Here is a 144,179-nt window from a genome sequence, read left to right on the forward strand (position 1 = left end):
ACCGATCCTTCTGGAACACCACTAGTCATAACCCTCCAATACAGGCATTGATCATCCAAAATCTCACCTTCAAAGATTGCACAGAATGCATTAAGTATCTTCTATACTGCAACTACATTGCCATTATGATTCTACAAACAGTGAAAAAAAAAATCAGCTAGTGCAAAATCCTTTGGAATCCCTGTCGAGTGTTGCCTTTATTGATTCTGTTACAGGTTCTTGGATTTACTGAATATGCGCAAAAAACAAATCTCAGGGTTATATATGGTGATATATACACACATTTTTTGATAATAAATGTACTTCAGACTTGACTTACATTAAATTTATATCCCTTTATATTCTCAAATCTTTAAATTGTTGGTGAGGACGTGGTTGTGATGAGGACCAACAGGTACTCAGGGGTGCACCTGGCTGACAAACTCGAGTGGAGCACCAGAGGCTGCGTACAAGGGTCAGGGTCATGTGTTTCCTCGGGAGACAGGTCCTTTGACTAATGCAGGCCTCTCCTTCACATGTTCTACCAATCTGATGTTGCCAGTACAATGTCCTATGCAGTGGTGTACTGGCGCAATGGCATCAACATGGATGACGTCAACAGGCTCAATAAACTGATTAGAAAGGCTGGCTCTGTTATAGGAGTCAAACTGGACACACTGGAGGCTGTGGTAGAACAAAGGACCCCACGGAAAATCCTGGCAATTCTGGACAATGTTTCTCACCCTCTGTATGCCACCTTGGCTGAACAGAGGAAAACTGCACAGCTCCAAAGAGCGCTACATGAGGTCACTTTTACCGTCTGCCATGAGGCTCTATAATAACTCAACCTACAGCAGGTGAAATGATGACCCCCCACCGGTTAAGACTGTTTGAGGTAACTTATTTTTTACTCTTTCTTCTCTTCTAATATTTCTGTGCGTTTGTAAGACTAATGAGACACTAATTTTCTTTGGGATCAATAAAGTATCTATCTAAAAAGTTGCTAATTGGAGTTTACATTGCCCAATAAGCTGGATGTAACCATGCCAAATTATTTTCTGCTTTTGACAGAAGAGCAATACAATTGATTTAATTGTAATTAAGTATTCTTTCCCCAGAAAACATTAAAATCAAATAAGCTGTGAAACTATTTGTTGTGATAGGTTTTCTCATAATAAATTTGAAAATCATGGTTACATTCAAACCATCTACTTGTTTACCAGACCCGAACAAAGCTAAGGACAGAATTATTTCCACAGAAGTTTGAAACAATTGTTTATTATCGCCATTTAACTGTTGTGGGTCTATTGTCATCATTTCCCATTCCTATTAATTCTGTAAATTGTTTGCTTTGTTTTCCTTGATGCAGATGTAATATTCTTACCTGTACAAAGTATTCTTGCTATTCAAATGGAATCTTTTGTTGGGTGTTTCTTCCTCCTTCACCTATATTGACATGGTTGTTGGTATGATACATGTACATTTCCAAGACACCTTCATCTTTGAAGAACGACTGCACAAATTGTGGCAATATTATTTTCCTAACTTTTACTTGCAAATCCTCAACTGAAAGTTTGTGACCATTTTTAACCTGAATAAAAGCTGGTAAACAAAATTGAACAAAGATGAGAAATTCCGAGGTCAGTTCGTAGAATTATCAATAAGGGGTTCTCAGCTGGAATGTCGGGTAACGTAGTATCAAGGACAAATATACCATTTCTCTTTCAGAAACAGTATTCAAGACTGAAGTGATCAATATAGCAAGCTAGCATTGCGAGTTAGAATAGTAATCTAAGCACATGGAGCAGCATGCAAAACAGAATAAACAATTAGGCCACAGCCAGAATTTGTGAGCAGTTCTGATCATCTCACAATAGAACAGACATGATTGCAGTGGAGAGTGCAGGAAAAATTCACCAGCGTGTTGTCTGGAACGGAGGTTCAAGTTACGAAAGACTGCATTGGCTATTTGGAGCAGAGGCTGAAGAGAGACCTGATAAGTAGTTGGAGTCACTGCAAATTATGCATTGGTCCTGGACAGTGATGCCAAGTCAGTCAAATCTCCCATGCCTATAAAATAAATTAATAACACCCCTTCAAAAACAACTTAACCACACAGCCCAGTATCCTCTAGGACAGATCTCTCTCATGTTGACTGTAATCCTCTCCTAAACAAGCAGAGCATTGAAACCTTAATGCAGAATAACATTCAAAGTAAAAAATGTTCTAACATAAAGTAGAATACGATTCAACGACTTGATCTTCATTGCACTGTTTTTAATTGTTCAGGTGACATGGTGTTGTTCTGGTCCCAAACCTCCCTATATTTACAAAGCAACACACACAAGATGCTGGAAGAACTCAGCAGGTCAGGCAGCATCTATGGAAAGTTGACATTTTGGGCCGAAACCCTTTACATATATCCTTGTGGGTGATCCAATCCCTTTTTCCAATGTATACCAAATTATGTACAAGTATCTAAGGCTAGAGGAAGATTTTTCCCCATCCAGAGAATGGTTGCAATCTGGAACATGCTCCCTGAGGTGATGGTAGAGACAGGTAATCTTTGAACAGTTAATCATCTAGGCAAGGACTTAAATCATCAAAGTGTCCTTGGTTAGGGACCAAGTACTGAGAAATGGAATTAGTACAGAGTAGGTGTTCCCTGTCGTGGGTCCATAGACCACTTACTTAATGGTATTGGTCCATAGCATAAAAAAGGTTGAGAACCCCAGTATAGATAGTAGAGACTTAGTCAGCTGTCAATGGGCCTGCTTCTGAGCTGGTAATTCTGACTAATTTACAACATTGATAGGTGGGACAAGTTGTTTCATCAAAATTTTATTTTATACAAATTACAAAAGCTCATGAGAAACATGTGGCAAAAGGTGTACTTAACATACCACTTCATTTTTGCTGAACTATTTACATTAAAATACAACTTTTTGGTTAATAAATGAGAATAGCTTTAAATTGTTACAGCCATTAACATTATACATATATTTAAAAAAACAACCAGTACAAAACAGTAACTGGAAACAATTCAAAATCCATTCACATTTCACATGCTTAAGACTGACATAATTTCCTCATTTCATTTTCCATTTCCTACAGAACGAGAGAAAGTAAAAATCAATGATATTCATTTACACTTACTCTGAAATACTACTTTTATTAAAACTTAATTTTTTATAATCAATATCTTAAAGGACAAAGATTCCCCCCCGCCCCCCATTGAAGGTGATTTCCTCATTAAAAGCATAATTATAATCGAATTCTGCAATGAAATCTCCAGCTGAATTTCCTTCTGGATATAGAGAAGTTGAAAGCAATTTCTCTTTCTACCACAGACCCCATAGACATCACAAAGCACTATAGTGTATTTCAAACTTAAATCTAAATCTCACAAGAATTCACATACTGGAATCAGAAGCAGGAAATAGAGAGCCCAAAGTTTGAGTAAAAATAGAAACTGCTGGAAACACTCAACAGGTGAAGTGTCTGTGGAAACAATATTCGGATGCCAGACCCCATTATAACCACCCTTGCACACTGAATAGGGGAGGTGTTCTGCAAAGCTGAAACTCAGTCTTATTCCACAGTGTTAAATACTAAACTGGCACTGCTTCAAGATTCTGCAAAATGCAGTGGTGTTTTGAATAGCAGGAAGAATATAGAAAGACAGATCTTGCAATGTAAAGTTGCATGAGAAAGGGAGTATTGGAGATGGAAGAATGATCCAGTGACCCCAGAAGGAATGGTCTTTTCAGAACATTGATAGAATGGTGGCACCTGAGTTTCCCCATCCTATCAAACATTCCTTTTCTACCCCACCTTGCTCTCCCTGTAACTTAAAGGGATAACAGGCAGTAAAGGAACAGAGTTTAAATGTAGATAGAAGTGGGAAGCAAAGGAGAGAAAAGATCTATCCAATCAACAGATAACCAAGACGTGATTTATGTACTGACCAGAAAATCACGTGACTATGACTGATAGGTCATGAGATACCATGAATACAACCAAGGAAATGAAATCTAATTATTCCAGAAAGATAATTGTCAGTTGTAGAAGAATCCTTGAAAATTTTTGACATAAAGCTTACCACGTCTAAGTCTCTCAAAGTATAAATATCATTGATTTTTAAATGTATCAACAGTAAACATTGCCATATCATTACTTTACTAGTTTCTTGCTTAAACTTATTTAACTTGAACTTCCTTTTGTGATAATACATTAATTTTGTTTGCTTTGTGGTTGCTGCTCGACTTGCTGAATGTTTCTAGTATTCCTAGTTTTACTCAGTGATAGTGTGGTACTTTCTTTCCATCCCAAGTCTACCAAAGAACATCTTAGACATCTAACGCCAATATTACTTTCCCACAAATGTGTAATTTGTAAATAAGAGATGAATTAATCTTATTTTCAGCATAAACAATGCATCATAGTAAAGCTGTTAAATACCAATGGTCTAGATCTAAAAGTAAATGCATTGTTTCAAAATACTTACATGTATTAACGTTGTCTTATCAAACTCCTTACGATGATAATAGATGCATTGACTGAGCACAGCATACAACTTTTCAAGATGAGTTACAGTGCATCGTTCACTTTTCAGAGTAATCTGTTTCCAGAGGTCCTGTGTGTGAACCAGATTAAAAGAACATTTAACAGTCAATATTGATTGGGCAGTTAAGATCTTATTTGACTCAATTCTATAATATTTATCTTGTTAGAAATTTAACTAGGCCGCAAATCTGTTAGTTAAAATTTATGGACTAAAGAGCAATATCCTTTACATTGGAGGTTTCACTCTATGAAGATGACTCATAACACCAAGGTTTCTTGACATCCAGAATTTAAATTTATTTACTGAACATATTGATAAAAGAATAAATCTCAACACTTTTATTGCATTAAAACAATTAGTAAATTAACATTCCTTTAAGTTTCACATTTTTATAGAGGCAGTATAGAGATAAGTAAAATTTAAGGTGAATGCAGTTGACAGAATAAATGAACCACAAAAATTACTGATGGCAAGGAAAATGCTGATAGCAATGTCAGTTTATACGCGAACCTACCATTAGCCTTTTGTGATCTACAATTAAAGGAGGAGCATGTTCAGATAGGACCTTGACTGCTTTCTCAACATTAATTTGTTGCTGCTGTTCCACAGGGACTCGTTTACACCAGGTCATTTGCAGAGTAGAATAATGATCTTGGTAGAGAAAATACAAATAGCAATTTTAGTGGTGTTCATAATTCTGCAGAATTCTTTTTCATCTTTAAGATCTTCATTAACTTAACTTCTAAAAGCCTTTGCTACATCATTCATAATAATATCCACTCAACCTCACCCCAAAGTAATGAACGCTACCAAAAATGTGGGAGTTAAAGACAAAACACAAAAACTAGCTCAAACTCTTCCAGTTAGGGACATGCAAAGGGGGAGAAATCAGCAATTAAATGAGGGCAAATTATTTAGAAAAACAACACAAACATTAGCACTCAGTCTAGTTCCATGTTTTTCCTCAAATGATTCCAGATTATGTCAGACGCTATGTCAAGCATTCTTTAAAGTATGAACTAATGGAAAAATCACCAAGGACTTGCATGGTATAAGAAAAATTAACTATCTTCTGAAATGGCAGAGCAAGGCATGAAGGATGCCTGTGTTCTGTGAATAAAAAATGCTGATAGTTATTCTCAGCAAGAGCCTAACAAGCACTGAATGCTCCATATCTATTTTTAGATGGAACTGGAAGGGAATATCCAGAACATGATGTTCTTCATGATCAACACAAGTGCAATGAAACAAAATAAAAACTCAGATTATAAATCCCTGAAAGAGTAACCAAGTAATTTATGAACACAGCACTGAGCGGCTGAAAAATTGTTTTAATCATCTTGCTACCATTAAGGCCAACAAACTTTAATTAGCTAACAATATATTGGTCAGGGTGGTGATACAGTGCACCAGGTTCAATGTGAACATTGCCATTGTTTTTTTATAAACTTACAGCATGTTCTCCACACCTTCTGGACTGAGTGAGAGATTTAACATTTAAAGTATTTTTGAAATGTACATTGCTGTTTCATATTTTAAATAATCATCCATGGAATTGCATTTGAGGTTAAATTGTCAATATAAAAGTTACTAACTGCACATTATCGATTTTCCATGCCTTTAATTTTACAAAATCATGTTTGCTTCTGACACTATCATGTCAGCTATAGGCAAAACACGTTTCATTTGTATTCTCTTGCCCCAACTGCTCAAACTATTGAAGAACATAATTATTCCACACAATGCTAAGAAAAAATGTACTGCAAAAATAACTGCACAACTAGTACTTTCAAATATATACAAACCTGCAAAATGATTTGGATTTCCTCCCTTCTTTTGCCTGTGCTCATTTATCTCCAGTTGATGGTTTTTATGACAATTATCATTGCCCAGTACATTTTCTTCCATTTCTGTCTCATTGGTGGAAAGCTTTCTCTTCTTGCATGTGGTTTCACTAGCAGACACAAGTGTGTCAGGATACTCTTCAATAAACTTCTCAGTTGAATTAATGTTGCCGCATTCATTATAAAGATGTTGCTTCGAAGTTTCTAGGGAGCTCTCTCTGTTGCAGTCCATCTTATCTACTCTCAAATCATGTGGTTTATCTTTTCCTTCAATTATATCTTCACTGTCTGCATCCTCAGACGTGTTTTGTTGCAGCCTCTTGCGTTTACATGCAAACAAACCATGGTGCCATCTTCTTTTACGGTGTTTCCTCTTTGAATGACCTGCACAAATAATCTGTTACTGCGCAGAAGAGTAATAAGCAGTGCAACCTGTTTAATAGACATTTTTTCATATACAGTTCATTGTCTTTGATGATCTGTCATTTTGATTTGACTCTTAACAGTTTAAAGCAAACTTCACTCACATTGCTTCTTTAACAACATTTAAAAACAATGCATAAAAGCTACTATGGGCCAGACAGGAAAATATTAGGGAAGGGAACTTAAAATTTAGTTAACCAGGAATATATTGAGGAAGTATATAGATGTTTAGGATGGGAATTTAAGGCCAGAACCAAATACCACGAGTGAGAAGATGAAACTCAGATGAGCCCGAGGACAGAAGTGGAGGAATGCAAATTATCCAAGGGGCTTGCAATGGGAAGAAATTACCCAAACAGATTGAGACCTTGAAGGAATGAGAAACCAAGGCTGCGAAATTAAAATTGAGGGGATAATAAGTTTACGTATTTGCTTGGTTAAATGTATTTAAATTCATACAATTTTGATGTGGAAATGAAAATATTTATATTGTAAAAGCATCTACAAAATGCAGATTGATTTGGGAAATTTCTAAAAACTCTAGCAGGACTCACCTGAAGTTGAAGGTGTGCTTGCAGATATTGGTGATGATAAGGCAATTCTTTGAGAGGAAAGCTCTGGACCTGACTTTTTATCTGTCGTTGAATTCCTTGGTAGCACATGATAAAATGTTGGTGCAAATTTGGAAGAGTAACAGCCTAGAATAATAATGTTAAGAACTGAAGAACATAATATTTAAAATTCACCTTTTCCCTCTTTAAATCAGGGTTTAACATCTCATGGCATTCAATTAATATTGGTAAATATCTGGGACTATTTTAAATATTACCGTTTCTGATACAGATTATTAGGGGGATATTCCGCAGGAGACGACTGTTAGATTTTCATTTTATACTAGGTAAAGTAAATAATTATACCTCTGTTTTTCCGAGATTCTTGAATTTCATCACAAAGTTTTTCAAATTCTTCATCGAGTTCAGATTTGATGATGGCATAGGCAGTGTCTTTCAAAGCACAGGCTCTGTGTCTGATCATACGATCTTAAGAAACAATATTATGTTATTCACTCTTCAGAAGCATTAATAAGCTACATTTGAAGTTAAACCTACAAAGGGAAAATCAATAGTCTAATAAAAGCTTCACTGTTAAATTGATCTTTAGACTAATTTGAACAATTTTATCTGCAATGCTTTTCAAAGCTCCACTCTACATATAACATTGAAGCCCTACAACTACTAGAAAATAGCCAGAAATCAAACTCGTATGTTAGTTGTAGCAATCATCCCTCTGATTAAAAACCCATATTCTAGATGGGGTTAGTTTTTCTCCCCATGGTACATTATAGAAGAAAAAAAATATAATTGAGTGCCAAAATTCATCCTTCACAACGGCCTTTTCACGAATCAAGATTATAATTTGGAACACTTTTAGTGGTCAATAGGGGTGCCCTCAGAGCGTGGCAATGCTGTTACAATGCCGTCTACAAGGAGTTTGTATGTTTTCCCCACCCCCATAACAGCGGGATTTCTTCTGGGTGCTCCAATGCCCTCCGACGCTCCAAAGCTGTACAATTTAGTAGGTTAATTGATCATTGTAAATTCACCTGTGATTAGGATATGGTTAAATCATGTGGGTCATTGGGCTGAAAGGACCTGTTCTACATCTCTTTTAAAAAAAAGTAATATAGATTTCCTCTTTTGTTCCTCACCAGCAGGATCTCTGTCCGGATTATACTCCAATGCATTACTGCAGATCAACTCTACGTCATGCAGATACTCTTTTGCAGTCATGTATTTGTGCAGATCAATGTTTGACATTACTGTCGAGAGATCCATTGGTTGTTTGATAACTGTGCAGTAATCTGGAACCTAATAGAAAAGCAGCTTATTTTGTTAGTTGTAAAATATTGAAAAAAAATACGTGCAGGCAAAATTTAAGTTCATCATATTAAAAAGCTGAACAGGAAAATACCACCCTTAGTGCACTATCATAATTCATCTTCATTCCTTTATCATCCAGGAACCCGTTCATCACAGTAATTTCAAAAATTGTAAAAATGTTAAAAATAAAAAATAATTTGTCAAACTAGTATGTATAAACTCCCACCAGCAATTATTAGCACTTGTTGCCATAGTGACATCAGGAAACTTAAGGTGAAAGTGGGCTGGAACAAACTGATTTTCAATTTGGTTACCTTTAAATAGGTAGTCTCTCAATATGCCACTAAAACACTTAACTCCAACAATACTTGAATTTCACATTATAAATTAGTTGCTTATCTGATCAGCCATCCCACGCAATCAGTTTGCTTATGCCATTAGATGGCAGTCACCACTTTCCAAGTTATTTACACTGGAATGTTTAGTCTTTACAAAGACCCTTTGTTATAGATATGTGAAAGGTACAAACGTAGAAGCATTTTCCAATGAATGCTTGCATTGACTTTACAACTACCTTGCCTTCTACCAACTTCAGAGAACATAGAATAGTACAGCACAGTACAGGCGCTTCGGCCCACAATGTTGTGCCGACCCTTAAACCCTGCCTCCCATATAACACCCCACCTTAAATTCCTCCATATACCTGTCTAGCAGTCTCTTAAATTTCACTAGTGTATCTGCCTCCACCACTGACTCAGGCAGTGCATTCCACACACCAACCACTCTCTGAGTAAAAAACCTTCCTCTAATATTCCCCTTGATCTTCCCACCACTTACCTTAAAGCCATGTCCTCTTGTATTGAGAAGTGGTGCCCTGGGGAAGAGGCACTGGCTATCCACTATCTATTCCTCTTAATACTCTCTCCAAAGAGTAAAGCCCGAGCTCCCTTAATCTCTGATCATAATGCATACTCTAAACCAGGCAGCATCCTGGTAAATCTCCTCTGTATCCTTTCCAATGCTTCCACATCCTTCCTATAGTGAGGTGACCAGAACTGGACACAGTACTCCAAGTGTGGCCTAACCAGAGTTTTATAGAGCTGCATCATTACCTCGCGACTCAAACTCTATTCCTCAACTTATGAAGGCTAACACCCCATAAGCTTTCTTAACTACTCTATCCACCTGTGAGGCAACTTTCAGGGATCTGTGGGCATGTACCCCCAGATCCCTCTGCTCCTCCACACTACCAAGTAAAGAGGTTTTCCTTTACCCTACTCGCCAAGGCCTTCTCATGCCCCCTTCTGGCTCTCCTCAGCCCCTTCTTAAGCTCCTTTCTTGCTACCCTATATTCCTCAATAGACCCATCTGATCCTTGCTTCCTAAACCTCACGTATGCTGCCTTCTTCCACCTGACTAGATTTTCCACCTCACTTGTCACCCATGGTTCCTTCACCCTACTATTCTTTATCTTCCTCACCGGGACAAATTTATCCCTTACATCCTGCAAGATCCCTAAACATCGACCACATGTCCATAGCACATTTCCCTGCAAAAACATCATCCCAATTCACACCCACAAGTTCTAGCCTTATAGCCTCATAATTTGCCCTTCCCCAATTAAAAATTTTCCTGTTCTCTCTGATTCTACCCTTTTCCATTATAATGTTATAGGCCAGGGAGCAGTGGTCACTGTCCCCCAGATGCTCACCTACTGAGAGATCCGTGACCTGACCCAGTTCGTTACCTAATACTAGATCTAGTATGGCATTCCTCCTAGTCGGCCTGTCAACATACTGTGACAGGAATCCGTCCTGGACACACTTAACAAACTCTGCCCGTCTAAACCCTTGGAACTAATCAGGTGCCAATCAATATTAGGGAAGTTAAAGACACCCATGATAACAACCCTGTTATTTTTGCACCTTTCCAAAATCTGCCTCCCAATCTATTCCTCGGTATCTCTGCTGTTCCCAGGGGGCCTATAGAATACTCCCAATAGAGTAACTGCTCCCTTCCTGTACCTGACTTCTACCCATACTGACTCAAAAGAGGATCCTGCTACATTACCCACCCTTCTTGTAGTTGTAATATTATCCCTGACCAGTAATGCCACCCCCCTCCTCCCCTTTTTCCCCCCTCTCTACCCCTTTTAAAGCAGCTGATTCTTGGCACCTGCACCCCACAAGGGATCTGTTATACTCATGTTAGGGGTGAAAAGTGTACTACTTTAATTTCTCACCTTAAAGTAAAGCATTCCATTTGTCTTTACTATGAAGCAATTTATTTAAGTTCTATGGTCTCGATTCACAAGCTGAAAGCTGTGAGATTCCAGCTTCAGCTCTCTCACTTCCACTTACCACTGTCCTGTTTCTGACATTATCCAATCCAGCCGAGCTGGATACACCTATCACCTACCAGTTCATGCTCCACCCCTTCTGTCCATCATTTATACCGGCTACCTTCCTCTTTTTCTTTGGGTTCTGATAAAATACTCAACCTGAAATTTCATTTCACTCCATAGATACTGCCTGGCCTGCTGAGTTCCTCTAGTACTTTGTGTTGCCCATGGAGTTTTTAATTCTCTCTCTACATTCACTAACATCCAAGCTCCTCCAGGAGCCTCTTCCCATGGTCTAAACTTCTTTCCTTCACCGTTTTAAAATCAGCTCATTTATCTTCTAATCATGTTCAGCTTCCAGGCCTACTTTGTCAACATTTTGCTGATTTCCACTTTTTGAATTCTTTGATACCAGTTGTGGCCCCCAGTTCAGTTTTACCTTTGGTTTCTATTGTCATACCTTATAACCATATAACAATTACTGCACGGAAACAGGCCATCTCGGCCCTTCTAGTCCATGCCGAACTCTTACTCTATCCTAGTGTAAGGGGGTTTCGTCTTTTATGTTACTGCGTAGGCTAATTAAAATGGCTTCTTTTTTATGTTATACTTGGGAATGCTTCTTTGTTATGTTAAACGCTGAGAAAGTTCTTGCGCTACCAGCTTGTTTTGGGTTAGAGTGTGATAAGAATATGTTACGAACCAGTTGGGATAGTTATGTTTTTGGTGTATTTGAAGATATTGTATGCGCGGTGTTTTGGGGGAGAAGGCGGGAGAGAGAGATAGAGGATGGACCAGGTGCTGTGACGTCGGCTAACGGGGTCGGACCCCAAGGAGGGTGTTTGGCGAGGAGAGGAGACGGACTCGTGTGGAGCGTCTGGTCGACCACCGTTGTTGGTCCCAGGCGGCCAGTTGAGGTGGTCCGAGGGGTCACAGGGTGAAGAAGAAGGGTCCTGATCTCCAACTGTTTTGTGCATGAAGAGATTGAACTTTGATAAGTGGGGCACCTTTTATATTTTATTCTCTGTTAATTATATAGTTCCAGTAATATCTATAAACTGTAAATCATTTAATCGTATCTGGTGTATTGTCTGTTATTTGGGCAGAGTGGGGTACATCACACAGCATCCACACAAACTAATTACCCAGTTTGGCAGGGCCGAGGGCTATTTCCCTAGACGACAGCGAGCCAAGCGACCCTGAGGCTGGCCAGGGGGGCTACACTAGTGCCACCGACCTGTACTCAGCCCATAACCTTCCATTCCTTTCCTGTTCATATATCTATCCAATTTAATTTTAAACGACAACATAGAACCTGCCTCAACCACTTCTGCTGGAAGCTCATTCCACACAGCTACCACTCTCTGAGTAGAGAAGTTCCCCCTCATGTTACCCCTAAACTTTTGTCCTCTAATTCTCAACCCATGTCCTCTTGTTTGAATCTTCCCCATTCTCAATGGAAAAAGTCTAACCACGTCAACTCTATCAATCCCCCTCAATTTTAAACACCTCTATCAAGTCCCCCTTCAACCTTCTACACTCCAAAGAATAAAGACCTAACTTGTTCAACCTTTCTCTGTAACTTAGATGAAACCCAGGCAACATTTTAGTAAACCTCCTCTATACTCTCTCAATTTTATCAACATCTTTCCTCTAATTCGGTGACCAGAACTGTACACAACACTCCAGATTTGGCCCAACCAATGCCTTATATAAATTCAACATTACATCCCAACTCCGAGACTCAATGCTCTGATTAATAAAGGCCAGCAAACCAAAAGCTTTCTTCACTACCCTATCCACATGAGATTCCATCTTCAGGGAACTATGCATCATTCTTCCTAGATCGCTCTGTTCTAAAGCATTCTTTAATGCCCTACCATTTACCATGTATGTCCTATTTTGATTAGTTCTACCAAAATGTAGCACCTCACATTTTTCAGCATTAAACTCCATCGGCCATCCTTCAGCCCACTCTTCCAACTGTCCTAAATCTCTCTGCAAGTTCTGAAAACCTACCTCATCATCCACACCACCTACCTTAGTATCATCTGCATACTTACTAATCCAATTTACCACCCCATCATCCAGATCATTAATATATATTACAAACAACATTGGACCCAGTACAGATCCCTGAGGCACACCGCTACACACCGTCCTCCAATCTGACACACAGTTATCCACCACTACTCTATGGCGTCTCCCATCTGGCCACTGCTGAATCCATTTTACTACTTCCATATTAATGTCTAACGATTTAACCTTCTGTGTGGAACCTTGTCAAAGGCCTTACTGAAGTCCGTATAGACAACATCCACCGTTTTACCCTCGTCATCTTTCTTAGTAACCTCTTCAAAAAAATTCAATAAGATTTGTCAAACATGATCTTCCATGCACAAAGCCATGTTGACTGTTCCTAATCAGACCCTGTCCATCCAGATAATTATATATACCATCTCTAAGAATACTTTCCATCAATTTACCCACCACTGACGTCAAACTCACAGGCCAATAATTGCCAGGTTTACTCTTAGAACCCTTTTTAAACAATGGAACCACATGAGCAATACACCAATCCTCCGGCGCCATCCCCATTTCTAATGACATTTGAAATATTTCTGTCAGAGCCCCTGCTATTTCTACACTAACCTCCCTCAAAGTCCTAGGGAATATCTTGTCCGGACCTGGAGACTTATCCACTTTTATATTCCTTAAAAGTGCCAGTACTTCCTCTTCTTTAATTGTCATACTTTCCATAACTACCCTACTTTTTTCCTTTACCTTACACAATTCAATATCCTTCTCCTTAGTGAATACCGAAGAAATTGTTCAAAATCTCCCCCACCTCTTTTGGCTCCGCACATAGCCGTCCATTCTGATTCTCCAAGGGACCAATTTTATCCCTCATTATCCTTTTGCCACTAACATAACTGTAGAAACCCTTTGGATTTATTTTCACCTTACTTGCCAAAGCAGCCTCGTATCTTCTTTTAGCTTTTCTAATTTCTTTAAGATTCTTTTTACATTCTTTGTATTCCTCGAGTACCTCATTAACTCCAAGCTGCCTATATTTATTGAAGATCCCTCTCTTTTTCTGAACCAAGTTTCTAATATCTCTTGAAAACCATGGCTTTCTCAAACCTTTACTTTCAACCTAACAGGAACATAACGATTCTGAACCCTCAAAATTTCACCTTTAAATGACCTCCATTTCTCTGTTACATCCTTCCCATAAAACAAATTGTCCCAATCCACTCCTTCTAAATCCTTTCGCATCTCCTCAAAGTTAGCCTTTCTCCAATCAAAAATCTCAATCCTAGGTCTAGGCCTATCCTTGTCCATAATTACACTGAAACTAATCGTATTGTGATCACTGGACCCGAAGTGCTCCCCAACAAATACCTCTGTCACCTGCCCTGTCTCATTCCCTAACAGGAGATCCAACACTGCCCCTTCTCTAGTTGGTACCTCTATGTATTGCTTCAAAAAAAACTATCCTGCACACATTTTACAAACTCCAAACCATCCAGCCCTTTTTACAGAATGGGCTTCCCAGTCTAAGTGTGGAAAATTAAAATCTCCCACAATCACAACCTTGTGCTTATTACAAATATCTGCCATCTCCTTACAAATTTGCTCCTCCAGTTCTCGGTCCCCATTAGGTGGTCTATAATTCACTCCTATAAGTGTCACAACACCTTTCCTATTCCTCAATTCCACCCAAGTAGCCTCCCTAGACGAGTCCACTAATCTATCCTGCCAGAGCACTGCTGTTTATATAATGTCTGACAAGCAATGCAAAACCTCCTCCTCTTGCCCCTCCTATTCTATCACACCTGAAGCAACGAAATCCTGGAATATTTAGTTGCCAATCACACCCCTCTGCAACCACGTTTCACTAACAGCTACATCATATTTCCAGGTATCAATCTATGCTCTGAGCTCATCCACCTTTCTTACAATGCTCCTAGCATTAAAATAGATGCATTTAAGAAACCCTCCAGCTCCCACTCTGTTTATCTGTAATTGAGCAAACAACTTTGTTACCTTCCTCTTTTTCCCCTACATCAACCTCCCCTCTCCTAGTCTCCTTAATTTGATTCCCTCCCCCCAACCATTCTAGTTTAAAGTCACCTCAGTAGCCCTCACAAATCTCCCCGCCAGGATATTGGTCCCCCTATGATTCAAGTGCAACCCGTCCCCTTTGTACAGGTCATGCCTGCGCCAATAGTGGTCTTAATGATCCACAAACCCGAATCCTGCCCCTTGCTCCAATCTCTCAGCCACGCATTTACCCTACATCTCATTGCATTCCTACTCTCACTGTCGCGTAGCACAGGCAGTAATCCCAAGATTACTACCTTTGCGGTCCTTTTTCTCAACTCCCTTCCTAACTCCCTATATTCTTCTTTCAGGACCTCTCCCCCTTTTCTAACCTATGTCATTGGTACCTATATGTACCACGTCCTCTGGCTCCTCTCCCTCCCACTTCAAGATCTCTTGGACGCGATCAGAAACATCATGGACCCTGGCACCAGGGAGGCAAACTACCATCCGGGTCTCCGGACTTCATCCACAGAATCATCTATCTGACCCCCTAACTATTGAGTCTACTATTACTATTGCCCTCCTCTTCCATTCCCTACCCTTCTTAGCTACAAGGCTGGACTCTGTGCTGGAGGCACGACCAGTGTTGCTTCCTCCAGGTATGCTGTCACCCCCCGCAACAGTACTCAAACAGGAGTGCTTATTGTCACGGGGCACAGCCACAGCCACAGGGGTACTCTCTATTACTTTATTCTTCCTATTCCCCCTCTTAACCTTGACCCACTTGTCTGCCTCCCGTGGCTCAGGTGTGATCACCTGCCTGTAACTTCTCCCTGTCAACTCTTCACTCTCCCTGATAAGACAAAGGTCATCGAGCTGCAGCTCCAGTTTCCTAACGCGCTGTCTTAGGAGCTGCATCTTGACGCACCTGGCGCAGATGTGGACGTCCGGGAGACTTGGAGACACTACTACCTCCCACATCCGGCACTGAGAACAACAAGCTGCCCTCACTCATACTTCCCCCTCTCTTCAAATAACAGTGAAAAAAAAAATGAATAACCAAACCCTCTTCGCCTCGCCCGGTTGCGCGTAAGCCCGTTTAGCCAAAGCCCTTAAGCCCTCACTCTGCAGCCCGCAAACTCCGTTGCCTGCCATACCTTCTTCGAGATACAAAAGGCTCTAGATGAATATTAAAGTTTTAACAGGAATTAGAGCAAAAAATAACTTCATCGATTTCTGTATTTCCTCAACATTTCATTAGGATATCATATGGCATTTTGCTCCAGTGTAAAATCTAAAACACTCAGGGGGCAACATATGTCACTGAGTTTAATATATACCTCCTCTACATCAACAGGCTTGGTGAATGCTCTAAAGCGTTTATCATTTGCCAGTCTGTGTGTCACATCTCGAAGGAAGAGCCTGAGCTCCCGTAAAGTGACTTCCTCCTCCTCTTCCAGCCGTATAACTTCCTCCTCTGAGAGACGCTGTGGTTCTGGTGGTGGTGCAACCGGAAGGATTTCCAAAGCCTGAAGAACTAGGGTGATTTTAAACTTGATTAACATTCACATCACTGCTGGAGGACAACAGAGCAATCATAAACAGTTTAACAATGAAGCTGGAAGATGGGATAGTAATTTAAGAGTGCAGGAATCAACTAGACTTTTTTTTAAAAAAAGTGGTAATGGAAAATAAATTATTTTTTTTTAGACAAATTGCTTTGTCTTTATATGGGGGTATCCAAGATCATATTAAAACGTACAAGATTCTGAAAAGGAATGATGGGCCCTATGCCATTATATTATCTAGTTGGGAGATGAGGCAGAATCGTGATCTGGGAGAGTTACAATCATAAGCCAAGCATTCAGGACTGAGATAAGGAACCTCTTTACACAGGAAGGTTGCAGTTACTAAGTTCTCGACCTCAGAGGGTACAGATATTCAGATCATGAGAATATTCAAAACTGATCAATAAACGAGTGAACATTAAGGGAATATGGCAATCAGTCAGGTGGGGAAGTGTAACAGACACAGGATCAACTATGACTTTGCTTCTTTGGTAGTACATGCTTGAGGCCATAGGCAGTACTCTTTCTGCTGTTAAAGTAAAATTCTAGAGCTTGCGAATATGAAACGAAAATGCTGGAATTACACAGCTATCTATAGAAAGTTAGAGTTAACATTTCTAAAACTAAGCGTTAATCTAAAATGTTGTTTTCTCACAGATGACGTTTTCAACATTTTCCGTTTCCAATTTATGCTGTGAATACAAGTAGTGGATAATTATTATGGTGAACTGTACCTTGGGGTATTTTGCATTCTAGGACAATATCCTTTGCCAAATGAGAACAAGGAGGAATTTGTGGTCCAACAACAGTTAGCTGAAATGCTGCATGCCATATAATCTACAAAACTACAACTCTTAACTTACGGGGCTGAGGACAGGTCACATTTGGGAATGAACAAGAGCAAATCAATTGAAGGACTGTAGGCATTGTAGGTATAAGGGAGTTTATTCTAGAACGTAAAAGGGGAAATTGGAAGGGCAATGTGGGTGCTATGATAAAGAATGTAATGAAAAATAACCGTGTCAGGCAGGGGTGATGTGAAAAGGGATATTGGAGAAGATAGCCTGGATGTCCACAGAAGTTTTATATTAGCAGGACTGTCAACCTACCAAAGTGAATCAAGTTTGAAATGATCATGGGTGGCAAGTAACTGATTCTGGAAACTGGAGGAAGTGACTGAAGATACATGGAAGATTATTATCCACTTAAAATTCAACTAAATCAATGGCTTAAAATCCCAATGTGGCAATTTCAAGATTACTTGTAACTTACTGGCTCTCCTCTTGGGTGATGGGGGCTTTGCAGCCTGCTTCAGTATCAGATCTTCAAAAAACTTCTTTCTTTCCTCATAGTTTGGAAGTGGAACATTAAAAACTTCCCCAGAATGGTGAGCAAACAATTCTTTTACCTGAAAAGATAAAAAGGAATTATAATTAAAAAGTAAAAATCTTTGATCATGTTTTAAATGGATAAAACAGGAAGCTGAGGAAATAACAGGGCATTTATTTTATTTTGAGATAGTGCAGAACAGGCCCTTCCAGCCTAACAAGCCATACTACCCAGCAAATGCAAGGAGAGTTAATTGGGGTAACTGTTTGTACATGCCAAAAGAAAATGGAAGCTGAAGACAAAATGTTGTCAGCTTGGAATGTGGTGACAGCCTGGAGATTCTGGAGGTGTGCACAACTGTACGTCCCTGAGATTTGATAATGAGAAGGTCTTCTTCCTGACAGACCTTTCCTAAATCATGTGCCTGTGCTGAAGGTTGTAAGAGACGGGATGGGGGGGGGGGGGCGGTGTGGTTGGAGGGGTAGGTGTTAGTTAGTACCACTAAGGGATGGAAAGTACTGGTTGATAATTATATTATAGTTTTGAAGTCTCTTATATGGTATAGGATCACTTTCTTTGTGCAAAGGAGAACCGTCTTAGGACCCAACCAGTGCTAGTGCTAGAATTTGGGAGAAGATAGGGACAAGCATGTCAAATCAAGTCAGATGTGCAAGAAAGGTTGTCTGAACTGTAGGTCTCCTTCAGCATTGTATAGATCTGCTTATTAAGTGTTATTTTCTGTACTACGTCAGTAATCATTTCTCTTTCTGTATTGCTTTGGTGCTGGTTCTAATAGTGTTTTCTTGTGGCCTTCGAACACACGTGCAGTGCCTCCCCCTTTGTTTGCAAATGCATATATAAATTCCCCAAGCTGAACCAGAAAAGAAAAGAACAAATTAAAAAATAATTCTCAATACAGCAACCTACCTATTTAACACTAGCCTAATAACAGGACGATTTAGAGACAGGTGTGTAAAAAGGGCCTGAAGGATTATTGGAGACCTGAGTTACCCCAATCACAAGCTGTTCCATCTGCTACCATACGGGAAACAGTACCATAACATAAAAGCCAGGACCAACAGGCTCCAGGACAGCTTCTTCCAGCAGGCCAGACTGATAAATTCACTGATACAATTGTATTTTTATGTTATATTGACTGTCCTGTTGAACATACTATTTACAAATTACTATAAATTGAACATTTAGGTAGAGATGCAACATAAAGATTTTTACTCCTCACGTATGTGAAGGGTGTAAGTAATAAAGTCAATTCAATTCACCAATACGTCTTTAGACTGTGGGAGGAAACCCACACAGTCACAGGGAGAATATGCAAGCTGATCTTAGAGTAATTATTTATTAACAGCCCCTACATATACATTTGTAACAATTTAATCACACCCTTTTCACCTTGCCTTTCTTGTCTTTACAAATTGTGCTGAGTAATCCTACTCCAAACTGCTGGGACACTCAAGGCAAAATAGAAAGCAATCATCATGAAAGTATTCTACAAGTGCATCTGTTCAAAGGTTAAGGATAGATGGAAACTCCTTGAGTTTCTTTTCTCAAGGAGAAACTGGATACTAGAGATGAAAGTTGAAGCCCCATTCCCAAAAAAAAAAAAAAATCCACAGTGGATTCCGGTTAATTGGGGCAGCCGCTTATTTGGGACAATGCTGAAAGAACAAAAACAAATCTAGAAAATAGCCAGGATTTTCTTCCTTTACTGGGGACACTATGGTCGCTTAATTAGGGCAGGAGATTGTTACCGAACAGTTTCTAACTAGTACCAGATGTGTACACTTGTATGGCAGTTAAATACTGCACCATGCTTAGAGTGAAAAGTTTTTAGATAGGGTCAGCTGCATGTGTTTGTGTTCAAAAAGCAATGATTTTTGTCACTGACAGCTGGTGAGAAATAAGCAGAAAGACGATTCAGAACTGTTTTGCTCAGAGGCTTCAACCATTCAGACTTGCAGATGCCAGAAACAAGCAGAAGTGAAAATAAAAACAACTGCTACTTCAGGTCAGGAACTATGAAGAATTAAGGTATGTTATAATGAAAATGAAGGATGCAACTGTCAACAGTATTGCACAAAGTCAGTCCTTTATGTACACTAGGTGTCTGTAATTATTTTGTGCATTTACAGTCAAAAGAACACGGCAGTATACATTGAATTCCTCCACTGATAACTATTAGGAACTTACACAGTTTTATAGTACTGTTGTAGTGTTGATAATGTTCTAATTTGTTCTGAATTTTATTTAATTACATAACTTGTTACTCACCTCAACAGTAATTTGTCTTTTTTTTATATATATACCTTTCTAAATTATTTCCATTAAAGTTCAGCTAATTAAGCCAAAATGTAGTGGTTCTGATGTGCCCCAATTGATGGGAATCCACTGTACATCAAACTAGTAATTAAACAATGAAAAGTGAATAGGATTTACATTAAATGAAAATTTACCTCTTCCGCCAGCTCATTATGTGGAACATCACATGTTGCCAGTAGCAGGATTGGGGTAAATGAGGGTATATCTTGAAGTAATGAAATGAATGTAGCTTTTAAGGTGTCTCCAACCGATTCCCACCATTGATCAATGTGAGGGATATATAATATACTTGGGGCTGTCTTTCGAGCTTCTCGGAACAACTACATGGATCAAGATAATTGTGTAAAATTAAAGTGCTATCCTCGATCCAAAATTATATTAGTAGCAAGTCAAACTGACATCTGCTCACAACCTATCAGAATCTGACATCCCAACTGTACCTCCAATCGAATGCAAGGATTTTATCAACAGTTCCATATTTGGATTATTAAGGTATAAACACATTACTGGAGTTTTACTTTATAAAGTGAATATCCAGGACAAGATTTATTGAATCTGATCTGATATTATTCCTACTGAGGTTTGCAGTTCACAACAGCTTTGCTGAATGGAGGGGAAACTAACTTGCTCTTTTTTATTCATATTTCTAGAACATTAAAAAGCAGGACGAGACCATCCTTAATCAACTATTTAAAAAGTTCTTGATAAGCATTCAAGCAAAATAAACCAGTCAGCAGCAATTTTCAGAATAAACCAGTCAGCAGCAAAATTTTTGTTTTTGAGAAACAGACATTGAAAGATTTAAATTTAAAGCTCTGGTAGATCCCTTAAGGGGGGGGGGGAGGAGTGTCAGCAGTGGAGAACATCACGATATTAAATATGATTAGCTGCTCTGGAATGCAAATATGAAACGTGTCTACAACCAGACATCAGCTAAGCCTGCAATTTGTCCTGGTGTTTTGAGGGCATATAATATGAGATTCCACAGCTAGAGTAGAAGAGGCCAGCCAAAACTACCATTTTCTGTTAGGAAAAAAGGCTAATTGAACATGTAGTTTCTCTGCACAAAAATTACAATGAATATTTGGAGATGAGGTACATTCAATGTGACATTTATGTGATGTGGAGATTTGTTCTTATGTGGGGATTGGAAAGCACTCATCTTTTATTTTTTTAATATTACACTGCAGGGAAGGTAAGTGAAGCAGATGCCTCAAATGCAATTCATGTCTGGACACAAGTTGGGTTTCAAAAGCACAATTTCATACAAATTCTTCAACTCCTTTCATTTCCTTCCCTCAGCCCTCCCAAATTGAAGTAAACCAAAACAAATTACAATTTAAATGTTTAGACAAGACAAACAAAAGGATGGAGACATGCACTTTAGAATATTTAACTTCACTTATTTCTATGATATTTAAATGATCTTAATATAATTGATTTGCTTTCAGGATCATTCAGCATCTAACTGGCAAAAATATTGTTTATTTTCATAGCAAGCTAGATCATTGCAACAAACTGTCTGGCAGAGTAAAGCTAGTGGATAGGAATGCTGGAAGTTGTGTAAAGATTTTCAAATATGAAAGATCAAAAATAGTTGTCCCTAAAAAAGCCACGATGGGAAAACATCCGATGGCAGATCAATTGACAAAAAAAAATCAAGTTGATTGCCTGCAAGAGTGACATTATAAACTTATTTCAAATAATACTAATTTTAATTTGTAAGTTTAATTTATTATCACTTCATTGGAAGCATACAATCAAACTAAGATGTGTAACTTGATCAATACAAGGCATTTCTACCAAAATACATTTCCAGATCATAAACTACACATAATCTTACCATTGCACAGGTTTCTTCAGGTGATGTGGTACTAATGCCATACAACACTGGAAGATCTAGTGTATGCACAGCATATTTTTCCAATCTGTGAATCAGGGCAGGAGCAAGATGAGAACTCTGACCTGAACCTTGTAGCCCAGCCAGCAGCAGTCGTGGTCTGTATGAGGTTGGTTGATGATAAGCACACCTAATGAAAGGCCAAGTATTCATAATTTTTCCCCCAAAAAGCAGCAGTAAACATATGCTTAAGGTACTCATAGCAATACTTCAGCAAGACAAACACTTTTCTTTTAAATTTAAAACAAAAGCCTGCTTTTTTTTTTTTAAAAAATGTTAGGAAGAAATTTAAGCATAATGCAAAACACAGAAGTAATAGCAATACTGATGCAGGATCTTATGTTAACATTTCCTCAGTGCACTGCTAACTAATGAGGAGCAAGTCCAAAAAGCCACAGTACTCCAGTCTTAAGTAATTTAACATTTAAATGAACTTATGTTTGTCACATTAGTTGTGTACTGTGCTGCTGCAAAAGCCTTATTTTCATGGCATCTATATACTATCTATATTGTTGTCGATGCCTACGACAACAATAATCGAGTGTCTTGGATCACAAAGACATAATTTGACATTTTACTGAGGCATTTTAGGTATGTAATGTTAACAGTATAATTATCTGGTAAAGTGGGATAACAAAAGGAGGATATTGTCAGATACTTTCTCCATTTTTTTTTTAAAAAGCTATCCATAAAAAAGTCTACAGTTACATCCTCCTGATGCAGCATCTTCATTGAATGGTACAATTGTAGTATGACAGAAGCACTTTGCTTGCTAAAAAAAAAAAATGAACTACATAATACATTCAAGTTATTGAGATATTATAAAGGGCTTCATAAAAAATGAGTTACTTTTAGTTGAAGGGTGATGGGATAGAAGTACACATAATTATGAAAGACAAAGATAAGGTGGATAGTCAAAGGCTTTTAACCAATGATAGGGGTATCAAAAATAAGGGGGCACAAGTTTAAAATGAGAGGAAAGAGATTTCAAGAGGATCTGAGGAGAAAATACATACACATACATACACAGTGGCAGAGTATCCAGAACACTGCCAGCAGTGATGTAATCAGATACAATTGCTACATTTAAGGCACACTTAGATAGATACTTAAATATGCAAGACATAAATGTTCCCAATGGAAGCAAATAGAATTAGTTTAGATCAGCACAAAAGTATGTTGAAAGGTTCGTTTTAGTCAACTTTAGAAAGGTAGGCATTTGCTTTATAGGAAACTTGTACACAAAATAGTACAACAAATGCTAAGTAGGTAATTACAGAATAAATCCATTCCTATTGATCTTGGGATAAATGCTGGACAGAACACCAAAAGAACTACACCTGCACCACCCCATCCCCACCCGAACCAGCACTCTTTCTCTGCTACCTGTCCCACACCCCTCCTGCAGTGCTCCACCCTTGCCATTCCCAACGTCCTTTTCTCCTAACAGATTTACAAACTCATTCTCCCTTACACGTCAACAAATACAGTATCTTGCAAAGGCCTTAGACACCAAAGCTACATGTGCCCAAGACCTTTGTGTAATACTGTACCCAAGCAAAAATGTTTAACACTGCTTCTGTAAGAGAATTTCTAAAATACTGTACTGAGCTCTGAAATGATAAAAATAGACATGAAAATTTATAAAGTTGACTTTCACTAATCTGACTACCTATAATCCGATTCCTTCAATAATCCAGCACTGAGTTTTCCGCGCAACTGTAATTTCAAATTTCCTGGGCCACTGTACCAATCTGCTGCGCATTGTTTTGGTTGCGCTGGATCTGTTCATGTGTTGGCACGCTCTTATAAGCACAGACAGGCGATTCCTGCTTGTTTTCCTGCATTTACTAATATCATTTGCGTGAGGCATGGCCACCCGGCACCTGCCCATCTCACCCGCCAGCGGCAGGGGAGCTGACGCGCGCTGGTCCGATCCGCCATCTCACACGCCTGCCGGCAGTCGCACACTGCTCTCTGGTGTCGCCCAGCCGGCGCTCCGTTCTCTTCTGCCTATGACCTCAGATCAGACGTGGCTGAATTTAAGCATATTACTAAGCAGAGGAAAAGAAACTAATGAGGATTCCCTCAGTAACTGCGAGTGAAGAGGGAAGAGCCCAGCGCTGAATCCCCGGCTGCCTGGCGGTCACGTGAAATGTGGCATATAGAAGACCTCGTTTCTCCGACTTCTGCTTCCGCTCACCCAGATGTGCTGCCAGCAACATCAACAGTTTTTGAAGAAACTGTTGTGCCAGTTTCAGCAGCTCCTGATGCTTCACTCATTCTTCAAGATGAAGATGTTGGTGATCCCAACAACCCCACACTTGCAGACATGCAACTTTGCCTGAAGGTATATTAAACATCTCACTTTAGAAGCGAAAGTGCTCAACTGTTCTGTATAAGTTAATTCCTGTACATTTACCCATACGCTTTATTTAATCTGTGCCTTTACAGTATATTACTTTATTAAAATTTCACTTGCTACTCATTTAATATTTCTGTTTCATTATTATCTAACTTGTACTGATTTTCATGATACTTTAAAGGTATGATGAGGCAGTTAGCTATTGCTTAACGTCATCCTTCTGTAATTTGGCATTTTCATTAATCTGGCACTCAAATCCCAATGGTGCCGGATTATAGAAGATTGACCTGAACTGGGGAAAAAAGCTCACAAAAAGCACACTTACATGCTTCATTTAAGACAAAATGCAAAAATCCAAAGTTTACCATTAAAACATCATTACAGCTTTAAATGGGGAAACTACTACTTGTACGTGTCTCACTTTCTAGTATTACTAAAACTAGCAGGAAAGGGTAGCCTCCTCCAATGATAACAATAAACACGTTTGAACCAACCCCGGGTGGATTTCCCAATTTGGAATTAGATATTGTATCCAGGAACGTCCGAAAACCCATTTCGAAACATCTATTATTTGCACATTGAACTCCTATAAGCATACAGTTATGGAATAAAGAAAATGTTCCTACCTGCTATAACTGAGGAAAGATCCACTATGTTCCTGCTCACATATTTGATGTGGTCCATTTTCAAAAACAGATGGACTTTCATCATCACTGTAGATACCATCATTAAGTATATGGCTTATTCCATCTGTTTCAGGAGAATCAAAACAATTAACAATAGATAATTACTTTAGATTATCCTCAGAACCAATAACATGAAATAGATTTATTGTAGAAACACATCCCTTAGCACTTCACCATTTTATTAGGTAAAATTTAATTTGGAACATTGGGTCAGAAAACCAAAAACTTAGCAAAAGAGAAAGGTGGACCTGAAAGAAAAGAACTCCAAATTTTGGGGCCAAGAAGTCAAATGTAATGGTGTTAACAGTGAAACAAAAGAAAGTAGAGATATACAAACCGCCAGCAAATTCCTCACTTCAGAAAAAAAGTAGTAAACCATGGAACAGTTTGTTTCTGGGAGAAAACAAATAAAGTGTCTGCAGAATCCTAGCTTCTCCCCAACACAGATGATTAGAGAGAGGAGTACCTTGACATTCTGAACCTCAGGCCTAACTGTGATTAAGGTCAACTAAAACTACCTACATGTAACTACAGTCAAGCCACATGAATTTGAATTACTACAGACCCAATGCTAAAATGATGCAGGAAGACAACCCTGAGGCTAAATCAAGGGCAAATCATAGGAGATGAGAGTGAGTGCATAATTCCAAAAATTCCTCTGCAGTACTTGCTGTCAGGTGCCAAAAATGCAGAACACAATGATTAAAAACAATACAGGGCAAGGCAATACTGGCACATGAGCACTGCATAGATACAACCTTAGTGGTGTCAGATCTGTTATCTTATTGGATTTATTTAATGAATGTTTAAATGCATGATTAACACATTTAAAACAAACCAGTTTATTTCAGTCAGAACTCCATACTTCAGTTCTCTCCACTAGGAGATTATATAGAACATACAATGCGATGAAACAATGAGGGGAGCGACATGTACTTGAAGGTGACCTAGAAAAGTTAAGGAAGGCTGAAAGGAATACAAGGATATGATTCTACAGAAAAATGGGAGTTTTTTGGTACCTAAGCATCAGTATGGATCAATTATTTATGCACTGTATATTGCACGTTTTAAATTCTTACCACTCTCTCCATTCTCTTTAAAGTCTTGTTCTGCATGTGGGAAAATCTTTTTCAACACATCTAGAATTCTACACAAAGTGTTATCCAGGAGTGGCCTGACAACAAATGATAGTGCCCTTGCAGGAGTACCCATCACCCGCTGAGAAGTGGGCGTCATATTTTGCATGGCCTTCACAAAATCTCGCGCTGTGATGTTAATGGAAGATACATCTAGGAGCAATTTCTCAGTGGTGACGTAAATCTGGGGGTACCGACGACGCAAGGCACACAATGCTGCTTCAGCACAGACAGATTTAATATCAGCACCACAATAACCTGCAACGGAGAACAGATCAGTTAATACTTGTGAGGCATCATAATTTAAATAGGCACACATACAAAAAAAGATGCTCACCTACACACTTCTCTGCTAGTTCCTGGAGAAATGCAGCTGATGGTTTTGGGTTCCAGTCCCTGGTATGGACTTTCAAAATCTCTTTTCGGGCCTTTGGGCAAATTGGAAGACAGTTTAAACAAAAATGAATACATTCAAGTATTGGTGGAAATTTCTCACTTTTTTTTTCCCAAGTAAGTGAAACTTGATGATATGCTTCAACAAATAGCAAGTTTTTATTTTCTGCAAGATTAATATGGTATTTTTGATTTTGTACTCTAGATTACAGTAGGTTAAGAAAAACAGGAATTTTATAACATGAACAAAGCTGCAAAAAGTTATATTTGTACACTGACATTTGAGGCTGAACAGAAATTATTCATATGCAATGTTTTCATCTCTTGCCCGTTAACTACCACCTCCAACGATCAGTTTCTTGTTAGAGAACATGCAAAACAAAACTTGATTTTACCCCAAGCAAACAGAATCAGGATCCCAATGAAATGCTGCTCCAAGGTGAAGTATGGAATACACAGATTAACTACTGTCATCAGCTGTAACACCAAACGAGCCAAAGAACACCATTAATCAAGGTCTACAGATTGGGCCAGCACCAGGATTCTACATCAGATGCCAAATGGCACAAATTACAGAACACCTTGCAGAATAATCAGATCAAACATAATCTTTTCCTTTGAGGAACAAAAGGAACTTCTTCAAATTATGCATTATTCAAGACAACTTACATCTTTGTCTGGGAGGCCAAAGAGAAATTCCCTATCAAATCGTCCAGGTCTTCTTAAGGCAGGATCAATGGAATCCAGTCTGTTCGTTGCCCCAATCACCACAATCTCACCTCTGCTATCCAGCCCATCCATCAATGCCAGCAAGGTAGAAACTATGGAACTAGAGAAAAGCTTATTAAAATATCGCCACACCAGTCCAACTATTTATAAACATGTGACAACTGATGCCCAGACTTGCACTTGGAAGCTCATTTGAAGTTTAAAAGTTAAAATCATAAAAATTGCGGGTGCCCCCCCCACTGAAGACCCAAGTGCGCCCAACTAGAAAATACCTTAAATTATTTTCAAAATGAACAGTGTGCATCTCACAACACTGCACATTTTTTCATAAGTATGAGGCTCACTCTCTCAACCACAAGAAAAACGATGCATCAAAAACAGGAACTCTCCTGAAAAATTAAACTATTAACAAGTGAACAAACAGTACTGGAACAGGCCATTTGCTTCCTTGATCCAGCTCTGTCGTTCAATCATAGCTATTCTTCTAACACTACTCCACCTTCCTACTCTATCCTCATGTTAAGTATTGCCCCTAAATCTTCCACAACCCTGCATATATAGTATACTAAGCAACCAGAAATCAACGTTTTTGGACTATTCTCCTGCTGCATTACCGACATTCATTCCATCTGTTTGGTAAACATGAGAAGACTCATCTCTAAAACACGTAACATAGGTAAGATTTATCGGATCCCCAGACTAACTATTACACCTTTTTTTTTATAAAAATTCTTCATACACTTACCTATGTATCTGATCCTGTCTGCTAGAACGAACAGGAGCCAAGCCATCTATTTCATCGAAGAAAATAATTGAAGGGCGCATAAGATAGGCCTGCAAAATAAAAAATTTGGTTTGAATGTTCTCAACACTTGCAAATAAAAATGAGATTCTAGCTCAGCTGTTTTTACTTGAGTGTTTTTTTATATATATATATATATATATAAAAGAAACCAAAAGAATGCCAACAATTACAAAAGTGTTGGAAATGGGATTTTTCATTTCCAGACCTAACATTCTAGATATGAATTGTTTTTAATTAGCCAATAGAAGTATATATTTGCTTGGTACGGAAAATAAGGACAGTGATATTTCAGATAAAATCTTACAATATATAGGAAATGTGAAGGAATAAATTTGGGAGCTAAAGCAGAGAATGATAATGCTCAAGTACGAAACTACTGTGTTGAAAAGATATTATGATAAATTATACAATTCCCTGAAAGTGAGTGCAGACAAACAAGATCATAAAAGGTTAATCAGTATTTTGTGTTTGAACACAAGACTCCACAATGCAATAATTATGCACTTATTCACCTACGAGATTTGCCTCACTGGCAAGGACCGATAACCCATTCCTAATTGATCTCTTAAACTATAGAGAGGCACTATTGTAGGTTATTTGTCACAAAATTGCCTGCTTTGATGAATATGAATGAATTATATGGGCTTTCTTGGATATCTGGGAGTTTCATGGCTATCAATATTTAACTTATTGGATTTACATGTCCAGTAGTATTACAAAATAAATAAAAGCACATTCACCACTGTGTCTGTGTGCATTCAACAAGTTAATACAGTCGCCCCCCCCAACCCCGCGGATACCAAAAAACGCGGATGTTCAAGTCCCTTATTTAACCTGTCTCAGTGCGGGTGGACTTTAGGACCCAAGGTAGCCCCAGACTTTATTTAACCTGTCTCGGTGCCGGTGGACTTTAGGGCCCAGGCCAGCACAGAACCCACCGCCCGCAGTGTTCTTGTTCTGTTGACTTATAATACCTAATACAATGTAAATGCCATGTAAATAGTTGTTATACTGTATTGTTTAGGGAATAATGACAAGAACAAAGTCTGTACATGTTCAGTACAGGCACAACCATCATAGCTCTTCTGGGAACGCCAATGCCGCCTCGGCATCAGCCGATCCCGATTCTCCCGTGATCTTTAAGTTCTTGAGGCTGTAGCGCTTTACATAGCCAGCCAGTCATTCCTAGCACTAACACTTCCACAAATTTCAGCTTCTTTCTGCTTTATTGTGTAAGTGCTCGATTCGTTCTTACCAACCTTACGGCCCACTTCGGAATGCGACATGTCACTTTTCAAAAGATTTAATATTTCTAATTTCTCAGCAAGAAAGAGCACTTTACGCTCCCTCTTAGCCTTTGATGAATTGCTTTTTAGGAGCCATTTTTTCACACAAAGTAGCGAATGAACAAACGAGACACGAGGCGAACAATGCTCGAACAAGTGCTGGAGAGAGAACTTCCAGGTTTTCCTGATTCGCAGTTGGTTGAATTCACGGATGCGGAACTAGCGGATAAGGAGGGCCGACTGTAGTTGATATTTTACTCGACATCACATTCCTGCTTAATTCCCTTACTTTCCAAAAGCCTAGTGGTCTTCGACTTGTCACCGATCCACCACAGCTCTCTTCTGTACACCATTCTAAAGATTGATTCCTCCTCTCAGTGGAGTAATTTCTCATATCTTGAATGACCAACCCCCTTATTTTAAAGTAGTGAGATCCATCCCTCAAAACCCTCATTTTTAGCCATTAAAGATCTTAGGCAAGGGTTACGATTGAGTGAACTGGAAATAGGCAAGCCACCATACTCAGCTTTCAGGATGACAGATAACAACACCTATTTAAAACATAAGGTCCAGTACTACAAACATGAGAAAATCTGCAAGTGCTGGAAATCCAAAGCAATACGCACAAAATGCTGGAGGAACTCAGCAAGCTAGACAGCATCTATGGAAAATACTAATACTAGCTCACAACACATCCTTAATGCAAAACTTGCACTTCTGCACTATGGGACTATTTGCATTTGCATTGGACAAGTGTTATCATCATACACATTACTTTAAAGGTAGTATAAACAGTCTCCTTGTTCATTGTTTGAAGAGGTAGTTAGCAGCTCAAAGAAATTAGGCCTTTTGTACACCTTATTTGAAAGTTGTAATTACCTGATCAAAAAGTAATCGAAGTTGTCGTTCAGATTCCCCTACCCACTTGCTGAGGCAGTCAGCACCCTTTCGCATGAAGAAGGACACTCGCCGATCTCCCTGACTGCACTCATTAGCCAAGGCTCTGGCAACAAGGGTTTTCCCTGTCCCAGGAGGACCATAGAATAAGCAGCCTCTAAAAGGAGAAGCAGAGTACTTTTACATTTTACTTTTTGTGAAGGAAAATATTTCAAAGCAACCATCAGTTCTGTTCTGGTACATTCAATCCTACTTAAATAAAATATGACTCAAGCTAACCACACAGACCACTGGAAGGAGGCTATGAAAAACTTAAAAACAAAAATTTACCACAGATATTTTTGAAAATTTTGTGTGACTATTTCACTGGCTATTCATGATATCCACACATGCCTTTACACCCAAATATCCATTAATGTACAATTCTGACCAAAAGCACAAAACATATTCCAAAACAGACTGAAAAGAAACAAACCAAAAGCTATTTAATTGTACTTAAAAGGATTTACTTCTGCCTCACCAACAAAACCAGTACTTGTACAATAAACTTGAGCCATCTAAAATTGACCTATCCAAATTCTTATACCTACAAGAAACACAACATTCAGCCCAGAGTCTACACCAGCTCCCAAGGAAACAAACCTATTACCCCTTTTCTCATTTGCAGCTTCCTCTTTTTTTCTATCTCACATATGTCATGAATATTTTTCACTTCTTTTTGCCATTTACCTATGTAACAGGTAATTTACAGTTGTGAATTAACAATCTTTGGAAAGTGGATAGAAATGCAGAACTGTTGGAGAAAACCCAATCACAGAGGTAACTCCACACAACACCCAAGGTCAGAATAAAACCAGGTTTGAGACAGCAACAGTAACTGCTAGGATACCATGTAAGCCACTAAGTCCATTCACCTACTGCCACAGTCTTCACTGACCTACACTGGCAACCCAATCTCAGTTACACCAAACTATAAATTCCTCCCTGGCCAACAACTCATTTGCTCTCCAATTCAACAATCCTAGGAAGTGTCTCAGTTCTCTCAATTCTCACATTTTGCACCTCTGAATCTGTTATTTTATTGGCAGCTGTATCTTCACTCTAACCTCTAAGCACTGGAACTCCTGTAAACTTCTCACACTTCTGTCCTTTAAAAGGCTGATTAGAACAATGCATTGTCAGGATTTGGATACCTATTTGAGTCATAGTCATAGAAAAGTACAGCACAGACACAACTCCTTTGGGCCACCTAGTCCGATCTGAACTGCCTACGTCCCATCAACCTGCATCCCGCCTATTGGCCTCCATTCTCCTACCATCCATGTATTGTACCTACGCAAACTTCATTTAAATGTTGAAAATCGAGCTTGCATACACCACTTGCGCAGGCAGCTCATTCCACACTCACAACACCGTGAAGTTTCCCCTTTCACGCTTAAACTCCAGTTATTGTCCCACCCACCCCAGTCGAAAAAGCCTGCTTTCAATTATCTCATCCATAACCCCTCAATTTTGTATACCTTCGTCAAATCTCCTCTCAATCTTCTACATTCTAAAGAATAAATTCCTAACCTATTCAATCTTTCCTTATAACTCAAGTCCTCCAATCTGGGCAATATCCTTTTAAATGTTCTCTGTACTCTTTGAACATTATTTATATCTTTCCACAACTTAGCTGGAACAAAGGAATTATGAGTAATTTTATACATTCACTAGTGGCCAATTGTGGACTATTTCATTTGCAAAAAAACAAATCAAAGAGACCAGCCTCAGTAGCTATAAAACTTGTATAAATTCTTGGATATTCATAAAGAATACAAATACAAGATAGTTATTATTTTAGATGTTAAATATACAAGAAATCCAGGTGTGGAGTTTACAGATTAGCAGGGGGCAACAAGACCAGCAAAATCTCAGGAAAGATATCTTAAAAATCATATTTAAAAATTCTTAGTATACTTCAATCTGTTGTGGAACAACAGAAGGTAAGCACCATTTAGATTGGTTAATGAAGTGACCTTCCCGTACCTTGGCGGCTGAATCTTAAACCTCTCGAAGACTTCAGGGTAAAGCAATGGAAAAACCACCATCTCCTTCAGTGCAGCAATATGACTTGTAAGTCCACCCACACTACTAAAACGAACCTAAAGGGGAAAAAAATTTAAAGTTTATATAAAATTTTATATCTACTGGCATTTGCCCAAAATTTAAAAACAAAAATTTGGCATTACTGAGAGGCCACAGTTCATTGTGCATCTATCTTGCGAATGAAGTAGTTGCAGAACCATTTGTATTCTTTGATGGGACTTCAATACACTGCTTTGGTTTTGGGATCATATACAAACTAAAATAAACAGACATTTATTGCCCAAATTCAGCCTTTTAGACTGAATTTAAATTCCTAATTGTAATGGCAGAATCCAGGACACTTCTAAATTATTAGTTCAGGCCTATAGTGAACTACACTGCATTACTGAGATTTACACGTCTTAAATCAAACTGTATTGAGGGTTGCACATCTATTAGACCATAAGACCTAGGAGTAGAATTAGGCCAATCGGCCCATTGAGTCTGCTCCACCATTTCATCATGGGTGGTCCATTTACTTCTCAACACATTCTCATACCTTCTCCCCACAACCTTCACGTCTTGACTAATCAGGAAATATCAATCTCCACCTTAAATGAAACCAGTGATCTGGCCCCCACAGCTGCAAATTTTTGTTCTAAATGGACATCCATCTTTCTGAGGCTGTGCCTCTGGTCCTAGACTCTTCACATCCACTCTATCTACACCTTTCAACATTCAAAAGGTTTCAGAGATCGTCCTCATTCTTCTAAACTCCAGTGTTCTCATGGTGTGGAGTTTTGTACCAAAGCTTAGATACATTTACAAGTATGAAGAAATGTGAGTACGTATAATTAATATTTTCAATGCTTATTGTTTGATTTAAAGTATAATTTAAAGTATGAAGTAGTTTACTAGATCAAAATCACTGTGTTTAAGAAAACTGTAACAGAAGTGACAGAAGGGCCTTTCAATCTATTCAGTGTCAGAAAGACAAATTCTCCTTCCCTAGAGAACATGTGCCACTCAGGCACAATCAATTCAGATTCAGCTAATCCCAAATATTGGAGGCCAATATACTTACTTAACTACCCTATCAACTTGCACAGCAACTTTAAGGGATCTGTGGACTTAACCCCAAGATCCTTCTGTTAATCCACACTGCTAAGAACCTTGCCATTCACCTGGTACTCTACCTTTAGTTCAATCTTCCAAGTGCATCACTTCACACTTATTTGAAATGAACTCCATCTGCCATTAGAAACATAGGCAAAGGTTCAACTACCTTAAGTCTCTCCAATACAAGCTACACTGGTTATTCTTGTTGCTTCAATGCAAATAAAAGAGAACCAGAAAATCACAATGGATAAATTACAATTGCAATAACGATATATATAGTATGTCAAATTTCGTCAAATTGTCAGGTTAAATGCTTTGAGTTTTTAGAAATTTGAAAAATATAACACATATTACTTGTCCAAACCCCCTCAACTTACAGAAGTGTCAATTTGCATTGGATCTACATCTGCCAGGCTCGCACCTATTTTCATCCGATCTTTGTGAATCCCTTTCATATCATCTTTCCTAAGATTCAGTGGGAGACATCTAGAAATATACAACAGTGAGATTGTAAATAGAAGCTTGAGTTCCCAATTTATACAGAGATTATCTTAAAATGGCAAATGATTAAGACAACATTCAATCTATCACGATAATATTGCAAGATTTTGAAAGCTTATCCCAAAGCACTCAAATCCCCTTTCTCCTTTACTCAGCACATATGATTAATTTTTTTATTCGTTAAGTGAGAAAAATAGAATCTTCCTTCTACTTTTGATTTTGTAAGAAATACCTGATATGTATAAAATCTTTAGGTTAGACAGCAACTTCAGAAAATAGTTAACATTTCAGGAAAATTATCTTTGTTAAGACTTCAGGGAATTCAGAACACTTCTCACTTCATATGTCTGACGTGCTGAATGTTTCACCATTTATGTTGCATCTTTATGATGCACCTTCTCAACTTAATTTTCAAACATTTATTTTCTCCTCATGGCTAAACATCGCCTCTCCTTCGTTTGCTCTACTCTTGTCCTTAAGCCTATAACTTAAGCATAGGCAGCTATGATCATTTCTACACATATCATGCCAATCCACAACTCACAACCCAAACAAACATTCCTAGACAATTCAGAGCTACAAGTAACATTAACTCCTTCAGTTCAGTGATGAGTACTCCAAATCCACACACTCACACACCTCTCAGATTACCTTCTTTTATCCATTAGTTCTCCTTTAAAGCAATGAACCTTTATTTTAAAATGGTTTCCTTTGCTACATATGTTGCTCTCTCAGAATTATCATCTATTCTTTACTGTGAACAGGAAGGATCTGTATTCAAAAACAGTATGCTACAGTTATGATGTAAACCTTTCTTTTAAATACTGCAAATGACATCATAAAGCTTTTGTTCTAATTACTTCCAATATTAGCCAAAAACATTCTAACATAAAGCATAACATAACAAAGCATGGCAATCTCGTTGCCCTGAGCAATGACAATAAAGTTCTGTTCTATAATAGAATAGATATTCTATCTATCCTATTTAATTAAAATGTGTATGAATCAGAATCTGATTTAATACCACTGGCACGTCATGAAAATGTGGCATATTGCAATACATGAAAACTATGAATAATAAAAGCATATTATACACACATTATATATACATACACACACACATAAATTACTTAAGTAGTGCAAAAGGGGAGGGAAAAGAAAAAAGTGTTTATGGGTTGATTGTCCATTCAGAAATCTGATGGCAGAGGGGAAGAAGCTGTTCCTGAAGCATTGAGTGTCGTCAAATTCATGTACGCCCTCCCCTCATTGATGGCAGCAATAGGAGAGTACGTTCTGGGTGAATGGGGTCCTTAATGATGGATGCCACCTTCTTGAAGCATCATCTTTTGAAAGTGTCCTGGATGCTGGAGAAGCTGGTGACCATGATGGAGCTGGATGAGTTTACAACTTTCTGTAGCTTTTTCTGATCCTGTGCAGTGCCCTCACGCTCCAGCGGACACTGATACAACTAGTTACGATGCTCTCCACTGTGTGTCTTTGATGACATACCAAGTCTCCTCAAATTCCTACTGAAATATAGCCACTGGCGTGCCTTCGATGTAATTGTATCAGTATGCTGGACGCAGGATAGACCTTCAGAGACATTAACACCCAGGAAAGATTATGAGAGAAAACTGGCAGGGAACATAAAAACTGACTGTAAAAGCTTTTATAGATATGTGAAAAGAAAGAGATTGGTTAAGACAAATGTAGGTCCCCTACAGACAGAAACAGGCGAATTGATTATGGGGAACAAGGACATGGCAGACCAATTGAATAACTACTTTGGTTCTGTCTTCACTAAGGAGGACAAAACTAATCTTCTGGCAATAGTAGGGGACATAGATGGAGGAACTGAGGGAAATACATGTTAGTAGGGAAGTGGTGTCAGGTAAATTGAAGGGATTAAAGGCAGATAAATCCCCAGGGCCAGATGGTCTGCATCCCAGAGTGCTTAAGGAAGTAGCCCAAGAAATAGTGGATGCATTAGTGATAATTTTTCAAAACTCTTTAGATTCTGGACTAGTTCCTGAGGATTGGAGGGTGGCTAATGTAACCCTACTTTTTAAAAAAGGAGGGAGACAGAAACCAGAGAATTATAGACCAGTTAGCCTAACATCAGTGGTGGGGAAACTGCTAGAGTCAGTTATCAAAGATGTGATAACAGCACATTTGGAAAGCAGTGAAATCATCGGACAAAGTCAGCATGGATTTGTGAAAGGAAAATCATGTCTGACGAATCTCAGAATTTTTTGAGGATGTAACTAGTAGAGTGGATAGGGGAGAACCAGTGGATGTGGTATATTTGGATTTTCAAAAGGCTTTTGACAAGGTCCCACACAGGAGATAAGTGTGCAATCTTAAAGCACATGGTATTGGGGGTAAGGTATTGATGTGGATAGAGAATTGGTTGGCAGACAGGAAGCAAAGAGTGGGAATAAACGGGACCTTTTCAGAATGGCAGGCAGTGACTAGTGGGGTACCGCAAGGCTCAGTGCTGGGACCCCAGTTGTTTACAATATATATTAATGACTTGGATGAGGGAATTAAATGCAGCATCTCCAAGTTTGCAGATGACACAAAGCTGGGCGGCAGTGTCAGCTGTGCGGAGGATGCTAAGAGGATGCAGGGTGACTTGGATAAGTTAGGTGAGTGGGCAAATTCATGGCAGAGGCAATTTAATGTGGATAAATGTGAAGTTATCCACTTTGGTGGCAAAAACAGGAAAACAGATTATCTGAATGGTGGCCAATTAGGAAAAGGGGAGGTGCAACGAGACCTGGGTGTCATTATACACCAGTCATTGAAAGTGGGCATGCAGGTACAGCAGGCGGTGAAAAAGGCAAATGGTATGCTGGCATTCATAGCAAGAGGATTAGAGTACAGGAGCAGGGAGGTACTACTGCAGTTGTACAAGGCCTTGGTGAGACAACAGCTGGAGTATTGTCTGCAGTTTTGGTCCCCTGATCTGAGGAAAGACATCCTTGCCATACAGGGAGTACAAAGAAGGTTCACCAGATTGATTCCTGGGATGGCAGGACTTTCATATGATGAAAGACTGGATCAACTAGGCTTATACTCGTTGGAATTTAGAAGATTGAGGGGGATCTGATTGAAACGTATAAAATCCTAAAGGGATTGGACAGGCTCGATGCAGGAAGATTGTTCCCGATGTTGGGGAAGTCCAGAACGAGGGGTCACAGTTTGAGGATAAAGGGGAAGCCTTTTAGGACCGAGATTAGGAAAAACTTCTTCACACAGAGAGGTGAATCTGTGGAATTCTCTGCCACAGGAAACAGTTGAGGCCAGTTCATTGGCTATATTTAAGAGGGAGTTAGATATGGCCCTTGTGGCTAAAGGGATCGGGGGTATGGAGGGAAGGCTGGTACAGGGTTCTGAGTTGGATGATCAGCCATGATCATACTGAATGGCAGTGCAGGCTCGAAGGGCCGAATGGCCTACTCCTGCACCTATTTTCTATGTTTCTATGAACTTGAAACTGGCCACCTCTTCCACTTCTGATCCCTCAATGAGGTCTTCTGTGTGTTCACTTGACTTCCCCTTCCTGAAGTCCACAATCAATTCCTTGATCTTCCCAACATGTTGTGAAATATGTTGTTTTGCAGCAGCACATTGCAACAACTATAAATTACAGTAAGATACACAGTAGCATCCAGTTAATTGAGACACATTGGGCAGTACATTTTGGACCAATTAAGCAGCTGCCCAATTATCTGAAGTTTCATGGAAATTATACTTTTAAAAAAAAAGTAGTTTCTTTCTCCACACCCAATGACAAATCCAATTTTAAAATAATCTCCACAAGTTATGCAACTTAATGCCTTGAGATTTTATAATTACACTTTGAATATTATTTCACATTCTTGCAAACGACATACCTCAAAAGTGCCCTGTTCCTTCTGTTGCTTCTTCTTCTCTCAAAGTGCTCCACTTCCTCATCAGAAGATGAAGTGGAGGAGGTCGAATCACTGCTGTGTAATGCATGCCTTTGCCTTCAGGTAGTAAAAAAAATCTATTGTTAGCTTGACAGCTTCACACATAAAAAAGGTGCTTTTCAGCAGCCCACCACAACCACTCAAATAAGGTCAAAAAGTAGCTGGCACATGGGAATGCTCCCATCTGCAGCATTCCCTCAAAGTCACATTATCTTGTTAAAAGTACATTGCACTCTTTCTTACAGATGAGGTAATACATGTGTTCCTTCACCGTAAGGAGTGCAAGGTGAAGGTTCACAACCACCATCACAAAAGTAATGAATGTTGACCTCACCAGCTTACCACAACCTATAATTGAATTAAAGTAGCACTGCTATTTTCAAACATAATCTTCTTTTATCTTTTATGGATCAAACCAACATAAATAGTCATTTTTTCCTTAGAGACGATGGATCAAATGTTATGTATTCCTCAAGACCTGGAATCATCCTGACGCCGGTACTGGGCTTCCTCTACTAATATTGAATGGTACAGCACAGGAATGGGTCCTTCTGCCCACAATATCAACACCAAACACAACCGTATTAAACTAAATTTCACTGGCCACACACAATCCATAATTCCTTATATATTCAGGTGTCTAAGAGCCCCTTAAACCCCACTATCATATCTGCTTCCACCACTACTAACGGCAACCCATGCCAAGCACCCATTAATATATAAAAAACCTGCGCGCACACACCTCTCATCTTAATTTACATCCTCTAGTATGTGACACTTACCAAGGAAAAAGATTTTAATTGTCCGCCCTATGCCTTTCATATTTTAATGAACCTATCTGGTCTCTCCTCAGTACTCCACAGAAAAAACTAATTTATCCAGCTTCTCTTACAGCCTACATCCTCTAATCCAGGGGTTACATTCTATAAGAACCAATCAAGTTAAATTCTTTATAGAAGTATAACAAACCCTTATTCCTTTGTGGGGTGCCACCAGTTGCCATGGATTTTGAGAAAAATTAGAAGCTAGTCCATCTCTTCCCAGTACAAATGTAGTAAATCAAGAGTAAAATTCACTTGTTCAGTTGAAAGCTACAAGCCATTCCTCTAATGACTTTTATTGCCAGATCACCAAACTGGGGAAGACCCACACTTACATACTTCCTACCTCGTACAACAGGTGTCATTAGTATTTTCTGACTGTGTAAATCAAATAACATTAGAAAACCACAAGATAATAATCTAAAAAGATGCTTTAATGACAAGGCACCTGTTCAGAATTAAACAAACATCACAAAAATTTTGGACTACCAGAGTTAAAAATTTATTAGTAACTAGATCTGTGACTAACTTTCATTACAAACCTGGTTATTTTACTCTTGCGGTAGGGATTTCGAGAGCCTGAGGCACAATATCGACGACTTTGTCTTACAGGAGAAGCAGGAGTGTGATAAAATATTCTTTGCTTTCTTTCTGGTTCTAATACAAGGATCAAACCAAAGCATTTCAGTGGATTCTCCAAAAACACAGCACATCAGATACAAAACATATACACCTGGAGTGTGGCATTTCACAACAGCTTTCCTTTGGCATAAATAGTAGTGCTGGAAAGGGGCAGGGGAGATTCAGGATGTTAGTGAGATGAAGCAGTTCAGTTCAAAAGTTCAAAGTACATTTGAACCTTCAACTTTGAGATTTGTCTTCTTGCAGGCAAGTCACAAAACAAAAACTCAAACACACCGTTAAAAAAACACTCAAAGACCATCAAACACCCAATGCGTGAAAAAAGAACAAATCCTGGAAACAATAAAAATGTAAACAAATAACACACAGAATATAAACCGGAGCCAGTTAAGCACTGGAGCCCGTCCAGGAGCCCAATGACGGCAGGCCACAGCACAGAGTCAGTTCAACACTGCAGCAGGTCCAGCCTGATGGCTGCAAGCCAAAGCCATGATGCCAATTCAGTGCAGCAGGCAGTCCAGGAGTCCGATGGTTGCAAGCTACAGCCATGGAACCAGTTCAACATTGAGGCGAGTAAAGCCCCTCACAGTAGTGAGCTGAACACCAATTTCCCCTCTGCCTCAGCATCTGGATCTTTAGATGAGACTCGAGCAACTGGTTCTCCCTAGAGCAGAAGAGATTAAGGGGATATAACAGAGGTGCATAAAATTATGAGGGGTATAGAATAGGTGTTCTGCAGGGAACTTTAAGACAACACCAGAGGACAGAGATTTAGGGTAAGAGAAGAGATTCAAAGGAATGCAAGGAGACTCAAGAGAATGTTGGAATCCAGAGCAACAGTCTGCTACAGGAACTCCATAGATTGAGCAGGGGTGTGGTGTGGGGAGTATGGGCAGGCAGAGCAGAGGAATGTCAATGTTTCTGGTGGAAAAGCTACCCCAGGACAAGAGAAATGAGAGGACCTCCCTCACCTAGTGAGTGGCAAGTGCCTGGAATGCACTTATAGTGAATACTGAAGCTGTGTTGAATTTAGGAAATGAGCTCCTGAATTACCGAGGCAAAGTGCTGGGCAACTGAATTAACAAGGGAACCGCCCCCCCGCGTTAGCACGGACAAGTTAGACCAAATAGACCATTCCACGCTGTAAATGATTCATTTCAGCAGCCAAATCAGAAATATATTAAAAGATCAGAAAAGAAGCCGCCAAAGCAAGTACACATTCGCTTGGAAGAAAGTAAACAGGGAAAAGATTAAAAGTAGACTGGTGTTGGATAACATCAGATGTAAAGCAGCTATACCCGGAGCTTGGTACTTCTCAATAGTTTTTCTTTGGCGTAAATAGTAGCGCTTTGGAGTGCCCTCTTCACCATCCTCTTCTCTATCTTCAATTTCCTCTATGATTAAAGATTGAGACATAATTATTTGTTAAGTAAAATTTTCTGAAAGTAAGCAAATAGCCAACTCTTCCAAAAAATCTCTATGCAGCCCAGTTATTGTGGTAGAATATTACAAGGTACTTCATAGAAGATTTATTGAACAAAGTCTGAAATCAGGCTTTTAAGAGCACTCAAAGCCATCAAGCGGATTTTCAAACAAAACTAAATACTTAAAAATTATTACATAACTAGATGGTAGTCTAACTCAAACAATGGGAGATGCATGAAAGTAACTAATTCAAATTAGGGCATAATAATACACAGAATATAAAAACATACAGGTATTGTACAACACAGCTTTAACCGCATATAGTACTATTCACAAAGACATTAGACACTAGCCTATAGAAGATAGATAGAAACCTATAACACAAGTCTTGGTAATTCAGTCTGTTGTAATTAATGTACATTGTGATTCTTTAAAACTTAACTAATTCAGTCCCACTCATTGATGGCACTTTAAGCACAAAGACTTTAGTTGCACTTTGATGCAAAATGTGTTAGAAAAATAGAAAGGTTTCTTCAAAAGGAAGTCACAGGATTGTTTATGCTTGACTAGTGTCCCTTACCAGCACTACCATCTTCATGATACTCTGAGGTTTCTTCATCTATTGTTTGAGTTGTTCTTTTCTTTTTCACACATGAAAACACATCCAGATTCTCCTTCACAAACAGGAAAAGGACAGTATCAATGGAACACTAATGCAAAACTTTAAGAGCTTTACCCGTCTGAGGGGACCACATTTGGCCTCACTCAGTTTTACACCTTGGTTAAAACAAGAGAGCTTAAAAAGTGGTCAATGGAAAAGAAAGGCATGCATATCTGAAGTATTTTTCATAACCATTTCATGGTAATCCAAAGCATTTCAGAGCCACTGAAGTGTCTGAGCTGCAAGGTTGATTGTAATGTAGGAAATAAGACAGCAAATTTGTGTACAGTAAACTCCCACGAATGCAACCAGATGATCTGATTTATGTCACTGTTTGAGGAATAATTGCCAGGGCAACAGAATAACTCTCCTACCATTCTTCCAATAAATAAATAAATACATCACTGGGAGAACATTTACATGCAACTCAGAAAACCACCTGGACATCATTTAAATCTCAATAAAGTTTTTTCTCAGTGCAACACAGGAGTAAAATTATGCATTGCTCAAAGTATAAACCTACCTCCTCCTCTTCTTCTGTATCGTTGAGTACTCTTAAATTCTCCAATTCTCTCATTCTCTTACGACGCAGTTTCTTCATGTCATCCATTTTCTGCAAAACTGCTTCAGCAGTGCTGGTCAATGTTTAGAATGAAAAAAAAAGTTTCTGGTTACAGACAGCAATAGGTCAATTCCTAATAACTGAATCTTAAGCACAAAGATTTTCTCAGCTCTTACTTTGTGATCAATTTATCAAAGAGCACAGATTGGTTTAAAGTGTTGTAGCGATTTCTTCGGAGCCGACAACTGCGCCGCACCTCTGTATCAGTACCACCTTCTTGCACACTATTCACCTCCATTTTTGATCTGCGGCACTGGACTGATCGGGTGTTGGGAGCTGTATTCATTGGAAAGAATAGCATGCATTACCATTAACCATGCTCAACATATTTCATTAACAACTTGTCTTACAGAACCACCTATGATGCAAAGTACACTACAGTGCACCAATAAGGAAAGTCAAAGAAAATTAATATAAACTTTAAAAGCAAAAAAACCAAGAAAATTGAAGTGGGGAAACAATTTTATGCAAGATTAGATTAGTGCAAGGATTTTAAAGAGATCAATTAAAACAGTAAACAATAGGAATTCTGCAGATGCTGGAAATTCAAGCAACACACATCAAAGTTGCTGGTGAACGCAGCAGGCCAGGCAGCATCTGTAGGAAGAGGTGCAGTCGACGTTTCAGGCCGAGACCCTTTGTCAGGACTAACTGAAGGAAGAGTAAGAGATTTGAAAGTTGGAGGGGGAGGGGGAGATCCAAAATGATAGGCGAAGACAGGAGGGGGAGGGATGGAGCCAAGAGCTGGACAGGTGATAGGCAAAAGGGGTTACGAGAGGATCATGGGACAGGAGGTTCGGGAAGAAAGACAGGGGGGGGGGGGACCCAGAGGATGGGCAAGAGGTATATTCGGAGGGACAGAGGGAGAAAAAGGAGAGTGAGAGAAAGAATGTGTGCATAAAAATAAGTAACAGATGGGGTACGAGGGAGAGGTGGGGCCTAGCGGAAGTTAGAGAAGTCGATGTTCATGCCATCAGGTTGGAGGCTACCCAGACGGAATATAAGGTGTTGTTCCTCCAACCTGAGTGTGGCTTCATCTTTACAGTAGAGGAGGCCGTGGATAGACATGTCAGAATGGGAATGGGATGTGGAATTAAAATGTGTGGCCACTGGGAGATCCTGCTTTCTCTGGCGGACAGAGCATAGATGTTCAGCAAAGCGGTCTCCCAGTCTGCGTCGGGTCTCGCCAATATATAAAAGGCCACATCGGGAGCACCGGACGCAGTATATCACCCCAGTCGGCTCACAGGTGAAGTGTTGCCTCACCTGGAAGGACTGTTTGGGGCCCTGAATGGTGGTAAGGGAGGAAGTGTAAGGGCATGTGTAGCACTTGTTCCGCTTACACGGATAAGTGCCAGGAGGGAGATCAGTGGGGAGGGATGGGGGGGACGAATGGACAAGGGAGTTGTGTAGGGAGCGATCCCTGCGGAATGCAGGGGGGGAGGGAAAGATGTGCTTAGTGGTGGGATCCCGTTGGAGGTGACGGAAGTTATGGAGAATAATATGTTGGACCCGGAGGCTGGTGGGGTGGTAGGTGAGGACCAGGGGAACCCTATTCCTAGTGGGGTGGCAGGAGGATGGAGTGAGAGCAGATGTACGTGAAATGGGGGAGATGCATTTAAGAGCAGAGTTGATAGTGGAGGAAGGGAAGCCCCTTTCTTTAAAAAAGGAAGACATCTCCCTCATCCTAGAATGAAAAGCCTCATCCTGAGAGCAGATGCGGCGGAGATGGAGGAATTGCGAGAAGGGGATGGCGTTTTTGCAAGAGACAGGGTGAGAAGAGGAATAGTCCAGATAGCTGTGAGAGTCAGTAGGCTTATAGTAGATATCAGTGGATAAGCTGTCTCCAGAGACAGAGACAGAAAGATCTAGAAAGGGGAGGGAGGTGTCGGAAATGGACCAGGTAAACTTGAGGGCAGGGTGAAAGTTGGAGGCAAAGTTAATAAAGTCAACGAGTTCTGCATGTGTGCAGGAAGCAGCGCCAATGCAGTCGTCGATGTAGCTAAGGAAAAGTGGGGGACAGATACCAGAATAGGCACAGAACATAGATTGTTCCACAAACCCAACAAAAAGGCAGGCATAGCTAGGACCCATACGGGTGCCCATAGCTACACCTTTAGTTTGGAGGAAGTGGGAGGAGCCAAAGGAGAAATTATTAAGAGTAAGGACTAATTCCACTAGACGGAGCAGAGTGGTGGTAGAGGGGAACTGATTAGGTCTCAAATTCAAAAAGAAGCGTAGAGCTTTGAGACCTTCCTGATGGGAGATGGAAGTATATAAGGACTGGACATCCATGGTGAAAATAAAGCAGTGGGGGTCAGGGAACTTAAAAAATCATCGAAAAGTTTAAGAGCGTGAGAAGTGTCACGAACATAGGTCGGAAGGGATTGAACAAGGGGTGATAAAACAGTGTCAAGGTATGCAGAAATGAGTTCGGTGGGGCAGGAGCAAGCTGAGACAATAGGTCGGCTAGGACAGGCAGGTTTGTGGATCTTGGGTAGGAGGTAGAAACGGGAAGTGCGGGGTGTGGGAACTATAAGGTTGGTAGCAGTGGATGGGAGATCCCCTGAGCGGATAAAGTCGGTGATGGTGTGGGAGACAATGGCCTGGTGCTCCTTAGTGGGGTCACGATCGAGGGGTAAATAAGAGGAGGTATCCGCGAGTTGTCGCTGTGCCTCGGCAAGGTAGAGGTCAGTACGCCAGACTACAACAGCACCCCCCTTATCGGCGGGTTTAATAATAAGGTAATTCAATACACAAGTTTGGTTACTGTGCATGCATGGGTATGTGGAAAGCGAGATAAATAGTGTTGATGAAAAACAGGCTCAGATAGAAGTATGACATCGTGATAACAGAAATTGCGAAAAAAGACAGAACTAAGCATTAAATATTTCTAATTACAAGGCATACAGGAAGTATGGGAAGTATGGGAAGGAAAGAAACAAGGAAAAGAAGTGTTAATTAAAGAAATTCCAACGCTGGAGATAGAAGGTCGAAAGAGGGGTCAACAGAGCTGTGAAATAGTCAAACAGTAAAGGAAGCATTACAGTCTTGTGTGTGATCAGCAGTGAATGGAAATGATATAAAGCATCAAATATGCAGGACAACTGTCGAAGTACAAAAAAAAAGTAGTTACAGGGGGATGGGGGTTGCTTTAATGATTCCAATGTAAACTAAGACCATAATAACGTTAAGAGCAAAGGGTGAAGAATTTCTAAAATGGGTGATGGTTATTTTTCCAGGGCACTTAGTTTTTCATCCACAGTAGTCAGATGTGGTTCTGGAGTCTGAAGTAGGTCAAATGTACTCAGCTATGCGAAGGAGATAATGATTGAACCCACAGGAGGGGGAAAAAAAAGGAACAAAATTGAAAGTAATTCATCAGTGGAAATCAATTTTAATGAAATGAGTGGATCTAGTTAAGTTTGAACCAAACACTGGCAGGCAAAACTGTAACAGAACAATGGGCTGGCTGCCTGCAAGGAAGAGAAGATTAAGAGAGAACTGTGGTACTTCCCCAAAACAAGCAAATGGAAAACAAGCAGAGTTCTCTAAAAAAAAATAAACTGCTAATATAAAGCAAGATTAAACTGCATATGACATACAGAACTACAAAAACTTGGAAGAACCAGGCTGATTCAAAACAATGCCAAGAGTAAATGGACAGTTAAAAAGAGAAACAAAGAATGCACAATAAAAAACTTAGTTGATAAAATAAATGGGAACTGAAGAGTTCTATTGGCATAATAAAGCACAAAAGGCTTGAATATAGAGGAATGGAACCCATAAAGCACATAAATTGGCACTTTCACATGCATACTAAGGACACTATTAAGGCACAAAATGTGAACTTTGCATTCTATATCAGGGACTTGGCTATTTCCAAAGTAACTGTGATAATTGAGATAGTGATAGGACACAGTTGGATACCACATGTTAGCACAGGATCTGATAGAAAAGTCACCAAAACAATTTGAGTTCTGAGGGAAGTATGGGAGGAAACAGCAGGGATTCTAGTCAATATCTACCAATGTTCTTAGAATATAGGATTAATGCAAGAGGATTCGACATGAGCAGATATTACTCTCCTTTTAAAATGGGAGCAAGGATAAACCCATAAACTGTAGGCCAGTCAGCTTAATTTCAGTAGATGGAAAAAATTGATGCAGAATGGGATTGAGAGTTGGCTGAAGAAAGATGAACAAGGCAAGCATGGATTTGTTGAAGCCAAACCATGTTTTTTGATTAGGTAATATATAGATTTGATAAAATGCAATGGGCTTCAGGAAAGCTTTCTGATCAAGTACTTCAATAGGCTTATCAGCAAGCTATGCAATATGGTATACGTAAATGATACAGACAGTGTGAGGCTGAAACTGATTAAGTAACAGGTGAATGACTGTTTGTCAGACAAGAGGAAGTTAAATAGTAGCCATCAGTATTGGGAACCCCTCTCCCCACCCCCGCCATATTAATGACGAATTCAAGGCCATAAACCATAGTTTCTAAATTTGCAGACACTGAACATAAATAGGCTAGTGGAAGGGTCAGAAGCATAACAGATGAAGCTCAACGCAATAAAGTGCAAGGTGACATCTTCTGTAGGAAGAATAAGGCACAGTATAAATGATACTGTTCTAAAAGGGGTGCATAGCACAGGATCTGGTGGTACGTCTGAATAAGTCATTGAAAATAGTAGGGCAAGATAAGAACGCTGTTAATAAAGCATACAGCTTTGGGATTTATTAACTGTAGCAGAATCTAAAAGCAGGGAAGTTATACAATGATAAAACATTGGTCCAGCCTGAGCTGGAGCATTGAACTCAATATTAGTCACTACATTATAAATAGAATGTGAAGATATTCAAGTGAGTCCATGAAAGAGTAAAAATGGATCCCGGATGGAGGAATTACAGGTATATGGACAGATTAGAGAAGTTCGGAGTCTTTGAAGAGAAAACAGAGTGAAGATTAAATATGTATACAACGTGAGGGGCCTGGATAGAACATTCAGTGGCAACTGATGCCTTTCGGGGTGTAGTCAAGGACAAGAGGTCACAGGTATGAAGTGGATGAGAAATAACTGACAAGAATAACAATTTTATACAGATATGGCTGGAAACCTGGAACACAATGTATGCAGATATGAGACAGGTTCCATTATGGTCTTCAAGGGAAAACTGGATGCAGAGGGAAAAATATGCAATGCTGAGGGGAAATAGGCAATAGTGTAACTGGAACATCAGTGCAGAGTTGATGGGACAAATAGCCTCCTTCCCTTCTGTAATTATTTTATGAATTGTGTTCATTGACCTACCATATCTTCTCATTCAGCAACCGAAAAATGTAAGAATTTCATTATGCTCAAATTTCATGGCATCCTCTTCCTATCCAGTTATCTCTTTCAATCCTTAAGCCTTTATTTTACTCTCTACCCAGCTTTCACCCAAGCCTTGTAAATGTATTCCTAAGCCTTTCCACCTTTCTAACTGTTATGTTTTGTAATTTCAAAACATTAAACTAATTCAAAGGAGACCAAGAGAGCTGAGAGATGTGGGTCTTAGCTTGTTCTTCATTTTAGTGAGGTGCGCACATATCACGTGGTAGCATGGTGCATGCAATTCACCGATTTATACACAACCTGTAATGAATTATTTAAATGAACATGAATACTTAATCAAAATATATATACATTCACACAGTTTTCCTTTCTTGGTGAGGTGCGCACACATGACGTGGTGGTGTAATGGCGTATGCCATTCACGTACTTCTTACATATAACCCATAACGAATTGTGCAATCAAATAAAGAATGCTGAATCCAACAACATATTTCAATATTACTCAAATATTACAGAAATATTAAATACACAACACTCCTCCCTGCTTAGCTATGAACTCCAACTCAATATGGAATGCATTTCAACTATATGCTATATAACTACCACAGACATCCGCAGCAAAGTAAATTTTAAATATGCCATTCAGGCCTAAAGATTTAACCTCTGGAGGAACTCTTACTCATGAGAGCATCTTGGTCTCAAGAAGGTACATTTAGTTCACTGGATTAAAACTAGAGTATTAATCGTTATTCTGCTCCCTTTATAGAAACATAGAAAACCTACAGCACAATACAGGCCCTTCGGGCCTCAAAGTTCTGCCGAACATGTCCCTACCTTAGAAATTACTAGGCTTACCAATAGCCCTCTATTTTATCTCCTCTGTACCTACTCCCCAGCACCTTAAACCTGTGTCCTCTTGTGGCAACCATTTCAGCCCTGGGAAAAAGCCTCTGACTACCCACACGATCAATGCCTCTCATCATCTTATACACCTCTGTCAGGTCACCTCTCATCCTCCGCCACTCCAAGGAGAAAAGGCAGAGTTCACTCAACCTATGCCCCCCAATCCAGGCAACATCCTTGTAAATCTCCTCTGCACCCTTTCTACGGCTTCCACATCCTTCCTGTGGTGAGGCGACCAGAAATGAGCACAGTACTCCAAGTGGGGTCTGACCAGGGTAGGGTCCTATATAACTGCAATATTACCTCTCGGCTCCTATATTTAATTCCACGATTGATGAAGGCCAATACACTAACCAGTCAACCTGCGGAGCTGCTTTGAACGTCCTATGGACTCAGACCCCAAGATCTCTCTGATCCTCCACACTGCCAAAAGTCTTACCATTAATAGTATATTCTGCCATCATATTTGACCTACCAAAATAAACCACTTCACACTTATCTGGGTTGAACTCCATCTGCCACTTCTCAGCCCAGTTTTGCATCCCATCAATGTCCTGCTGTAATCTCTGACAGCCCTCCACACTATCCACAACACCCCCAACCTTTGTCATCAATGATCTTATCTCTCTTCCTGGTTTTCACATGCATAACATCAACTGATGAATCCTCTGTTTTCTTATCTCCACAGACTCCTTCCTTTTTGTTCTTCCATTCATCCAGCAGGGCATCTACTTTTACAAGCAGCTTTTTTTTTTTAAAAAAAAGTGTCCACCTTGAAATTCATGCAATAACTTCAGTGCATGCAGCTAGATTCTGGTTCTTTATACTCCCAAAAGCCAAATGCTTGCAACTTTCCTGGAGCTCCTTGACCATCTTCCAGTTTAAAACCAAGCCACATTTTGCACATATCAGAAGCTTTCACAGATATGTTGCCACAAAATCCGTTGTAGTCAGAGCATGCTTTTGTCACTTTCACAACTCCCCTGAGCAGCATGATCCTTCGTTGGTCCAATACGCTTTCCAACCAGAGGCACAGATATTGGCATCAACAGCTGCTTGCCCTCTGTTGGGCAACAGTTCATGGTGTACAGCATGGAGACATTTGTGGCACCATCCAGTACCTTTCTTAATTCACTTTCAGTTGACTATTGCAGGGTTGTGTATGGATCTCCAATCAGGTTGTAGCTGTCTCAGACAATCATGGCCTCATAATGCTGGCCTTCCTGTTTTTACCACATTCAAGCTCAATGTGGTTTGTTGGTTGTTGTATTTCACTTTTACAAATGCCATTCCCACAGGAGTTACATTTACTCCAATATACGTTCTTAGTTGGATAGCTGCAGGCTTCAGTTCAGTATTTTTGAAAAACCATTTAAAGTAATTTTGTGGACTAGCTCAAACAGCCGAGCCAGTGTCCAATTCCATTTTAATTAATTTGCTGTTTACTTCTAGCATTAGCCATATTGCTTGTCTATTATTAGTTTCCAGATTTTTCATCAACAGCATGCAGATTAGTACTCTTTTTGAAACTTGACTTCCAGTTTTTTCCCTCTTCTCCATGCAGACCATTTATTTTTGGTCTGCCCGACATGCTCCTTGTATGTACTCCACTTTGTTGCATTTACTGCAAGTTTTGCCTTTAAACTTGCATTGATCTGGTGCATGTGAGCCACTGCGCCAACGATAACACAACGTGTTCAGCAGGTTGGCCTCCATCTGAATGTTTCAATTTTGTTCATGACTGCAGCTCAATTGCATCTGTCTGCAGTTTTCATTGATACAATAATTTCAACTGCTCTTTTGAATGTGAGTTATGTTTCAGTTACGAGCAGTTTTTGAATGCTTTCTTGCAAAGTTTCACAAACTAAATGATCTCTCAGTGCATCATTAAGGCCATTATCAAACTGACAATGCTCAGACAATCTCTTCAATTCAGCCACACACGCTGAAATGGATTCTCCTTCCTATTGATTCCGCTTATGAAACTTAAGTGTTTTGCGATCAACAATGGCTTTGGTTCTAAAAGTAGCTGCATTACTTTCACAATATCAGCAAAGCTAATTTCTGCTGGTTTGGTTGGAGCAGCAAAATAGGTACTCTTTTCTCATTGGCTATTTCATTTGTTTTGAAACCGTGTTCAATTAGCTCAGTATACACAAGTCAGGTACCCATTGAGCAATCGAACACATCAATCTTTCTGATGTAGCCAGCCAGTTCTGCTCATTTAAAAAGAATTTATCACCCCTCTCATACCCACTGTTCATGAACCCATAATTCTTCCATTTTCTGCCTTTTTAAAGTAACTTTATTGTATCTTCCCTTCTGAAGATGTACTGCACTGCTTTTTTAAAAAAAAATAAACTCGACCATTCCTCTGTGTTCTTTTTTAAAACTCGGACATCTCACTGTGCTTCAACAGGTCGGTAGCCACCTGGGGTTAGTTTTAAAAATATGTCACCAATATTATGTTGTGCAACTTCAAAAAGTTAAGCTAATTCAAAGGAAAACAAGACAGCAATCTTTACTTTAAGCAAGGCACACACATATCACGCAACTGCAAGATGACATACAGTTGCAAGAAAAAGTTTGTGAACCCTTTGCAATTTCCTGGATTTCTGCATTAATTACTCATGAAATGTGGTATGATCTTCAGTTAAGTCACAATAATAGACAAACACAATCAGCTTAAACTAACACAAAGTACTCCTCTGCAATACTGAGTACGCCATTTAAACAATTATAGTCTAGGTTCAAAAAAGTACGTGAACCTCTGGGGAAATGCCTTCTACAAAAGCAATTTGGAGTCAAGTGTTCCAATCAATGAATGCTGAAGAGGTGAAAAAGAACCCAAGGGTAGCAAGCAGCAAAAGACCTGCAGAAATCTCTAGAACTTGCTAAAATCTCTACCCATGTGTCCACTTTAAGAAAAACACTGAACAAGAATAGTGTTCATGGAAGGGCGCCTCAGAGGAAACCACTGCTCTCCAAAGAAAAAAAAACATTGCTGCACATCTCAAGATTGCAAAAGACCACCTGGATGTTCCACAACACTTCTGGGACAATGTTCAATGGACAGATGAGACAAAGTTGAACTTTTTGGCAGAAATGCACACTGCTATGTTCAGAAGAAAAATGGCACTGTACAACACCAGCAAAACCTCATCCCAACTGTGAAGCAGGGTGGAAGGAGCACAATGGTTTAGGGCTACTTTGCTGCCTCAGGACCTGGACAGCTTGCAATCGTCGAGGGAACAGTAAATTCATAATTGCATCAAGAAATTGAAAATCAGGGTAGTGCTCCATCACCTGAAACTTAATAGAAGTTGGATGATACAAGACAATGATCCAAAACACAAGAGTAAATCAACAAAATGGTTTATAAAGAAGAAAATTTGTGTTTTGGAATGGCCTAGTCAGAGTCCAGACTTCACCCAATTACAATGCCCTGAAGAGGGCTGTTCATGCAAGGTATCTCAGAAATATTGATGAACTGAAAGTTTTGTATGGAGGAATGGTTGTGCGAGTCTGATCAGCAGCTACAGGAAACATTTGGTGGAGGTTATTCCTTCTAAAGGAGGTTCTACCAGTTATAAAATACAGGTTTCCCCCACTATCCGAAGGTAGAGCGTTCTGATGAAATGGTTCGTAAGCCGGAATGTCATATGGTGAATAAGCAATTACCATTTATTAATATGGGAAAAATTTTTGAGCGTTCCCAGACCCAAAAAAAACCTACAAAATCATGCCAAATAACAAAACCTAAAATAACAGTAACATATAGTAAAAGCAGGAATGATATGATAAATACACAGCCTATATAAAGTAGAAGTACTTTTCTACACTGTCTAGTGCAGCGAAAATCCCACGGCAGCACTCTCGGCAGAAACACTCTCTCCAATAACCTTTAAGCTATGAAGCTGCCAAATCATATCATACCAAATAACACAAAAATACACAGCCTATATGAAGTAGAAATAATGTACGTACAAGTAGCCAAACTCACTATTGCCGTATTTATTGTTGATGGTTTGAAGCCTTTAAAATCGTTCACTGCTTCGGGACATAGTTTCCTCCAAACGCCATTTCTCATCGAGACTGTTAGCCTATCGAGAGCATCTCCAATGTTGGCGATTGCCAGTTTTATATTGTAGTCTTTCCAGATCTCTCGCAAAGACGCTTCGGAGTTGCCCTCTGTCAACAGCACTTACAATAAAACACATCACATTTTGCGTTTCGTAAGCCTTAATTGTGGCTATTAGGCCTTGATCGCATGGCTGCAGCAACGATGTTGTATTCGGCAGTAAGAACGTAACACGGATGTTACTGCCATACTCAGTAATGGCAGGCGGATGAGCAACACAATTATCGACAATCACAAGACACCTATAATCGAGGTTATTTTCTCTACAGTATTGTTCAACAAAAGGACTAACGTATCCACTCACGTGCTCAGAAAAAATCACTTGGGTGTTCCAACCACTTGGATGTGAACGGAACACAACGGGAAGTGTTTTCTTATCAACGCCTTTAAGTGCCCTCGGATTTTCTGAATGGTACACTAATAGAGGCTTAGTGGCGTTAATAATGGGCATCAGGGTAAACCTGTCCTTCAATGCCTTGTGTCCCTCAGCCTGCTTTTCTTCTATTGAAATAAGTGTCTTGCTCAGCAATTTTTTCCAATAAATTGCAGTTTCGTCACAGTTAAACACTTGCTCATAAGAATAACCACCTTCTGTAATTATTTTCTTCAGTTCTGCTGGGAACTTTTCAGCAGTTTCAGTATCAGCTGAAGCACTCTCTCCGGCAAACGTTACACTATGAAGCTGCCCTCGCCTCAGAAACCGATCAAGCCACCCATGACTACTTTAAATTCCACTTTCGCAACACTTTCATCACCATCGTCCACTGCTTTCTGTTTCAGCTTATTAAAAAGAGTGACTGATTTCTCCGTAAGTATAAGAAAACTTAACGGAACACCACACTTTGTACACCCATCAATCCACTCAAGCAATAGGCTTTCCATTTTATCCATCACTGGATGCCGACTAAGAGAGACCACTTTGCTATGAGCAGAACCAACAGTAACATCGGCAGCTTTCAAAATTCTTTCTCTCTGCGTATAATAGTGCGAATGGTGGACGCAGGCAAGTTCAACGCATGGACAATGTCCTTACTTCGTTCACCATGATCGAAACACTTAATTATGCCTAGTTTTACGCTAAGCGTAACACCCTTACGAGCTCTTTTAGGCTTTTCCGATACCTTAGAACTCATCTTGCTAACGGATGCACAAAATAAATCAAGATAAAGCACGTGTTTAAGCAATGGCAGCTAGAATGCAGCTCCAGGGGAAGAGCTTGGCTGTTCGGGCGCGCGCTGCCTTTTTTTGGAACAGTGAAAACACCTTCTGTTAGCGAAAATAGGTCTTTCGTAACAGCGAGGTGTCGTAAAGCAAACGTTCGGAAAACAGGGGCCACCTGTACAAGATTTCACATACTTTTTCCAACCTGGACTGTGAATGATTAAACAATATGTTCAATAAAGACATGAAAAGTACAGTTGTTTGTGTGTTATTAGTTTAGGCAGATTGCATTTGTCTATTATTGTGACTTAGATGAAGATCAGACAGTTTGAGTAATTTTGTAACTGTATGCAACTCAGTGATGCATATAACCCTTAATGAAGGATCACACACAGTCCACCAGAAATCTAGAATGCAACAAACTCAGAAGCTGCTTCCTTGTCTGCTGACCATTTTCACCACACACTGCACGGAATTTTATGCCATGTCACTGATTGAAATGCTGAAGCCACTCTTCACTGTAATCACACTCATAATCAGTCCTAATTCTTCATGAAATTATTTCAGTTTTCCTTCATCTACTGACAGTTCTACACCATCGCTGATGCAGAGTTTAAAACACTTTGAGAACTTTATCTAGTTGTGAACATCTTTCATTGTTTTCCTTATGCACATCTGTTTATCTGATTTGCTGTCAGCAAAGAACTGGAGCAACTTTTCTATTTGTTTCTTTATATCATAAACTGTGGCAGAGCAAATGTTATACAAGTTGTCAATGCTTTTCACAGACACACCACTGTTGAGATTTTTCCAGAACTTTCACCTTACCTTGTGCAGATAACGTATGGTGTTTGCGATTTACACCATGCGAAGCACTTCCTTTATTCATTGAAGACATGACTGGGGCTAGATTGACACAGGTTATAAAGATAAATGCAGAATAACAAGAACGACTTAAAGACTGTACCAACAGCTAATTCTGCTAAAGGCACCACCAAAACAGTGGTGACGGAGGTGTGTGTGTGTGTGTGTGTGTGTGTGTATATATATATGTGTGTATATGCACACACATTTTATATATATATACATATATATATATATATATATATATATACACACACACACATCTCCATGTAATCACAAAAAAAAGCTCTTACTCAAAAACGATTATTTAAATGTATTATTACATCCATCTTCTCCTGACAAGTGCCAAATGTATTATTCTACTCAGGAGATGCACTTCAGCACCATTTGTTAAATTGAAGTTCCCAAATTAGACAACAATGACTTGTATTTTTAAGTTAACGAATCACACAGTTTTATAATTTTGCTAAGAATCTTTGAGCAATGTAACATGCTATCACTCCCAGTATTTTCAGCTTGAATAAAAAAAAAGTCCCAAATGGAATTTAAAAAAAAGTTATTCTTTTAAAAAGAACTGGACATCGGCTGAGAAAATTCCCACATCATAGCATTGCAAAAGATAACAATATCAAATTTTCAAATATACTTGGTTGCAATGAAAATACATAAAAGTTACTGGAAAAAAAAACTTACCTTTATTGCTACCTTTTACTTTTAGCCTTACTGATTGTCTGCAAAAAAAAAAAGAGTTCCGATGTTTTCATTTCAGAGTTTGAATACATTTTGGAAGGGGAAGGGTGAAAGGGCCAGATGATACCAAGATTAGCTCACTACTTAAGATCTCTCATGGTTTCCACATTTCTGCAGTCCAACAATGAAGTGAATTGACTGAATCTTGCAAACAAGTCCCACACCTGTGCATGTAAAGAGCGGTGGAACCATCAACCACAGCCAGCAGAATAAAAGAACATAAGAATTACAAATACGTCATTTCACCCTTCATGTCTGTTCTACCATTCAACAAGATCATGGCGCTGACCCTGTACACAGTTCTAACTTCCCCATATTCTTTGAGGTTACAAATTCCATCAACATTCTACCCCCCAGTTCGGAACTTCATCCTCATCTCAGTGGTAAACAGCTAAACCCCTATTTTACAATTGTGACTCCTCAGCCAGGGCAAACAACTTTTCTGAATACATCCCGAAAAGTTTTAAGAATTTTCATTAAGATCATCTCTTATTCTAAACTTTATGGAATACAGGCCTAGTCGCTCTATTGGCAAACCCATCTCCTGCATTTACTGCAGTTCTTCTAAAGCAGTAGTCCCCAACCTGGGATCCACAGACCCCTCAGTTAATGGTAGGGATCCATGGCATTAAAAAAGGTTGGGAACCCCTGCTCTAAGACAAGTACACCCTCTTCTCAATAAGGAGTCCAAAATTGTCACAATACTCGAGGTGAGGTCTCAAAGTCCTATACAATCACACTAAGACACTGTTATTCCTGTACTCAAATTCCCTCATAATAGAGTACATGCCATTTGTCTTCCTAAATGGTTTAATATCCGCACGAAAAATTTTAGTTATGGGTACAAGGGTACTTAGCACCCTTAGATTATAATTTTCTCATTTAAAAAATTCAACTTGTGTTTTGCAGACAACCTCACATTTTTCCACATTCTATTCTGTCCAACATATCCCGGCCACTTCACTGTGATCACATCCCTTTAAACGCTCTTTAGAATTTCTTCCCCACTTCAAACCCACTTGCTCTGCATCATCAGCAATTATAAAATGCAATATTTGGCCCTCTCAGTCAAATCACTAATACATGTGAATAGGAGGCATCCAAACATCATCTTTGTACAGCCTGCAGACTTGAGAAAGACATTCATTTCTACTTTGCTTTATGTCTATTCATCAATTTTCAATACACGCTCATATACAACTCCTAACTCCACATTCCCCACACTTGATCAACTTCTCACATGGGACCTTATCAATAAGCCTTGTGAACAATCAATGCACCAGATTGACTGGTTCCACTTTATTGATTCTGCTAATAAGCTCCTCAAAGGACAAGCAGATTAATCCAATATAATTAATCTCTGATAAGCCTATGCAACTCCGCTCAATCCTATTTTTCTCTTTCCACGATATTTGTCATTATAAATTCCAGTATTTTTCCATGAACAGATTAATAGTTTGTCTTTTTCCAGATGGCAGGTCAAACTACCTCCCCCTTCAATCCGCTGGAACTATTTCTGCACAAGTAGAATTTTGAAAGATGATCATTAATTTGTCCACAATCTTCATAGTCACCACTTTCAGTCTCATATGCAAACAGTCCATGGATTTATCAATTTTCATTGTCATCAATTTGACTCAGGATTCTCAGATTTCAGAACTCAGGTCCATTACCATTGATTCATGATATTTACAATAATGCAATGGTGCTCTCTAGTGGCAAGTTTAAATACACTGGTATCCCACTTAGCACTACTCCTAAGTAGTGTTTATTATATACTTCTAGCCCTGTGCCTGAACAATCAGGTGCCTATGTTTCATGTGGGAGGAGAAGATGGCGGCGCGACGCAGCTCGCAGCGGCCACTCCGGTGCTGATGTCTGTTATTTGTCAAGTAGGGTGCTGTGCACAGTCCTGATTTGATGGAGACTGACGTGAGAGCACGGAGGAACATCTGGTGAAACTTCTGAAATGCCTGCTTCGCTGCTGCTGTGTGATCCAGAATCTCCGGAGAATGCCCCGAGTCCTCGGCTTTGCTTGTTGCTTGGCGGCCGGGGCGGAGTCAAAGTGCTCGGCAGAGGATGCAGCTCGGTGTCGGAGGCTCGAAGTTTTGGGACGGACTCAGAGTCCGCTGCGGTCAGGTGCTTCCAATGGTGCTGCAACAGCGAGTTGGCGGCGCTTGGAGTTTCATGGCCGGGAGAGTTTCTCCCTTCTGCCGCCTGCGTGAGATGATGAGTCTATCAGGACTTTGAGACTTTTTTTTTTAACCGTGCCCATGGTCTGCTCTTTATCAAATTATGGTATTGCTTTGCATGTTGTAACTATATGTTATAATTATGTGGTTTTGTCTGTTTTAGTCTTGGTTTGTCCTGTGTTTTCTTGTGATTTCATTCTGGAGGAACGTTGTATCATTTTTTAATGCATGCATTTCTAAATGACAATAAACGAGGACTGAGTGTCCTCATAATCTAATCTAACCCACAGTTTCGTTTTCCTGGAAGTCCATAGTTTCGTTTACTGTGGGCGTCACGTGTCCCCAGTTTCGTTACTGGGAGTCCAGGATTCGTTTCTATGAGTGTTACCTTATGATGTATGCCGACGTTATAAAAGAAATTTGGGCATAGTGCTGAGGAGGAGTCGAAGGAAAGAGAGAGTAAAGATCGCAGGCTTCGAGCTATCCGGGATCAGCTCACAATCGAGAAGGGTAAAGTCTAATGCTTACCCAAACCCAAGGGCAAACAACAGGAATTCTGTAGATGCTGGAAATTCAAGCAATGCACAAAGTGGCTGGTGAACGCAGCAGGCCAGGCAGCATCTCTAGGAAGAGGTACAGTCGACGTTTCAGGCCGAGACCCTTCGTCAGGACTAACTGAAGGAAGAGCTAGTATTTGAAAGTGGGAGGGGGAGGGGGAGATCCAAAATGATAGGAGAAGACAGGAGGGGGAGGGATGGAGCCAAGAGCTGGACAGGTGATTGGCAAAGGGGATATGAGAGGATCATGGGACAGGAGGTCCGGGGAGAAAGACAAGGTGGGGGGGGAACCAGAGGATGGGCAAGGGGTATAGTCAGAGGGACAGAGGGAGAAAAAGGAGTGAGAGAAAGAATGTGTGTATAAAAATAAATAACGGATGAGGTACGAGGGGGAGGTGGGGCATTAGCGGAAGTTAGAGAAGTCAATGTTCCACGCATTTTAATTCCACATCCCATTCCCATTCTGACATGTCTATCCACAGCCTCCTCTACTGTAAAGATGAAGCCACACTCAGGTTGGAGGAACAACACCTTATATTCCGTCTGGGTAGCCTCCAACCTGATGGCATGAACATTGACTTCTCTAACTTCCGCTAATGCCCCACCTCCCCCTCGTACCCCATCCGTTATTTATTTTTATACACGCATTCTTTATCTCACTCTCCTTTTTCTCCCTTTGTCCCTCTGACTATACCCCTTGCCCATCCTCTAGTTCCACCCCCCAGCTTGTCTTTCTCCCCGGACCTCCTGTCCCATGATCCTCTCATATCCCCTTTGCCAATCACCTGTCCAGCTCTTGGCTCCATCCCTCCCCCTCCTGTCTTCTCCTATCATTTTGGATCTCCCCCTCCCCCTCTCAAATCTCTTACTAACTCTTCCTTCAGTTAGTCCTGACGAAGGGTCTCGGCCTGAAACGTCGACTGTACCTCTTCCTAGAGATGCTGCCTGGCCTGCTGCTTTCACCAGCAACTTTGATGTGTGTTGCCCAAACCCAAGGGATTGGGTTAATCAGCGGCACACTGTGCATTGTGGAGACGTGTCTGTCCTTCGTATGATCCATGGGTGTGGATTTCACGACAGTCACTTTGTGAAATCGCTCTTCATGGACTTCGGGACAGTATTCCTCGGCTGGGATCTTCGGTAACCGTCTCTTCGTTCGTTAGCCATGGAATCTTTGGAATTTTTCGTGATTGCCTCATCGCTGCATTGTGAATCCACAAGTCTCTCCTCTCACCTATTTTGTGAATTACTGGGACTCTCTGAACTGCCACTTTAAAACTGTGCTTGAGTAAGATTTGTTAAGAACGGGTTCTAAGTTTGACTGTAAGGGAGCGGAAGATGCATAACACTTAACTTCTGTTTAAGAAAGTAATTTATTTCATTTTCTATATTTTTGAGCAGATGTAAATAAATATAGTGGTTTTAATATTAAAACCCGACTCAGTTTGTCATCTCTTGCTGCTGGTACATTACAAAATCGTTAACACATAGCCCTCCAGAGTTTTAAGACAGACATCTATTGGGATGCAGACTGCTATGCCAGGAACCTGGCACAAATCCAACTATGAATTTCCCTGTATTGTGGTTCAGTGTGGAGAGTCGGGTCTGCCTGAGGGCTCAACTGGTGCAGCTGCTCATTACTGAGAATTGCATAACATGACTGTGCCTGGCCTTGAACTTGTTACTCAGGATCAAGGTGAACTCTGCAGCCAAACAAGGGAAAGGGGAGACCAGAGCTTCAATCACATGCAAGAGAAATGATGGGATGGGCTGTAGAATGCCAGCAATCAGTTAACAAAGAGCAGAGATATCAATCGAACAATGGCCTGATGACCAAGATGCAGTCTTCAGCCCTGCTACCCCAGTACTCAGCAGATGCATCACTTGCCCAAGCCCCCCATCAACACCAGCCCTCACAGGCAGCTTCTCTACACCATTGCTAAATATACAACAGTACCTGACACAGCAACATTCAAAGAGGAGAGCATCCAGTTTCCCCATTACCCAGTATCACATTACAGTAGCAGGAAAGGTAGGAGCTTGTAACAGCTTCTCATCACAGCAGTGCATTTGTAACTTTTTGCGCTGGGTCTATAAATGCCCTCATTCCTGGGAATCACCCTGTGTGTTAAGCAAAGTACCAAGTACATACGAAAAAATATAAACATTGCAGTGGAAAACCTGCAAGAGTAGAACAATCAAAGAGGTCAGAACAGTTGTGTACCTGATAAATGGCTGTTCCTCTAATCCATTATCACATGACTCTTCTGTGCTCTTCTCATTGCACTTCGAATCCAAGGAGGTGTCAGTTAGATGCAATCGACTGTTCCTCTTGAAAGCAGGGAACAGATTATCATTGCTGCTTTCCTCCACATTCCTAGATAAATATTTCTGTTAAAAAAAGAAGTGGACCATTTGTCAAAAATATTTATTAACATTGTCGCAAGGTAGGCTATGAATTTATCTGCAAACCTGAGCAGTAATGGAGCACACAGCCTCAGTTCCAGATAATTCAGATGATCTTTTAAAAATAATGTACTCCATTGTAATACTTCAAAACTGACCTTTTCTTCAGGAAGAATATGGGAAAATAGTTAACAGTTCTAACAGATTGTCTCTAGTGGAGTCTTATGGTTTACCAATTTCTGCTTGTACATCAATTATCCTCTTCCTATTCTACAACTTCCATCAAACTATCCTCAAAACAAATGTGACTACAGGAAAATCATTTCTGAAGGAGTTAGTCTGTATTCAAAAGAAAGGTTTATTTAATCAACACTTTAGTGACAACCTGATGAATTCTGGCTAAGAGCCATAGCTTTTCTAATGTTTGCTTTGCTCTGAAATCCATAGTTCACAGATGGCCTTTAGGCAATGAAAAAACATCTAGATTGCTTTGATGAGAATGACTTAGGAGTTACCCATGTTCTACATTTTCAACTTTGTTCTGAAAAACCAAACCAACCTTCACCTAATCATGTGTTAATTTCGTTTGGAGACATAAAACAAGTATTTTGAAGAAACAAAGGTGTAGGATGCAATGATTTACACAGTCCAGTATGCTCATCTTATCTGGTTGCAAGTACCATTATTCAAGTTCCACTGGAGAGACACTGCACAAGATTGAGGGAAGGGTGTCAGTAGAAGGGTACATTTTCAGAGACGCCATCTTTCAGAGATGTTGATCTTTTTATTGACTACCTTCTCTGAATGGTATACAAGATTCCACAATACTATTTCAAGCATAACAGGGAAATTTGGCCAATATTCAAATCGTTCAATATTACTAATAATCCTGGAATCTCATTACACACAAACCTAATACAGGACTTCCAACATGATAACACTTCAAAAGCACTTCATTGATTGCAAATCATCTCAGAACATTGAGGTAACGAATCCAAGGTCTTAGCAAAGGGCAGTGTAGGGAGCTTTAAACTGAACAGTTAGAGAGAAGCAGTGTTTCAACAGCTTGCAGAAGTAGAGTGCAGGAGAGTTTACAGAAGTCTTTAGAATAAAGAACAACACAAGAAGTTTAGACAAGGGATAAGAATTTAACTTCAGGGAATGTGAAGACAAAATTCAGAAGGACAGTGAAAACAGGACTGAATGTGTTATATTTGGATGCACACAGCATACATAATAAGGTAAGTGATCTTGTAGCACAGTTAAAAAATCGCAGCTATGATGTTATGGGGATCACTGACTCATGGCTGAAAGAAGATCACAGTTGAGAGTCTCTAAGATTAAACCGGGAAATTATCAGCCAGTGAATGGGATGTTAATAATGGATAAATTACTAGAAGGTATTCTAATAGGTGGATAGACAGCGTAAGTAAGGATATTCAACTTGGCTTTGTGTGTGGCAAGCTGTGCTTAACCAATCCAATGGAGTTTTTCTTTTGAAGAGAATATCAGGAATAAAGGAAAAGCAGTGGGTGCTGTCAACATGGACTTTAGCAAGGCCTTTGTCAAGATCCCACATGGGAGATTGGTCAAGAAGTTGCTTAGCGGTCAAGATGAGATAGTAAAGTGGATTTGACACAGTAGTTGACAGTCACCTCTGACTGGTGGTGTGACACAGGGATCAGTGCTGGGTCTGTTGCTGTTTGTCATCTATATCAATGATCTTGATGACGTGGTAAACTGGATTAGCAAATTTGCAGAGGACACCAAGATTGGGGGCATCATGGACAGGGAGGAAAGCTATCAAAGCTTGAAGCAGGATTTGGACCAGCTAGGAAAATGGGCTGAAAAACAGCAGATGGAATTTAATTTATAGACAAGTATGAGGCGTTGCACTTCAGTGGGACCAACCAGGCTGTGTTTTACACAGTAAACGGTACAGCACTGAGGAATGCAGTAGAAGATTTCTTGGAATGTATGCGGGATGGTTTTTTTTGAACCAACATGTCACGGAACCAACTAGAGAGCAGGCCATTCCAGATTGGGTATTGAGCAATGAGGAAGGGTTAATTAGCAATCTTATCGTGAGAGGCCCCTTGGGTAAGAGTGACCATAATATGGTGGAATTCTTCATTAAGGGGATACTGCAGGGAGCGCTCATGGAGTGAGGTCGTCTCTCTGGCTTCGCTCCATTCCCGTTATCCTTTTTAACCTATGATCTCCTTGATCTAATCAACTTTAAGTACACCAGAAGACTTACTTTATCTCCCTGATTTACTGATTAATTGATTTCCTTTTGTCAACTGCAACTTTTGAGCTTAAAGAAATGAGTACAAGATCTAAAACCAAAGATGGGAAAGACGCTGATGGGAACGGAGGAAAGAAGAAAGGTGACTCTAAACAAACGGAATTAACTTACGAAGTTATGATGAAGTGTTTGGAGGAAATGTTTGAGCAGCATCGGATAAAATTATCCGAAAGTTTAACTGCTCAATTTGAACAACATCGTCAAAGCCTCAATGAAGATTTAAAATCAATCACGGATTCTTTGAAATCCCTGAATTCTGATGTTCAAAAACACGATGCAAGAATTTCTGAGCTGGATACTAAACCTCAGAAGACAGACACAAAAGTTGAGATCTTAGAGAAGAATCTAGCTTCGACTACTAAACAGCTCCAACAACTTAAATCCAAAGTTATTGATCTTGAGAATCGATCGAGAAGACAAAATTTACGTTTAATTGGCTTACCCGAGGATGTTGAGGTTGGGGATCCTGCAATATTCTTTGCTCAACTTTTAAAGGATTCGTTCGGTTCAGTTTTTCCCAACGATCCTCCATCGTATACCATGGATAAAGTGGGCAGCGACTGTTTCCAAACCCAGACCAGTTATTCTTCCTTTCCATTATGTTAATGTTAAAGAACAGCTTCTCCAGACTGCTCGTCGACAAGGGATGATCAAATATCATCAGCATTCCTTCAGGATAGTTCAAGACTACAGTCCTGAAGTGATGAAGGAACGACTGACTTTTAAACCTCTAATGTCGGAATGCTATCAAAAGAATCTCAAACCAGCACTATTGTACCCTGCACGACTCAGAATCTCTCTTCCCGATGGAAATCGTCGTGTCTTCCACTCTACAACTGCCGCTCAGAGCTTTTTGGATGATAACTTCCCATCTGATACAAACACCCTCTCTTAATCTGTGTCGGGTGCTTCCAGCACCAATTTTTTTTCCTCTCTGGTGTTTTTCTTTAAAATAAACCTTTTACTACCATGCGATGAAGGTTTTTTAAGTCTAAGATTTTTGTTCTTTGTTTATTACTATAGTGGTTATTCTATAACTTATATGGAATATTTATCTCCTGTGAATAACATCATTTTCCCTTAGTTAACCTTTTGTTTTAACTTTTCCTTTTTCGTTATTATTAATGATCTGATCCGACAGTCATTTGTAGTTATATGTTTCCTATTTTTGGTTTTCGCATAATTAAAATGGCGATTTGTCTTTCTTTTTCTATAATCTCCTTTGTTTTTTTTCGGGACGCCATGCTCTTATGTTTCTTCTTCCCATAACCCTTTTTTCTTCTTTTGGAAGCAATTTTTTATTTACTTGCTTATAATTAACTAATTATATGTACTGATACTGTTTTTTTTATTTCATATATTTTCGTCATTTTTACTATGTAGACTAATTTACTATACTGTTTATTTTTTACATGTATTAGTCTTCGGGAGGTCACCTATTTAACATATATTTTTGGAGTTGCCCCCTGCAGAAATGGGGTTAAAGTTAGTATTAGTTAGTGCTTCCTTCAGCCTTCTCTGGCTTAGTTCGGAGTTCTACTTGGGGTTGGGGGAGGGGGTAGTCTTTTTCTTTTCTAATTTTTTCTATTGGGCTGATTCAGAACTACAAAGATGTCCGCAGTGTCGAGATTTCCGGTTCCTCTCTAATCACGTATTCCTCTTCCGATTTCATGAGCTCACATTATGGTTAACCCCTTACTTACCAAAGGGTTAATTTTCAATTATGGCTCATACTATTAATTTTGTCTCTTGGAATACAAATGTTTAAACCATCCAATAAAACAGAAAAAGATTTTCAAAGTGTTCCAAAGACTGAATGCTCATATTATTTTCGCACAACAGACTCATGTAAGGAAAGAGGACAATTAACGCTTCTTTAAGTTTTGGAAAGACCAACAATACCATTCAAATGTTCAAGCCAAAATTAAAGGCGTTGCAATTTTTATTGATCCCTCAATTACATTTATTCATCAAAACATTATTTCAGATCCTAATGGCAGATTTCTGTTAATTACTGGGGTACTTTTTAATAAAAAGGTCGCTATGGTTAATGTTTACGCTCCGAATGTGGATTATCCTGAATTTTTTAAACACTTACTCACTTCCTTTCCTAATTTAAATGAGTATATGTTGATAATGGGCGGTGAATTTAATTTATGTTTGAATCCCATGTTGGACAGATCCATAGGTAGTCCGGCTTTACCGAATAAGTCGGCTACTATTATTAACTCTTTTATGTCGGATTCTGGGATTTCAGAAATTTGGAGATTTCTACATCCAAATGATAAGGAATTCTCCTTTTTTTCCCACATGTACTTCGTTCCTTTTCCCGAATTGATTATTTCCTGATTGACTCTCGTTTGATTCCATATGTAGTTGATTGTAATTATGACATTATTGCTATTTCAGATCATGCTCCAATGAAACTTTCCATCAAGTTAATGGACACCTCTTGTACTGGCAGACAATGGCGATTTAACTCTATTTTGCTGCAAGATCGGGACCTTGTCAAATTTATAAAGGAGCAGATTGATTTCTTCTTTTCAACTAATACTACGGATGAAGTTTCCAATGGAACTGTTTGGGACGCCTTTAAAGCTTATATCCGTGGTCAGATTATTTCCTATTCGGCTGGTTTGAAAAGACGTATTAACAATGAAATACTTCTGTTGGTTGATAAGATTAAAGAAGTCGATAAAAAATATGCTATTTCTCCCAGTAAGGAGCTGTACAAACACAGAGTTGAACTCCAATTGGAACATAGCTTATTATTAACATCCTTGATCGAAAATCAATTGATGAGAACTAGAAGAGATTTTTATATTCATAGCGATAAATCGGGTAAATTACTGGCTAACCAATTGAAATTTGATTCGGTTAAACGTCAAATTACTAAGATTCGCAAACAGGATGATACTTTCACAGTTGATCATGTTGGGATAAACCAAACCTTGCAATTTTATACCTCTTTATATCACTCTGATTTTCCTCATGATTCTAATTTCATGCATGATTTTTTAAGTAAATTGAGTTTTCCGAAACTATCACCTGAAGATTGCCTATCATTAGAAACTTCCATTTCAGAGGAAGAAATAATAACTGCAATCTCATCATTAAATTCCGGTAAAGCACCCGGTCCAGATGGGTTTACAGTAGAATTTTTTAAATTTTTTCCCTCCATTCTTTCTTCTAAGTTGTCTAGAATATTCAAGGAAGCAATCAGTTTAGGTAAATTACCACAATCATTTTATGAAGCCTCTATTTCCTTAATTCTTAGAAAGAAAAACGATCCTACTGATTGTGCATCATACAGACCGATATCTCTTCTGAATGTAGACTCTAAAATTTTTTCAAAAATTCTAGCAACGAGACTGGAGAAGGTGTTACCTCAAATTATTTCCACGGATCAAACCGGATTTATTAAAAATCGCTATTCATCCTTTAATATTAGAAGGTTAATGAATATTGTTTACACCCCCTCATTTACTACCCCGGAATGTTTTATCTCATTAGATGCTGAGAAAGCCTTTGACAGAGTTGAATGGCCTTATTTATTTAATGTTCTTGAGAAATTTAATTTTAATTTGACATTTATATCTTGGATTAAATTGTTATATCACTCCCCGGTAACCTCGGTTTGTACAAATAATTATAGATCTTTTTTTCGTCTTTTTCGTGGTACTAGGCAAGGTTGCCCTCTTAGTCCTTTACTATTTAATATTGCTCTTGAACCTTTAGCAATTGCTATTCGTGACTCGCCAAATATTGTTGCTATTACCCGTGGAAACGAAATACATAAATTATCGTTATATGCAGATGATTTGTTGTTATACATCTCTAACCCGGAGAAGTCAATTCCTGCTATCCTAGATCTGTTAGCTCAATTTAGTAACTTCTCTGGTTACAAATTGAATCTTAGTAAGAGTGAATTATTCCCTTTAAATAAGCATGTACCTATTTATGGATGTTTACCATTTAAATTGGTTACTGATTCATTTATATACTTAGGGATAACAATTACCAAAAAATATAAAGATTTATTTAAAGCTAATTTTTTACCTTTAATTGATCAGATTAAACTTTTATTTACCAAATGGTCCCCAATCTCTTTGTCTTTGATTGGTCGGATTAATGCTATTAAGATGATCATTTTGCCCAAATTTTTGTATATATTCCAATCGGTTCCAATTTTTATCCCAAAATCTTTTTTTGATAACGTAGATTCAAAAATTTCTTCATATATTTGGCAGAATAAAAATCCTAGGTTAGGTAAAAGGTATCTACAGAAATCTAAAAAGGAGGGGGGGGGGGCTCGCCCTCCTGAATTTTAGATTCTATTATTGGGCAATTAATATTCGATATTTAAAATTTTGGTTACAAGATTTGGACGCATCTTTAAACCTTCATTGGGTAAATCTTGAATCTAATTCATTTCAAGGGTTTTCCTTGGGTTTGGTTTTAGGAACTTTACTTCCTTTTACTTCTTTTAAATCATATAAACAAATGAACAACCCAATAGTTACGCATACTTTACGTATATGGTTTCAATTCCGAAGATTTTTTGGGTTTAATCAATTTATTCTAGCAAGTCCCATTATATCAAATTTTCTTTTTCAACCTTCCATGATGGATCAAGCTTACTTTGATTGGAAAACCAAAGGTATAATATCTTTTCGCGATTTACTTTTGGATAATTGTTTTATGTCTTTTGATCAACTCTCTAATAAATATAACTTACCCAGATCTCACTTTTTTAGATATCTACAGATTAGAAACTTTTTAAATTACTGTCTCCCCTAATTTTCCACACCCATATCCAATGGACACTTTGGAAAAAATCTTAGATTTAAATCTCTCTCAGAAAAGTGTAGTAGCAATTATATATAATATAATTATGAATTTATGCCCTGATGCTTCTAATAAAATTAAAGCTAACTGGGAAAGAGAACTTGAGATTAATATACCGACTGAAAAATGGGAAAAAATTCTTCAGTTGGTGAATTCATCCTCTGTATGTGCTAAGCATAGGTTGATACAGTTTAAAGTAGTGCACAGGGCTCATATGTCCAAAGATAAACTATCTCGTTATTACTCTTATATTAATCCAATATGTGACAGATGCCAGTCTGAGATTGCTTCTTTAACCCACATGTTTTGGTCATGTCCCTTGTTGGAGAAATATTGGAAAGATATTTTTGATATTATTTCAACAGTCCTAAATATAGACTTACAACCTCATCCAATTACTGCTATCTTTGGACTACCAATGATAGACTTAAATAATTTAACCTCTTCATCACGAAGGATGATTGCATTTCTTACTTTAATAGCTAGAAGGTCCATTTTGTTGAATTGGAAAGAGAATAACCCTCCTACTGTATTTCATTGGTTTTCACAAACTATGGTGTGTTTGAATTTGGAGAAAATTAGAAGTGCAGTTTATGATCCTTCCATTAAGTTTGAAAAAACTTGGAGGCCATTCATTCAGCATTTTCATTTGATGGAATTTGATCATTTCCAAACTTGTTTTATCTCTCTGTACTGTTGTTGGAGGGGAATGGAGTCGTCGATACTAAGGTTTTCTTCTTTTCCATTTTTAAGTTGTTAGTTTTGCCCAAGTCTTTTAGTTTAGTTGATTAATTTTGTTTTTCTTTGGGGATGGGGTTTGCTTTTTTTTGTTTTGTTTTTTTTTTCTTTTTCATGATTTTTTTTCCCGTTTTTTTTTGCTTTGTATTATCCGTGGTTAGTTCTACATGTTTGGTAGCTTTGTTAATTTACACTATTTGGTTTTGCAATTACTTTTTTTAAGTGTAACAATATATCTCCTACTATTTGTATTATTGCTATGTTTTGCTTCTATATTTTGAAATTAATAAAAAGATTGAAAAAGAAAGGAATTCTTCATTAAGATGGAGAGCGACATAGTTAATTCAGAAACAAAGGTTCTGAATTTAAAGAAGGGTAACTTTGAAGGTATGGGACGTGAATTAGCTAAGATAGACTGGCAAATGATACTTAAAGGGTTGACGGTGGATATGCAACGGCAAGCATTTAAAGATCACATGGATGAACTACAATTGTTCATCCCAGTTTGGCAAAAGAATAAATCAGGGAAGGTGTTGCACCCGTGGCTGACAAGGGAAATTAGGGATAGTATCAATTCCAAAGAAGAAACAAATTAGCCAGAAAAAGCGGCTCATCTGAGGACTGGGAGAAATTCAGAGTCCAGCAGAGGAGGACAAAGGGCTTAATTAAGAAAGGGAAAAGTGATTATGAGAGAAAACTGGCAGGGAACATAAAAACTGACTGTAAAAGCTTTTATAGATATGTGAAAAGAAAAAGATTGGTTAAGACAAATGTAGGTCCCTTACGGACAGAAACAGGTGAATTGATTATGAGGAACAAGGACATGGCAGACCAATTGAATAACTACTTTGGTTCTGTCTTCACTAAGGAGGACATAAATAATCTTCTGGAAATAGTAGGGGACAGGGGGTCTAGTGAGATGGAGGAACTGAGGGAAATACATGTTAGTAGGGAAGTGGTGTTAGGTAAATTGAAGGGATTAAAGGCAGATAAATCCCCAGGGCCAGATGGTCTGCATCCCAGAGTGCTTAAGGAAGTAGCCCAAGAAATAGTGGATGCATTAGTGATAATTTTTCCAAAACTCTTTAGATTCTGGACCAGTTCCTGAGGACTGGAGGGTGACTAATGTAACCTCGCTTTTTAAAAAAGGGAGAGAGAAACCGGGGAATTATAGACTGGTTAGCCTAACATCGGTGGTGGGGAAAATGCTAGAGTCAGTTATCAAAGATGTGATAACAGCACATTTGGAAAGCAGTGAAATCATCGGACAAAGTCAGCATGGATTTGTGAAAGGAAAATCATGAATGACGAATCTCATAGAATTTTTTGAGGATGTAACTAGTAGAGTGGATAGGGGAGAACCAGTGGATGTGGTATATTTGGATCTTCAGAAAGCTTTTGACAAGGTCCCACACAGGAGATTAGTGTGCAAACTTAAAGCACACGGTATTGGGGGTATGGTATTGACGTGGATAGAGAATTGGTTGGCAGATAGGAAGCAAAGAGTGGGAATAAACGGGACCTTTTCAGAATGGCAGGCAGTGACTAGTGGGGTACCGCAAGGCTCACTGCTGGGACCCCAGTTGTTTACAGTATATATTAATGACTTAGAAGAGGGAATTAAATGCAGCATTTCCAAGTTTGTGGATGACACGAAGCTGGGGGGCAGTGTTAGCTGTGAGGAGGATGCTAAGAGGATGCAGGGTGACTTGGATAGGTTAGGTGAGTGGGCAAATTCATGGCAAATGCAATTTAATGTGGATAAATGTGAGGTTATCCGCTTTGGTGGCAAAAATAGGAAAACAGATTATTATCTGAATGGTGGCCGATTAGGAAAAGGGGGGATGCAATGAGACCTGGGTGTCATTATACACCAGTCATTGAAAGTGGGCATGTAGGTACAGCAGGCGGTGGAAAAGGCGAATGGTATGCTGGCATTCATAGCAAGAGGATTCGAGTACAGGAGCAGGGAGGTTCTACTGCAGTTGTACAAGGCCTTGGTGAGATCACACCTGGAGTATTATGTGCAGTTTTGGTCCCCTAATCTGAGGAAAGACATCCTTGCCATAGAGGGAGTACAAAGAAGGTCCACCAGATTGATTCCTGGGATGGCAGGACTTTCATATGATGAAAGACTGGATCAACTAGGCTTATACTCATTGGAATTTAGAAGATTGGGGGGGGGGATCTTATTGAAACGTATAAAATCCTAAAGGGATTGGACAGGCTGGATGCAGGAAGATTGTTCCCGATGTTGGGTAAGTCCAGAACGAGGGGTCACAGTTTGAGGATAAAGGGGAAACCTTTTAGGACCGAGATTAGGAAAAACTTCTTCACACAGAGAGTGGTGAATCTGTGGAATTCTCTGCCACAGGAAACAGTTGAGGTCAGTTCATTGGCTATATTTAAGAGGGAGTTGGATATGGCCCTTGTGGCTAAAGGGATCAGGGGGTATGGAGGGAAGGCTGGTACAGGGTTCTGAATTGGATGATCAGCCATGATCATACTGAATGGCAGCGCAGGCTCGAAGGGCCGAATGGCCTACTCCTGCACCTATTTTCTATGTTTCTAACAGAGGAATCTGAGCGCACAGATCCACATTTCCTTGAAAGTGGTGTCACAGGTAGTTGAGGTCATAAAGAAAGCTTTTGGAACATTAGCCTTTATATCAAAAGTATTAAGTATAGGAGTTTAGATGTTATGTTGAATACATACAAGACAGTGGTGAGGCCCAAGTTGGAGTATTATGTGTCGCTCTGGGCTTCTACCTACAGGAAGGATATCAATAAGAATGCAGAGAAAATTTAGAAAGATGTTGCCAGGACTTGCAGATTTGAGTCAAAGGGAACAACTGAATTTGTTAGGGCTTTATTCCCTTAGAATCAAATGAGATTTGATGGAGGTATGCAAAATCATGAGGGGTATAGATATGGTAAATCCAAGCAGGGTTTTTCCACTGAGGTTGGATAAGACGACAACTGGAGGATGTGGGTTAAGAGTGAAAAGTGAAATAGTTAAAGGGAACCTCTTCACTGAGGGCAGTGAGAGTGTGGAACAATCTGCCAGCAGAAGTGATGGATAGAAAAACAGAAAACCTACAGCACAATACAGGCCCCTCAGCCCACACAGTTGTGCCGAACATGCCCCTACCTTAGAAGTTACTAGGCTTACCTATAACCCTTTATCTTTCTAAGCTCCAGGCTTGATTTCAATATTTGAGAAGTTTGGATAAGTACATGGAAGGGAGGTGTATGGCTACAGTCCAAGTGCAGGTTGCTGGGACTCGGCAGAATAATAGTTTGGCACAGTCTAGATTGGCCTCTTTCTGTGCTGTCGTGTAGTATAGACAAAGGAGTCAGTGATGTTGCTCAATTGGATTTCCAGAAAGACTTTTTAAAAGGCGCCACATACGAAGCTGCTGAACAAGAGCCCATTGTATTTCAGGAAATGTACTTGCATAGAAACAAGATTGGCTGTCAAGCAGGAAGCAGAGTGGGAGTAAAAGGGGCCTTTTCTGGGTGGCTGCCGATGACTAGTGGTGCTTTTGCAGGGGTCTGTGATAGCTCTGTTACTTTTCATGTTTATGATCTGGATGACAGAATTTGTGGTTTCATGGCTAAGTTTGCTGATGATACAAAGATAGGTGGAGAGCCAGGTAGTGTTGACAAAGTAGGAAGTCTACGGAAGGACTTGGACAGGTTAGGATAATGGTCAAAGAAGTGGCAGATGGAATACAGTGAAGGAAAGCGTATGGTCACGCGCTTTGGAAGCAGGATTAAAGGTGTAGTACATGTTCTAAATGGGGAGCAAATTTATAAATTGTAAGTGCAAAAGGATTTTGAAGTCCTAGTGTAGGATTCCTTAAAGATTATCTTGCGGTAGTAAGGAAGGCAAATGCAATGCTAGCATTCATTTTGAAAGCAAGATGTAATGATGAGGTTTTACAAAGCACAGGTCAGACCAAATTTGGAGTATTGAGAGCAGTTTTGGGTCCCATATCTAAGAAAGGATGTGCTGACATTGGAGAGAGACCAGAGGAGGCTTATGAGAATCAAAGTTCAAAACAAAACACAAATAACCCTGAAATTCATTTCTCTGCAGGCATACTCAGCAAATCTATAGAATAGCAACCATAACAAGATCAATGAAAGATCAACCAGAGTACAGAACACAACAAACTATGCAAATACAAATACAAATAGCTTTAAATAATGAGAACATGAAATAACAAGGTAGCGTCATTAAAGCAAGATCATTGGCTTTGGGAACATCTCAATGAATGGGCAAATGTGTAGTTAACCCCTTTTGTTCAAGAGCCAGATGGTTCAGGAGTAGTAACTGTTCTTGAAACTTGTGTTGCGAGTCCTAAGGTTCCTGTACTTTCTATCTATTGGCAGCAGTGAGAAAAGAGCACGGCCTGGGTGGTGAGGATCTTGGATGATGGATGCTGCTTTCCTAGGACAGTGTTTCATATTGATGTGTTCATAGATGGGAGGGCTTTATCTGTGATGCACTGGGCTGAATCCACTATCTTTTATGGACTTTTCATTCAAAGGCATTGGTGTTGCCATACCAGGCTATGATTCAGCCAGTCAATACACTCTCCACTACATATTGATAGAAGTCTGTCAAAGTTTTAGATGTCATGCTGAATCTCGACAGACTCCTAAGTAGAGGCGCTGCTGTGCTTTCTTTGCAATTATGTGCTGGGTCCAGGAAAGATCCTCTGAAATAGTAACACCCAGGAATTAAACCCGGCAACCCTCTCCACCTCATGGGCCTCTGGCTTCCCACTCCTGAAGTCTACAATCATTTCTTAGTCTTGCTGACATTGAGTGAGAGGTTCTTATTAGGACACCACTCAGCCAGATTTTCAATCTCCCTCTTACATGCTGATTTATCTCCACCTTTGATTCAGCCCACAACAGTAGTGTGATCATCAAAATTAAATACGGTATTGAAGGTGTGCTTAGCCACACAGGCATGGGTGCAAAGTGGGTAAAGCAAGGGGCAAAGCACACAGCTTTGGGGCAAGATGGTATCAGTGATCATCGCCGACTTTCTGTGGGCTGCAGAAAATTGTTCCATATTTCCTCTTAAAAATACTTTTGAATTACTCTCACTGCAATCTGTGGCATACAAATTTCCTCGTTACAATGAACTTCTAAATCACAACAATGATCCTCAAATCTCACGGTCGACTAAAGATCGCAGACCATGACCAAAAGCTTGGCAGGAGAGGGGGAGGCCAAGCCAGGCTGAAACACAAGGGGATGAGGCCTCCTCTACCCAGCAACTTGTTAGCGAATGTGCAGTCGCTAGAGGATAAAATTGATGACCTGAGGGCAAGATCGCTGAATCAGAGGCAGATGAGAAATATCTCAATTGTTTGCTGTATTGGGTCTTTGTTATCTTCCAATATGCCTGACGCAGCAGTTGGACCAGAAGCATTTACGATTTTCAGAATGGACCAAACTGCACTCACTACACTGTGTAATGTTGTCTGCAGACAAGAAACAGCCCATCCTGACGCATTTCAAATTATAGTTGGAGACTTCAACCAGGCCTGTTTGAAGAAAAAAAAATCACCAGCATATAAGCTGTAGTACCAGAGGTCTCAACATAATACAACACTGCCACACTAAGATAAGAAACGACTACCATTCCTTGCCCAGACCACATTTTGGTAAATTGGATCACACAGCCTTCCTCCTCCTACCTGCATACAGGCAGAGCCTAAAAAGCAAGACTCCAGAGATGAGCAGAACTGAAGGTGGTTGTTAGAGGTAGAGGAACGATGACAGGATTGCTTTGGTCAGTGGACATGGCGCATTCAAGCACTCAAGAGATCTGTATGAATACACCTCAGATGTAATGGACTTTATCAAAACAGCTAGAGATCATTGTGTCCCTAGTAAATCATCTAGTCTTCCCCAATCAGAAGTCCTGAATGAACCATGAGATCAGAAATTTGTTGAGGGTCTGATCAGATGCTTTTAAGTCTGGAGACCAAGAAAGCTACAAGATGTGCAAATATATCTCCAGGAAGCCATTTCACAGATGAAGTAGAGATTCTGGACCAAACTGGAATTAATGAGGGAAGCTCAAGAACTGCGGTAGTTTGAATCTATCTGCAGAGAGTTGTATGCCAAATCCCCCTCACTTTACAAGTACAACTGGTCCCAGGAACAAATAGTTAACATATGAGGAGCCTTTCATGGCCTGTATTCAATGGAGTTCAAAAGAATAACAGGAGATTCTGATTGAAACCTATAATATATTAAAGGCCGAGAGTGAACATGGTGAGGATGTTTCCAACAGCAGGAGAGTCTAGGACTGGAAGATACAACCTCAGAGCAGAAAGACAACCCTTTAGAACAGAGATGAGGGACTTCTTCAGCCAGAGGGTGCAAACTGTGGAGTTCATTGCCACAGATAGCTGTAGATACCAAGTCACTGGGATCTTGATTAATAAGGATCTCAAAGGTTATGGGGAGAAGGAAGGAAAACAGGATTGAGAGGGCAAATAAATCAGCCATGGCCGAATGGTGGAGCAGACTCCATGAGCTAAATGGCCTAATTCTGCTCCATGTCTTATGTCGTAGTCATAGAAAAATACAGCATAGAAACAGGATATTTGGCCCATCTAGTCTGTGCCAAGCCATTTAAACTGCCTACTCCACCCTCATTGACCTGCACAGGGACCAGAGCCCTCCATATTCCTGTCATCCATGTACCTATCCAAACTTCTTTAAAATGTTGAAATCAAGCTCACTTGCACCACTTCTTCCGGCAGCTCATTCCTCACTCATGACCCTCTGAGTGAAGTTTCCCCTCATGAGCCCCTTAAGCTTTTTCACCTTTGACCCTTAATCCATCAGCTCTAGCTATAGTCCCACCCAAACTCAGTGGAAAAAGCCTGCATGCATTTACCTTATATATACCACATTATTTGATAGTGGTATATGAAGTCTCCCCTTGGATCTTCTGCATTCTAAGGAATGAAGTCCTAACTTATTCAAACTTTCCCTATAACTCAGATCATCAGTCCCAGCAACATCCTTATAAATTTCCTCTGTACTCTTTCAACCTGATTTACAACTTGGTGACCAAGACTGCACACGACACTCCAAATTAGGCCTCAACATCTTATACAACGTCAACATCACATCTCCTGTACTCAATACATTGAATGCCAATGTGCCAAAAGCCTTTTTTATGACCCTATCAGCTTGTGCCACCACTTTGAAAGGATTGTGGACCTGTATTTCCCGATCCCTTTGTCCTACTGCACTCCTGAGTGACCTACCGTTCACTAAGAAAGACCTATACTCATTGGTCCTACCGAAGTGCAACACCTCGCACTTGTCTGCATCCTTTCAGCCTATCTTTCCAGCTGGTACAGATCCCGCTGCAAGCTGAGTCTTCCTCGTTGTCCACCCTCAATTTTGCTGTCATCTGCAAATTTGCTGATCCAGTTAACCACACTATCAGTGATATACAGTAGATGATAAACAGACCCAGCACTGATCACTGTGGCACAACACTAGTCACAGGCCTCCAGTAAGAGAGGCAACCCTCTACCACTACTCTCTGGCTCCTCCCACAAATCCAATTTATTACCTCAACTTAAATGCCAAGCAACTGAACCTTCTTGACCAACCTGCCATTCAGGACCTTGTCATATTCCTTGCTAAAGTCCACATAGACAACATCCACTGACTTGCCTACATCAACTTCCCTGGTAAATTCCTCAAAAAAACTCCATAAGATTGGTTAGACACTACGCACCATGCGCAAAGCCATGCTGACTATCCCTTATCAGTCCATGTCTGTCCAAATACTCATATATCCAGTCCCTTAGATTACAAACCAATAACTTTCCCACTACTGATGTCAGGCTCACCAATCTATTATTTCCTGCTTTATTTTTAAGAGCCTTTCTTAAACAGCTGAACAACATTAGCAATCCTCCAATACCTCACTGTCGCTAAGGTGAATTTAAATATCTCTGCTAGGGCCTGGCAATTTCTGAACTTGCCTCCCTCCCACAGATAATGAGGGAATACTTGTCAGGCCCTGGGGATTTATCCACCCTAACTTGCCTCAAGACAGCAAACACCTCCTCCTCGGTAATCTGTATAGGGTCCATGAAGTCCATGCTGCTTTGTCTCACTTCTATGGACTCTGCAAAGAAACTTAGTGAAGTTCTCCTCCATCTCTTTTGTCTCCACACATTGATTACCATTCTGATCTTCCAAAGGGACCAATTTTGTCCCTTGCAACTCTTTTGCTCTTAACATTTCTGTAGAATCCCTCAAGACTGATTCCTCTTCACCTTGATTATCAAGGCAACCACATGCCTGATTTAAGTGGTCTCTTGCATTTCTTATACTCCATAAGTACCTCATTTGTTCCTACCTGCCTGTAAGTTATGCACCTCCTTTTTTCCCTTAACCCGGGCCTCAATATCACTTGAAAACAAAGGTTCCCAAAACCCGTTATCTTTACCTTTTATTGTGACAGGCACATAAAAGACTTGTACTCTCAAAATTTCACTTTTGAAGGCCTCACACTTGCCAAGTATACCTTTGCCAGAAAATAGTCTGTCCCAATCCACACTTGCCAAATCTTTTCTGATACCAAAAATCAAAAACCTCAACCCACAGATCAGACCTATCTTTTTCCCATAGGCAGGAGGGTGAAGCAAAGTCAAGATGGCACTAAACAGCAACTCCTGTGTTTGCATCTTCGGAAACAGCTCTATTTCTATCTTTGATATCTCTTTTTTTTCCTTGTTAAAGTTCTTTTGAAGACCCTGACCAGGAGTTACACTAGGAGTTCTGTTCTTTGCAGGAATGAGACCAACTCTCAGGGGCTCATGACCGGCCACTTTTTGATATCCAAAGGATGCGGCCTGGAAGAGTAGTGCGCCTTCAGGGATTTTGGTGACTCTGGAGATGGGCTGATTTGAGTTCAGTGCCCCTGACACAACCCCATTAATGTGGTTATAGATTTCTTATTCCTCATTCTACCCATAATGTCACACTGGACAGATTCTCCAGTCTGCCCTGACTGAGCACTGCAATGACATTTTCCCTGACTGGTAACGCCACTCCTCTTCTTTTAATCCCTCCTTGTCACATCTAAAATAGCGGAACCCAGAATATTAAGCTGCCAGTCCTGCCCCTCCTGCAACCAAGTCTCACTGATGACTACAATATCACAATTCCATATGTCAGTCCACACCCTGAGCTCATCTGCCTTTCCTACGACACTTCTTGCAATAAGAAAACTATAGCCATTTTTCTAATATGAAGACAGACATAGTTCAGACCACATTTTATTCAACAATTCAAATGTGGGAAGTGAGCATCAACTCTAACTTTTGAGTTTTAGTCCGCTGCCAATGAAATGAATAAAGAATGGATTGCCAATATATTGGCTCTATGGCAAGTTAATTTTAGAATAGGTAATGCAACAGAAAATAGCTATTTTTGTGACTCAGAGACATCTGTATTTGCTTCTTTTTGAGTGGACTTTAAAATTTCCACTAAAATAAAGGTCAAGAGTCCTCAGAAAAGATGATTTTTTAAAAAAAAGATGTGACCAGTGCTGATCTTGGAAGAGCAAACAAATCGTGAGTGTCTGTGCTCCACAGACATTTCTTTGCTCTGAGCAAGTTTACCATCCAAGGCTGCCGAGTAGATACCTGATAACACTGGAAAACAAAAATTTTGCTTCTGAGTACTCTTGGGTGTATCTTACAGATTTTGGGCTGCTGATCATGAAAATCACCACGAAGTTCCCCATCACGCACATTTAAAACAAAACTGCCTGTATTTGTTATGTCAGTTCATAATTCGAGTCAATTAAAATATTGCCCACAACTTAAGCTAAAAAGCTTTCCATCTTGTCCAGGCATGCCTGGCCATGTTTAGGCAGGGTAGATGCTGCATGGTTTTAGAAAAGCTATACACTTCCATGAAGAATTTCAATATTTGAGACCGGCGTTTCCCAGAATAACTGATGCCAAGATTAAGGAAGGTATTTTTGTTGGTCCACAAATCACACAGGTCAATGACAGGCATTCAAGGATGTTGTTGAAAATTTTCTTGACAACAGAGCTCCAAACTACATGCATCTGGTTAACAACATGGCTCAAGCATACAAAACCATGAAGTGTTTTGCACTACACTAAAGATTCATTTTCTGCATTCCCAGTTGGACTTCTTCCCTGAAGATCTGGAGCTGTCAACGATGAGCATGGTACAAGGTTTTGCCAGGACATTGAGGTAATGGAGAAGCCGTATCAGGACACCGGAATCTATCAATGCTGGCTGAATACCATTGGACACTTAAGCAAGAAGCCTCAGACAGAGCACAAACAAGAATCATCAACAAAACGTTTTTAGCTTAGTTGAACTATTGCAAAGCATCAGCACCATTATGAAATTAAATGCATTATATTAAATAAAAGTTGATTTCTTGTTTCTCCAAATTCCTACGTGATACCATAAGACATAGGAGCAGGATTAGGCTACTAGGCCCAATGAGTCTGCTCTGCTATTCCATCATGGCTGATCCTGGATCCCACTCAACCGCACACACCTGCTTTCTCGCCATATCCTTTGATGCCCTGACGGATCAGGAAACTATCAACTGTCACTTATGCATGGACTTGGCCTCCACCACAGTCTGTGGCAGAGCATTCCACAGATTCACCACTCTCAGGCAGAAAAAAAGCTCCTTTCCTCTGTTCCAAAAGGTTGCCGTCAGTTTTGAGGTTGTGCTCTCTAGTTCTAGAGACCCCCACCAGAGGAAACATCCTCTCCACATCCACCTCATCTAGTCCTTTCAACGTTCAATAAGTTTCAATGGGATCATCCCACATTATTATAAATTCCAATAAGTACAGGGCCAAATGCTCCTAAGTTAACCCCTTCACTCTCAGAATCATTCTCATGAAGCTCCTCTGGATTCTCTCCAGTGACAACACATTCTTTCTGAGATATGGGGCCCAAAACTGTTGATAATACTCTGTGCAGCCTGACTAGTGTCTTAAAGGCTCAGCATCATCTCTTTGGTTTTACATTCTATTCCCTTTGAAATAAATACCAACATTTACCGGACTCAACCTGTAATTTAACCTTCTGGAGACTTACATGAGGGCTCCCAAGTCGCTCTGCATCTCTGATGTTTGAAACTTCTCCCTGTTTAGATAATAGTCCACACTACTGTTTCTTATACCAAAATGCATTATCATACATTTCCCAACACTGTATTCCATCTGCCACTTTTTTTTTTTCCCCATTCTTCAATTTGTCTAAGTCTTGCTGCAATCGCATTGCTTCCTTGGCACTAGCTACCTCCCACCTATCTTTGTATCATCCACAAACTTTGCCACAAAGCCATCAATTCCATTATCCAAATCACCAGCAATGTGAAAAGTAGCAGTCCCAATACTGACCCCTGAGGAACACCACTAGTCCCTGGCAGCCAACCAGAAAAGGCTCCCTTCATTCCCACTCGCTGCCTCCTGCCTGTCAGCTATTCCTCTATCTCTGCCAGGATCTTTCCTGAAATGCCCCAGGAATTTATCTAGTTAAGCAGCCTCATGAGTGGCACCTTATCAAACGCCTTCTAAAAACCCAGATAAATGACATCCACTGCCTCTCCTTTGTCCACCCTGCTTGTTACTTCCTGAAGAACTCTAACAGATTTGTCAGGCAAGATTTCCCTTCACAGAAACCATACTGATTTTCACTTATTTTATCATTAGTCTCCAAGTACCTCCAAACCTCATCCTTGATAACAGACACCAACACTTTCCCAACCACTGAGGTTATGCTGACTGGCCTATAATTTCCTTTATTTTGCCTTCCTTCCTTCTTAAAGAGTAGGGTGACATTTGCAATCTTCTAGTCATCTGGGATCATGCCAGAATCAAGTGATTCTTGAAAGATCATGACCAATGCATCCGTTATCACTTCAGCAACCTCTCTCAGGACTCTGGGATGCAGTCCATCTGGGCCAGGTGACTTATCCACATTAAGACCTTTGACTTTGCCTAGGATTTTTTCCTTTGAAATAGCAATGGCACTCACTCCTACTCCCTGATACTCATTGACAGTACTTTTTTCCATAGATGCTGCCTGGCCTACTGAGTTCCTCCAGCATTTTGTGTGTGCTGCTTTTATAGTTTTTTTTAGTTGCCTTTTGTTGGATTTTAAAAACTTCCCAACCAACCAACTTCCTACTCGCTACAAGTAGTCTGAAAATATATTTGTGTTCAGCTTCAAGCAGTCTACCATAAACAAAAAGTCTGAGGAAGCAACACTTCAAAAATTGTTGTGCAATTGTAATTATAATATAAAAAATGATTATACCAATTAATTTGTTTATCTAGTTGTAATCAATGTAGGAAACCAAGAATTCAGACTGTTCAGAACTGGCTGTCAACATAGTCATAACAAAAAAACAACTTTATCTTGTTTTGAAATTACTCAGCATGTCACATTTTCAAAATGGATTCAGGAAGGCCTTTATAACCCCGAGGAACAGTCTGCCAAGTATGTCTCAAATGTGACAGAAAAAAAGATTGCAATATTTTCAGATAACCATGCCAATCTACAAACAGGTAATTTTCCAAGCTGCATTATCATTTGGATAAGCGAAGGTACAAGTAGTGAAAGGCATTGACTTGGCAAAGTCGTAAACCCGAGAATTAGATTAATGGCTAGTTCATTTAGTCTGCACCAGGACAATTTCAGTACAAGGTAAAATTCAAGTTATCTTATTCTACCCAAATATCCCAGATCAATTTTGTAACTTCAATAGAAAATTTAAAATACAGAATACTACACCGAGTACTGAAGCCTTGTCAGAAAATTATATAGTTTCTCATGCTCAAATTATGCAATATCTGAACATCATAGTTTATGGTCAACATGGGACTGGGATGGAGAATTGAAATAACAGGCAACACCAACATTAGAGTCACTTATGAGAAAATGAAAATCCACTGAATTTAGAAACTCACATAATGGCTACAACATAGAGACCATTCGGCTCATTAAATCAACCCAGACTTTAGATTAACAGGTTTCCACCTCTACTTTGTCTTTAATTTTACAGTTTCCTTTTGAATGCTACAACAAACTGCTTCCTCACATTAACTCATCAAACATATTCCAGTAAACAACAGGAATTCTGCAGATGCTGGAAGTTCAAGCAACACACATCAAAGTTGCTAGTGAACGCAGCAGGCCAGGCAGCATCTGTAGGAAGAGGTGCAGTCGACGTTTCAGGCCGAGACCCTTCGTCAGGACTAACTGAAGGAAGAGTGAGTAAGAGAAGGGTCTCGGCCTGAAACGTCGACTGCACCTCTTCCTACAGATGCTGCCTGGCCTGCTGTGTTCACCAGCAACTTTGAAATATATTCCAGTCCAAGTTTTTCCTCATTTCACACTTGACCATTTAGACATAAAATAATGAATAAGCATATTTTTTATTGAGTGGCAAGTAATGACTATTGATGCACTTGCAAGTTTAAGTGTTCAGTCCCAGCTTTGACAACCGTTCAATGTGGATAGCGTTATTAAGGCAACGGCGATTCGAAAGGCGCTGTGGTGGAGATAGAGGACTTTCATTGCAGCTACGAATGCTGGGAAACGGCTCCTTTCATAGATGGCTGGGCAGTGCGTAAAACTACATTAATCATCCAATTTAACGCAGCAAAGGAAGGGTAGGGTGTCAGAAGTGACCATGAGTGGATATGAGCGAAAAGCGGCAGGAGCGGACAGTGAAGGACTTCAAGTGGTGAGCACTGAGCGCACCCTGCGCCCATGTGACTGGTTAATTCCGAAGCCGCGGACAGTATCAGGGAGGCCTGAAGAACAGGGAAGGAGGGAGGAACGCGCGACCTCTTCTCAGTGAAAATAAGCCGAAAACAGAACGGCCGGAAGCTCGGTCCTCAAAACAGCCCCACCCCCTCTCCCGAAAAGGCGCGCGTCAGTCCACTGATAACAACGCCATCCCTTCTTTCCGCCCAGAGAGCCTCGGTAGGGGGCGGGGAAGAAAAAAAACAGTAGAGCCTCAGATCCCAACCTTCCAGGGGAGGGAGAGGGGGGGAAATCGGCCGGTGCCCGGTGACAGCCACTCAAGCCCGTGGTGGTCTGAGCCTGCGGTCAGCGACCTCCCCCACCCCCGAGAAGTTCGCCTTCCCGTGTGCCACCGCCACTAGGCTGTCCGCTCACCGATGAGTGCCGCGTTCTTTGGTCGAAAGACGAGCTTTCACCGTCCGACAAAGCGATGAATTCCGAGCTGGAGTCGAGGCAAAGAGACGCGCCGCTCCTCAGTATCACCATGGTGGAGATGCGGCGCCTGCCAAACGCTAGTCAGCGACCTCCCGTCCAACCGCTGACTTCTCTAGCGCCAGAACTTTCCCGCGCTCCTCTCACCGCTGCACTCATGACCTCTCCTTCCGCCGGGGAAAGTAGACCTCATTTATCTCCGCTTATAACCCGCTACTCCACACAGAACAAGCAAAGCCCTCAACCAATTGAATAAATCTGATGAATGTGCAGGTTTTTCCATGGGTTAGAAAAAAACATAATTACGTATACTCTTTAGCGCGGAGGGATTCCGTTTTTAAATCTATCGGAGGGCAAAAGGCAAATCGAGGTCCTTTATTGGTGAATACTCCAGCGAATCAGTGTCGGCTTCCAAAGCGCGAGCCAATCAGCGGCTTGCTCACCCCGCAACAAAGTTCTGTAAACATTTGATCGGTGACGAAACCGAACGGGGCGTGCTCAAAACAAAAAAACACGTGGGTTCCCTGTTGCTATTTCGTGGAGGTTCCTTTATACGTTATTGTCGCCAAACAATCGGTACTAGAGCGTACAATCATCATAGCGGTATTTGATTCTGCGCTTCCCGCTCCCTGGATTACAAATCGATAGTAAGTATTAAAAATTTAAATTATAAATCATAAATAGAAAATAGAAAAATGGAAAGTAAGGGAGTGCAAAAAAAATGAGATGCAGGTCCGGATATTTGGAGGGTACAGCCCAGATCCAGGTTAGGATCCGCTCAGCAGTCTTATCACAGTTGGAAAGAAGCTGTTCCCAGATCTGGCCATATGAGTCTTCGAGCTCCTGAGCCTTCTCCTGGAGGGAAAAGGGACGAAAAGTGTGTTGGTTGGGTGGGTCGTGTCCTTGATTATCCTGGCAGCACTGCTCCGACAGCGCGCGGTGTAAAGTGAGTCCAAGGACGGAAGATTGGTTTGTGTGATGTGCTGCACCGTGTTCATGATCTTCTGCAGCTTCTTCCAGTCTTGGACAGGACAACTTCCATACCAGGTTTGTGATGCACCCGAGAAGAATGCGTTCTATGGTGCATCTATAAAAATTAGTGAGGGTTTTAGGGGACAGGCCAAATTTCTTTAGTTTTCTCAGGAAGTAAAGGCGCTGGTGGGCCTTCTTGGCAGAGGACTCTGCTTGGTTGGACCAAGTCAGGTCATTTGTGATATTGACCTCGAGGAACTTAAAGCTTTTGACCTGTTCCGCTTGCGCACCACCGACATAAATTGGGTCGTGCGGTCTGCTACTCCTTCTGAAGTCAACAACCAATTCCTTCTTCTTGCTGACGTTGAGGGATAGGTTATTGTCTTCGCACCATGCCACCAGGTTCTTAATTTCCTCTCTGTACTCAAACTCATCATTACCCGAGATACGGCCTACGATTGTTGTGTCATCGGCAAACATATATTGAGTTTGATGGAAACTTGGCTACACAATCATGGGTGTACAGTGAGTACAGCAGGGGGCTGAGTACACAGTCTTGTGGGGCACCAGTGCTCAGAGTGATTGTAGAGGAGAGCTTGTCCCCTATTTTTTACAGCCTGCGTCCTGTCTGTGAGGAAGTTGACGATCCAGCTGCAGATCTGAGTGCTAAGGCCCAGGTTCCGGAGCTTAGGAATCAGTTTATTTGGAATGATGGTATTAAAGGCAGAGCTGTAGTCAATGAAAAGGAGCCTTACGTATGCATCTTTATTCTCCAGGTGTTCTAAGGAGGAATGTAGGGCCAGGGAGATGGCATCTGCCGTTGACCTGTTGCTCCGGTAGGCGAATTGCAAAGCGTCGAGGTTGACCGGTAGGCTGTGATGTGTGCCATAACCAATCGCTCGAAGCACTTCATAGCAATTGATGTAAGAGCCACAGGTCGATAGTCATTCAGGCATGTCACCTTGCTCTTCTTCGGCACTGGGATTATCGTTGCCTTCTTAAAACATGAGGGGATCTTAGACTGAAGCAAGGAGCAGTTGAGGATATCAGCAAACACTCCAGCTAGCTCGCTTGCACAGGCCCGGAGAACCCATCCCGGGACGCCATCTGGGCCCGTCGCCTTCCTTGGATTTATCTTCAGGAAGGCCCTTCTAACGTCCTGCTCGGTGACGATGAATCTCGATGCCACCAGGTCCAATTCATCTGGAGGGAGCGGGACACTCCTATTCTGTTAGAATCTTGCATAGAATACGTTAAGATCGTCAGGAAGAGAAGCGCCACAGTTATTGATATTCCCAGCCTTTGCACCGACTGATCTCATTTAGACCCTGCTATAGTCTACTGGCATCCCTCTGCTTAGCCTGAGCTTCCAACTTGGCTCGATATTGCCTCTTGGCACCCTTAATGGCTTTCCGGAGTCTACGCCTGGATTCCGTGTAGCGACTGGCATCCCCAGACCTAAAAGCCGCAGCTCTAGCCTTCAAAAGGGACTTGACCTCATAATTCATCCAAGGCTTCCAGTTAGGGAATACCCTGATTGTCTTGCGAGACATACAGTCCTCCGTGCATTTCCAAATAAAGTCCGTGACAGCTGAGGCATACTCATCGAGGTTAGCTGCCGAGTCCTTGAATACTAACCAGTCCACCGATTCAAAGCAGTCACGGAGGACCTCATCCGCTTCCTCCGTCCAACACGACACTACTTTTGACACCGTGACCTTCCGCTTCAGTTTCTGTTTGTAAGCCGGGAGGAGGAGTACAACCTGATGGTCCGATTTTCCGAAGTGAAGTCGTGGGACGGAATGGTAGGCATCCTTGACTGCTGTGTAGCAGTGGTCAAGTATATTCGGGCCTCTAGTGGGGCAGGAGACATGTTGGTATAACTTTGGCAGCGCCTTTCTGAGGTTGGCCTGGTTAAAGTCCCCGGCTGTAATGAGCAAAACCTCCGGATACCTGGTCTCAAGTTCACTGATGTTGGCATACAGTATGTTCAAAGCACACTCCACGTCCACCTGGGGGGGAATGTAGACCGCTGTCAGTATGACCAAGGTGAATTCCCATGGCAGATAGTAGGGACGACACTTCACCAACAGGTGTTCCAGGTCCGGGCTGCAGGAGCTTGTCAGTGCCACTGTGTCCGAGCACCACGCAGTGTTGATCAGTAGGCAGACATCACCTCCCCTCGTCTTGCCCGAAGATGCCGTGCGGTCCATCCGATGGATCAAAAATGCTTAGGGGTAATATCAGCCTTATTCAGGTGTTCATTCTCGAGTAGCTCTTAATCTTCCTGTGTAAGGTCCTTCCTGTACGGTTAAAATCTCACCCCCAACGCATGCTGCCCTCAGAACAACGGACTTACAAAGCCATCCCACACCTTCATCTTAGCCTCTCTGATCACGCCGCCATAATGTTAAAAGTTCAAAGTAAATTATATTATCTAAGTACATACAGTCATCCCTCGGTATCCGGGGAGGATTGGTTCCAGGACCCCCGCACATACCAAATTCTGCGGATGCTCAAGTCCCTTACATAAAATGGTGTAGTATTTGCATATAACCTACGCACATCCTCCCGTCTACTTTAAGTCATCTCTAGATAACTTATAATACCTAATACAATGTAAATGCTATGTAAATAGTTGTTATACTGTATTGTTTCAGGAATAATGACAAGAAAAAAGTCTGTACATGTTCAGTACAGGCGCAACTGTTGTAGCTCTTCTGGGAACGCTGGTGCTGCTGATGCTGATTCTCCCGTGATCTTCAAGTTCTTGAGGCTGTAGCGCTTTACATAGCCAGCCAGCCAGCCATCCCTTACTAGCCTTAAACTCCTTCCTTTTGCTCACAACACAAGTAGCGAGGCGAACCAATGCTCAAACAACGAGTGCTGGAGAGAGACTGAGGATCTGTGAAATGGCAGGAGGCTACAGCAGGGTATGCCTACACATCACTTCATTTGCGTGGATTCAGTGTAGTGCTCGGCGCGTGGCAAATTCAAGTTTTGCTTTTTGGAACCTTCTGGAATTTTTTTTGGAATATTTTCGATCTGCGGATATGGAGGGCCCACTGTGTATGTCACCATATAAAACCCTGAGAATAATATTCTTGTGGACATACTCAATATATCTATAGGATAATAGCCATAACAGAATCAATGAAAGACTGTCAAACTAAGGCATTCAACCAAAGTACAGAAGAAAACAAACTGTGCAAATGCAAAAAGAAGAAATAATAATAAATAAATAAGCACTAAGAACATGAGATGAAGACATCTCAATGATGGGGCAAGTGAAGATGAGTGAATTTATCCCCTTTGGCTCAAGAGCCTGATGGTTGAGGGGTAATAACTGTTCTTGAACCCGGTGGTGTGAGTCCTGAGACTCTTGTATCTTCTTCCTGATGGTAGCAGTGAGAAGAGGGCATAATCTGGGTGCTGGGGGTTCCTGATAATGAATGCTGCCTTCCTGTGACAGCCTTTCATGCAGATGTGCTCAATGGTTGGGTGGACACCACTCAGCCAGATACTGACTGCTGCTGAAAATGGAGAAACCAGTCAAGAGACACGTCACTGTATAGCCTAATCAGGCAATCTCTATGCTTCAGGAATGTTTTGATTGTTAACTGGCAGATGTTCAAGAAGGCCAACACAAACAGAGAAGACACAGAGCTCGAGGAATATGTCTCATCTGTCACTGGCTACATCAGTAGGTGGGTGGATGACTTTGGTACCTCAAGAACAGTCATCCCACGGCTGAAACAGAAGCCCTGACTGAACATTGAGGTGCACGACCCATTAAATGCTTGGGACACTGTCTTCGCGTCCTATGACAGAACAGCAAAGAGAAACCTCACCTGAGGCCTCAAGGGGAGGGCGAAGTCTGCCTATGCTCAACGAAAAGATCAGGAACACCTTTCTAGTAATGACCCCCAGCGTACAAGGCTGGGTATCAAGGGCGTTACTGACCATACAAGGGAAAACAGCATTGACTGTACCTGTGGTGCCTCCCTTGCAGACATTTTAAACAACTTTTATGTACACCTCAAGACATGCAGCACAACGCCGGCCACTGAAGTTACCCCCCCTCCCAGATGAGCAGCCGGTCTGTGACAGCAGCAGTTGTGAGAAGGGCTGAAGAAAGTCTTCTCCCATACGGTGTCTGGGCCAGACAACATCCCGAGCCGAGTACTCAGGGACGGAGCGCATCAGCTTACCGACACCGTCAACAGTTTACTCACCCAGGCTGCTGTCCCCTCGTGCCTCAAATCAGCCACCATCACCCCTGTACCAAAGAACTCTACGCCCTCAGAATGAAATGACTATTGCTCGATGGCACTGATGCCAATCATCATTAAATGCTTTGAACAGCTGGTAATGGCACATCTCAAAAACTATATTCCTGCCACACTGGACATTCATCAATGTGCTTACCGATAGAACCTCTCTATGAAATGCCTTAGCGTCTGTCAAGCACCTGGCCTTAACACACCCGGCAAACAAGGGCACTTACGTTTGAATGCAGTGTCTGAACTTCAGTTCGGCAAGTCCCACAGACCTTGGTGAACAAACTCTTATTCCTCAGTCTGAATACATCGCTGTGCAACCGGATGTTGGATTTCCTAACCAACAGACCCAAGTAGTCAGGATGTATTACCACTCCTCTCTCCCCATCATCCTCAACACAGACGCCATCCAGAACTGTGTGCTCAGCCCATTGCTGTACACTCTGTGCACAAGTGACTGCACAGCTAAACACCCGAGAGAACACATTGACAAGTTCGCCACTGACATAACAGCAGTGGGACTCATCACCAGCAACCTGACGCTTTCCTCAATGTCAACAAGAAACAACTGGCATCCCCAATGGACTTTGAGGCAAGTGGTCCCAGGTTCGAATCCTTGCACATTTTCCATACGTATCGGGTCGAACGTCAAGCTAGCAACCCGGCCTCATAAAAGACAGACAAAAGTGCTAAAGAAATGACACAACTAGACGACGCGGAAAGAAACAACAGCAATGCCAGTAAGACAAAGGAGATGGTTATCGACTTCAGGAGAACTCGCATCCCTATATACAGTACATTGACAGCACAGCAGTGGAAACTACATTTAGTTTGAAACTGGAGAGTGCACATCCTGCACAACCTCTCATGGTCCCAGTATACGTCTCACACAATCAGGAAAGCTCACCAACGCCTCTGCTTTCAGAGGAGGCTGAAGAGAGCTGGACTGTGCACATCTACACTCAAGTCATTCTACAGAAGCGCATAGAGAGCATCCTAATGAACTGCATCAGTGCATGGTACAGAAACAGCACCGCAGTGGATGGGAATGCCCTACGTTAGGTCATCAAAACTGCCCAACACATCACAGGCACCAGCCTACTGCCATCAAGGGCGTAAGTACACAGAAAGGTACCCAGTAACATCATGAAGTATCCCACCCACACTGCTCATGGACTGTTTGTCCCACTCCCATTATGGAGGAGGCTGCACAGCAACTGTGCCAGGACCAGCAGATGCAAAAAAGGTTACTTTCCCAAGCAATAAAGCTGATCAACTCTTCTATCCACTAACCCACCCCTCCACAGCCCCCAACCACCACTACTGTATCATTTCCCGTCAGTCGCCTGATGTACAGACACTCCTGTGCCTAGTGTCACTTTATGGACATATCTTATATATGGACCTTATCTTTTTGTGTTTTCTTTTTGTGCTGCATCCGGAGCAACATTTATTTCATTCTCCTTTACACTTGTATTGTGAAAAGGACATCGAACAATCTTGAACCTTGAGATGGTCTACCTCCTCTTTGCAAAGAGAGTGTGGAGGCAGGATGAACAGACGAGTTCTTGACACAGTTTATAAGGGAGCTGTGTAACGGAGAACTCTCTGATCTAAATTTGTTATTGTCACATGGACTAAGGGATGGTGAAAAACTTCGTTTTACATGCCATCCATACAGATTGTCAAGGTGCATTAAAGTAGTACAAAGGAAAACCATAATAATGCAGAATAGAGTGTGACAGTTACAAAGAAAGTGCAGTGCAAAGCAAACAAGAAGGTGCAAGGCTTTGAGGAGATAGACTATGATCTTGGGAGTTTATTTATCTTACTAGAGGACCAGTCAATAGAATAATACCACCAGCTTAAAAGCTGTCCTTGAGTGTACGGGCTATTCCCAAGGTCAGACATCAAAGGCAGCTGGAAGACCATCAATTTGGTGAAAGATCCTGTTTTCTTTGCCCAAAACCCATTCAGATACTTATTAAATGTAATAAACATTTCTCTCTACCACCCTTTGAGATGATTTGTTTCATTACAAGATATACTATCAGATGGGAATTTGTATGAGGCCACGTCTGCACCTTCAGATAAGAGATAAAATATTCCATGTAAGCTTTCATTAAACATCAGACAGGAGGAAATCTGCAGATGCTGGAATTTCAAGCGAAAGGTCTCGGCCCGAAACGTCGACTGTTCCTCTTCCTAGAGATGCTGCCTGGCCTGCTGCGTTCACCAGCGACTTTTATGTGTGTTGATTAAATACCAGAGTTGCTTTTTGTTCAGATTGTATGCAAGTTAGGCATTGTACCTCCTGTAAATATAAAGTATATTAGCTAGCTTGTTACATATACCTTTTAGGGTGCATTCTCCAGTTACCTTATAAGGTAACCGTGGCCTTCAGCCAGAAGCAGATGTCATCAGGTGGTTCCCAACCTTCACAGAGTGTTTCGACCCTTAACCACAACCCTCTCCAGTTGGTGGGCTGGCAGTTGTGGCCAAATCACTGCCCATCTGCTCCTGGCTTCTAGCTTCCCTCTTCTCGCCTACTCCAAATCCAACAAGAGGCTCTTTCTGCCTCTTCCCCCATCCTACGAGCTGCTTGTCTTTTGCTCCTTTCGTCCAGGCCCAGATCTGACAACAATCGCCATGTTGATTTGGGTGGGAGACCTCTGCAGCCGATCTCCACAGGGAACAACCATGTCTGCCATCCCTTGTCCTTACACTCCTGCACTAAGGGCTGGTACTTCAAGGCCTTTCTCTCGTGGGCCTCTTCCTATCCCTTCTCTCACAGGACAGTCAGCTCAACCAGAATTATTTTCTTGTCTTCAGTTGACCACAGTACAATGCACCACATCCCGGAACTGCAACCTCCTTCCCACATCGACCCTCATCTCCCAGGACCTGGCCGTTAGCAGCAGATTGGATTTTGGTTGTTTGGTTACGAATGGCCTGGCTCCCTCTTTGATGAAGGTGATGGCCTTCCTCAAATCCGTGCCAGCTGTCCTCTTCTTGCATCTCTCCTGCTCTAGTGTGTCAGCAACAGCCAGAAGCACCTTATCATGGCGCCACCTATACCGTCCTTGAGTTAGAGCTGTTTTACACCTGGACAGTATATGAGCTAGTGTCCCCTTTTGACCACAGAGCTTACAGTACAGGTCCTCTCTCATCCCCTATGTGTACAGATGTAATGGCGAAGGAAGGGTGTCATACACGGATCGCAAGAGGAAGGAAATACGGAAGGGCTCCAGTCTCCATAACTCTGCCCATGAGATCTTGTGCTCGGGCAGATCCCATTTTGTCAAGGCACCCTGGGACCCTTGTTCCACTGCCTTTGACATCCACTTCTCTTCCTTGTGGATCCCTACTTCTGCCTGTACCATGTCTCGCCCGTTCTTTATGCTTGCGTTTTCCCACTGCTGGAAGTGAACTGAGCCGAGGCCTTGCTGCCCGATGCAGGGGTTGACGATGATATCTCACAGCTTCAGAGAACACACTGCCTCCTCCACAGCTGCGTTGGCTGCCGGCTTGCGCCCAGATCTGGTTGTAACACCTGCTTGCTTTACCAAGATGTCATTGGAATCTCTCAAGCTTAGTAAGACTCTGCATTTTGCCACCTTAAATTCCTCCACAACAGATGACAGGGGAAGGTGCAGTTGCCCAGAACGAATGTAAAGGCCCACTGAAGAGAAGCTTGGGGGAACTCCCACCCACCTCCACAGCTGCTTGGTGGTTTTCCTTTCGATGCCCTCTACGGCAGCAGTCCCCAACCACCGGGCCGCAAAGCATGTGCTACTGGGCCGCGAGAAAATGCTATGATTTGGCGATATGAGTCAGCTGCACCTTTCCTCATTCCCTGTCATGCGCACTGCTGAGCTTGAATGCACGCAAGGTCATTACTCGCAAGTCATCCATGTCAGCGCGGGAAGGAGATCAATTCCTCGAGCTTGCAAATGACGGTGGGCTGAAAAGTATGTTTGACATAACATCTCTGCCAGCATTCTGGATCAAAGTCAAGGCTGAATATCCTGAGATAGCCACGAAAGTGCTGAAAACATTGCTTCTGTTTCCAACATATCTCTGCAATGAATGCAACGAAAATTAAATTGTGGAATAGACTGGACATAAGGAACCCCCTTCGAGTATCGCTGTCTCCCATCACCCCTCGATGGCACCGTCTTGTTGCAGGGAAACAAGTCCAGAGCTCCCACTGATTCAGCGATATTGGTGTGTTACAATGATTTTATATGTTCATACGGGGAAAATATGTGCTGTGTGTTTAATATCCAAACATTACTTAAAATGTTTTGATGCTATTGACTTATATAACCATATAACAATTACAGCACGGAAACAGGCATCTCGGCCCTTCTAGACCGCGCCGAACGCTACTCTCACCTAGTCCCACCGACCTGCACTCAGCCCATAATGCTCCATTCCTTTCCTGTCCATATACCTATCCAATTTTTCTTTAAATGATAATATCGAACCTGCCTCTACCACTTCTACTGGAAGTTCGTTCAACACTTACTTCAAGTTTCCCTGTCCTCCCCTGATAATTGACTTATCACTATATTAATGCGAGGAAAATAATGCACTGTGCTTAATATTAAATACATTAGATAAACCCTTTTAGAAACGAAATTGAGTGTATTAGCCACTTATCACCTATATTCCGGTTGTGATTAACACCCCGCCCCCCGAACAGAATCGCCAAAAACGATTTGTAAAAAAAATCGGCACGTACACGCATGCGCACACAGGTGCCCGCGCAAGGCTTCATGGTCATGGTAGTCTTTCTTGGAGTAAACACAACGTATTTGACTGCTCCTCTTGTCCGTTGGCAACCCTACCCCCCCCCCCACCCCTGGGTCGGCCGGTCCGCAAGAATATTGTCAATAATAAACCGGTCCGCGGTGCAAAAAAGGTTGGGGATCCCCGCTCTATGGCAGTCATGGGGAACTCATAAAGTGTGAAGAGCCAGAGAAGCCTGGGCAGAATGCCGTATTGGTACAGCCAAGTCTTGAATTTACCCAGAAGTCCAGATTTGTTGATCTTCTTCAGCCATTCGTCTGTCTGCTTCACAGCATAGGTGACATTGGCCCCGTCTGTCAATGACACATTAAACCACTTCCCCAAGCACCTTATCAGGTTATCTTCGATGGAAGGGATGACCTCACCCTGAACTTGCTCCTTTGAAGTAGTTCAAAGAATCTGGAGATCTTTAAAGATGATAAATTGACAATTATTTCTGGTCCTTGGTAGTAACGCAGATCAACAGGGCGTGGCACTGTTGATCAGAGATAGTGTCGCGGCAGCAGAAAAGGAGGAAGTCATGGAGGGATTGTCTACGGAGTCTCTGTGGGTGAAAGTTAGGAACAGGAAGGGGTCAATAACTCTACCGGATGATTTTTATAGACCACTCAATTGTAACAAGGACATCGAGGAGGAGATAGAGAGACAGATTCTGGAAAGGTGTAATAATAACAGGATTGTTGTGGTGGGAGATTTTAATTTCCCAAATACTGATTGGCATCTCCCTAGAGCAAGGGGTTTAGATGGGGTGGAATTTGCTCGGTGTGTTCAGGAAGGTTTCCTGACACAATATGTAGATAAGCCTACAAGAGGAGAGGCTGTACTTGATCTGGTATTGGGAAATGAACCTGGTCAGGTGTCAGGTCTCTCAGTGGGAGAGCATTTTGGAGATAGTGATCACAACTCTGTCTCCTTTACCATAGCATTGGAGAGGGATAGGAACAGACAAGTTAGGAAAGTGTTTAATTGGAGTAAGGGGAAATATGAAGCTATCAGGCGGGAACTTGGAATCATTAATTGGTAACAGATGTTCTCAGGTAAATGTATAGCAGAAATGTGGCAAATGTTCAGGGGATATTTGTGTGGCGTTCTGCATAGGTACATTCCAATGAGACAGGGAAAGGATGGTAGGGTACAGGAACCGTAGTGTACAAAGGCTGTTGAAAATCAAGTCAAGAGAAAAGCTTATGAAAGGTTCAAAAAAACTAGGTAATGATAGAGATCTAGATTATAAGGTTAGCAGGAAGGAGCTTAAGAATGAAACTATGAGAGCCAGAAGGGGCCATGAGATGGCCTTGGCAGACAGGATTACGGGAAAACTCCAAGGCATTCTACAAGTACGTGAAGAGCAAGAGGATAAGATGTGAGAGAATAGGACCAATCAAGTGTGACAATGGTAAAGTGTGTATGGAACCGGAGGAGGTAGCCGAGATACTTAATGAATACTTTGCTGCAATATTCACTATGAAAGAGGGTTTGGTGACTGTAGGGATTGATTTACAGTGGATTGAAAAGCTTGAGCATATAGACATTAACAAAAAAGATGTGCTGAAGCTTTTGGAAAGCATCAAGTTGGATAAGTTTCCGGGACTGGATGAGATGTATCCCAGGCTACTGTAGGAGTCTTTCTTTCTTTTTAAATCTTTTTATTGAATAAGTATACAAAAAGGTAAGCCATATAGGCACTAATACACTGTTAGAATATAATAAAATTACAGGAGATATTAATACAAAAAAAATAATACAAACAATGTAATTTAAACATAACATACCAAGGTAACATAACAGTATACTAACTTTTATATATATCAATAGAGAAAAGGAAAAAAAAACCCAAAAAAAACCCACCGTGCAACTAACTAAAAGCAAAGCAAAGCAATGGGCTAACTTGAAACCAAACAGAGTTAAAAAACTTAAAATCACGTCCTCAATCCCGACCTCCATTAAAAACAGTAAAAAAAAACAAGGGTATATATTACATTAAATGAAAATATTGAATAAAAGATCTCCAGGTCTGTTCAAATTTAAATGAAGAGTCATAAAAATTGCTTCTAATCTTCTCCAAATTCAAGCATAATATCATCTGAGAAAACCAAAAAAAGGTAGTTGGAGCATTAAGCTCGTTCCAATGTTGTAAAATACATCTTTTTGCCATTAAAGTAAGAAATGCAATCATTCTACGGGCTGAAGGAGAGAGATTACTGGAAATGTTAGGTAGTCCAAAGATAGCAGTAATAGGGTGAGGAGAGATATCTATATTCAATACCTTGGAAATAATATTAAAAATATCTCTCCAAAAAGTTTCCAGAGTAGGACAAGACCAAAACATATGAGTTAAAGAAGCTATCTGCCCCAGACATCTATCACAAAAAGGATTAATATGAGAATAAAAGCGAGCTAATTTATCTTTGGACATATGTGCTCTATGAACAACTTTAAATTGAATTAGGGAATGTTTAGCACAGATAGAGGAAGTATTGACTAATTGTAAAATCTGCCCCCAGTCATCCACGGAAATAATAGATCCCAATTCTTGTTCCCAATCTGACCTAATCTTATCAAATGGAGCTTTCCTAAGTTTCATAATAATATTATAAATAATAGCCGATGCACCTTTCTGACATGGATTAAGGTTAATTATAGTATCTAAAATGTATGTAGGAGGAAGCATTGGAAAGGAAGAAAGTGTGGTACTTAGGAAATTTCTAACTTGTAGATATCTAAAAAAATGTATTCTTGATAAATTATATTTATTAGATAATTGTTCAAAAGACATAAGGGAACCATCTAAAAATAAATCCAAAAACCGTGAAATACCCTTAGTCTTCCAAATTTGAAAAGCACGATCCGTAAAAGAGGGAGGAAAAAATATGTTACCTAAAATAGGAATCGCTAGCCCAAATTGGTTAAGATCAAAAAATTTTCTGAATTGAAACCAAATACGTAAGGTATATTTAACTATCGGGTTAGACACCTGTTTAAGGCGTTTCAAATCAAAAGGAAGAGAGGAACCTAAAATAGAGCCAAGTGTATAGCCCTGAACAGATTGTAATTCCAATGCTACCCATTTAGGAATGGATAGTATATCCTGGTCAAGTAACCAAAATTTCATATGTCGAATATTAATTGCCCAATAATAAAATCTAAAGTTAGGTAATGCTAAGCCTCCATCTCTCTTAGCTTTCTGTAAATGTATTTTACCCAGTCTCTGGTTTTTATTTTGCCAAATAAATGAAGAAATTTTGGAGTCAACTTTATCAAAAAAAGATTTTGGAACAAAAATTGGTAATGCCTGAAATACATATAAAAATTTTGGCAAAAAAAACATCTTAACTGCATTAATATGACCAATCAAAGTTAAATATAAAGGAAACCATTTAGATGAAAGTTGAATAATATGTTCAATTAAGGGTAAAAAGTTAATCTTAAATAAATCTTTGTATTTACTTTTTAATTTTAATCCCAAGATATGAAAAATAATTATTAATCAATTTAAAAGGAAAGTTATGATATAAGGGAAGTTGTTTATTAATCGGGAAAAGTTCACTCTTACTAAGATTTAATTTATAACCTGAAAAAAGACCAAATTGTGCTAATAGCTCTAAAACAGCAGGGATGGATTTTTGGGGATTAGAAATATATAAAAGTAAGTCATCAGCAGAGAGTGATATTTTATGGGACTTTAAGCCCCGAGTTATCCCAGTAATATTTGGAGATTCTCGAATGGCAATTGCAAGAGGTTCTAAGGCAATATCAAATAATAAAGGACTAAGAGGACACCCTTGTCGAGTACCTCGAAAAAGAGGGAAAAAAGGTGAGCTTAAGGAGTTAGTACAGACCGAGGCCACAGGAGAATGATATAACAATTTAATCCAGGATATAAATTTCGAGCTAAAATTAAACATTTCAAGCACCTTAAATAAATAAGGCCATTCTACTTTATCAAAAGCTTTCTCAGCATCTAAACAGATAACACACTCAGGAACATTTTGTGAGGGGGTATAAACAATATTTAACAGTGTGCGAATGTTATAAAAAGAGTAACGACCTTTAATAAAACCCGTTTGGTCTTCCGAAATAATAAAAGGAAGTACTTTTTCTAATCTTTTTGCTAATAACTTAGAAAAAACTTTAGAATCAACATTTAATAAAGATATTGGTCTGTAAGATGCACATTGAGCAGGATCTTTATCCTTTAATATTAGAGAGATTGACGCTCTATTGAAAGATTCAGGAAGTTTACCAAGTTTTAATGAAGCCTCAAAAACCCTACAGAGCCAAGGGATTAATGAAGGTGCGAAACATTTATAAAATTCTACGGTAAACCCATCAGGGCCAGGAGCTTTCCCCAAATTCATAGAGAAAATAACATTCTTAATCTCATCCGTGGTAATGGAAGTATCTAACATAGAAGACATATCCTGTGAAATCTCAGGGAAGTCTAGATATCTAAAAAATCATTCATATATTTAGAATCTCGAGGAGACTCTGATTGATATAAGGAAGAATAAAAATCACAGAAAGTTTGATTAATCCCCACATGGTCAAGTATCAGTCGGTCATTTTGGTTATAAATCTGATTAATTTGAGATTTAGCATAATTAGACTTCAGTTGATTAGCCAACAGTTTGCCAATTTTGTCACTGTGTACATAAAATTCACTTCTTGTTTTCTTTAATTGGTTTACAATCGAGGACGAAAGTAATAAACTGTGTTCCATTTGAAGTTCAGTTCTTTGTTTATGTAACTCCCCAGAAGGAGCTATAACATATTTCTTATCAATTTCCTTAATCTTGTCCACGATTACCAACTCCTCCTGCTTCAGCTTCTTCCTCAAAGCAGCAGAATACGAGATAATCTGACCACGAATATAAGCTTTAAAAGTATCCCAAAGAATGTTCACAGAAATATCCTCTGTATAGTTAATTGTAAAAAAAAATCAATCTGTTCATTCATAAAGTTAACAAAGTCCGAGTCCTGAAGCAACAACGAATTAAAACGCCACTGTCTATTATTTTGTGTATTGGCCTGAATTTTAATAGAAAGCTTAAGTGGAGCATGATCCGAAATGGTTATAGAGTCATAATCACATTTAATCACTGAAGAAATAAGACGAGAATCAATAAAGAAATAATCAATTCTTGAATAGGAATGGTGAACATGTGAGAAAAAAGAAAAATCTTTTTCCTGAGGATGGAAAAAACGCCAAATATCCATCGACCCAGAATCAGAGAGGAATGAATTAATCAAAGTTGCAGATTTATTAGGTAAAGTCCGTAGAGGAGCCGAATGGTCCAAGGCTGGAGACAAACAGGTATTAAGATCTCCGCCCCAGATCAATGAAAACTCATTCAAATTCGGGAACTGATTAAATAATGATTTATAAAATTCCCGACAGTCCATATTAGGAGCATAAACATTAACCAAAACTACCTTTTTATTAAATAGTAGACCACTAACCAATAGAAATCTACCATTCGGATCAGAAATAATATCATGTTGTATAAAAGTAACTGAGGAGTCTATAAAAATAGAGACGCCTCGAATCTTAGCATTGGAGTTCGAATGAAACTGTTGTTCCTTCCAGAATTTAAAAAAACGTAGTCTGTCCCCCCTCCGCACATGGGTCTCTTGTAAAAATAAAATTTGTGCTTTAAGTCTCCGGAACACTTTAAAAACTTTTTTCCTTTTAATAGGATGATTAAGACCATTAGTATTCCAGGAGACAAAATTAATAATAGACTCCATAAACCCTAAAGTCAACCCGCATCAAGGAGGATTGACAATAGGCTCGACCCACGAACCCGGAAAGGGAACAGAACACTGTAGGAGTCGAGGGAAGAGATTGCTGAGCCTCTGGCAATGATCTTTTGAGGATGTGACTGAACATATTGATGAAGGTAGAGCAGTAGATGTAGTGTATATGGATTTCAGCAAGGCATTTGATAAGGTACCCCGTGCAAGCTTATTGAGAAAGTAAGGAGGCATGGGATCCAAGGGAACCTTGCTTTATGGATCCAGAACTGGCTTACCCACAGAAGGCAAAGAGTGATTGTGGATGGGTCATATTCTGCATGGAGGTCAGTGACCAGTGGTGTGTCTCAGGGATCTGTTCTGGGACCCCTTCTCTTTGTGATTTTTATAAATGACCTGGATGAGGAAGTGGAGGGATGGGTTAGTAAATTTGCTGATGACACAAAGGTTGGGGGTGTTGTGGATAGCATGGAGGGCTGTCAGAGGTTACAGCGGGATATTGATAGGATGCAAAACTGGGCTGAGAAGTGGCAGATGGAGTTCAACCCAGATAAGTTTGGGATGGTTCATTTTGGTAGGTCAAATATGATGTCAGAATATAGTATTAATGGTAAGACACTTGACAGTGTGGAGGATCCAGAGGGATCTTGGGGTCCAAGCCAATAGGACACTCAAAGCTGCTGCGCAGGTTGACTCTGTGGTTAAGAAGGCATATGGTGCATTGGCCTTCATCAATCATGGGATTGAGTTTAGGAGCCGAGAGGTAATGTTGCAGCTATATAGGACCCTGATTTGACCCTACTTGGAGTACTGTGCTCAGTTCTGGTCGCCTCACTACAGGAAGGATGTGGAAACATAGAAAGGGTGCAGAGGAGATTTACAAGGATGTTGCCTGGATTGGGGGGCATGTCTTATGAGAATAGGTTGAGTGAACTCTGCCTTTTCTTCTTGGAGCGACGGAGGATGAGAGGTGACCTGATAGAGGTGTATAAGATGATGAGAGGCATTGATTGTGTGGATAGTCAGAGGCTTTTTCCCAGGGCTGAAATGGCTAGCACGAGAGGGCACAGTTTTAAGGTGCTTGGAAGTAGGTACAGAGGAGATGTCAGGGGTAAGTTTTTTTTACACAGAGTGCTGAGTGCGTGGAATGGGCTGCCAGCGACGGTGGTGGAAGCGGATATGATAGGGTCTTTTAAGAGACTCCTGGACAGGTACATGGAGCTTAGAGAAATAGAGGGCTATGGGTAGCCCTAGGTAATTTCTAAGGTAAGGATATGTTCGGCACAGCTTTGTGAGCCGAAAGGCCTGAATTGTGCTGCAGGTTTCCTATGCTCTAAGTTTTCTATTATAATACTGGGCAAGTCATTTGGCCCACAATGTTCTGCTAGTCTTGATTTCAATTTATACTAACTGTCCTCCTCATGCATATCATCCATATTTCTCCATTCACTTCGTGTTCATGTCTATCTCTCTGCTTCCACTGGTAGCCCAGTAACACATTCCAGGTACCCCAGAATCAAGTTTATTATCACCTGCATGTGTCATGAAATTTGTTAACCTAGCAGCAGCAGTTCAATGCAATACATAATATAAAAGAAAAAAAGTAAAAGTAAAATAAACCCTTTACAGTATATGTACATTGAATAGATTAAAAATTGTGCGAAAACAGAAATAATATATATTTTTTAAAAAGTGAGGAAGAGTTCGTGGGCTCAATGTCAACCTACCACTCTCTGTGTAAGCTTACCCACCTTCAAATAATGTCATCTAGTGTTTGACATTTCAACCCTGGGGAAAAGATTCTATTTATCCTATCTCTGCCTCTCATAATTTAAAAAATCTCTACAAGGTCCCCCCTCAGACAGTCTTAGGGAGAACAATCCAAGTTAATCCAACCTCTCCTGAGAGCTCAGAACCTCTGATCCAGGCAGCATCCTGGTCAAGCTCTTCTGCACCTTATCTGCTGCCACAGTCTCCACATTAACCTGTTATTGTTTGCTAGGTCTATCTCGGGCATTTGTATCTGTCTTGTACAAATTCATAGCTAATTACAACGGTGGTAGCCCAACTTTTTAAAATATCAACATCCATCCTAATTTAATTGCTCTTGATCTGTTTGTTATTTAACTTTGCCTTCTATTTGATTGTTTAACGTTACGTGTATTAAGATAAAGAGAAAACACGTTCTGTATGCCACCTGGGCAGATCATGTTATATGAAACTGAGCTGGTAAGAAGCTCAGAATGCTGAATACAGTGCTTCAATTACAGGGCAGGAGTAGGTAAGGAATGCCTGAAACAATATAGACTGGCAGATCGAGAATTCATCTTCAGCATATGGCAGGTCGTTTCAAGAGTCTTGTCAGTATTTCAGGGATCAATCCTCAGACCAAAACGGAAAATGCTGTAAGCATCCAGCATACCGAGCAATATCTGAGGAGATATAAACAGAAACATTGCAACTTCCACAGCCCAACATTCTCAACACTGCACCGTCAGGAATGCCGCACTTAAAATTATCCACTTTGTCATCACTAAAATAAACACTGCAAACACTGGAAATGCCCAGCTGGCCAGGTAGCAACCACGAAGAGAAAACCAGAGCTAACTTTTCACATGCAGCAACCTGCTGTAAGAACTCAGCGGGTCTAGAAGCGCCTGTGCGAAACCCCGGCAATTTCTCCTGCCCCGACAGGTGCTGCTCGACCCCCAGAGACTTGTGTTTTGCTCCAGATTCCGGCATCTGCAGTCCTGTATCTCCTGAACTTTTCACATCTTCAGACCACCATAGTTGATACCTGTTACAATTATTCCCCAAAAGGTTTAAGTGCACCGTGCTTATGCAATGCAGAGGTATCAATAAAATGTAAAAAAAAAGTTCTAAAATCCAAGTCCCACCAGTGGTAGTCGAAGCACGAAACACAAAAAATCGTTGCAAGCAGGGTGGAGTGCGCGCGCAGCCGGTTACCATGCCGACGTCATCGGGTGGGCGGGGAAATGTCGATGTGCAGCCGCTTTCCCCCTCCATTGTCATTCGGGCTGCATTGCTGGCTCGACCCATGGTTCCGGCTGGAATCATTCTGGTTCCCGGTCTGAGTCACGGTGTAGGGGCTCCAAGCACAAAATAAATCAGAGTCGGTGTGAAGAGTTTCGTTTTCCCGGAGGTGCTATGAGTTTACCAAACCCCGCCGGGCTGGACCCAGGCGATACGTGCCAAATGTCAGCTATTTTAAAGGAGGATTGTGTGTACACCGGCTGTTACTGGTAAGGTGCAGGCCTGACCTGTGTGTGGATAAGTCAATAATTGTAGCTTTAACTTACACTCAGCCTGCTGTATCTTTAGGAGTATTAAATCCAGCACGGTAATTTAGAGTAAAAGAGCATGACAACAGGCTTTGCGACTCAACTCATTCATGCCAAAAAGAACTGAAACGGAATTGGAATGATATTATTGTCGCAGGTACCCGAGATATGGTGAAAATCTTTGTTTTGCAAACCATCCATATAGATCATTTCTGAACGTAAGTACATTGACGTAGTACAAGAGAAAAACACAATAGAATGTAGAATATGATGTTACAGAGAAAGTGCCAATCTAAACTGGTGTCATTTCACCATGTTTGCCTCATATCCCTCTAAACCTTTCCTATTGGTTTACCTATCCTAATGTCTTTAAATAATGTTAAAGTAACTCTCCCACTTTCTCAGGCAGTTCGTTCCATACATACTCCACCCTCTGTGTGGAAAAGCTGCCCCTTGGGTTCCTATAAAATCTTTTCCCTTTCACCTTAAACCTATGCCTTTAGTTCTTGAATCCCCAATCCTGGAGGAACGATTATGTGCATTCACCCTGCTTATAGTCCTCATTACTTTATACTCTGTGAGATCCCCCCACCCCACCCCACCATCGCTTATGTCCTGGAATGAAGTCATACAGCTCAGAAGCAAGCCTTTCAGCTCACCGCATCTGACCTTTTTGCCCAGTGATGTTAATCTCCTTTGCCTGTACTAAGACATAGCCTTCAGTGCTTTGCCTGTACAAGAACAGCTTGGTTAGAGTTCAGGAATGCAAGCCATTCGTACTGTGCCTGGGATATTGTCTGGTCCCATAGCCTCCACTGTTATCCAGTGCTCTCGGCCTTTTCTTATTATCATGCAAATGAATCATACTTGTTGAAGCAGCAAGCAATCTGGTGGATGAACTAGTGGGTTGAGCAGCTTCTGTAGGAAGAAAGAAATTGTTGATGTTTCAGGTCTAAACCCTGCAACAAGAATTCAACCAGCGGATAGTTTGTAGCTCCAGATTCCAGCATCTGCGATCCCTCGTGCCCGCAGGTTTGTTGAAGATTGGCTTCTGTGATGGTGAGGATCTCCAGAGGAAGCTGTGATGGATAATCCATTTAACATTTGAGCCTGGTGGTGAATGTTTCAGCCTTCTATTTAACACTCACATTCTGCACCCTTCCCTCAATAATGATGGAGACATTCCGGGAGCCTCTTCCACCTGTCATTAGCTGTTCAATTGTCCACCATCATTCACAACTAGTAGTAGCAGGACAGCAGAATTTGTAACTGATTGTCCTCACTGCTGTGTTGTGTAACTGCAAAACAAAACTAACTGAAAGAAAAGCACAGGGGTGCGAGCTGAGTTCTGTTTTACTTCTAGCGAGGTGTGCATTTCTGTCGTATGTGTGCTATTCACATACTTTTACATATAACCTGTAATGAATTATTTAAATGAACAAAGAATGTTTAATTTAAGCAATGTATTTACAATATTAAAATATTACTGATATATTAAATATACAGCACTCACCATTGCCTCATTCTCTACACAAGCAGTTCCTCATTCTCAGCAATTTGGGCCTCCCAACTCACTTCACCTTCCTCTCTGCCTTCCCCTTGCAAATATCACAGCCCATCTGCATGGTCACTGAGAGATCCAAGACCTGATGTAGGGTTTCAATACAAAACGTTGACAATTCGCTTTTCCTCACAGATTTGTGCGACCCGCTGAGTTCCTCCAGCTGATTATTTGTTGCATGATCACCCGCTGCCTTTTGCGATCTCACTGGTGACTTTACTGTCATCAACTCAAGTTGCATCTCTGACAACTGCTTTATTGAATATTTGTTCATGGGATGTCAATACTGCCGGCATTTCCAACATCACCCTGTTCTTTTTCCCTCCTCCACCTGGTCCAGCGGTCCAGCTGTCCATCACTACATGCCCCTCCACCCATTGTCCCTGTCTGCTCACTCCAACCTTCTAACTTATCAGATTCCATAATCTATTTCCCTTTGTTGCCTCCACCAATCACCTGTTGCTATTTCCATTTTCCCCTCCTCCTTTTGCTTATTACCTCTCCTCATCTGGATCCATCTTTTTTTAGCTTGCCAACTTTTTCTCCAAGATGGAGGGTCTCAACGCAAAATGTTCACTGTTCATTTCCTTCCATGGAAACTGCCTGTCTTTCCAGCAGATTTTATTTATTAGAATCAGAATCAGGTTTATTATCACCGGCATATGATGTGAAATTTGTTAACTTAACAGCAGCAGTTCAATGCAATACATAATCTATATAACCATATAACAATTACAGCATAGAAACAAGCCATCTCGGCCCTTCTAGTCCGTGCCGAACTCTTACTCTCACCTAGTCCCACTGACCTGCTCTCAGCCCATAACCCTCCATTCCTTTCCTGTCCATATAGCTGTCCAATTTAACTTTAAATGACAACATCGAACCTGCCCCAACCACTTCTGCTGGAAGCTCGTTCCACACAGCTACCACTCTCTGAGTAAAGAAGTTCCCCCTCATTTTACCCCTAAACTTTTGCCCTTTAAATCTCAACTCATGTCCTCTTGTTTGAATCTCCTCTTCTCTCAATGGAAAAAGCCTATTCACGTCAACTGTCTATCCCCCTCATTTTAAATACCTTTATCAAGTCCCCCCTCAACCTTCTACGCTCCAAAGAATAAAGACACAACTTGTTCAACCTTTCTCTGTAACTTAGGAGATGAAACCCAGGTAACATTCTAGTAAATCTTCTCTGTACTCTCTCAATCTTGTTGACATCTTTCCTATAATTCGGTGACCAGAACTGTACACAATACTCCAAATTTGGCCTCACCAATGACTTGTACAATTTCAACATTACATCCCAACTCCTATACTCAGTGCTCTGATTTATAAAGGCCAGCATACAAAAAGCTTTCTTCACCACCCTATCCACATGAGATTCCACCTTCAGGGAACTATGTACCCTTATTCCTAGGTCCCTCTGTTCTACTGCATTCTTCAATGCCCTACCATTTACCATGTATGTCCTATTTTGATTAGTCTTACCAAAATGTAGCACCTCACATTTATCAGCATTAAACTCCATCTGCCATTTTTCAGCCCACTCTTCCAACTGGCCTAAATCTCTCTGCAAGCTTTGAAAACCTACCTCATCATCCACAACACCACCTATCTTAGTATCATCTGCATATTTACTAATCCAATTTACCATCCCATCATCTAGATCATTAATGTATATTACAAACAACATTGGACCCAGTACAGATCCCTGAGCCACACCAGTAGTCACCGGCCTCCAATCTGACAAACAGTTACCCACCACTACTCTCTGGTGTCTCCCATCCAGCCACTGCTGAATCCATTATACTACTTCAATATTAATACCTAATGATTGAACCTTCCTAACTAACCTTCCATGTGGAACCTTGTCAAAGGCCTTACTGAAGTCCATCTAGACAACATCCACCGCTTTACCCTCGTCAACTTTCCTAGTAACCTCCTCAAAAAATTCAATAAGATTTGTCAAACATGACTTTCCACGCACAAATCCATGTTGATTATTCCTAATCAGACCCTGTCTATCCAGATAATTATAGATACCATCTCTAAGAATATTTTCCATCAATTTACCCACCACTGACGTCAAACTCACAGACCAATAATTGCTAGGTTTACTCTTAGCACCCTTTTTAAACAATGGAACCACATGAGCAATACGCCAATCCTCCGGCTCCATCAGCATTTCTAATGACATTTGAAATATCCCTGTCTGAGCCCCTGCTTATTTCCACACTAACTTCGCTCAAGGTCCTAGGGAATATCCTGTCAGGACCCGGAGACTTAACCACTTTTATATTCCTTAAAAGTGCCAGTACTTCCTTTTCTTTAATCATCGTAGTTTCCATAACTTCCCTATCTGTTTCCCTTACCTTACACAATTCAATATCCTTCTCCTTAGTGAATACCGAAGAAAAGAAATTGTTTAAAATCTCCCCCATCTCTTTTGGCTCCACACATAGCTGTCCACTCTGATTCTCCAAGGGACCAATTTTATCCCTCACTATCCTTTTGCTATTAATATAACTGTAGAAACCCTTTGGATTTATTTTCACCTTACTTGCCAAAGCAACCTCGTATCTTAGCTTTTCTAATTTCTTTCTTAAGATTCTGTTTACATTCTTGATATTCCTCGAGCACCTCATTAACTCAATGCTCCCTATATTTATTGTAGATATCTCTCTTTTTCCGAACCAGGTTTCCAATATCCCTTGAAAACCATGGCTCTCTCAAACTTTGAGGATGGTGTGCAGCGGTGTGCCTCTGGGATCTGTACTGGGTCCAATGTTGTTTGTCATATATATTAATGATCTGGATGATGGGGTGGTAAATTGGATTAGTAAGTATGCAGATGATACTAAGATAGGTGCGTTGTGGATGATGAAGTAGGTTTTCAAAGCTTGCAGAGAGATTTAGGACAGTTAGAAGAGTGGGCTGAAAGATAGCAGATGGAGTTTAATGCTGAAAAATGTGAGGTGCTACATTTTGGTAGAACTAATCAAAATAGGACATACATGGTAAATGGCAGGGCATTAAAGAATGCTTTAGAACAGAGGGATCTAGGAAGAATGGTGCATAGTTCCCTGAAGATGGAATCTCACATGGATAGGGTGGTGAAGAAAGCTTTTGGTTTGCTGGCCTTTATTAATCAGAGCATTGAGTATAGGAGTTGGGATGTAATGTTGAATTTGTATGAGGCATTAGTAAAGGCCAAATCTGGAGTGTTGTGTACAGTTCTGGTCACCGAATTATAGGAAAGATGTCAATAAAATTGAGAGAGTACAGAGGAGGTTTACTAAAATGTTGCCTGGGTTTCATCTCCTAAGTTACAGAGAAAGGTTGAACAAGTTAGGTCTTTATTCTTTGGAGTGCAGAAGGTTGAGGGGGGACTTGATAGAGGTGGTTAAAATTATGAGGGGGATTGATAGAGTTGACGTGGTTAGACTTTTTCCATTGAGAGTGGGGAAGATTCAAACAAGAGGACATGGGTTGAGAATTAGAGGATAAAAGCTTAGGGATAACATGAGGGGGAACTACTTTACTCAGAGAGTGGTAGCTGTGTGGAATGAGCTTCCAGCAGAAGTGGTTGAGGCAGGTTCTATGTTGTCGTGTAAAGTTAAACTGGATAGATATATGGACAGGAAAGGAATGGAGGGTTATGGGCTGAGTGCAGGTCGGTGGGACTAAGATAGGGTAAGAGTTCGGCACGGACTAGGAGGGCCGAGATGGCCTGTTTCCGTGCTGTAATTGTTATATGGTTATATGGTTATGGTTTTAACCTTTCCTTTCAACCTAAAAGGAACATAAAGATTCTGTACCCTCAAAATTTCACCTTTAAATGACCACCATTTCTTTATTACATCCTTCCCATAAAACAAATTGTCCCAATCCACTCCTTCTAAATCCTTTCGCGTCTCCTTAAAGTTAACCTTTTTTCAATCAAAAATCTCAACCCTGGGTCCAGACCTATCCTTCCCCATAATTATATTGAAACTAATGGCATTATGATCACTGGACCCAAAGTGCTCCCCAACACAAACCTCTGTCACCTGCCCTGTCTCATTCCCTAACAGGAGATCCAACGCTGCCCCTTCTCTAGTTGGCACCTCTATGTATTGCTGCAAAAAACTATCCTGCACACATTTTACAAACTCCAGACCATCCAGCCCTTTTACAGTATGGGCTTCCCCAGTCTATGTGTGGAAAATTAAAATCTCTCACAATCACAACCTTGTGCTTACTACAAATATCTGCTATCTCTTTACAAATTTGCTCCTCCAATTCTCGCTCCCCATTTGGTGGTCTATAATACACCCCCATAAGTGTTACTGTACCTTTCCCATTCCTCAATTCCACCAAATAGCCTCCCTAGACGAGCCCTCTAATCCATCTTGCCAGAGCACCGCTGTAATATTTTCTCTGACAAGCAATGCAACACCTCCCCGTCTTGCCCCTTCGATTCTATCACACCTGAAGCAACGAATATCCAGGATACCAATCACACCCCTCCTGCAACCATGTTTTACTAATAGCTACAACACCATATTTCCAGGTATCAATCCATGCTCTAAGCTCATCCACCTTTCTTACAATGCTCCTAGCATTAAAATAGATGCATTTAAGAAATTTTCCACCTTTTACTCTCTGTTTATCACTAACGGTGCAAGCAACTTTACTATCTCCTTTTTCTTCCTTCTCCCTTACATCTGTTCCTACACTCTGGTTCACCTCCCCCCCCCCGTATCTAGTTTAAATCCACTGGAGCCCCCTCCAGTTCAGATGTAAATCATCCCGCCGGAACGGGTCCCATCTTCCCTGGAAAACTGCCCAATTATCTATGTAGCCTCCCTGGCCAACCTCAGGGTCGCTCAGCTCGCTGTCGTCTAGGGAAACAGCCCTCGGCCCCGCCAAACTGGGTAAATAGTTTGTGTGGATGCTGTGTGATGTACCCCACCCCGCCCAAATAACAGACAATACACCAGATACGATTAAATGATTTACAGTTTATAGATATTACTGGAACTATATAATTAATAGAGAATAAAATATAAAAGGAAAATAAAAGGCACCACACTTATCAAAGTTCAATCTCTTCATGCACAAACAGTTGGAGCTCAGGACCCTTCTTCTTCACCCTGCGACCCCTGGGACCACCTCGACCGGCCGCCTGGGACCAACAACGGTGGTCGACCAGACACTCCACACGAGTCCGTCTCCTCGCCGAACGCCCTCCTCAGGGTCCAACCCCGCTAGCGGACATCACAGCATCTGGTCCATCCTCTGTCTCTCTCTCCCGCCTTCTGCCCCCAAAACCCCATGCATACAAATCTTCCAGATACACCAAAATCAAAACAACTATCCCAATTGGTTTGTAACATCTTCTTATCACCGGCTAACCCGAAACAAGCTGCTAGCGCAAAAACTTTCTTAGCGTTTTACATAACAAAGAAGCATTCCCAAGTATAACATAACAAAGAAGCCATTTTAATTAGCCTATGCAGTAACATAAGAGATGAAACCCCCTTACATCTATAAATCTGAAGCCCTCCCTCCTGCACCATGTCTTCAGCCATGCGTTGATCTGCGCTATCTTACTATTTCTAATCCCGCCTGCATGTGGCACTGGTAGCAATCCTGAGATTGCTATCCTGGACGTCCTGTCCTTTAAATTGGCACCTAACTCCCTAAACTTGCCTTTCAGGACCTCCTCACTCTTCCTATCTACGTCATTGGTCCCTACATGGACCACGACATCTGGCTTCTCACCTTCCCTCTTGAGAATACTGAGAACTTGATCCGCAATATCGCGGACCTTGGCACCAGGAGGCAACAGACCATCCGGGATTCTCGATCTCTTCCACAGAACCTCTTATCTGTTCCCCTAACTATCGAATCCCCTATCACCACTGCTCTCCTCTTTTCCCTCCTTCCCTTCTGAGCTGAGGGTCTAGCAGAGAGAGAAAAAAAATAAAATAAAACATAGTAAATAAACAAGTTAATCAATTACGTAACTTGAATAGATTTAAGAGAATGTGCAAAAACAGAATTACTGTATATGAAAAAAGTGAGGTAGTGTCCAAAGCTTCAATGTCAGAATTGGATGGCAGAGAGGAAGAAGTTGTGCCTGAATTGCTGAGTGTATGCCTTCAAGCTTCTGTATCTCCTACCTGATGGTAACAGTGAGAAAAGGGCATGCCCTGGGTGCTGGAGGTCCTTAATAATGGATGCTGCCTTTCTCAGACACTACTCCCTAAAGATGTCCTGGGTACTTTGTAGGCTAGTGCCCAAGATAGAGCTGACTAGATTTATAACCTTCTGCAGCTTCTTTCAGTCCTGTGCAGTAGCCCCTCCATACCAGACTGTGATGCAGCCTGTCAGAATGCTCTACAGGGTACAACTATAGAAGTTTTTGAGTGTATTTGTTGACATGCCAAATCTCTTCAAACTCCTAATAATGTATAGCTGCTGTCTTGCCTTCTTTATGACTACATCGATATGCTGGGACCTGGTTAGATCCTCAGAGGTCTTGACACAGAGGAGCTTGAAGCTGCTCACTCTTTCCACTTCTGGTCCCTCTATGAGGATTGGTATGTGTTCCTTCTTCTTACTCTTCCTGAAGTCCACAATCAGCTCTTTCGTCTTACTGACGTTGAGTGCTAGGTTGTTGCTGCGGCACCACTCCGCTAGTTGGCATATCTCACTCCTGTACGCCCTCTCGTCTCTATCTGAGATTCTACCAACAATGGTTGTATCATCAGCAAATTTATAGTTCGTATTTGTGCTATGCCTAGCCACACAGTCATGTGTATATAGAGAATAGAGCAGTGGGCTAAGCTCACATCCTTGTGGTGTACCAGTGTTGATTGTCAGTGAGGAGGATATGTTATCACCAATCCGCACAGACTGTGATCTTCCCATTAGGAAGTCGAGGATCCAATTGAAGACGGAGGTACAGAGGCTCAGGTTCTGCATCTTCTCAGTCAGAATTGTGGGAGTGATGGTATTAAATGCTGAGCTATAGTCGATGAACAGCATCCTGATGTCGGTGTTTGAAGTTGTCCAGGCGGTCTAAAGCCGTGTGGAGTTCACATTTCTTGGCTGCCTTTTCCTGTGCCATTCAGATTTGCTGGCACCATCGCATTCCTCAAAATAACACCATACCCCTCCATCCTATAACTTGTCCTGTTCTAGCCACATGGTTGCTATGGGCAAGTAGGTGCACCAGTGCTTCTATTTCCTCAGGAAGGTAAGGAAAGTCATTATGTCCCCAATTAACCTCAGCAACTTTTACAGATTTGCTAGAGTAAGCATCCTATCTGGATACATCACAGCTTGGTACGGTAACTCCTCTGCCCAAGACCGCAAAAAATTGCAGAGGGTGGTGAATGCAGCCCAGTCCATCTCGTTAACTTGCCTTCTCTCCAGTGACTGTCCACACTTCTTGCTGCTCAGGAAAGTAGTTCAACATATCTCTCCCACCCTGGGCATTCTTCTTCCCACTTCCGCTGGGCAGAAGATACAAAAGTTTGAAAACACCTACCAGAGCCTCAAGGACATCTATCCCACTGTAACAAGACTCTTCAAAGGACCTCTTATATGATAAAGCTGAACTCTCTATCTCTCATTTTACTCACTTCATACCTATAATGTGTGGTTAAGTGCTGCTCCAATGTCATGTGTAAATTTACTGATGACTCCACTGTTGATTAACAACTCAAAGGTGATGACAAATTGGCGATAGGAGGGAGATTGGAAATCTGCTTGAGTGATGCCAAAACAACAACCTCTCGCTCAACATCATTAAAACCAAAGAGCTAATAATCCACTCCGAGAGGAAGAAACCAGAGGTCCATGAGCCAGTCCTCGTTAGAAGATCACAGGTGGAGAGGGTCAGTAGCTTTAAGTTCCTTGGCATAAACATATTAGTAGATCTGTCTTGGGACCAGCACATGAATGTCATCACAAGGCATGAAAGCGCCTTTACTTTCTTGGATGTTTGTGTAGATTTGATGCATCACTAATACTTTGATTGATTTCTATAGATGCAGAGTAGAGAGTTTCCAAACTGGCTGCATCATGGTCTGGTATGAAAATACCAATGCCCAGGGACAGAAAAAGCTATAGAAAATGGTGGATGTCACTCTTGGTCTGTTTAAGGATAGTTTTTCATAACATTCTATTGTATTTCTTCTTTTCTGTCAATGCCTTTAAGAAAACGAATCTTGAGCTATCGTACCATACATGTGCTTTGATAATAAATTTGAACTTGCCTTGTCTTGTCCCTTGCATTTATTTGTTTGCCTGTTCTGCAGGTTCTCTGTTAACTGTAACAGTATTTTCTGAATTCTGTTATTGTTTTCCTTTAATACTTCCTCAATGTGCTTACATTCAGCTCCAATTTATTAGATACACCTGTACAGCTGCTCATTAATGTAATGATCTAATCAGCCAACTGTGTGGCAGCAACTCAATGCATAAAGCATGGAGGCATGGTCAAGAGCTTCAGTAATTGTTTGATCGAATATCAGAGAGGGGAACGTAATGTGGCCTAAGTGACTTTGACCATGGAAAGATTTTTGGTGCCAGATGGAGTGGCTGTCTTAGAAACTGATCATATCCTGGGACTTTCGTGCACAACAGTCTCTAGAGTTGATAGAGAACGGTGACAAGCATCTAGTGAGTGACTATTCTATGGGCAAAAATGCTTCATTATGCCAGAGGTCAGAGGAGAATGGCCAGACTGGTTAAAAATGACAGGCTGGCAGTTGTAACTCAAATACTACACACTACAACAGTGGTGTGCAGAAGAGCATAACTGAATGCACAACACATCAATGGGCTGCAGCAGCAGATCACCCTGAGTTCCACTCCTGTGGCCACTTTATTAGGTACACTCCTGTAACTAATAAAATGGCCACTGAGTGCACAGATGGAATGATCTGTCTAGATGGCATACAAACAAAAGCTTTTTTACATTTTATTGTTCATGTGACAATAATAAATCGATAACCAGTTGTCATCCCATCATCAGCCTCTCTTTTCTAATGACCTATTTCAATTTCAGACCTGTAAGGAAAAGCAATCAAGCATTTTAACCTATTGTTTGTGTCTTTACAGTGAAGAAAATGTATGGAAGCTGTGTGAAAATATAAAGAACAAAAGGCAGCATTCTTTGGAAGAATGGTATGCTATCTTCATTTCAAATGATCAAAAGATGGTAAGTGTCCATGGTCTGGAGATGACTAGGGCTGTTGGAAACAGAGTTTTGATGGTAAATTTCTCATATGATAATTACAGCATGCATTTTAAAACACCTAAAATAGGCCATCAACATCAGCTCCACAAAATCCTCCAAATTTACTAGAAGGATAAGTGAATCAATGTCAATGTTCTCACTTGAGGGTCTAATTATACTTGATCAGCTCTAATGCAAAGGCCACACCACTCACTGGTCTGGGAATGTGGGGACACTATGATGGGATTAATGTAGTGTTATTGTACATGTGTGGTTAATCGGGACTGTCTTGATGAACCAAAGGTCCATGCTGTACACAGGACTCCTGAAATTAATACCCTACCCAAGCTCTGTCATAAGAACAGATTTCCAAGAGAGAGATACAAAATGCCATTCCCTGCAGATTAGCAATCTGATGGAAGAACATTTTCATCTGGACCAAAGGAAATTCAAGGGTGTTCTCAAAGCTTTTCCAGGAAAAATGTAACATTCTCACCAACACATGAGAATGACCACTTAGAGTGGAAAAGGAACATCTGGGAATGAACTTCAAACCTTGCTTGTGTGACTGGGGCTTACAGGAAGAGTGATTGCTTGTCAAATGATCAGTCAGGTAATTCCTGCTGCACTGTGGAAGTCCATAGACATGGTGGCACAGATCCGTATTCGATCCTGACCTCCTTGGGTGCTGAATGTCCAAGGTTTGCACTTGCTCCCCATAACTACATGGATCCTTCCCAGGTAATTCCTACATCCCAGATGTTAAGGCATATAGCAAATATTAATTTAACCACAACCAGTCTTCAGACAGGAACATGGATTGTAGATTGAATTTAAAATGCAGCCCTGACCAATAGGTTTCCTGGAGCTGTAGACTGGAGTTGATTGGAAACCAGACAATGCTGATTAATATTCATTTTGGATGTCTACATTGTGGCTGTAAAGAAGGAGGTGTGTGAAAACTATACGTAATTCAAATGAAGCATTGTAGATACACTTTAGCTCTAGAATTGTCCTGCCTTTGATCTTTAGCATATAAAAATGTCATATAATATTAGGTTGGGATGCCTCTTCCTCCAAGAATGTTTCAATCTGATGCTTGCTGTTCATTTTTGTCGAAGAAGACACTTCTGTATCTACAAGCTTCAGTGTCTCTGTGTTGACTTTGTTCATGATACACCAGAGATATACTGGTAGGTGAATTGGCTACAGTAATTTGTCCTTAACCTAGCTTAGTGACGAAAGAATCAAAGAGAATTGATGTGCATGTGAGAGAGAGAACATGTTGCATGGTTTCACGAAATAAGGATACAGAGAATGGCACGGATAAGATTGTTCTTTTTGCATCTTGCTTCTACCTGATGGGCCTCATAGGCTTCCTTCTGTGCTGTGAGATATATTTAAGTTCCACATTGGCCTGATTAGTCGGCACAGAATCTATGAATCTGGAGTGAAAATAAATCATCTTTACTTTTGAGGGACTGACAAGGAAGACAAATTTTTCCATTTAGCCAATCTTTGTTAATTTTATTAAAAATAACCAACAGGTAAATATGAACATAAAGACCCATATTTCACTGGGTAACATGCAGATCCACTGGCCCTCTTTAAACTCGGCCAGTTCCAACGACAGCTTCTTCCCCACTGCCATCAGGTTGTTGAACTGATCTGAAAATCCTTAATGCTGCATCGAACTATTTTCCTTCTCTGTCGATCTCAATCTTGTCCAAGTGTCACTGTGTTCTATCTTGTTTGTTTTTCACACATGTTATGTATAATTTATGTTAGTTTAAATTTATTTTGACTTATGTTTATCCTTGTAATGTACCATGGTGTTGCAACATGCTAATTTTCATGACATTTATATCCTGCGCATGAATGCCTTTAACTGTAATGAACTTAAAAGTGTTAGCACACTTCAAGGTTCCTGTGCTGAAACAGAGGTCTTGATCTTGCTAGGTGTGCTCCCCCAGTGATATCCGGACTATGCTCTGCCACAGAATTTTACGTGGAGCAGGTATTTGCTTCATTGGTGGAATCTGCTCTCAGGCTTGACCTAGAGTCTGATGCATGAGCCCGTCACTTAATATTTCCTCAGAGAAGCCAGGGTGAAGGATTCTTTTTTTCTGCTTCATATTGTGACATCATTCCTGCCAGCCAGATAGATGGTGTTTGGGCATTTCCCACTGATGAAGCTGAGTGCTGCACTATTGTGTCTGAACTCAGAGAATTAACTTGCGTGTACGCATCCTCCAGTCACCATATTTTTTGGATAAATTACTCTTAGGAGATGGTGCTGTGGCTTCTGTTCTCTTCCCATTTAACCAGGCTATGTGTTCTAACTAAGTAGATCTGTGGTACAGAAAGTAGTGTGCTGTAAGTCGTACATCTTGCCAAACCTCCAACTCATTGGCAGGCTCAGTGTTGTTAATATATAGTCATTTTTAAAGCAACGAGTTGCTATGATCTGACAATGGTTTGTAAAGAGTGTGCTCTAGGAACTTTCTAAGGGATACCGAATAGGAAGAACTATTGGCAGGGCTGTTGGGGAAGAATAACTTGTTAAAGAGTTCTTTGCAATGCCTTATAGTCATGACATTCCAAATAGCCCCTATAATAAATTTTATTAGCTTGTATGCTGAGCGGTGAACAGGACAACAAAAATATTATTTGCCCACTATAAATAGTATGTTAGCAATATTAATAACAGATAATAGCCTAAGGATAGATGAAGAAACATGTCAGTATTAACATTCAGAATCTGAGCTCATAGGTGTTCAATTTGAGAGTGGCTGATTTAAAGTTGACAAGGGGCATTAATGTTCTGAATGGCTCACCCTCTCCTGGTAGGGTTTGGCACTGAGTTAGCAGAGGGGCTCCTGTGTTAACCAGTACTCTATTGGTTGCATTAAATGAATGGATCTCATCATATCACTTAATATCATTCAGTAATTAGAGTAAGTAAACAGGTCTATTAACTATTTAAGCACATTACAAAATAGTTTATAAATCTGATTTTTTTTTTCATTCCTGAACTGTAAAGGTGCCTATATGGAGGCAGAGATCTTGCCATGAAGATCAGCCTGTAATCTGGGTAAGTATTACTTTTATTTTTACAAAATTTATATTTGTATTGCCAATATCTTTTAAATCTCTCTTGCTTATTCAAGTGTCGGAATTGAGCAGGAAGCAGAAAGCTAAAATAAGTCCAAACAGAGAACTTCCTCTGTGTTATGCCGTAAATTGGTCCTCGCAAGTACATCTCCAATTGCCTTTCCGTATGACACATTCTGGATCCTAATAGCTTTCCATGTGAAAATATTGCCAACAGTGACAGCCTTAACCCAGCAACCAACCCAGAACTCTATGGGTCAGGCAGCATCTGTGGAGGGAAATGGATGGTCAAGGTTTCAGAACGAGACCCTTCAAGATCATCCCTATTATGTTCCTGCTCTGACGAGGGCAAATCCAACTTCCCCAGGCTCTCCACATTACTGAATTTTGTTATTCTTTATAGTTGAAGCTTTTTAAGACAGTTTCCTAGGTCTTGACCTCCCTCCTGAAATGTGTGTACTTGTATATCATTTACCAACTGAGGTTTCTTAAATATGTTTCTTGTGACTTCTCTCTAAACAATGTCCCATTGTTACATAGAAAGCCACATCCCACATATTTCCTTAACCATCTTATCATCTTGCCCTGGTTTATGCTACAGTTATTAGAAGTTTTGTAATAACTTCTAATACAATGCAAGTTTTTGCTGTACAGTATTGAACTACCTTGCTTGCTTTCTGTCTGAGGTAAGTCATAAGCTTCTGTCCTCAAGTTTCTAACCTTCTCAGTGAAGGCTTACAAACTGCTGCAGGGTCTGTTAAATATATTCATAAGGCACCAAGGAAGTTAAGACTATAACATTAGTTATTGGATAACTTTATCAACTATCACTCTGTGGTGAATAGTTGTTCCTTGACAAGAGTAATTGGGCAATTCATTTCTTGGAATTTCACTTCAGTATGGTCTGGAATCAGGAGAAAATAGGTACAGTTTTCAAAAGCTCATCAAATAATCCTCACTGCATCTTATCTGGGATACATTTGATTAAACAAATGTTTATTTTTTGCAACAGATTGTATTCTTGTTGAAGGTCCAAGTGAACTGAAAATGTGTCAGTTATTCAACCAGAGACATTTAATTCCTTAGTTCACACAATGAAAAAGACGATTACATTCCCTGGCATCCTTGCAGTCTAATTAGCTGCACAATTTTAAGTGGGAAGGCAAAGCTGTCTAACGATGTCTTTTATAAACCTATTGACTTTCACAGCCATCTTGACTACACTTCTCACCTTGTCACCTGTAAGAATGCCATTTCATTTTCTCAGTTCCTTCGTCTCTGCCACATCTGTTCCCAGGATGAAGCTTTCCTTTCCAGAACATGAGATGTTCTTCAAATAACGGGGTTTCCCTTCCTCCACCCATTGATGCTGCCCTCACCTGCATCTCCTCTATCTCACAGACATCTGTACTCACCCCATCTTCCTACTACCCTAACAGGGATAGTGTTCTTTGCCTACCTCCCCATGAGCCTCCACATCCAGCACGTCATTCTCTACAACTTGCGGCATCTTCAATGGAATCCTACCACCAACACAGTTTTATCACTCCTTCTCCCCCCCCCCACCCTCTCTGCTTTCTGCAGGTATTGCTCTCTCCATAACTCTATATTTGTTCTTCCACGCTAATCTCCCTCGTGACACTTTCCCTGCAAGCAGAAGAAATGCTAAACCTGTCAATTCACCCCCTCCCTTGCCTCTATTCGTGGCCCCAAAGAGTCTTTCCAAGTGAGGCAACACTTCAATTGCAAATCTGTTGAGGTCGTCAACTGTATCCGGTGGTCCCAATGCACGTTTTTCTTCTACGTTTGTGAAACCGCTTTGTCAAGCACCTGTGCTCCATCTGCAACAAGTAGAATTTCCTGGTGACCAATGATTTTAATTCCAATCTCACTCCCATAAGACTATAAGACCATAAGGCATAGGAGCTGAATTAGGCCATTTGGCCCATTGAGTCTGTTCTGCCACTTCATCATGGCTGATCCAATTTTCCTCTCAGCCCCAATCTCCTGCCCTCTCCCTGTATCACTTCATGCCCTAACCAATCAAGAACCTATCAACCTCTACCTTAAATATACATAAAATCTTGGCCTTCACAGCTATCTATGGCAACAAATTCCACAGATTCACCACTCTCTGGCTAAAGAAATTTGTCCTCATCCCTGTTCGCCCCTCTATTCTGAGGCTGTGTCCTATGGTCTTAGACACACCCATCGTAGGAAACCTCCTCTCCACGTCCACTCTATTGAGGCCTTTCACCATTCAATAGGTTTCAATGAGGTCACCCCTCATTCTTCTGAGTTCCGGTGAATACAGTCCCAGAGCCGTCAAATGCTCTTCATGTGACTAACCGTTCAAACCTGGAATTGTTTTCATGAACCTCCTTTGAACCCTCTCCAGTTTCAGCACATTCTAAAGTAAGGGGCTCAAAACTGCTCACAATATTCCAAGTGAGATCTCACCAGTGCTTTATAAAATCTCAACATTACATCCTTGCTTTTATATTCTAATCCTCTTTTTTTGAAATGTATGCTAACATTGCACTTGCCTTCCTCACCACAGATCAACCTGCAAATTAACCTTTAGGGAATCCTGCACAAGGACTCCTAAGTCCCTTTGGACCTCAGTATTTGGACCTCAGTTATTTGTATTTTCTCTCTATTTAGAAAATAGTCATCCCTTTCATTTCATCTGCCAAAGTGCATGATCATACACTTACTGACACTATTCTATCTGCCATTTCTTTGCCCATTACCCTAATCTGTCTAAGCTGTTCTGCAGCCTCTCTCCTTCCTCAAGACTTACCTGCTCCTCCACCTATCTTTGTGTCATCCACAAATTTTGCAACAAAGCCATCAATTCCATCATCCAAATAATTAACATATAATGTAAAAAGAATCACTAGTTACTGGCAGCCAACCAGAAAAGGCTCCCTTTATTCTCACTTTTTGCCTCCTGCTTGTCAGCCACTGCTCTTTTCATGCTAGGATCTTTCCTGTAATACTAAGAGCTCATCGCTTGTTAAGCAGCCTTGTGTGGCACCTCGTCAAAGGCCTTCTGAAGGCCTCCGATCGGACATGTTGGTTTGTGGCCTACTCTACAGCCCTTATTGAGGCCACTCTCAGGTTGAAGGAGCAACACCTGATATTCCATCTGGGTAGTCTCCAAACTGATAGCATAAACATCGATTTCTCCTTCTGGTAATTTTTTCTTCTTCCCTTTTCCCTCTTCTTCTGTTCCCCACTCTGGCTCCCCTCTTAACCTCTTCTTTTCTCCTTAATTGTCTATTACCTCCACATGATGCCCCTCCTTCCCTTTCTTTCATGGTCCACTCTCCTGTCCCATCAGATTTCTCCTTCTTGAGCCCTTGACCTTTTCCACCTAATATCTCCCAGTTTCTCACTTCATTCCCCTTCCACCACCCACATGGCTTGTGTTCTTTCCCCTCCCCCCACCTTCTCTTTCTGGATCCCTTGTCCTTCTCTTCCAATCCTGATGAAGGGTCTCAGCCCAAAACATCTTCTGTTTATTCCTTTATATAGATGCTGCCTAACCTGCTGAGTTCCTCCAGCATTTTGTATGTGCTGCTCCAGATACACTTTTTCAAGGCACAAATTAGTATAGAAACATCTACAATAATATGTATTTAGAGAGTCTATCAAATTACTTCTCAGAAGAGGAATGAGATATTAATTATTGTCAAGTTGAAGAAATAAACAATGGTCTGTGTGATCCTTTTTTATTCATTCATGCCATATGGTATTATTGGCTGATCAAGCACTTATTGGCCTCCCTGAACTGCCCCGAACTTCAGCAGCTTATTGGGCCAATTCAGAAGGCAGTTGGACTGAGTTATTCATGGATCAGACTGGGTAAGGACACCACATGCTTTTTGCTGAAGAATATCAGTCAACATAATGTACAGTACATTGTCCTCCAGGCTGTTTATTTACCATTCCAGATCTATTTATTTATTTGAATTAAAATACCCCAGCTGTCCCCAGCAGGAAGTTGAACTGGTGTCTGTAGGTGAATGGTCCAGGTCTTCGCTTCTTAGTCCTGCAGTGTGCCAACTTTGAATGTGTTCTGGGAGTCAGGAATGATGAGCAGTCTTAATTCTAAGATTTCAGGTTATTTTAGAGTACAAACAAATATACAAATATGAAGCAAACTAAATAAGGAGCTGAGAAACGATGCTAAGAGGTCTATGGATGTGAAGACAAAGGAACAGAGATGGCACCTCTGAAAAATCCACCACCTAGACAGAGTAGATGTAGAAAGGATGTTTCCCATGGTGGGGGAGTCTAGGACAAGAGGGTGCAGCCTCGGAATAGAGGGGCATCCATCTAAAACAGAGATGTGGAGAAACTTCTTTAACTAGAGAGTGGTGAGTTTGTGGAATTTGTTACCACAGGCAGCTGTGGAGGCCAGATCACTGGGTGCATTTAAGACAGAGCTTGATAGGTTCTTGGTTGGACACGGCATCAAAGGTTATGGGGAGAAGGCCAGGGAGTGGGGCCGAGGAGGGGAAAACAGGATCATCCATGATTGAATGGTGGAGCAGACTCGATGGGCCAAATGGGCTAATTCTGCTCATATGTCTTATAGTCTTTATAGGTGAGATAAGGGAAACTCTTGAAGGATAGACTAATTAATAGGCTACATAATTAAAACAGTTACATCATGTGAGTAATGTGCTAATACTTAGCCAATGAAAAATGAGAAGGGTGATAAGCCGTTAGTTTAACTGCTATACTGCTTTCTGCCAGTGAGTGGGGATGAACCACTACATACTGTGAAAAACACATGAGTGTTAAAAAGTACACATCTTATAAAGAGTATTAATAAAACAAAACTGTGGTTTCCAAGAAATGGGTCTGCAATAACTGGAGCAAAGAGGTAGGACTTGAGCAGAATCTTATTGTAGGAAAGGGAGGAGATAATAGAGGCTGGAGACTTTTAGCACTGGATGAAGTAGGAATAAGGGTTTGGAGGAATTAGAGTGCTGGACTAGGTGCCAAAATAGTTCAACAATCAATGGAGTGACAGGTGAAATGAATTTGGTTCTACTTAGGCACCAGATACCATCTAAAGGTGGTTTTTCTCTTTAATCATTTAGTAGCTCTTTGTACTCTTTGGCAGAATAGAGGCTGTACTTTCCAATAATAATTTACACAATAACTGTACAAAAACTCAAGGTATTTTGGGGAATTCACTGGCTAAGAACAAGTAAGCAAAAATTCTAACTGTATTAATGATGGCAATTACTTGGTACATTTCATTCAATCTTTACAATGGTGTATTTTAAATCAGGATTACCATGTCATCCTGCTCCACGATTGTGGAGGACAACACTGTGAGGTCTATGATTTGGATTCAACACTACCGTTTCCTTGTTCTTTTGATATTTATGTGAAAGAAGCCTTTCGATCTGAAGAGCTCATCAGACCAGTTTTTAGACGGTGAGCAATTTTTAAAAATTTATTGATTCTCAGGATTTGGGTATCACTGACCACCCCTACCCATCTAGTGGCCTCTCGTCTCCCTCTCAAGTCTCCCAGTATACTGAGTGGCTTCCTGAACTAACTCAGAGACCAAAGTAGAGATTCATGGAGGCCAGGCTGGAGATGGACAGTAATTTTCATACCATAGTCCAGGGGTCCCCAGCCTTTTTACACTGCAGACTGGTTTAATATTGACAATATTCTTGCGGACCGGCTGACCAGAGGTGGGGGGTGGGGGTAGATTCAAGTAGGATTAAACTCGCCTCAACATGTCTTTTACAGTTAGAGTTGCCAACTTTCTCACTCCCAAATAAGGGACAAAAGTAGCAGTCAAATCCCGGGACACTTTACCCCAGGAAAGACTACCGTGATCATGAAGCCTTGCACGGGCACCTGTGTGCACATGCGCGCACGTGCTGATTTTTTTTCCCCACAAATTGGTTTTGCCTTCATCTTCCCGACTATACTGTACATATAATATTTCTACTTTACATAGGCTGTGTATTTATCATATCATTCCTGCTTTTACTATATGTTGTTATTTATTTTTGGTCTTTTGTGTTATTTGGTATGATTTGGTAGGTTTTTTTGGGTCTGGGAATGCTCAAAAATTTTTCCCATATAAATTAATAGTAATTGCTTCTTCGCTTCACACCATTTTGGCACGAAAGGTTTCATGGGAACGCTCTACCTTAGCGGGGGAAATATGGGACAAACCAATTTAGCCCAGTATACGGGATGCCCCAGCAAATACGGGACAGTTGGCAACCCTATGTTCAAGTTCAACAGTGCGTGACAGGGAATGAGGAAAGGTGCAGCTGACTGATATCGTTTCCTCGCGGCCCGGCAGCACATGCTTTGCGGCCCGGTAGTTGGGGACCACTGCCATAGTCAACACTCTTGATAATGTGGCAACCCAGTGGTCTCATTGGCACCATTTTTGACACCAGCTCTTTATTTTCAATTTCTTTAATTAACAGGATTTTAATTTCCTAGGTGCCATGGCTGGATTTGAATGTGTTTCCAGATTCATGAACCAGGCCACTGGTTGCTACCATTGTGGATCATGTGCCCAAAAACCTCCAATAAAAGGAAACAGGCTGCTATCATTCGGTTGAATCTCAGCAGGCACCTTCCTGAGCTTTGAAAATTTGTCAGAAATTTTCCACTTTCTTGCTCCATCTCTACTAAAATGCTTTCTTTTTGTTCTTTCCAAGAAAGTGATTGTAGCTGAAATGCAGAAGTGCTATAGACCATTTTCTTACTATATTGTAGGCCATTTGGCCCATGAGATCCATGCCACTTCTCAGAGAAATCTTATTAATCCTTTCCCCCAGATTTTCATTGTAAAGCAGGTGCCCATTAACTGCTTCTGGCTCTTCTGCCATTCACCAGCACTGAGGGGTAAATTACAACAGACAACTGATTACATCAAATCGAAACCTGATCCTGAGAATGTACAGCATATAAGGATGCTGTATGTTTTGTGGCAGCAGTGCTACCTGCTGCATAACTGTACTTTCTCTCCACAACCAGATCCAAGGATCCCTGTACAGATCCTCTCCAGCCTATAAATACAGGCTTGGATACAGCCTGTACATACGAGCGAGCATTTGGGTGGATTTGATGCCTACTACAAGGCTGCAGGCAAGTTTTCTTGACACTAGCTGGAATTTTGCCGCATCAAACCCACGGAAAATACACAAGAAATTCTTCTAGTTAACATGTTGATGTCCATTTTGTGAATCCTATCCAGAGAAATGCACTCTGGACTAGCAGCAATGTCCTTTTTAAAGCTGTCAATAGTGTTTACAACCTCCTGTTTCAAAAAATATCATTATTAGCCTGAGGAAAGCTCTGACTAGCCTCAAATAGCCTCTGATAACCAAGTCCAGCTCCTGACTTTCAAGTGTAGCTTAGCTACTAATCCCAGTACAACTGTTTCTACTGACAGGAGAAGGGGCAAAGGCAGGTTTCTCGTGCCTTAAAACCAATCGCTTTGGTCAGATGAGGCTCATCAGCCGTGGTTGGCAGCTCATCTCAGAGAAGGAAAACTCTGATCTCAAACTTCCACTGCCTTGCGGCTATACCCATTCATGGGGAGGCTTCAGGAGTAAACCTTGGGGTAAAATTCAGAGCTGGAGTCCCTAAGGCAGTCCTACGTTGAGTTCTATGCTGATTGGCAACTCCTGTGACGTTGCTGGTACCAAAGAGTATCAGTCTTTGCCGTTCCTTTGGGTTCATCAGATACATGGAGAGGCTTGCTCTCCATATCGCAGTGCCCAGGTTTGCATATCTAGACAGCTAGGACGTAACATCCGTGGTTAACCCTGATTGGATACCTCATTCGCTCACTAAGCTCAGACTAACTTTGTTAACATCAGCTTTATTATTAACAACGGCAAAATAAGATTTAAGCAAGATTTAAAATGCTCCCCATGTGATACAACCCACCATAATAGCCTGCCATGTGGGAATTTGGTTCATGATTGGAGACCTAACGTGATTGTTTGATAGGAATTCTAACATGATACTGGCTCTCAACCACTCCAATAGGTCTGCAGTGAATCAATGCAAAAATAGCAGCTTGTTTCTTTTTATGCCGAGTTCCTTGGGGCTGTAATGTGGAAAGGAATGATAGGGCGATATGAAACAGAAACCACATTTTTGTAACATCGCATATAAAACATAGTATAGTACAGTACAGGAACAGGCAAATTCAGCCCACCATGTGGTGCTGAACTAATTGGGCAAATGACACCTAATCCTTTCTGCGTGCACCGGGTCCATATCCCTCCATTCTCTGTATTCATGTATGTATCTAAGAGCCTCTTAAGCACCTCTGTTGTATTTGCTTCCACCCCCACCTCTGTCAATGCATTCTTGGCACCCACCACTCCCTGCCCAACATACAGTGTCTCTTTTTAATTCTCTCCTTCTCACCTTAAATGCATGCCCTCTTGTAGTAAACATTTTCACCCTGGGAAAGAGATTATGGCTCTCTACATCATCTCTGCCTTTTATCATTTTATAAACCTCGATCAGGTCTGCGTTCAGTTTCCGCCACTCCAGAGAAAACAGCCCAAGTTTGACCAACCTTCCGTTATAACACGTACCTTCTAATCCAGACAGCATCCTGGTAAAATTCTGCACTTTTTCGACTCCTCCACCTCCTTCCTCTGATGGGCCGACCAGAAATGAATCCTCCAGATGTAGACTAACCAGAGTTTTATAAAGCTGCAACACAACTTCCTGACTTTTGAACTCAGAGCCTAGACAAATAAAGGCAGGCATGTATTATGCCTTCCTTACAACCCTATTGACTTGTATGGCCTTTCAGGGAGCTCTGCATATCAAGACTGATGAGGGTCTTGCAATTAACAGTGTACTGTTTCTTTACATCTAATCTCCCAAATACAACACTTTACATTTAGCCAGGTTAAATTCCACCTATTTCTATGCCCATATTGATTGTTTTCTTTTGGCAATCTTCTACACTATCCACAGAGCCACCAATCTTTGTGTCATCTGCAAACTTACTAACCCACCCGTTACATACTGTCCTGTGATTTTTGTGCAGGAAAATGAGAGTAATCAGAGCAGATCTGTACCTAAAGACATTTGCTTCAGATCGATCACATATGAAAGATGCTCACGGAATGTGGCGCATGGCTCCTCCACCATATCCATGTATTCAGACTGCGGGTATGTGTAATAAAACTTGTTAGTGTTCCTAAGTCACTCTATTCCAAAAGCAGTTAATGTACCCTTTCTAACATAACTGACGCCTGGAATGTACTGGTGAAATTAAGGTCTTGAGCTGTATAGCTGTGTGTAACGTGGCCCTTGTTTGTTTATTCTGAGAATTTATGATGGCTGGAAAGGCTTGTGTTTATTGAGGAGGCGGTGGTGAGATGCCACTTTAAACCACTGAAGTCCTGGTAGTAAAGATGCTCCCACAGTCCTGCTGGTGAGGGAGTTCCAGGACCTGGACTCAGGCACTGATGAAGGAGCAATAATATTTTTCCAACTTGAGATTGTAGTGTGAACCAGAGAGGTACAGCACTTACAAAAGGTGTTCCCTGCACTTTGTTCTTCTAGGCAAAAGACACTGCAGACTCAGGAAGTGCTTTTGAGGAAGCCTAGATGAACTGTTGCATAGCATCAAGTGATTAAGGCAGGGGTTCCCAACCTGGGATCCACTGACCCCTGGGTTAATGGTAGGGGCCCATGGCATAAAAAATGGTTGGGAATCCCTATTTTAAGGTGATGATGCAGTGAGAGTCAACTTTGTCCTGAAAATTATTGAGATTCTTGAAGTAGCTTTCTAAGTGGTTGTTGCTTGTCCACAAGACATGGTATCTGATGTGTTTGCAAGGCTAAACAAATTAAGTCACACTTTGATGCTTATCTTAGATGAAACTGTGAAGGATATTGCTGGAGTAAATGAGGTAAAACTGCTTCTGTTAATGAGAGAATTGATAATAAGCATTGTTTCCTTTGCTCTACTAACCTGTTGTGATTTTGATTGAAATCTAGAGGCAAAAATGAACTTGGATGACTTCATCAGTATGAATCTTGCTGTCGGATGGGGCGATGTTTATACCTTCACAGAATTTGTCCAACAGTTTGGAAGTACAAAGCAATGATATTTGGAATAACAAAAAAAAATCAGTAGTTCCAGTCTTAGCCCTTGGTCTGCAAGATTTGAAGGAAATGTAATAAGAGAGCTTTAATTAATTGGCAGGAAGTATTTTGGGTACTGAACAAAAATAGGCATTTAAAAAAATGTCTGAGGCGGTAGGAATACAGCAGTTTATAAAAATCTAATTCAAGCGATAGCCATTGGAAATGTGATTTGCAAAGAGGCCCTCAAATTGTAAATATTCCTGAGTGAACTCTAAGCATTATATGAAGACGTGGTGATAAACTGGTTCCTACATTCATTTACTATACCTTTGCACATTGAACCGAGTACTGACTGTTCCTTAGTGCAATGGTATCACAAGGAAAGGACCAATTCTATCTGTTCTGTGTGGAAACCTCAAGTCTTGTTATTGCACAGTGTAAAATAACTCAATAAAATGTCACCTTTTAACACTTGAAATTGTCTTTTTGTCTTGTATGTCATGTTCAGATAGTCACGCGAATGTGATTTTGCATTGTGTTATAACTGATATGGCATAGTTATTTAAACTCAAGGGGTTTGAGAATGTTATTAGCCTGCATGATAACTCTCAGTGATTGTGTTATTTTGTTATGCCAATAGGCAATTGATTAATCATCAATATTTGGTGATTCTCGAACTGGAGTTGCCCATGCTGTATATTGGAAATCAATGCAAAGTTCCCTAACGCTAGGGAAATACAGTGGATTGTTGTTAAGTGGATCATCGGTTAATCGGGGCAGCCACTTATTTGGGACAACTCTTAAAGAACAAACACTATTTGAGAAAATAGCTGGCATTCCTTTTGTTTATTTAGGACAATATGCTGCTTAGTTAGGACAGAAGAGCATTGCCGAGCAGTTTCCAACGAGTGTCAATCGCATGCACATTGTGTGCCCATTAGACGCTACACATGCTTAGAGCAAACAGTTGCGTGTGTTTGTGTTCAAACAGCAGTGATTTTTGTTACTGATTGTTGGCGAGAAATAAGCAGCAAGACAACTCAGAACCGTTTTGCTCACTACAGTTTCAAGCATCCAGACTTGGAAATGCCAGAAACAGCCGGAAGTGAAAATGAAATGAAATTAAGAACTACGAAGAATTTGAAGGAATCGACAATCATCTTGAATGTTACCTTTGATCCCCACTGGGCAGTCAGCTCGCACCAGTGGTGCCAAGTAGCTGTTTGCATGCAACAGCAGTCACACACTGGAACACTGCTTTGATGGAGGGCTAAACCAGGTGAGGTAGCTGGTGGGTCTCATACCCCGGTGAGATAGGGGCATGCAAACTCAGCTCTGGCAGACTAAGCAGATGAGATCTGCAGTGAGATTTAACAGCCAGGAAGGAAGTTCTACAACCTACGTCGAGAGCAAAGAGCATGACAAGGCACAGAAGAAGTTGTGGTTATCCACTGCAACCAGGGAACACCCCAGTTGTGACGTTTACCTGTCCCACTGGACCTGGGTTTCCGAAGTCGAGAGAGTGGAACTGCCACAGTGCAATAACTTTTTCACTTTAAAATCTCACTTGCACAGATTTCCTGTCATCGTTGGATATCAAGGCCAATCCGTAGGATTGGTAGTGTTCTAATTTGTTCTGTATTTCATTTAAATACTTAACTTGTTTCTCGGTTAAATAGCAGTTTGTCTTTTTTTAATACATTTTCAACTATTTCCATGAAACTTTGGCTAATTGGGGCAGCCACTTCATTGAGCCAAAATGTACTGGTCTCAATGTGTCTCAGTTAACCAGAATCCACTGTACACCATTTGAACTACATTTTAAAGCAAAGTATACACAGGGTTTCAGTGGACCTATCACAAGAAGGAGGAAAGAGTCAATTTTAAGATGCAGTGCTCTCTTGTAATGGAATGGTGGAGCAGACTTGATGGGCCAAATGGCCTAATTCTGCTCCTGTGTCTTGTATCTTATGGAATGGTTAGGACAACAGCACTAAAGCTCCAGCATCTGAGAGATTCAGGCTGCCAATTTAATTCCTTCCAGTAGTTTCTCCTTTCTCTTTTGGATATTTTTTGAATCTAATTCCTCCGGTCCCTTTTTTTTTGACTGCCTGATGAGTCATCAGGCCTTCTCTTTTGCAGATGAACACAGATGAATCGGATCCTATTTTCCCTCAATATTTACATTTCCAATAGAATTTCTGGCTGAGTGTGAGAGTCATGTTTAGGCAATATTCATCAGTAAAGATTTTGAAGGTTCCCTCATTGCCAACACCTAGACAAATGTAGCATTGTGCAAAAGTATCAGGCACATATATATAGCTAGGGTGTGTAAGACTTTTGCACAGTATTGTATTTGTCAATGTGGAGCAGAGAGCGAGTTTGTAAATTTGGTGGCAGCCAAGGATATTGTGAATGGTGAGAGTGGAGTGCTGCAGGAGGGGTGTGGGACAGGTGGCAGAGAAGGAGTGCCAGGGTTGGGAGTGGTGTGAGTGCAGACACACCCAGTCCTGAGACACCAGGCAAGGTCATTTGATTCCAAACAATTGGTTATTGATCATTACAGAATGTCTCTCTGTCTTCCGCTCCCTCCCCTCTCCCTTCCATTTTTCCCAACCATGATTCCCCTCTTCCTGCCTTTTTCCTACTCTCAATCCACAATAAAGACCCATATCAGATTCAGGTTTATCATCACTCACATATGTCATGAAATTTGTTTTTGTTGTGTGCAGCAGTACAATACAATATTACTACAGTACTATGAAGAAGTCTTAGGTGTATGTATGTATATATCTTAGGACTTTTGCACAGTACTGTAGGCTTGTCTCAATAGTGACATAGTGGTTAATGCACTAGCTGTGTATTCCTCATACAGTTTGATGCAGTGCTGAACTATTGATATTGTTGGTCCTGTCTCTCTGATGGAGCTTTAAACCAAGGCCCCTCTGTCCTCTCAGATGACTGGAAAGATCCCATGTGGCCACTCAGTTTTCTTCATGCCCCCAATGACTCTTGCCAATTTCTACAGATGCATTGATAGCATCCTATCCAGGTGGCAACTGCTCTGCCCAAGATGGTAAGAAATTGCAGAGAGTTGTGAACACCGACCACCCAGTCCGTTGTCCAAACCAACCTCCCCTCATTTGACTCTGTCATCATTTCTGCTGCCGACATAATCAAGAACTCCTCCCACCCTAGCTGTTCTCTTCTCTCCCATCTCCCATTGGACAGAAGATACAAAATCTTGAGAGCACGTTCTGCCAGATTCAAGGACAGCTGCCATCCAACCATAATCAAAATGACTCCTTGTATACGAAAGGGTGAACTTTTGATCTCCCAAACTACTTTGTCATGGTATTTTGTCTGCCTGCACTACACTTTCTCTGTAACTGTAACACTATATTCTGCATTCCATTTTTCTTTGTACTTCTAGCATGATAGAAACATAGAAAACCTACAGCACAATACAGGCCCTTCGGCCCACAATGCTGTGCCGAACATATACTTACTTAGAAATTACCTAGGGTTACCCATAGCCCTCTATTTTTCTAAGCTCCATGTACCTATCCAGGAGTCTCTTAAAAGACCCTATCGTATCCACCTCCACCACCATTGCTGGCAGCCCATTCCACACATTCTCACCACTTTCTGCATTTAAAAAAAACAACAACTTACCCCTAACATCTCCTTTGTACCTGCTTCCAAGCACCTTAAAACTGTGCCCTCTTTTAGGCATTTCAGCCCTGGAAAAAAAGCCTCTGACTATCCACATGATCAATGCCTGTCGTCATCTTATACACCCCTGTCAGGTCAACCCTCATCCTCCACCGCTCCAAGCAGAAAAGGCGAAGTTCACTCAACCTATCCTCATAAGGCATGCTCCCCAATCCAGGCAACATCCTTGTAAAACCCCTCCGCACCCTTTCTGTATTTTCCACATCCTTCCTGTAGTGCGGTGACCAGACCTGAGCACAGTACTCCAAGTGGGGTCTGACCAGGGTCCTATAAAGCTGTAACATTGCTTCTAGGCTCTTGAACTCAATCCCATGATTGATGAAGGCCAATGCACCATATACTTTCTTAACCACAGAGTCAACATGCGCAGCAGCCTTGAGGGTCCTATGTACTCAGACCCCAAAATCCCTCTGATCCTCCACACTGCCAAGAGTCTTACCATTAATACTATATACTGCCATCATATTTGACCTACCAAGATGAACCACTTCACACTTATCTGGGTTGAACTCCATCTGCCCAGTTTTGCATCCTATTAATGTCCCACTGTAATCTCTGACAGTCCTCCACGCTATCCACAACACCCCCAACCTTTGCGTCATCAGCAAATTTACTAATCCATCCCCCCACTTCCTCATCCAGGTCATTTATAAAAATCAAGAAGAGAAGGGGTCCCAGAACAGATCCCTGAGGCACACCACTGGTCACAGACCTCCATGCAAAATATGACCTGTCTACAACCACTCTTTACCTTCTGTGTGTAAGCCAATTCTGGATTCACAAAGCAAGGTCCCCTTGGATCCCATGCCTCCTTACTTTCTCAATAAGCCTTGCATGGGATACCTTATCAACTGCCTTGCTGAAATCCATATACACTACATCTATTGCTCTAGTTTGATCAATGTGTTTAGTCAAATCCTCAAAAAAATTTAATCAGGCTTGTAAGGCATGACCTGCCTTTGACAAAGCCATGCTGACTGCTCCTAATCATATTATGCCTCTCCACATGTTCATAAATCCTGCCTCTAAGGATCTTTTCCATCAATTTACTAACCACTGAAGTAAGACTCACTGGTCTATAATTTCCTGGGCTATCTCTGCACACACTCTTGAATAAGGGAACAACATCTGCAACCCTCCAATCCTCTGGAACCTCTCCTGTCCCCATTGATGATGCAAAGATCAATACCAGAGGCTCAGCAATCTCCTCCCTCACCTCTCACAGTAGCCTGGGGTACATCTCGTCCGGTGCTGGAGACTTACCCAACTTGATGCTTTCCAAAAGCTTCAGCACGTCCTTTTTCTTAATGTCTGTATGCTCAAGCTTTTCAATCCGCTGTAAGTCATCCCTACAATCATCAAGATCCTTTTCCATAGTGAATACTGAAGCAAAGTACTCATTAAGTATCTCTTCTACCTCCTCCGATTCCATGCACACTTTTCCACTGTCACACTTGGTTGGTCCTATTCTCTCACATCTTATTCCCTTACTCTTCACATACTTGTAGAATGCCTTGGAGTTTTCCTTAATCCTGTTTGCCAAGCCCTTCTCATGGCCCCTTCTGGCTCTCCTAATTTCATTCTTAAGCTCCTTCCTGCTAGGCTTATAGTATTCCAGATCTCTATCATTACCTAGTTTTTTTGAACCTTTCGTAAGCTTTTCTTCTTGACTTGATTTTCAACAGCCTTTGTACACCACGGTTCCTGTACCCTACCATCCTTTCCCTGTCTCATTGGAACATACCTATGCAGAACGCCACACAAATATCCCCTGAACATTTGCCACATTTCTTGCTGTACATTTCCCTGAGAACATCTGTTCCCAATTAATGCTTCCAAGTTCCTGCCTGATGGCTTCATATTTCCCCTTACTCCAATTAAACGCTTTCCTAATTTGTCTGTTCCTATCTCTCTCCAATGCTATGGTAAAGGAGATAGAGTTGTGATCACTGTCTCCAAAATGCTCTCCCTCTGAGAGATCTGACACCTGACCAGGTTCATTTCCCAATACCAGATCAAGTACAGCCTCTCCTCTTGTAGGCTTATCTACATATTGCGTCAGGAAACGTTCCTGAACACACCTAACAAACTCCACCCCATCTGAACCCCTTGATCTAGGGATATCAATATTTGGGAAATTAAAATCTCTACCATGACAAACCTGTTATTATTATACCTTTCCAGAATCTGTCTCCCTATCTGGTCCTCGATGTCCCTGTTACTGTTGGGTGGTCTATAAAAACACCCAGTAGAGTTATTGACCCCTTCTTGTTCCTAACTTCCATCCACAGAGTCTCAGTAGACAATCCCTCCATGACTTCCTCCTCTTCTGCAGCCGTGACACTATCTCTGATCAGCAGTGCCACGCCCCCACCTCTTTTGCCTCCCTCCCTGTCTTTTCTGAAATATCTAAAGCCTGGCACTGTAAGTAACTATTCCTGCCCCTGAGCCATCCAAGTCTCTGTAACGGCCACAATATCATAGCTCCAAGTACTGATCCACGCTCTACGCTCATCAGCTTTGTTCATGATACTTTTTGCATTAAAGTAGACACATCTCAAACCATCGGTCTGAGCGCATCCCTTCTTTATCAGCTGCCTATCCTCCCTGTCACACTGTCTCCAAGCTTTCTCTATTTGTGAGTCAACTGCCCCTTCCTTAGTCTCTTCAGTTCGGTTCTCACCCCCCTGCAATTCTACTTTAAGCTCTCCCCAATACCCTTAGCAAACCTCCCTGCCAGGATATTGGTCCCCCGGTATGATCTGTCCGGATGGCACACAAACAAAAGCCTTTGAGTGCATTGTCAGAATGTGACAATAATAAACTGACACAAACACTAACATTGTTATAATCTGAATTCTTCAAAGAGCAAATGAATATCTACATGACAGATAAGATGTGAGCAATTTCTTAGTGCCTTTATAAGATTGATTGCTTTGTTGTTTGTGAAGCAGGTCAATCTTTGCAAAACATCTAACCAATTTTATCCATATCTAAGCGGCTTAAAGGCAAGAACACTGAGTCATCTACAAATATTTCAGCAAAGAATTTCCTTGAGCTAGTGCTCTCCTGTGAGATTTTTTTTTGTGTGACTACAACAGAGACTTTTCAGAAAGTTTCTCCCCCTCCAAATTATTGCATACATTATTTTAATGTAGTTGCTAGAAATCTGAAATAAAAGAGAATCTGGAAATGTACCCCAGGCAGTATCTGCAGAAACACAGAAATAGAATTAACCTAGATTAACCGGTCACCAAACCTAATCAGATCTGATAGAAGTGGGAAGGGATGGTAATTTTGTCCCACTACAGTATAGGGTACCTTTTTCCATTCTCCCAATTTTCCTAGTGGTGTTGTATCTGTCCTGATGAGAAAATCTTAGCTCAGCATTTCCACAATGTCTTTTTCCTATAACTTTCCTCCACCAACTTTGGCATGGCTCCCAAATGCACTCATTCCGTATCCTGCACTTATCGAATCCTTTCTCATAGAAATTGTAGAGCACAGAGGTGCTGCCTTTGACCCACCACATCCATGCCAATCTCTTTGTCCAACTACACTCATCCTATTTGCTTGTACTAGGATACGCTTCTCTGTCTTGCTGGTCTAAATGCCTCTTAAACATAGTGACTGTCTCTGTCTCTGACAAAGTGCTCGAGATACCAACCACCCTGCATTTCAATTTCCAGAGATACTGTCTGACATGCTATTTCTAGTATCTATCAAATTCAGCATTTTTTTAATATATCTTTTCTGTTCTTATCCACATTCTCCTCTGGACAGATCATCCACAACTAACAAGCTTTCACCACCCTCTCTCACCCTTTTGTTCTCCACACTGTCACAGATACTCTTCCTGTTCTCTCCACCCCTGTCCCTTGATCTTGAACTTTTCTTGGCTCTGATGGAAAGTTGCTGACCAGAAAACATTGACCCTGTCTCTTGTTTCTAATATGCTGCCTCTCCTGTCAGGCATTTCCCACATTTTCCTCCTTGAATTGCCACCTCCTCACTGATGCACAGTCAACCCGGTGCAGGGCGTAAAGTCAGAGAGTCAAAAAGTCATAAAGCAATACAGCACAGATACAAGCCCAATGTGCCCGTGCTGACCACGTTCTCTACCCAGTCCAATTTCCCCTTTCACCCATATTCTTCCAACTCCATGTACTCCATACCCCCTTTTGAGTAATAGAGACAGAAGAATTACTAAACATTGAAGACGGCCCAGAGAAGGTTCATGTGAGTAATGCTGGGAAAGGAAAGGTTAACGTACGGGGAGTGTTTGATGACTCTGGGCCTTTACTCACTGGAGTTTAGAAGAATGAGGGAGGGATTTCATTGAAACATACCAAATATTGAAAGGACTAGATACAGGACATGGAGAGGATGTCTCCAGTAGAAGGGGAGTCTCGGACCAGAGGGCTCAGCCTCAGGATACAAGGACATCCCTTTAGAACAGAAATGAGATGGAATTTCATTAGCCAGAGGGTGGTGAATCTGTGGAATTCATTGCCACAGAAGATTGTGGAGGCCAAGTTACTGGGCAGATTTAAAGCAGAGGTTGAAAGTTTATTTATTAGTAAGGGCATCAAAGGTTACGGGGTTGAGAGGAATAGTAAAATCAGCCATGATCAAATGGTAGAGCATACCTGTTGGGCCGAATGGCTGGATTTTGCTGTATTGATTTATGGTCTAAGCAACAGAGACTATCAAATTCAAATTAATTTAAACAAGTGGATTAAATCTTTGAAGAATATCATTGCCATGTTAAATATGGTATCAAATGTTAAAGAATGTTTCCCTGAGGTTTTGGAACTGTTAACAATTCTATGTGCTTGGAATTAAGTATGAGTAGAAAGACTAGTCTATTCAGAGATTGAAAATTCACGTTGCATGATGCACTACACAAAGCTAGAAAGTAATAATATGTATCCTGCTGAGGGCAGCAGAGTCTCCTTGGATGGCTCGCTTCTCTTCTCCCCTCCCCTCCCCCTGCATAACTCCTATTCTGACCACAAGTCTAATAAGTAAGGTGAAAATGAAGGAAGCTGGACTTGGAGCGACTCTCTGATTATCAGATAGCATTAAAGAATTTTGGACTGTGCAGCTGTCTGCTATTTGAATCTGTTCCACCTTCTAGAGATTTCACTTGTTGCTAGCCATACTGTAACCCATTCTTGTAAACAGCTCATAAAAACTGTACCCAGTACCATAAAAACAGCCTGCGTGGGTCTTCTATTCACTATGTCTGGATAACCCCAATCACTACTTCAGTAGAGCAACACTTTGATAACTTTGCACCATAATAAACATTTTTTTTGTTCTAATTGTATTCTTTCAGATAAAATTGTGTGTTATGTATGTTTAACCAATGCTTTTCTTGTGAATGTTGTGTGCCTATAATGCGGCTGCAAATAAGTTTTTCCATTGCACCTATGCATACATGTCTGGTACTTGTGTATAGGACATTCAAATTGACTTTGGCTGCTCTGAAATAACAAGGAGTGTACTTGTCCACAGTGTCTTTTGCACTTCAGGATGTTATAAAGTGCTCTTCAGAAAGTGTATTGCTTTTAAAGTATAATGAATGTTGTCAGGTGGAAATCTTTGTACTTTTATAATTCATGAAAGGTGGTAACCAACTACACAACAAGCTTCACAAATGTGATCGTTGTTGAAGTGAAGCTGGTATGGGGATAAATATTAGACAGGATACTGAGATTCAGATTCCTATTCAGATTTAAATTTATTTATCACACATACGTCAAAACATACAGTGAAATGTGCCTTTTGCGCTAACAACTAACATACCCCAAGGACATACTGGAGGCAGCCTGCACATGTCTCCACACATTCTGGCACCAACTTCCCTGACCTTTGCCAGGATACCTGTGAGAGCAGGCAGGGCCATGGACCTCTGACTGTGCAGTAGTCTAATGGAGCGTTGACCTCAAGTGTTTGGAGTAGTACCTACAACCCCCGAATCAGAGATTTTCTGTAATGTGGTAAATCAGGAATCACTATCAATATAGTAAAATTACCTTTTTGCTTAGTACTTGTTTAAGGAAAAATGAGAGTTGCTGGGAATGCTGATATCCTTTGGAGTCGCAAAGAAAATGGCAAGAAACCTTCTTGAACCCTGTGGTGTCAAGGTGAATTCAGCAGTTTGGCTTGCTGATGACTTAATGCTGAAGCTGGTATAACATCCAGTATGTGGAAAAAGGATCTAATGCTAGGATCTAGGCATCATCCCTGAAGAAGAAGATGGCAAAGTTTGTCATCGAAACGTCAGTTGTAATCGATAACTGTACCCGGCTGGAAGCCCAAGAAGAGTCTATTCAACATCCAGTATGTTACTTAACATGTTCACATATTTCAATCACGTCCTAATTCTCAGGGTATGGGCAAGACCTGACCTTTGCCATGTGCCCTGATCGCTTTTGTGACATTGGAGTTGGTGCTCTTGTTGAAGTGCAGTGGTTTGGTGTCCTTTTTGAGTGCACTTAACAATCAATCACCTTGCATATGAAACATTAGGCCCATCGAGTCTATGCCAGCTATAAGGGGCATTTCCTTTAGTCCTTCTCTCCTTCTTATAGCCCACCATCCTATTCTCACTCATGTCCTCATCAACTCCTTGCTGATTCTACTACCACTGATTCACCTTAGGGATGATTGACAATGGCTGATTAACCTATCAACCAGCTCATCTTTGGGATGTGGGAGGAAAGAAGAGCTCCTGGGGGAAACCATGCAGTTACAGGGAGAATGGGCAAACTTCACACAGACAGCACTCGAAGTCTGAATCAAATCTAAGTTGCTGGGGCAGTGAATCGCTGGCTGTATCTCTGGGACTAGATGATCATGGGTTGGGCTGAAGGGCCTTGATCATGCTATGACACCATGACTACTTGCCACACTATTATGCTGACACAGGGCTGCAGGGCATGGCAGTGCAAAGTGACCAAAGTAGTCACTGTTGCAAACAGACAGTTCCCAAGAATAATCCCAGAACTAAGTGGCAATGTTAAACAGTCTTTAAAGTTGACAAGATAAGTTTGGAAAAAAAATATTTCCACTTTTGAGGGTGTTTGGTCAATGTAAAAGACATCATTGAATTTAGGAGAAACTTCTTTAGCTAGAGGGCAGTGAGAACATGGAATTCGCTCCTGCAAAGTGGTCGTCTTATTGTAAGGCAGTGGCAGGTACTTATCAAGTCAACTTGAATTTATTGTCATTTGCGCCATTTTGGTAATGTACAGGTACGGTGTAAAACTTGATTGCAACGGCATCACAGGCATGTACAGTACATTATGTACATTAGACATGTGCATATATTAGTGTCCATATTTTGGAGTCTGTTGAGGCATCTGGTGTGACTGATGCACATGTACACTAGAGTAGTTGAGGTGAGTTGTGCCAGTGCATATAAGAGAAAGGTAGGCCATTAATAATAAGGACACAAGAAAGTAAGAGCAGGAGTGGCCACCAAGCCCCTCAAGCCTGCTCCCAATTCAATATGATCATGGCTGATCTCTGATGGCCTCACCTTTTCTTCTGTGTCAGTTCCTTTTAACCCTCTGTTCCCTGATCTTTCAAATATTTATCAGTCTCCACCTTAAATATACCTAAAAATCTGGCTTCCATCACCTTCAAGGGCAGATAATTGCAAAGATTCACTACCCCCTAGAGAAAAGAAATTTCTCAGTACCTCTGTGTTACATAACTAGTCCCTTATTTTGCAATTCTGTCCCCTTTTCACACCTAATTCAGGATATTCCAAAATGTTTTACAGGCAAGGAAGTACCCAAGTTTCAACTGCAGTTTATGCCACAGATTCTCTCAACAAAAATTTTCATATGTACACTGCCAAGCCTGAGATAGTCTTACTTCCTCAAGATATAGTGCAGATGTCTCATTGCTGGCACAGATTCCTAGTTAGTGCGCTCATTGTTGCAATCAATCCTTGTTTATACTGCTGATCTACTCTTGAGCACAGCCTTAGGGAAGACGAGCGTCTGCTTCCCCCATCTTTTGTAAACAATCTTGCACCATAGTTGGCTTACAGAATGTTCTATTTTACTTTCAAAAATGAGATAAATTTGATGTTTTTGTTCCTTCCCTGTTCTTGGCAGTTCCTGGCCTCCATAACATACACTCTAAGCAAAATCTTTCTTTTCAGTTCAACAGCTTTCCCTTCTGTGCATTTGATTCTGACTGAGATTTATCAAGGCAGCTAAGAAAGGGAGAGTTTTGCCCAGCTCCAGGTATTTTTAATTACTTTTTCTCATATAAGTTTTACTACCAAGCCTGTCTCTGATTGCCTCAAGATAGTGAGCAGTGAGCCACTGCAGAAAGTGCAGAGACGTTTGTGCAGCAGTTGATACAACCTGCAAAACTCACCATGTGCAGAGATGTAGATGGATTTCTTCCTTCAGAGGGCTGTGAACTTTTGGGACTTTCAGAATCAGATTTAATATCACTGGCATATATTGTGAAATTTGTTGTTTTGCAGTAGCAGTACATTGCAATACACGGTAATAAGAACTATAAATTACCATAAGAAATATATATATTTAAAAAGTAGTGCAAAAAGAGGTGGAAAAATACTAAGGAAGTTTTCAAGGGTTCATTGTCCATTTAGAAATCTGATGGCAGAGGGGAAGAAGTTGTTCCTGAAATGTTGAGTGTGTGTTTTCAGGCTCCTATGCCGCCTCCTTGATGGTAGCAATGAGAAGAGGGTATGTCCTAGGTGATGGGGGTCCTTAATGATGGATACTGCCTTTTTGGGGCATTGCCTTTTGAAGGTGTCCTGGATGCTGGAGAGGTTAGTGCCCATGATGAAAATGGCTGACTTCACAACTTTTTGCAGCTTTTTTCAATACTGTACAGTGGCCCTTACATACCAGACGGTGATGCATCAGTTCGAACGCTCTCCACAGTACAACTGTAGAAATTTGCGAGTGTCTTTAGCGATGTACCAATTCTCCTCAAACACCTAATGAAATATAGCCACTGTCATGCCTTCTTTGTAATTGCATCAATGTGTTGGGCTCATGATAGATCCTCAGAGACGTTGACACCCAGGAACTTGACACTGCTCACACTTCCTTCAAAGAGCTGTAAAAGCAGAGCCAGTGAATGCGTGCGTTCAGGACTAAAGCAGACTACCTTTTGATCCAAAAGGAGTTGAGAATCCTGGTGAATAAACTGAAAAGTGGTGTTGAGGTCATGATCACACTAGCCATAATCTTGTTGAACAACTGAACATACTCAAAGGCTTAATACCTATTCTTCCTCCTATATCTTATGTACTCAAGAATTGGCCACGTTGCTGCGGTGTGAAGTCAGACTGGTAAGGGTGAGCAAGCTTCCTCCTCTAAAAAAGTGCAGTGAAACTCTTCAGATTTTAAAAGAATTCCATTAGTTTCATTCTGTCATTGCCGATATTAGCTCTTTAATTCATGTGTAAATTAACTGGATTCAATCCAAACTTCTATGTGAGATTAGGACTCTAAAAACTCTAGGTATTAGTTACTATATCTCTGGTCTATTAAACTTCTTGATTATTAGTCCAACTAAAAAAAAAGTTATAAAACTGTATCCAAATGAATTTGAGAATCCTTCCATAGATAAGGGCAGTTAGAATAGTTCCTCCTGTATTCAACCCTGACCTTGGGCGCTGTTTGTGCAGAGTTTACAGATTCTTTCTATCATAGGTTTCTGCTCACATTCCAAAAAATGTCTTAATTAGCCACTATAAATTACCTGTGGTGTGTGTGAGTGATCGGAGATTTGAAGCAAATTGATGGGTCTGTGGAGGGGATCTGAAGTAAAATAAGGAGAGGAGGAATAGATCTGATAGCATCTCCGGGAGGTCCCTCAAGAAGGCAGCGCCTATCATTCAAGGGTTACCACCATCCAGGCCATGTGCTCTTCTTAATGCTTCTGTCAGGTAGGAGGATACAGAAGTCTGAATTCCCACACCACCAGGTTCAGGAACAGCTACTTTCCCACAATCATCAGGTTCCTGAACCATCCTGCACAAACCCTAACCTTGCCTCAGCAACAGAAAATTATGGATCACATCATGCACTACATGGTTCTCTGTTGAGTCTTATTTTTTGTACCAAGGTCTTTTGTTTTCTCTCTTAATTGCCTTGTATAATTTATATTCTGTGTGTTGTCTGTACCTACGTGCCAATGATGCTGTGGCGAGCAAGTTTCTCATCGTTCTTGTGTACATGACAATTAACTCCACTTGACCTGACTTGGATAAGTCCCCAGGAGCCAGAATGGATCCGATGGACTAAATGGCCTTCTCCTGTGTTATAAAGTGTATCAAATGTACTTTTGTAAATGGAAGGGTTGAGCCTTTTAGTTGCCGAAGCTCTTTAAACAGCTGCAGCAGGTTTTAAGTTTTCTCTTTCCCCTATAGCCAGCTTGGTATGCAGACAGGAACTCAGCATGAATGCTGTTGGCTTCACCCCAGATAATTCTGGTGGGATCAATCCCATTGATCCCGTGACACAAACTGGTGGGATCTGCCCAGCAAATACATCCGTCGCAGTTGGGAATTTCGAATATTTTTTAAGTGTTTTCTGATTTTGCTTCACCTCTGGCTTTTTGGAAAACCTTACCACAGAGAAGGAGGCTATTGAACCAGTCATAATGGTGCCAGTTCTTTGAAGAAATCCTCCAGTCCAGCAACCCCCGCTTTCCCTCAGGAGTCTGGTAGACTGCAGTTCTGAGGATTCATACTTTTAAATTGATACTCATTTCTCATCGTCACATGTAGTGAGATACAGGGAAAGACTGAATGCCATCCAGGCAAATAATGTCATATATAATTACATCAAGGTGATAAAAAAGAAAACAGATTGCTGAATCTGTTGTTACAGAGGAAGGGCTCCTTAGAGACCATGTTAAGGAAATGGAGCCGTAGCTTGATGATCTTTGGCAATGAGGAGATGATAAGAGCTACAGGAAGGTAGTCACCCCTAATTTGCAGGGGGCAGGTACATGAGTGACTGTCAGAAGAGGGAGAGAGAATAAGCAGTGCTGTGGCCCTTCCCCTCAATAATAAGTATATCACTTTGGATACTGTTGGGGGGGGAATGACCTACCAGGGAGAAGCCACAGCAAACAGGTCTGTGGCACTGAATGCGGCCCTGTGGAAGAGAAGGGAGAAGAAGAAGTGTGCAGTAGTGATAGGGGATTCCATAGTTAGAGAGCGTAGAGGAGATTCTGTGGATGTCAACAGGACACCTGGATGGTATTTTGCTTCCCAGGTACCAGGGTCAGGGACGTCTCGCAGCATTCTGAAGGAGGTGGGTGAGCAGCCGGAAGTCGTGGTGCATATTGGTACCAACAACATCGGTGGAGAATGGAAGGAGGTCCTGAAGAGAGAATAGAGGGAGTTAGGTAGAATGCTGAAAAGCAGGACCTCCAGGGTAGTAATCTCTGGATTGCTGCCTGTATGTCACGCCAGTGAGGGTAAGAGTAGGATGATTTGCCAAATGAATGTGCGGCTGAGGAACTGGTGCAGAGGGCAGGATTTCAGATTTCTGGATCACTGGGATTTCTTCTGGGGAAGATAGGACCTGTACAAAAGGATGGATTATACCTGAACCTGAGGGGAACCAATATCCTTGCAGACAAGTTTGTGAGAGCTGTTGAGGAGGGTTTTAAACTAATATGACAGGGCGATGGGAACCAGACTAACAGGGCAGAGAATGGAGCAATTGGTACACAAGTAGATGTAGTGTGTAGTGAGGCTGTGAGGAAGGACAGACAGATTATAGGCAAAACTGCAGTCAGTGGGATGAGTTGTAATGTGGGGGAAAAATTGAAAAGGGTGATGAATATAGGACTGAAGGTGTTATATTTGAATGCATGCAGTATATGGAATAAGGTAGATGATATTGTAGTGCAATTAAGAGATTGACGGATATGACATTGTGACACTGAGTCATGGCTGAAAGAAGATCTGTGTTGGGAGCTTACCATCTGAGAATACACTTTGTATTGAAAGGACAGGCAGGTAGGCAGAGGGGGTGGGGAGGTTCTATTGGTAAAAAATGAAATCAAATCCTGTGAAAGAAGTAAGATAGGACCGGAAGATGCAGAATCTTTGTGGGTAAAGTTAAGAAATGGCAGTGGTAAAAAGACTGTGATGGGAGTTATATACAGGCCTTCAAATAGTACACAGGATGTGGGATACAAATTATAACAGCAGATAGAAAATGCATGTAAAAAGAGCAATGTTATGATAGTAATAGGGGTTTTCAATGCGCAGGTAAATTAGGAAAATCAGGTTGGTGCTGGATCCCAAGAGATGGAATTTGTAGAATGCCTACGAGATGGCTTTTTAGAGCAGCCTGTGGTTGAGTCCACTAGGTGAAAGGCAATTCTAGATTGGGTGTTTTGTAATGAACCAAATTTGATTAGGGAGCTTGAGGTAAATGAATGCTGAGGAGGCAGTGATCATAATTTGATGGATTACACGCTGCAATTTGAGAGGGAGAAGCTAAAGTCAGTATCAATATTACAGTGAAGTAAAGGGAGGCATGAGAGAGGAACTGGCCAAAGGTGTTTGGAAGGGGACAGCAGGACAACAATGGTTGGACTTTCCAGGGGCAATTCGTAATGCATAGGACAGATATATCTCAATGGTGAAGATGTATTCTAAAGGGAGGTTGAGGTAATTATGGCTGACAAGGGAAGTCAAAGACAGCAAAAAAGCAAGAGTACAATATAGTGGGAAGTTCGAGGATTAGGAAGTTTTTTAAACCACAGAAGGCAACTGAAAAGTGAGGAGAGAAAAGATGAAATAGGAAGGGAAGCTAGCCAATAATATAAAAGAGAACACCAAAAGATTTTTTTTTTCAAGTATTTAAAGAGTAAAAGAGAGGCGGGAGTGGATATCAGACCACTGGAAAATGATACTAGAGAGGGAGTCATTGGGGACAAACAAATGGTGGAGGAACTTAATAAGTATTTTGCGTCAGTCTTCACTATGGATGACATGAGCAGTGTGCCAGAAATTTAAGAGTGTCAGGAGGCAGAAGTAAGTGTTGTCGCTATTAATAAGAGAAGGTGCTTGGGAAGATGAGAGGTCTGAAGGTAGGTACTGTAAATCACCTGGACCAGATGGAGTACACCCCAGGGTTCTGAAAGAGGTAACTGAAGAGATTGTGGAGACATTAGTAATGATCTTTCAAGAATCACTAGATTCTGGAATCGTTCTAGAGGACTGGAAAATTGCAAATGTCACTCCACTACGTAAGACGAGAAAGAGGCAGAGAATGGAAATTATCACCCAGTTAGCCTGACTTCAGTGGTTGGAAAGATGTTAGGGGGCATTGTTAAGGATGAGGTTTTGGGGTTCTTGGAGGCACGTGATAAAGTAGGCCAAAGTCAGCATGCTTTCTTTGAGGGGATATCTTGCCTGACAAATCTGTTGCGATTCTTTGAGGAAATAACAGGCAGAGTAAACAAAGGATGTTATTTACATGAATTTTTAGAAGGCCTTTGACAAAGTGCCACACATTAAGCTGCTTAACAAGATAAGAGCCCATGGTATTGCAGAAAAGACATGAACGTGGACGGAAGATTGGCTGACCTGCAGTGGTTGGCTCCCAGTGACTAGTGTTGTTCTGCAGGGATCAGTGTTGGGACCACGTCTCTTCACATTTTATATCAATGATTTGGATGATGGAATTGCTTGCATTGTGGCAAAGCTTGCAGGTGATACGAAGACAGGTGGAGGAGCAAGTAGTGTTCTGGAAGTGGGAAGTTGGGAGAAGGACTTAGACAGACTGTGATAACGGTCAAAGAAGTGGCAGATGGATTATAGTGTAGGAAAGTATATGGTCTTCCACTTCAGTGGAAGGAATAAAGGTGTAGACTATTTTCTAAATAGAGAAATAGAGGAAAATTCTCTAATTGGAGAGAAAATACAAAAATCAGAGGTGCAAAGTGTCTTTGGAGACCTTGTGTAGGATTCCCTAAAGGTTAACTTGCAGGTTAAGGCAGTGGAAAGAGAGGCAGATGCATTCATTTAAAGAGGTCTAGAATATAAGGGCAAAGATGTGATGCTGAGGCTTTATAAGGCATTTGTCAGATTGCACTTGGAGTATTGTGAGCAGTTTTGGGCCATTTATCTAAGAAAATATGTGCTAGCGTTGAAGAGTGTCCAGAGGAAGTTTATGAGAATGATTCTAGGAATGAATGGGTTAACGTATGAGGGGCATTTGATGGTTCTGAGCCTGTACTCACCTGGAGTTTAGGAGAATATTTGAATCAAATATTGAAAGGTCTGGATAGAGTTGGATGTAGGGAAGATGTTTTATATATTGGGTGGGAGTAGGACCAGGGGGCACAGCGTGACATTCATTTAGAATGGAGTTGAGGAGGAATTTCTTCAGC

The 144,179-nt window shown here is 40.9% G+C and overlaps 2 protein-coding genes across 5 annotated transcripts; one reads left to right on the top strand and one right to left on the bottom strand.

Moving 5' to 3' along the window:
• Window positions 1–2,847: 2,847 nt before the first annotated feature.
• Window positions 2,848–83,053, bottom strand: LOC140199342 (ATPase family AAA domain-containing protein 2-like). 3 transcript variants are annotated; one of them, XM_072261219.1, is made up of 29 exons: window positions 82,797–83,042; window positions 60,463–60,629; window positions 55,433–55,470; window positions 54,704–54,781; window positions 42,446–42,605; window positions 42,231–42,342; window positions 41,627–41,720; window positions 40,920–41,015; window positions 39,522–39,636; window positions 38,102–38,215; window positions 34,079–34,187; window positions 32,544–32,659; window positions 30,498–30,672; window positions 28,273–28,361; window positions 27,468–27,627; window positions 26,743–26,833; window positions 26,349–26,663; window positions 25,210–25,333; window positions 22,162–22,348; window positions 20,453–20,638; window positions 17,925–18,060; window positions 16,425–16,621; window positions 8,522–8,681; window positions 7,731–7,853; window positions 7,368–7,511; window positions 6,352–6,774; window positions 5,061–5,197; window positions 4,487–4,615; window positions 2,848–3,087 (listed from the first exon to the last, which is right to left on the bottom strand). In XM_072261219.1, the coding sequence occupies exons 1-29, from the start codon at window positions 82,905–82,907 to the stop codon at window positions 3,049–3,051; spliced, it is 4,125 nt and encodes a 1,374-aa protein (XP_072117320.1). In that variant the 5' UTR covers window positions 82,908–83,042; the 3' UTR covers window positions 2,848–3,048. The 3 variants fall into 3 exon arrangements, with proteins under 3 accessions (XP_072117320.1, XP_072117331.1, XP_072117341.1); XM_072261230.1 differs by lacking the exon at window positions 54,704–54,781; XM_072261240.1 differs by lacking the exons at window positions 2,848–3,087; window positions 4,487–4,615; window positions 5,061–5,197 and having other exon boundaries at window positions 6,662–6,793; window positions 82,797–83,053.
• An 18,608-nt stretch (window positions 83,054–101,661) lies between these two features.
• On the top strand, window positions 101,662–126,492 carry ntaq1 (N-terminal glutamine amidase 1). Of its 2 annotated transcripts, XM_072261351.1 has the most exons (7): window positions 101,855–101,937; window positions 111,255–111,423; window positions 112,652–112,751; window positions 115,813–115,863; window positions 121,195–121,343; window positions 124,966–125,090; window positions 125,925–126,492. In XM_072261351.1, the coding sequence occupies exons 2-7, from the start codon at window positions 111,386–111,388 to the stop codon at window positions 126,032–126,034; spliced, it is 573 nt and encodes a 190-aa protein (XP_072117452.1). In that variant the 5' UTR covers window positions 101,855–101,937; window positions 111,255–111,385; the 3' UTR covers window positions 126,035–126,492. The 2 variants fall into 2 exon arrangements, with proteins under 2 accessions (XP_072117442.1, XP_072117452.1); XM_072261341.1 differs by lacking the exon at window positions 111,255–111,423 and having other exon boundaries at window positions 101,662–101,937.
• Window positions 126,493–144,179: the final 17,687 nt, after the last annotated feature.

The sequence above is a fragment of the Mobula birostris genome, chromosome 1 (genome assembly GCF_030028105.1).
Source record: "Mobula birostris isolate sMobBir1 chromosome 1, sMobBir1.hap1, whole genome shotgun sequence".
Classification (NCBI taxonomy): Eukaryota; Metazoa; Chordata; class Chondrichthyes; order Myliobatiformes; family Myliobatidae; genus Mobula; species Mobula birostris.

Excerpts from the sequence above, each read along its gene's own strand:
- LOC140199342 (XM_072261219.1), bottom strand. The coding sequence starts at position 82,907 with ATGGTGATACTGAGGAGCGGCGCGTCTCTTTGCCTCGACTCCAGCTCG. Across the intron at positions 28,362-30,497 it reads TTCGATTACTTTTTGATCAG|GCCTATCTTATGCGCCCTTC; the intron begins GTAATTACAACT and ends TTTATTTTGCAG. Across the intron at positions 25,334-26,348 it reads TAAAGAGAATGGAGAGAGTG|ATGGAATAAGCCATATACTT; the intron begins GTAAGAATTTAA and ends CTCCTGAAACAG.
- ntaq1 (XM_072261341.1), top strand. The coding sequence starts at position 101,843 with ATGAGTTTACCAAACCCCGCCGGGCTGGACCCAGGCGATACGTGCCAA. Across the intron at positions 101,938-112,651 it reads GTGTACACCGGCTGTTACTG|TGAAGAAAATGTATGGAAGC; the intron begins GTAAGGTGCAGG and ends GTGTCTTTACAG. Across the intron at positions 112,752-115,812 it reads TTTCAAATGATCAAAAGATG|GTGCCTATATGGAGGCAGAG; the intron begins GTAAGTGTCCAT and ends TGAACTGTAAAG.